Source organism: Channa argus, chromosome 1, assembly GCF_033026475.1.
Source record: "Channa argus isolate prfri chromosome 1, Channa argus male v1.0, whole genome shotgun sequence".
NCBI lineage: Eukaryota > Metazoa > Chordata > Actinopteri > Anabantiformes > Channidae > Channa > Channa argus.
The window spans coordinates 17,743,627-17,847,276 of record NC_090197.1 but is presented as its reverse complement, the minus strand read 5'-3'; the positions used below and the strand labels follow the sequence as shown (position 1 = coordinate 17,847,276).

Below are 103,650 nucleotides of genomic sequence, written 5' to 3'. Positions count from 1 at the left end.
CTCTGTAGTCTAAATGCCAGCTTGGTGACCACACAGCAGTGCTTCAGGGCCCCAGTATGATGGTAATTCAAATGCTGCACCTTTGTTAGTGGTCATTTTTACTGAGTTGTGCTCTCTCATTTTGTCAAGGATCGCAGACATACATGTTATTGTCTGATGAGTCTGCTTACACAGATGAATGATGCATGTTAAAGGTAAAACCTGATAGGTAAAATCTTATCAGCACACAGATTTGATAACACTAGTCTCCACCAGATAATATACTCTGTAAGTATGCTGTATCTACTAAATATTTTAGGACGGTAGCACATTTGCACTGGGCTTGATTGTGAGGGTGCTAAAGTTAATGAATAAGTTCCTGGTCAATTATCTGAAGGATGTGGCGCAGAAACGTTTCTTCTTCAGTGGACCTGACAACCAGACAGAGCCTGCTCTTATACAAAACCTTGTAGTCTCACACAAACTAAAGCTAATAGTTAATTTGGGTGCCGCTCATAAGTCTAAAATGTTCCGTTCCATGAATGTTGTCCAGAAAAGTTAAAAATGTCAACCAGATGGGAAAGTAAGGAAACTTTGGACTGATTTGTTTTCTACAAAACTAATGCTTTTCTAGTCATGGCAATAAGTTCATTGGGTCCAGTTGCACATGTACACTGCTGATCAACCATGTCAGCACAGTCTCTAGTGTCTAGACTGTAGTCTATCACTAAAGCAACAGTATAGGATACATTGATCTAAACTATAGCTCTTTCTACCTGTTAATTACAACATTTAAACATATCTTTCTCAGATAGAATCATACTAACATTTCACCTCAAACGCCTCTGGCAACAATGTGAGAAACGTGAAGTGTTTGAACTCCTCCCACCACTCTTTCTGGGGGCCGCCTCAACCATCTGCAGACAAAGAAAAAAAAAAAAGACAGAGAGAGAGAGAGAGAGAGAGAGAGAGAGGAAAAGTAAACAACTTCTCACCGAATTAACGCAGAGAAAAAAAAATAAAAAAACGTCAAACCAGGAAGCAACTAGTTGTTAATCACTTTAAGAGTGTTGCAGACAAATTTGTCATATTTTCTAACGACATTTCACCTGAAAGAAAGAAAAACCTCTGTTAAACCATTGTGTTCACTGTATAAACTTCACTCTCTGCTCTTCATTGTGAGGTAAAAAGTTTCCAGCCGCAGACAATGTGCGCTCCTCTGTTAACCCCTGCAATGGACTGGTTGTTTTCTCTCCCCTTATGAGTGAGAGAGCAGCATCCTCTTCTGGTTAAAAGGCTCAACAAATAGGAAACTCCTTAATGTGGATTCCTACTTTTCTTTTTCTGTTACGCCTACTCAGAACAAGAGAAGTGGTCAGAGAAATAAAACGTCTGATACCTCCTTTGAAAAGGTTTTGGCCACAGACTTTTTAACTCCAACACAATACACAATAGATTGTAAACAGATATATTTTTGCTGATAAATAAATGATCCTGGTAGCTGCTTAAAGGTTTAGCTGTAGAAAACACTTCCCCACTGTCCCCTGGGGGGTGCCATTGCATCACACACTCAGTTTGTATGTTCTTTAAAATGCAAAAAGCATCAGCATCTGTTTGCTTGAGTGGGATGTAAATACAGGTTCCTAAAATCTGTTTAATAAATAATGCTGCGATTGTCTTTTAATTGGGCAGTGTAAATATTTGCACTGCTGCAGACTCTTGCACACCTAAACACTTGAATGTCTTTCTTTTCTGGAACAGCCATCAAATGCCTCGACAGTCTTCGGATTTGATCTGCCAGTACAGAGAAATTACTAAATTTCTTTCACAACAAACCTTTTGTAATCAGATAAAAACCAGCAATTTATGCACTCATTTAATTTCCAGGTTCTTCTGATGTGAAATCTCTATTGGGAAGTTAAGTGTAGTTATTTGCTTCAAAGTAAGAACAAAAATGACAACAGTAACATTTCTGCCAGAGTGCTCATGTCATATTGTTGCTGTAATTTCAGCATAAACAACAGGATCCTTGAAAGCACTATGCATGTTAAAACAATTTCCCAGGAGAATCCAATAAAGCAGATTGATAAGGTTGTAATCTCTGCAAACTGTAATGCATTTACCCATTTATGCATTTTTATCTCTTATTAAATGCTGTTATTTAAACCACTTTGTGGAACAAACAGCTTTACAAAGACCAACTAAAATCCTAAAATGTTTGGTGTGGTGTACAAGATACATTATGTCCTTTCTGTTTCTGCTGCCTTTAATGGACGCAGTCCACTTGCAGTCTCCACTAAAAGTCACATCACCATATTTCATTCAAGCTTTGTGGACTCTTTGTGGCCACCACAGAAAATAAATAAAACTTTGGAGCGTAGTGTGACCTGGCTGTCAGTCATCAGAGTACATTTTGTTTAGATTTTTTGCTGCAGCCGTGTAGGACTCTGATAATGGAGGGTGGCAGACAAGTCAACAATGAATGAGTGACCTGTCAGTCTGCATTTGTGAGACATGTATGGCTACACTAAGTAATTTTCAGTTTTGGACTGAACCAAAAAAACAAACTATAAAGCAGCTTGGGGTGAGTCACTTCTATGCCAAGGAACAAGTACATCAAGAATGACAATAGTACCTGAGAAGAGGTACCTGATTGGGTTCTACCATTTAAACACAAACACCATGCAATCATTATCATAGTAATCTATTAAATTCAACACACCACCATAGGTACTGTTTGTGGAGAAGAACTGCAATTTATTGAAGCTCTGATTTCCTTACAGCACACTCTGAATGCTGCAGTATCTGCCTTTCTTTCTCTTACCTTTCTGGCTTTCATTATAAAGCATGTCATTGATTGACACTGGTTCAGTGACATCTTCACTGAAGCAATGTCTCAGTGGGTTCCCCAGAATCAGTCTTCAGTTTCAATAAGCTTTTCTTGGGGAGGGGGGACATTCTCACCCAATATCATCCAACAACGTCATAGATTTGCTCTGATTAAGGTGACCGACTCTGAAGATTCTCAGTCATCCAGGTCATGGTAATACCAGTAGTTATTGACAGCGTTTCACCTCTCATCTGAAAGACTATTGGCAGGCCTATAAAGTGAAGGTGTGGAGTCATTTGTACAATGGAGAAACTAAACAACCTTTTCACATGGTACAACACAGGCCACCACCTCAGAAGAAGACTCTCAGTCCATCTGCATGCGACCATTATTTTGATCATAGTGTTTAGGAATCGAATAATGTCAGACTGAAATGACTTTCTTTTAACAGAGGAGGTGTACTACAACACTGACAATGCAGACCCTTCACACATAAAAGTGTGGCCAGACAAAACCCCCCAGGTGACATCAAAGTGACCAGGACTCTATAGGCCTGCCTCTTTGAGCCAGTCGGTCAGAACTGACGAAGCCTTTCAGATGAGAGGTGAAATGTTTAAGAACGACAAACAGCTACTAAACAGCACTTCTTGTGTTTTCCAGCTGCTTTATTTGAATCCAAAATGACAGGAGAGGCATTCAGCGTTGGAGCTAATATACTGTCAGTTTAATAGGTACACCATGCTAAATTTAACAGTATAACACTATGCATTTTAACAGTAGCACAGATGATTATAATGTTGATTAAAGACCTCTCCACAACTGTTTTAAACAGAAGTTGAATATTATATATATATTATAATATATTATAATATGTTGTCTCTGGGGTTAAATGTCTTTGGAAACATCACTGAACTGTGTCTAACCAAATTCACTTCTCTGAAACAGCTCTAAGTTTAGCAGGATGTATGTTTCAGAGAGAAAGACCCTGTCCCTGTTTAACTGTATTTACCCTAGGTCCCGTTAAGTCATTCAAGAGTCACCAGGAGACTCAATAAGGAAACGAAAGCTCCATCTGCATACATTAGAATTTTAAATGTAGTCAGATGCCCACAACAGCAGCATACATAGAAATCAGTTTTTTAAAAAGTGTCAGAACTTCACAGAGCAGCTCAAGGGGGGAGAGAGGCACAAATCAGAGGACAAGAGACAGATGGGCCACCAGCACACATAGATAATCATGCATATGATAATTGGCTCAGTTAACTGAAATTTGCCCTTGAGGAGAAATAAAGTGTTTAAGGGCTCTAAAGATTCAATTTCAATTGCTGCATAATGTTTTGTTGGTCATTGGGCTAACTTACAATAGAATGAACACTGTAAAGTGATTTTTAAAAGTCATCCATTATCTTAACCTTGTATTCTGTTCAGGGTCGCAGGAGGCTGGCATCTATAGCTGGAGGGGTACACCCTGGATAGGTCGCCAGTCTATTTCATGGTCAGCACAGAGAGACATACACAGACAGACAACCATTCACACTCACATTCCCAGCTATGGCAGCTTAGGGTCACTAATTAACCTTATATGCAAACACAGGGGGGAACATGCATACTTCACACAGAAAGGCTGGACAGACAGCTGTGAGGCAGGAGTCCTGCGCTGCCAGTTTTAAAATACTTAAATATTTTCCACAGTGTCTTCCTGGCAACAAAACACATCACTAGAATTTGTCATTTATGCCTATTGATCTTATTATTAAGATGGTATATAATAATTTCTTCGTTAAAATCTTTTGTCTTTAATGATGGGTTAATGTGTCATCAAAAACTGAATTGGCAGATTGGGAGAGTGTGGCTTTAAAATTACAGTGTTTTTCAAAAGGAAAATTACTGCATGTTTTATTGCAAACTAATAGCCATTCATTACTGTATTATGGAGTCTAAAGTGATGCCAAGGGGGATTGATGAGGCCGTGCTAGGCTGGAATGACAAAAAATAAAATGTATATGAAGAAAATAACCTGAAAGGATGTTAAATATCTTTCAGCTGATGCCAACAAATCAAACCTGAGTCACACAAATTCCGCTCCACGATCCAGACCTAGAAAGAAGACAAGAGTAAGAACCAGACAATTAAACAATAATAATTGAAAGAATAATCAAAAAAGAGGTATAGAGGGTTGTGCTACTCATCAGAGGGTTCTAGGGTTCTACTAGGTTTAGTAGAATTAATTGACCTGCTGGTGAGACAATGATAAGTACAAGAACTGAAGCACTCAAAAGAAAAGCCACACATTGAAAGTTAAGAAAGTTAAGATGAGGTTTAAGTTTGTCTTTGTTCACCTCTAGGGAGTCAGAGTGTGATATCACTAGAGAGCTTTTTTAGCTGGAAGGGAGCATGAAAAGAATAAGCTCTGAGTTAGCTGAGTCATTTTAAAGCCTGGGTTTTAAGTCCATGGTACTGCCTGTAGACAACTGTGATAAAATGCAAAGAGTATAAAACTATTACCATAGGGTTTTAGAGTTGGCGTCTAACATCCTGATTGAAACATCTTCTGCCCTTTGCAGAAGATGAACTTAATCAATCAGTTATGAGTCCAGAACATCAGGAGGTCACCTTCCCTCTTGTTTCCCTGAATGGAAATTTGACAATGCTTGATTAGTTTATAGTGAGTCCATGGCACAACCAGAGTCAGAGCGGTGATTTCACTACGGGGTGGGAAAAATGTCTATGCATTTGTAGGTTTTGTACATGCTTTGTTTGAAATCCGGGGCTAACCTGAATACAACCTGTTAAGAGAAGATAAGGACCTGGTGAATTATCTTCCAAGAACTGAACAGCACAAACATCCGCATACAGTAAAACCCACCGAAGAAATGGGAGCATTATAACCATTTTTCTTTTTTCTCGACGTGTAACTTATTGCAAACTATTATTTCTGTGTTGATTTCATGTCTTCTAGCTGGCCCAATTACCTTCAAAGATAGAAGTTTATACATATTTAAATGACAATTATATGACTAAATACAAGAGAAAAGGAGATACAGTAAGATTAGGTACATTAAATGTGGTGTCAGAAGAGGCCTTAGATTGAACTTTATAATTATATATAAATATAATTATAATCTCATCAGCATCTGTCAGCACCTTGTTTTCTAATATTACTATGAAGCTCAGTATGACTCATCTGACCTGTGTCTTTAACTAACATCTGTTCTTCCATCCTGTGATCATGTCACCAAGCCTGCTTATTATAAAGTTGTTGTTTGTGACAAGACAACATCTAGATTACACTAAAGTAGAAGCACATTTTCTCTACAGTAAAGTAGAAGATGGTGTCACTGAAATAAAGAGAAAGAAGAAAAGAAGATTGAACGGAAAGCGTGTTGCTTTGCAGTTCAAAGACAGAGGGAACAAAAAGAAACATCCGCGAGCAAAACCCATTGCTGTTTGCTCGTTATTATTCCTGGAGATTACTTCCTACATCCACTTTTCATGGAGCACAGCATCACATTTTTACCCAAAACTGTTCATCTATACCACCAGCCTGTTTTGTGGAGGAGCTTTAAATGGCGTGTTCTTCCTTTTTGCTTGTGTTTAGTGATTAAGTCATAAGAGACACAACTCACTAATCTGTTAATCAATACAAGTTTAGTTCTTCTAAAGCTATCCGGCATTTAATTCACTCTCACTTATGCAAAAGCAAATTGCTATGGATTTGCTTGGAGGACATCAGGATACACATTAAGTCTGTTAAGTTTGCATGACAGTCACTAAGAGCTGAAAATGGGGTCAGGAGATATCAACTATGCAGGCTGAGTGCTGAAAGAGATTTGAGGATGAGCTTTCAGTAGTGCTGATTGGTTAGATCATAACGTCGTGGCACTTTTCTTTATTACAGCAGATGCATGATAAAGGTATGTTGTATTTGTGCAGAGATAAAAGCTGAGCTTAACATTACTTCCCTGGTTAACCACATGTAATTAGATATGTATTAATTTTTAGTTAATTTAATTTTGTAAAGTGATAGTGGTGGTTTGTCAGTGAATGCAACATAAGAAATCTGCACCAAATGTTTTCCTCTTTTGTATCCTCTTTGTGTAAGTAACTGGAAAGAAATTAATTGCCTGGAGTTCAAACAATGTGCTTTTAAATCTGTACAAATGTTCTATTTTCAATACAGAATATGCTGAAAGAAAATCCCAAGAAGTCATTAAAGAGCAAGCTACCCTCTAATGATTGTCAGAGATGATGGTTTTTGGCTGAAATAACACCCAGAAAAACAATTATTTGAAAACGTTCCCGTTTCCCCTGATTGTATAAAAACCTTCCAATAAACAAACATTTTTCTGGGACTTGTTTGGTAGTGTGGACTTTAAACTGGAGTAGAAATAAAAAAAAAAAACTGACAACTTAGTACCTTTATTTAAATAACCAATGTATGACTCTATTTAGCCTTCTTTCTTAAAATGACTCGTCCCCTAGCCAACTTCCCTACATCTTAGGACTTGTTGGGCTTGACTTGGAGCTTGACTTGAGACTTAACTTAGGAACTGTGGGCCCCGGATTGGAGCTCGACTTTGGACCTATTGGGGATTGACTTGGAACCTTTTAGTCTTGCCTTGACAGTTGATTTGATTTTAGTCTTGACTTAAGGCTTGACTCTGATGCAGTTTGCCTTGACTTGGGACTGGACTTAAACCTGTGGGTCTTAATTTCGGACTTGTCTTGGACCTATTGGTCTTGGCTTGAAAACAATGACACATCTCTAAAGAGTGCAACATCAAAACTGTGTGGCGTAATCTTTTTAATCCCGTTTGTCTTAACAGGACAACTCAACATGCCAGAACTAATTACGGCACTAAAATGCATCAGGATTTTGAGCACTGTCTAAATCATTATTAGGACATCTTAAGCATTTGCCATTTGGCCCAAAACCAGTAAAATCTTCTCTTAATCAAGTTGGCATTTTATGCCTTGAATCTTAAACACAGACAAAGGAAAGATATATATATATATTTTTTGCCACAGTTTCAGTTTGTTTGTATTCTCCCCTGATAGTGCCATGATGACTCATTGTTTGAGTTATGCAGGGGATGTGGGGAGAACACAATTTGCATGGTGTCATCCGAGGAATTAACAACACTATGATAAGCTGACCTAAGAATAATTAGGATATAAAGCCTTTTTCATGTGTATGTGTAACTCATTCCACAATTATTTGTCAGCAGAGACATATACAGGAAGGTCATGCTTTATGTATTCCTGACAGCAGTATGTTGATGCGCTCTTCTCTGCACTAACACAACAGGAGCATAAAGACTCTGCCACTTACTCATAATGTCAATCAAGCAAAAATATACAGACTATCTAATTATATGCTTTTCCATCAAGGGTAAACATTTTCTCTGTACTGGAGGAGGATCACTCTCATACTGATACAGAAGTGTTCACGTTGCGCTTTAAACTAGGTGGCACTGTTGCTCTTCTTCCAGTCTGACTGCCGTTTGAGAGAGAAGTGTCTTCACACAGTGAATGATGCAATCAGTAACTTTGAGGCTCAAGATCAGTGATGTATCAGAATGTAGAGGACACCGATAAAAAAATAATTTTAATAGTGATCATCACAACAGAATGAATGAGTTAAAAAAAACTGGTATCCTACGCAGTGCTAATAACGGTTGAGTTGTGACTTTGATACACTTGCTGCATTAAGATAAATAACATTCTGCCACATGGCCTCTAGCTTCTGATTTCCATTAACGGGGGTATGACAAATTTTAGAGATTCACATTTTCTTTTTTGGAAAATAGCTTTTATAATCAGATTACAGTTCATTTAGTCAAATTGTACTTTCCAAGGCAAAAAGTGGGTCAGGATGTTATAGATAGATAAAAGCAGCTAGGGATCTGAGTGCTTTTCCACACTTATTTTCTCTATTTTGAAGATACCAGGCATCTTCAGAAGGTAATTTTGTGAACTCCTAGTCACTGTGCAATCTTTGTGAAACTTTGTAAAACACATGATTTTACTCTCAGTTTTATGAAAGCTTGTATTTAATAAAAGGCTATGCTCTGATTAAGCTATAAATGGATTGAAGTTTAAATACAGGCGTATGTGGTGAATCAGTATCTTGGCCAAAAGCACAACACTTTAAGCAACTTAGAGAGAGTAAGTAGTCACAGGATAAACACAACATAAATACAAATACATTTTTAAGTCATTGAACATCCCTTGGGCAACAGTTAAATCCATCATTAAGAAAATTAAGTAATGGGGGACAGGTAGAAACTTGTCTAGAGCCGTCCTCAAAATCTGAATGACGACTGGCAAGGGAGGTCACCAAGAATGTTTGAAGTGATACTGTGGTAAGATTAAACCAAAATAGTAAAATGTGTGGGCCATAAGACTTAAAAAAAAATTCCTGAAAGATGTGAAAATGCTGCATAATGGAGGGGAACTGTGAGAAAGAGAGAAGTTTCATAATTTAGTTTTGTAACATACCATCTTACTTAACTGTTTCCAAATTTTAATAACGTGCAGGAAAATATTCAAGGTGATTTATTTTTCTCAAACTTACATAAACTACACTACAGCTCTATAAAGTGTGTAATGTGTTAAAAGCCAGTTAGGCGGCTGTAGCTCAGTTGGTAAGGCAGTTGACCATGGACCACAGGGTCAGTGGTTTGATCCCCGCTCCTGGCTACATGTCGAAGGGTCCTTGGGCAAGACACTGAACCCCAAGTTGCTCCCGGTGGGTCAGGTGAGCACCTTGCATGGCAGCCACTGCCATCGGTGTGTGAGTGTGTGTGTGTGTGTGAATGGGTGAATGGGAAGCAACATCGTAAAGCGCTTTGGATAAAAGCGCTATATAAGCGACTATTTACCATAAGCGACTATTTAAAAGCCAGAACTTTTAGTAGACTATTGAATACTGGGAGAATGTTAGCACTAGTGTTGCAAAAATAAAGTGTTACAATAGTTTAGTCCATGCAATAGTAAATAATGTCAGATTTTCTTTGTGTGAACTTTGTGAACAAGCCTCATTCCATCCACCGTATGGTTCCTTCAAAGTCATCTACTACCGCAGCAATTCAAAGGGAATTTGCTCTCCAAATACTGCCTGAACCCACGCCTGCGTAGACATAAATACATAAACTGTAACTGAACCAGGTCATGTTCTGTCACAATAAGTATTCTAAGCGCAATAGAGCAGAAGGTTAGACATTATGCCACGTCCCTAGGGAGAGATTATCGTAAAGCAATTCATAGCACTGCTCAGCAAACTATGAATTACTTGTCAAAGCTTGTCATGCACAGCACTGGGAGTTTAAGAGGGTGCTGGTGATACTCAATTATAGCAGGACAATTGCATGCGGTGCAGTGACATATTGTGAGGAGGAGAAGTGCAGCAGACCAAAGCTTTGGTGACATGAGGGACACAGCAGTGCATAAAATTGTTATTCTGTTTTTGGTGTGTTGGTAAGCCTCTCAAATGGAATTCACATCACGGTAGGTTTCGTCTGGCTTTGTCTTTTGCCGAGAGTGAAAAAAAATCCTATTCGTGACACTTAATAGAATGCTGTCAGGCCTGTGGTGGCAGCAAATGATTCAGTGGTGTATCAGCATGTTGGTGCGGTCAGTTCCCAGGCTTATACCACCAATAAAAATGAAAGCGTAACACTCACATATGAAAATAAGGCCAAAGCAAAATCAACATGCACATAAATGTTCTTGTCCAAGTGAATTGGAACGAAGAGTCGAACTTGGCTGCGGGAAGAGAAGACAGAAATGTTTTCTCAATATGATCAAAGACCGAAAGCTCAATCTGCTCCTGGGTGGTTCATGACTCACTCTGCTAAATTGTGTCTCCTCAGCTTGCAAACTTTTCTCCTTTATACAGAAAAAGCTAATTAGTGCACAGTTGTATTATGTCTGCTTCTTCATGATCACAATTATCGGTATGTGCTAAAATAGGCTCCATCACCCCCACGACCTGAGAAACCCAGACACCTGCATTGTCCAACGCTTTTTTTCTTGGATTAATCTCTTTATTGCATTTGCTGAAATATTTTCCTTACCTCTTCTTAGGCTATGCAACTAAAGTAAAACTAAGATATAAATGTCAAAGACAGTCAATTGTTTGTGAGAGACCTTCAACACCACGAGTTACCCATCGCTTTTATTGGTGTGGGACACACTGTAGCTGTGCAGCACACAGTACAAGATATACTGTACACTGTGCTTTCTGACACAGCTAGAACTAAATTAAGTGGCAACTGTAGAAGAATCTAATATAACATAGGGTACAACAAACACAAACGCTTAAGCAGAGCATAAAAGGCGCCAAATCTAGTTAATAAGCTCAAACTGTCTGTGTGCTAAAGAATAAATGAAAGCTGCAGGGCCAAGAACTGCAAAAATAACATGCTTGAAGGTCCCTGAACCAGCTGATGCACTGAAAAGATGCTGATGTGTTTAAAGGCTTGAACAAGACAAACGAACGGAACAGCACCGAATAATTGGAAAGACTGAGCACATTTCTTTTTCACCAAGTTTCCTTTTTATGTTTTATTCCTGCGAGACAACCTGCGTATTGATTTCGTTTAAAGCAACCACCTCTTGATATAGCTACTAATCGAGCAAGCCAGCCCATCTGTCTGTACATATCTATTATTTGTTGGATGTTTTGGGACTACACTAACTCCCTCTTTCTGTTTGAGGCACTTTACTAAAATAAATCCCACACCTGAAATTCGGTATTTTTTCTGCAACCTGGAAGTGTTTCTCAAAATGGGCTGAGCTATGAAGTCATGCCAAGATAATGCTGAGAATCAAGGAAATACCAGGCTATGTTGTTGAAAAATGATGGTCTGCTTTTACGTCAGATGACTGAACTGGCTTCTCAACTACTGTTTCTATTTTAAAGGGTAACATCATCAATTTTTCACCTGGCTTTCTCTGGCTTTGGTTTACATTTACATTTACATTTAGTCATTTAGCAGACACTTTTATCCAAAGCCACTTAGAAGTGAAGTAACAGGCAAGCAAAGATCTAAGTCAAGGAGAAAACATCAAAGCAAAGTCCTATAAGTCCTATCAGGTTTAGGCTGTAAGTGTACATTAATGCTTTTAAACTTCACTTCGACTTCCCTGTATTAAAATATTTCTCTGCTTTCAACTGAAAAGCTCTTCCAAAAGACATCAACCAGAGGAGTTTTTCATCATTTTTCAGCTTGAAGTAGAGTTATATTTTAATATAGCGAAGTCAAAGGTGAGTTTAATGGCATTTGTGTACATGTACTACAACAACTACAACAACTGAAACCTGAGGAAGCAAGTTCATAATCAGTAAAGGCGTCTTTTAAGCAACATTAAAGTTTTAATCAATAACATACCGCTCAGGTCTTACTGTACATATATTGTAAGTTTAACACCGCTACATTTTTAGCCAGTTAGTATTGTGGCAGTGGGGGGTGGGAATATTGATGGCTCGGTTGGTTGGTCCACCACTTTGGTCCAGACTGAAATATATCACAATGACTTTGGTGATCATCTGGCTTTTCCTTTTAGCAGTGTGTGGATTGTAGATTTACAATCTCGAGAAGTCACAGGGACTATATAGCACCCTCATCTGGTAAATAAGTCACTATTTTAAAGGTGCTGGTTTCCAGCAAAATATCTGCAGAAATAATAGCATTCACATTAAGCTGATTACATTACCAGCACTGATCAACAAGTATTAGAATGTTTAGCATACAAAAGTAAAAGGCCACTAGCATCCTTGCAGTCTCTAGCTATTGCTTATTAGTAGCTTATACTGTAAGTTACTGTACTTTCAACCTCTGCACTGGAGCAAAAGGATCCAGACTGAATGATGCAAAGTTGGATGGTATTTCAGTATGATTGCCTTATTGCAGGATAATTTTTACCAGGTGTAGATTATGACATTCTATTACATCATGTCTTGAGGTAAACAGCCCACAATGGCACTTGAAGGAATCTCACTGCATTTGAGTGGCTAATGGTGAGGAGAATGTGTTCAGTGGGGGATTTGTGGTCACACAAGTGCAGTCAGTGACCACACTCACTTTGCCAGATGATTCAGAAGAAATGATGTGCAGTAAGAAAGGATAGATGCTACTGAAGTGGAAGGGCACTCTGGACATGTCTTGCAAGTAAATACTGGCCCCCTTCTCAGTGTACTATGATGATTTTCTCACTCGTTATACTTGCATTGAATCAATGAATGAATCAATGAATCGAGTAAAAATGTATTGCATAAGTAGTAATACAGTTTTCATGGAAAATATCAGCTCATTTTGAATTTGATAGCAGCAAACACATCCCAAAAAAATTGGAAGAAGGTGATGTTTACCATTGTGTAGCATCCCCTCTTCTTTTAACCACTGTCTATAATTGTCTTGGAAATGAGGAAACCAGTTGCTGGAAATTTAGAAGAGGAAAATTGTCTTATTCTTGTCTTATGCAGGATTCTAGCTGCTCAACAGTCCTGGGCCTTTTTTTTTTGTAATGCAGCAAATGTTTGGACTGCTGGCAGGCCAGTTTATTATACCTCAATGCTTCTCCTGTTATGCTGATGTGATAGATGCAGCATGTGATTTTGTCTTGCTGAAATATCCAAGGCCTTCTCTGAAAGGCAGATACTTTTCAGCATTGATGGTACCTTTTCAGATGTATATGTTGTTTATGTTCTATGATGAATAAAATATGGGTTGATGAGGTTTGCATATTATTGCATTCTGTTTTTATTTACGTTTTACACATGGTCCTAACTTTTTTTGAATTGGGGCCCTAGATTTTGCAGTTGCTTGGACTTAACAAGTTGTTATCATGAAATCATGAAATCTCTGTATCCTCTGTCAAATAGTGCAAAAATCCACCATATTCAGTTTACTGCCATAAAAGGCAAATGGAGTTTGACAGTCTGGTACAGATGATTGTGGTCTAGTTTGTTTTTACGTTTCAGAAACAGCCTTTTTAAAGATATGAATTAATTACTAATTTCTGCTGCAATAAGATATTTACTAGCTATATGACAGCTAATATCAGTGTAAGTACACAGTTCATCAATCTCCAATTGTGTGTGTGTCTGAATAAAAGTGACAGCTGGGAAAGATACGTCTGGAAGTCAGGTTACATTCCATCCAGGGCTCAGGTAAGAAGACAGAAATATAAATTGCAATAAGTAGCACTTTGAATCACATCTATTGAATAAAATATGCAACAAAAAATCTTCGAGAAAGGAATAAGAAGTGTATATCAAAATCTGACTAAAAACCCACATATTCCAGCTTCAAGCATTACTGTATAGGGAATTAATACCTTAGTATTCAAATTCTGAATTAATTTGCAACTGGTGATGCAGCTGCTTTGCCACGGAAAATGGCCACAAACCGAGAATTAAAGCTTCGAACACAAGATAAAGAAGATCTTAACTTTTTGGTCTGGATTTTTTGGGGGAATTGTTTTGTACTACTCACAGGGGGTTGCAGACACAGATCCTGTGTATAGCATGGAATCAATGGTATCACAGGTTTTAATTTGAGTAATTCTTGTTCATTAGTAGTAAGTGATTCCCCTGAAGGACTTCATGAACACGGAACACAAAATCTGAGTTTTTAAACAGATGAATTTGAGAAGGGATACGTCTCTACTGTGGTTATCCCCAACCCATCACCCTATCAATGTTAGTTTTCAGTTTCAGTTACATTTGATTTGCACAAAGCGCTGATAGGTGCTGTGAGCATACCGTGAGATGATATTACATAAACTAAACACAGTTTTAAAAGAAAAAGCCTTAAAAGTATATCCGTATAAGCATATACACATGGACAGCCTACACATATCTGTGTTTAGTCATGATCTAATGTACTGTATACAGGGAGTCAACAGAGGGCTGTTGACTCTGATGTGATGTGCAGCTGTCATTCTGTGCTGTGAGACAGCATCTTCTCAATGTTGCCTTTAATTTAAAAAGTTAGGCAATCTGTCTTATCTGATGCTGCAGCACATTGCACCTAATGTGCTTATTACACAGATTCCTCCATAATTACTGGGGTCCCAGTGGTCACAAGCCTTCCAGATCCTAGGAAAGTTCGGAAATCCTGCTGTCGTCAACATACTAATAAAGAAGCTGCTTCTTTCAGCTTAAAGCCATGTGGCGTCATCTGTGCCCGAATGCACCAAACAAATGTTTCCCTCCTTTCAGAGCCTTAATTTTTGTGATGGATGTTGTAGGCCATGGCAGGTCTATATGTGCCAATCTGTGCTCTCATACTGTCTTAGCAGGTTCAACAACTGTTATCATATTTTAGCCAGCAAGTTTTCTGGCTGGAGTCACACTTCCAAAATAATTAAACCAGCTAACAGTGCACAGATACAGTATTTAACAACAACCAACCTCTCGGTTTTTGCTAAACATGGATCACTTTTGCTACAATATATAACTGAGGAGTCATTGTTAACATACATATTATTTTAGAAAGAAAATCCAAATTTTGCACACAGCATAAATATGCAGATTGTTTTTCTACTGTTGATATTGTTTGTTGTTGACATGTTAGGAAATAATTGGACAGTGATGTGCAGCCACAGCTCCACAAAAAATGAGACTTTTAAGTGACTCTGGTAATAAAAACAAAAAGGGGTTTAATAATTCATTAAATATGTAAATGTATTCCAAATATGTATTAATATATTTATTTACATATAATTATTTATTTTTAGCATTGACTAATTTGCAGCTCCAAAGCTTCTCTCTCTTTTGTTTTCTTCAAGTTTAGCCTCCCTTTGGTCTCTCTCATCCACTCTCACCTTGTCCATCTGCCTTCAACCTCACCCAGATACTATCTCATTAAAACCCATTTAGTGATGAATGAAGGGATTTGGGTTCATTCTGAACAACACAACCATCTATTCAGGCGCTAAATCCTCATGCAATAACAATTTACAAGCCAATAAATGTGGAAGCATGGCTAAAGGGCCAAGCAAAGCTCTTTTAACTGCAGTTCAAAGCGGTGCTGAGTGTGGGAATCACAATCCTATCTCCTGAGACTAATAGTAGGAAGTACAATCGTGTCTTTTTGATCTTTCCTCCAGCATGTTTTCCTCTACACTCCTCCTCCTCCATCATCTGACTCATTCATCGCCCCATTCTCTGGAGAAATTATGCTAAGCAGGGCGAGTCAGCCATTGTTAGGTATCATCAGTTTCTAGTGAGAGGTGCAGTGCAGAGAGAGGTGAGCAATTCTCATTTCAGCTAATTATGGTCCTGTCTCACTGAACAGCATGCTTACTAGACTGGCTGGGCAGTATCTCTTTTATTCTGAGCCATTATAGTGAGTTGAGTTGTTGAGTGATTATTTTAGTAACTTTATTTTTTTTAATCTTCCATTTCTAAATTATTAATAAACAAGATAAATATTTTATGTTATTACTAACTAAAGTAACCATTTTAAATAAACAGGGGTAAACAGCTAATCTTTCACTGTCTATCCATTAACTATACCTTTGCATGGATCCCGAACTGTTCACCAATTAACAACATGGGCTGACCACCCATGGGCTAACAACCACTCATGCTGACATTCAGACAATTAAAGTCAAAAATACACCCTGCTCATCGTTGGACTGAAAATCAGGGACAACATGAAAACTGCACACAGAAGGACTCCAAGAGGCATACAGTTCCTAACCCAAATCTTCTTGATTTGAGGCAATAGTGACCAACCACTACACCACCATGCCACCCAAACTCTGCCCAGAGATAGTAAAACCTGACTACAAGCTCCTGCAAAGCTTGGGGTATAAAATTGAAAGTTGCAGATTACTCACATATAGGATTACATGGGTAGTGAAGACAGTTTCGGGCACACTGCAAAATATCAATTATAGGTTTTTACTTTCATTTTTGTATGGGTCAAAGAAAAAAGACACAGTGTTATGATTAGTGAGCTGTACAGATGCTGTAGAGCAGTTATTTTCAAATAGAGAATGTATAGACATTTCCTTTAAAATGTAAAAATATAATCTCTTAAAAAAGGTAAACAGGAGAGTTTGGAAAAGAGGTGAAGAGGCGAGTGCAAGCAGGTTGGAATGGGTGGAGAAAAGTGTCAGGTTTGTTGTGTGATAAAAGAGTATCAGTGAGAATAAAAGGAAAGGTGTTTAAGACGGTGGTGAGACCAGCGATGTTGTTCGGCTTAGAGCTGGAGGTAGCAGAGCTTAAGATGTTGAGGTTCTCTTTGGGAGTGACGAGCATGGACAGTATCAGGAATGAGGACATCGGAGGGACAGCTCATGTTAGATGTGTTGAAGATAAAGTCAGAGAGGCCAGTTTGGACATGTTCAGAGGAGAAACTGTGAATATATCGGTAGTAGGATGCTGAGGTTGGAGCTGCCAGGCAGGAGGTCTAGAGAAAGACCAAAGAGGAGATTTATGGATGTAGTGAGAGAGGACATAAAGTTAGTTGGTGTGAGAGAAGAGGATGCAGAGGACAGGGTTAGATGGAAGCACATGATTCACTGTGGCGACCCCTGAAAGTGAACAGCCGAAAGGAAAAGAAGAAGAAAGGTAAACAGGATTTAACACACATCATGCTGTGTATACAGGACAACACAGACATACTGTATATGCATCTGTGTACATTAAAGCCAGTGTGTCTGTGTGTTGACAATTGCATCAGTGATTTGTAGGATTCAGCGAGTTTCAGTGAGTTTAAGACCAGTCTCCAAACATCCATACTCCTCTTTCCATTCCAAAGACCCATCGGGTAAAATCTTTTCTACCAAAATCCTCAGATATGCACACACCGTTCCGTCAATATCTTCTTCCTTTCTTTCTTTCTTTGACACTCATGTCAAGGTCAGGGATAGAGCAAAGCCTTTGGGTGGGACATAAAAAGGATAAGTGCTGGGGCACTTAAGTGCATTATGGCAGATAGGAGCTTAAACTTGTATTTATTTATAAGATATTCAATTGGAACAAATGAAGGTCATGAAAGTCATTTAAATCTCATATATCATATTAGCTGTCTCCTGCAATATTGTCACAAGGTTAGGTAATGGGTGATATATGTGGGGATGTGGAAAGCTAATCACTGCTAAACAGCACCTCTAGGATTTAGGAAATATTGAGAAACTGTCTTCTGCGCTATACAGCACAGATGGATGTGTCAGCTATCTCTGTTATTAAACCCACAAAAGATACAGTATTTATCTCGTGGTCACATTTCACTAAATGGAAAATCATAGCATTTTCCTACTTATAATGATCTTTTTTTCGGAACAAAGAGAACTCAACTTACTGATGTTATTTGCTTTGGGTCTGGATCTGGTTGAAAGATGTGTGTGAAGCAAGGAAAAACAGCCTCCTGTGTTTTTTCTTAATTACGTTGTTTTTTGATTTTCTCTCTCTCTTTCATACACACACACACACAATAAATTATTTATGGAGTCTCTTAACTAAAAAATGTTTAATAACTTTATGGAATGAGACATTATTTCAAAGTAAAAAGAGTGGTACAAAACATAATGAAGCCTATTTGAATGTAGTTAATTGATATTGTCATCAACATATGAAAAAACAATGGGAATTGGGATTTTATTAAAAAAATAAAGTAAACATGATATGATACCCTGCAACCCACATAGGTTAGGTGGTGACAGATAATGGGTGGATTGATGATTTGATACTTTTGACTTTGCAGGTTAGAAATTAAAGATTGAATAAGCTTTGACCTATTGACAAATTTCTATATTGCACCTATTCAGCCTGCTGAGGCTGAGCATTTTTTGTGTAGAAATAAATTATATATCTAAAATTCTATCTATAATTATATATTAAGTAACAGGATGCTGATGGGGTAGTTAGTCTTATCCATTTGCTTTATTACCCATTTCATGGTTTACATTGTATTGGATAAATTCACTGTTTTTAGGTTATTATTTTTTTTCAAGTTTGGCGTTAAAAATTTATTATGGAATTAAAAGAGAGTGCCCAGACAGGTTTTATTTATATTTTGTGAAAGTCGTTTTGCCATTCGAGATTTTGTTGGGAAGGTTTGTCCTTGTCGGCCACCGTATGGTGTCGTGGCGTTTGCTGACGTGCTCGTACTGTTAGCTAGCGTTAATCGTTTACCGATAACTGTCATTTCTGTCTCATATGGACTAAGTTTGTTTTCTTTCACACTACAGACGCCTTTAGACAGTATTATCCTACGTGGGTTAAAATGAGGCGCGCCGGTTTGGGTAAAAAAAAATCTAATTCATTCAAATTCAGTTTTACAATTTTAATTAGCTTTGTTGTCAGTTAGCTTAGGTTAGTCCACGTTGTTGCTAAGATATGTGAATTCATGTTATTCATCTCAGTAATTATGGATTATTCACTTATTCCAAGGTTATATTACAGAATCAATTACTAAATAATTAGGTAAGCAAGGGTGTAACATTAGCTAGTAACTGTGGTTATTCATTTAAGGTGAAGGAGGCTCTGGGAATTATGTAGCAAGTGGATACAGTGTCTATGAGGAAGAAAATGAACATCTTCAGGAAGGGCTGAGAGCTAAAGTCAGCGCATTAAAAAGCGTAAGTAATTTATGGAAATATGCCATCCTGCTGTTTTTTTTGGCGATTGCCACCAAAAAAAAAAAAAAGGGAAACACCACAGACACAGTGAATAATGTTGTGTTTCTATTTGTTCACGTTGAGAACGTTGTCGTTTTCCATGTCCAGCAAATGCGAACGCTTTTGTTGTAAAGGTACAGATTATTGATATTTATTTGTTAATACATTATATTTACAGCTGTCTATCGACATTGGAACGGAAGTCAGATCCCAGAATACAATGCTATCCGATATGGTAAGTTTCATTTCCTATAGTGAAACATTGTCTTGTATGCATTCATCATCAACAAAACATGTTAAGTGGGACTTTGCTAAATATATAGTTGCTAAAGCTAATTTCTGAGTAAAAAAACATGGTATTCATCTCTGAAATGTAGTGGAGTGAAAAGAAAGTACTATAAATACAGGCGGCTCACAACTGTACTTTGAATACAGTATCATAACACAATAACATCTCTGAGTATGTTTGATTGTTGGCCTGTGTGAACTTTAAACTTTTTAAAATCTTCCTTTGTAAACTAGGACTCAGACTTTGACTCATCAGGTGGTCTCCTCGGTGCCACCATTGGCAGAGTAAAGAAACTGTCCAGAGGCAGTCAAACCAAACTGTTGTGCTACATGCTCCTCTTCTGTCTTTTCGTCTTCTTTGTGCTGTACTGGTTTATTAAGCTGAGGTGATGAAAACTCTGATGGACTTGGCCTTTTAATCCATATTCCCCCCCCCCCCCCCCCCGTCTTTGCCATGTGGATGAATCTCTACACTAGACTAATACAACGATGAGCAAAGACAGGAATTTATTCAGTGTGTCAGAATAAAGGCCTAATCATACTTTATGCATTTGCGTGTCTGTACCCATGACATAAATTCCATCACCAATCAAGTGCTAGGGTTTGGATAGATACTCTGTGTATGGCTGTGTCCAGCCCAAAAGGCCCAGTCATACTTTACACATACCTATGTCCAGACATGACCAGGGACAGGGGACACACAACCTTTTATGCATAAGACAACGGGGGATACAGACACAAACTTGTTCCACACATGCTCACTACGAAATGTGAGCATATGAGGAGAAGAACTCCTTTATTTTTCTGGTTTGAACAACATGAAAAAGTGAAAGAACATAAACATTACGTTCCTTCGATGTCTGAAACTAGCAGCTGGTTTACTTTTCTGTTGAGAGTCTATGTGGTGTCCGTCTCTGGACACATTAAGTATAATTAAGCCTTTACAGGTGCCCTGGAGTCTTGGCATTTCTTACAGCAATCTCAGATCGATTTAATGGCTAACGCCTTCACCGATTTTGAGTTTGCTTCATTTGGTTCTAGTTTGGGTGGTTCATGTAAGTAAATGCCTTTAAAGTTCCGTTTGCCTTCCCTGTATTAATACATCTCTCTTCTTCTAGCTGAAAAATGCCTCCAGATGACATAACTTGGAGAAACCTTAAGATTATGTCATCTCGTTGCTCATACTATGGAGTTTGTAGTTATGGTTGTCCTGTTTTCCCAGAGCTCCCCCAGATGACAATCAAACCCCTCTGGTTGATGTCATCTAGAGGAGCTTTTCAGTTAGAAGCAGAGAAATATTTTGATATAGGTAATTTAGAGGGAAGTTTAAAAGCATTAATGTACATTTACACCCTAAACTAAAGCCATAGAAAAAAAAGTTTAAAAAGTCCTGAAATCCCTCTTTTAATGGTGGTATCTGATGGGAGTCCCAAAAGATAAACTTGGTTTAAAGAAGTGCAGAAAGTCTCAGATGAATAAATATTAGGCAAAGTGAATTCAGAACATGAAACTTTAACCACTGTAGAAAATACTACTGTATCAGTAGTGAGCTATATAAAATCAGTTATTAAAAAGGCAAATCTGTGGATACAGCCTCAATTGTATTAAAAAGTAATTGGGCTACAGAATGCTAGCTGAAACAAATCTATTGTTTTCTTTTCATGAATTAATATATTACTGCATTTTTCATCCATACAAATAGCAATGTACATCATAATTGCTTTAACATTGTTGTAAAAATGTTTCTTAATGTAAATAAAGTCAATAAATTTTATGCTCTGAATTGACCAGTATGAGTCCATGTTATTAACAAAATTATAGAGTGCACTAAAAGGTGAGTATAATTGATATGACAACCCACATCTTTCTGGATATTTATTGTAGATAAGTCATTTTATGCACATTATTTAGCTTTTTCTATTCTAAAAAAGGTATTAATATTTAAATCAGAATATTACAAATAGCACAATAAGGTATGTAAATTACATCTGTCATGAAAGCAATCCAATTCCCTTGAATAGGTTTTAAACTTATCAGAACTGCACTTAGGTTATCTTTTTTAATTTACTGTGATTTATTAGCTCATGATAAACAAAGCTGTCAATCGAAAGGTCAGGCATTGATCACTTATTGGGTAGTGTGTCCATGTACTTGCAGATGATTGCCAGCATAACCTCATCAGCTCCTGCACCAATCGACAATAACCGGGAATCCCTGTGGAAAGAACAGAGTTAGGGCAAACTAAGGTTCCTGACATATGTAGTGTATTCAAAAGATTTCTTTGACTAGCTGCTTTTTGAGTCCTAAAATTACAGTGTCCCTGAAAGCTCACAGCACTGCAAATTGAGAAAAGAACCCCATCAATTTGACAACACAAGTGAAAAAAGCCACAACGCAAACAAATTGATAAACGAGCTGCAAAATGCTACAACACAACAGAAACGATTGCACTTTTGCGGCCCATTTCGTCATCTGGTTGTATTATTGCTTTTGCAACATTTCTCATTTTGGTTGCATTGTGGCTTTTTGCGGCACCTTTCTTAATGCTGTGCCTGTTTTGTCATATTGATTAAGTGTTTTTTTTTATTATTTTTTGTTTGTGTTTTTTTTCTATTTGCAGGCAATGAGCTCATAGGGCCACCGTACAAAAGCCTTTTTCAGCTGCATTATTTGCCCCATCACTAGATGTCAGCACAATGTAAAAAATTGCTGAGAGATCTTCAAGAATTATTTCATCACATGCTCTGTGATTATAAAAGCCAACAATTAGTCTGTTTCTAACTTTAATACACGTTTTATACTACAATGACCCTAAGGTTTTTCAAGCTCCTGGCAACTGGTAAGGTTGCTGTTACTATAGAAATCACCAAAGTGCACATAATTTGCAACCAAATACAAATAGGGTTGGCAAGCAACAAGTAATAGCAGCTGCTGCTCCTATGAGATGAACCAAGTGCACAGATGTGCCAGTAATTGAAAATACAAATTTTAATCACATCAGTATGGTTCATACACTAACTGGGAAGCAGAGAAAAAAACCTTTTAAAACCAGATCATTATTAGATGCTTTCAGTTGTGGTGCTATTCAGGCTCACCTGTAAAATCTGCTGACAGGCACATCACTGGTAAAACCCATTCCTCCCCAGTACTGGAGACAGCCATCACCCAATTCTCTTGCCAGGCGGCCACCCTTCAATTTGGCCATTGATGCAAGTTTGGTGACATCATTGCCTTTAATGTACAATGCTGCAAGAAAAACAGGAATGGCAGAAGTATAAACACAATCAAAGAAAAGTGAGGAAATGTCCACGTGATAGAAATGATAAAAAGTTGGAGATGTAAACAAAGACTAAACAAATGTTGTTCAGAGTGGCTGTGGCTGGCTCTGATTCAGTGTTTTTTTCATTCCAACCATTTCCCAGTGCAATGTCTCAGTGCCTCTATTGTAGGTACCCTCCAGAGGAGCATGCGAGCTGCATGATTATCAGTTTTAATGTGCAAGAATATTTGTGTGTCTGTGTGAGAAGGCTGTGTAGTCATCTGCCAATGCCAAACAGATGCAAAAAGCTTTGATCGGTTTGTGGGTATGGAAATCTGAGTTGAACTGATATTAGCTGGGCTTAGATAAAATCATTTAAAACTGTTACCCACAGATGCTGTTAGAAAGAGGGTGAGAAAACCACAACACCTTGGACACCTGCCCAACAGCTGCTCCCCTACATTCATACAATGAACAATACAGTGTAAGGCACTAGGTTGTATTAAATCTGGGAAATTTCCAGTTTATCAGCCAGGCAAGACCACTGTTTGGTCGATGGTTTGATTCCCGTGATCACTGAAGTAGGCAGTGAACTAAACAGATGTTATCTTGTAAATTCTGATTGTTAGTGAAAATAAAATGAATCAGGTTCATTGTTTGATTTACTTAAATACAATCGGCTGATTCACTGATTCATGATTCACATGAATTCCATTGAACTAATACTGTATAATTAGATTGTGAGACAGAAATGACTGTAAAATAATGTTTAAAAATCAAACATTCTTTAATAAGCCACTCAGTTACCCAAGACTACATTGGCCTTTACATCATTCTTGTTGCGCTGAGTCAACTCTGGCCTTTGTTATATAGGCATCACTGTTATCTATGGAATGAAGTCCCATGAGAGCAGCTGCTTGTTTTCACTGGGTGAGATTTTCTTAAAAATACTCCACTTGCAAATCTAAACATCTAGAAGAGTGCATGTTTTTAGAATAAAAACACTTTAGCAAACTAAATAAGGTTTCCGACTGGTGATGCGTAAAGAAATATTACTAGATGCAGACCAGAGAACCAAGTCAATCAGTTGTTTGTTATGTAATTTCCGTTTGTAGTGTGACCTTACCAGTAGCATGGTAAAGGAGGGAGCGAAGCAGTTCCACCTCTGTCTGCAACTCTGCCAACCTGAAGTGAACCGACTGGTGGTAGAGGACAGGCTGCTTGAAAATCTTCCTTTGCCGTGTGTACTGGATGGTGTCCTGGATGATGTTGTCCATAGTGGTCACAACTAGGATTGTTGCGAAAAAGAGAAGATTCTTGTTTGTGTGTCCGATTTATAATTTGATGAAGTTTACTAAGCCAGAGAGATTCAAGTAGAATCACTACTAAATCCTTTTTGATTATCTTTCTGTGAAATAAAATATTGACTCAAGATTGTTACTCAATGTCAAATTTGGGGAAATGTGGGGAAATGTGGGGAATGCTAAAGGTGAGCATGACAGTGACGGATAAAGTGAAAAAGTTAATAAAACTAGAAAAGATGACGTCTGAGGACTGGATGTGACTGAGGGAGAGGAAGAAATGAAGCTGGTTAAGCAAGGGCTTACTCACTATTGGCCACTGCCCATAGTCTTTCTTCCTGGAACTGAAGCATCTGGTAGGTGAAGCCCATGCCTTCCAGCCCAATGACATTCTTACAGGGTACATGGACATCATCAAAAAACACTTCAGCTGTGTCTGATGACCACATACCCAGTTTATCAATCTTGCGGGCAATGTGTACTCCTACAGTGGAAAGAACAGGAAATTCACGCTGTCACGCTATTTTTGGCACAATCACACCAATAACACACTATTTAAAGTGACGCACAAAATCAATACTGCAGTAGATCATCTGTCTTTTTGTCAGAAAGACGAAGTTTCTTAATGTAGCAGAATCTTATGTAGGCTAGTTACACCATATTCAGAAAAACACCTTCCACTTTTGTAGGAAAATGGTCTCATAAATAACTACCTGACCCCCACCTGGCAGGTTCATGGGCAAACATATGAGAGATTTGTTCCTGTGTGGGGGCCCATCACTGGTGTTGGCAAGGAGACACATCCAGTCAGCCTGGGTACCATTGGTGGTCCACATCTTTCCCCCATTGATCACATATTCATCCCCTTTCCTAACCGCTTTGGTTATAATACCTGAATGATTTGGAGAGAAAGTAAATAAAGTTAATTCAAAGAAGGATTTCACCAAATCTAACATGCGTAATGTTTTAGGTTTCAAATATAATGAATAAGAAATAAGTGTATAAGAAATGGTCCTACAACACCTAAAAACAGTAAATTGTATAATAATAAACGAGAAACTCACTAGAGACATCCGAACCAGCTCCAACTTCACTAACTCCGATGCAGGCCACTTTGTCCCCCATAATGGTGGGAACGAGGAACTCTTTCTTCAGTTCAGCTGAACCAAACCTGGACACACACAAAGACGTGTTTGTGGGTGTTTATATAGCGTTCTATTAGGAACCGGGTCAGGTTGACCCATAGTGGCGGCTCGCTATGGGACTGTGTCAAGACAAAATGATCCGTTTTGTGCTTTTACAAGACACTGCAGTGTTTCAAGAAATAAAATAACAGTGGGTGGCTTTTTTATTTTTTGCAGCTCTCTTAGTATTGAAACCACTTTTCAGTGAGCGTAGATCCCCTAATTAAGCCCCTGAGATTCTAGCTGTTTCACAGCAGGAGGGTATAAGGCAACAAGTCAAGGCCCTATATGGGTGAGACAAACAATTATCATATACATTAACATGTTTACCCTCTAAGGTGGAGTAACTTTGTAAAAGGCTTCAAAACCACTGAATCAAAAGCCTGAAAGTTTTGATATATTATTTTTTTTGTGTGTGTGTGTGTGTGTGATCTCAGCTTATCCTGTGAGTTCAGGGTCACCACAGCGGATCATTGTCTGCATGTTGATTTGGCACAGTTTTTACACCGGATGCCCTTCCTGACGCAACCCTCCCCAATTTCTACACGGCACTGCACAGCTGGGCTGTTAGGGGTTCAGTGCCTTGCCCAGAGACACTTAGCCGGGACCGGGGATCGAATCACTGACCTTGTGGTTCAATAAAAAGATGTATTACCCATAATGCAGTTAAAGCGGTGTGCTCAGTGTCAGTTGGTTTTGTTTCTTTGCAGCCACTGAGCTGGAAGTGAAACGCAAGCATTAGTGCCACCCACTGTAGGGCAGCCTGATCACTGCCACTATGTAAACACCCACAAACTAACCAAAGAAAGCAGACCAAATAAGGAATAAAATGCTAGAAAAGGTTCCATAATTTTAACAGGTTGGTTCTGACGTCAAACACAACATACTTTTTAACAGGATAAACAGGGTAGCAACACAAGAAAAACATGAAAACGTACTCCAGCTCTGATACGAGTGGCTCTAGTGTTGGTGTAAAAAGGGGAAAAAATACAAAACACAAAAAAAACAACAGAAAACACATTGATGCATGAATCACTGATTAAATATGACCCAGAAAAAGAAAAGACAGAAGTGGAGGAAGGTCAGTGACACATGCCAAATGTGCATTTATGGAAAGCAATGGCAGAAACTGTTGGGAGACAATAGTGAACCCACCTAAATTGGGTATTAATGCAATAATTTCTCAAACAGTCTAATATCGCCCTGTCATGTACTAGAGGAATCTTACCTGGCCAGTGCAGGTGTAGCCATGTCACTCTGTACACCGATGGCCATGGGGATGCCTCCACAGCGGATGTTTCCCAGCTCCTCTGCCACTGCCACACTGTAGCTGAAGTCAAGCCCCAAGCCTCCATACTCTGACAGAAACAAACACACACTTATTTAACTTCTACCACTGTTCAAAGCTGACAGTTTACTGGGGATCTTTGTGTACAGATTAGTGTTGTCCATATTTATGTACATTTGAAAATTGATGGTGGAGTTTTATGATTTAGTTGGAAAAGGAAGGAACTAGTGTCCTGCTGATATCCATTTGTATAAACATACCCCTCCGCTGCATTAGCCACCCTAAACAAGCCTTAAACCCGCTTTCCTTGTCTCACATCCTGTCCTCTGTTACAATAACATTAACGCCCAGCATGCTTCTGCACATATACACAATACACATTTATATATATATATACACATCACATTCTGAACAAGTTCACAGGCACCAGTGCATGCACTAAAATTAATTACAGGATGTCATCATTAATTGCGCTAATCTGTAATTACGTTTAAAAAGCCCTGCTGGGAAATCAGTCGCACACTGCAGATAAAGGTCACTGTCATCTCAGTGTCATCTCATCTCTCTTCCATAGTGTATCAAGCTTGATTCCGATCTCTTAAACAACCCATTTACTGAAAAAGTCAAAAATGTTTGTCTACGTCCTTCTGGATGGCAGTGGAGACATTTGCAGAGACCCTAGGTCCTTAATGGAGTTGAACAGTGCATTATAAAGCATGTTTAAATCCTACTTTCTGTCAGTCCTCATAAAGAGCCATCTCTTTACCTTCCTTTTGGCTTTCATCATGAGTTGCGACATCCATTGTGAAAGAAAAAGCTTATTTTTGTGCTACTTAATGTACTTAATGCTAAAAGCCAAATTTCTGCTCCCTAAAGGAATTAGCTAGTTTACGTATCTGCTTTCATACTGTAATTTGTTATAAACATACACAGATCCAAATCCATAATGAAACAAAATGAAAACAAATATTCTTGCTGTAAGTATAACCTGACAGTTTATGACAAATCTCTTGATGATAATTTGCAGTACGCATTTGTGAAATGTTCAGCACTGTAATTTCTCATGACTACAGTATGCCAACCTCTGGATGATGAACACTCGCGTTGACTGACAATAAATATGAATGTTTCATATCACCTGTCAAACTACTTATAGAATAATGGAAAGTACAGTCTGTCAGACTGTCGGAAGAGAGCCAGAATAAAAGAAAGAGCTAAATAAATGCAGTACAAGCAAACTGGAGAGCGAGGGAGCCAAAAATAAGAGGAAACTGGTGCAGCTGTGTAGCGATAAGTCTCAACCCTCTCAGCATTGGAAACCCTGCCGTGGATAATGTGGAGGTAGGAAAGCATTGAGGTTTTACCCAGTTTAAACAAAACAGCATGGCGTCTTATTGAAAAAGCAGGCAGAAGAAAAACAAACAGAAGCCTGTCACATATGCACATATGGTCGTCCTGAACAGCTGATAATCCTCAGCGTAGGTTCTCATCGGGTGGAGATGTGAAGCAAATATTGAAGAATTAAGAATGAGAGAATTGCCAGGTGCAGCACATGCAGACATTAGCAATGCTGAAGAAAGTAACATACTATAGTTTTCTATAGCAGTATTTTTTGTCTTTCCTGTACTTGAAAGGATGACAACATAAAAAAAGTGCAAGGAGTCCCTGTGATAAATGGATTCATGTAAAAGAAATCTACTACTCATTTAGAACTACTAAAATGATGATGTGTAATTATGGTGAAATAGTTTGAACTGACAGGTGCATCACTACTGCAGTGTCACTTGGCATAAAAATGTAAAAAGTTACTGAGTCGTGTTTCTGAATGGAAAAACTAGCCACTGTGATACATTCATCGAGGTATCACCGCAGAACAAAAGGTAAGAAAGGTGACAGGCAAATACATTCTCGCCTCAAGGTTATTCATCCAAACTTTAATATCAAAAATAGTCGGTTAAAAGGAAAACTCTTCACGCTGCCAGGTTCTGTCTGTCAGGCAGGACACAAGGCCATGGTGTGAACTGCAGATATCTCTTTGTCAGAACAGAGGAAAACAGGATGGGAGCCGGGGGTCATCCCTGTCTTCTCTCTCAACATAGCTGCTTTAGGAAAACTTCCTGTTCCCATGTTTTGAAAAGTAATTATGCTTTTCCTTGTACATGGAAAAGGTAAAAATGAGGGCTGTGTTTTCTTGTCTATGGGCTGAATGGGGTTCTAAAAGGTGTATGCAGGCAAAAAATGTTTCCAGTTTTAAACACAATACAATTTAAAGTTCAAACTGTGTTAAAAGTGTTTATTCTGCTGGCAGTTCTCCGTTTTTCTTCTTTCCCAGATTTAAATTTATCATTGCTCACAGAGGAGCCCAAAAGCAGTTACAATACGTTGATGAGGCAGAGAAAGAGAGACAAATTAAAACACAATTCCTGCTAAAATAATTGTATTTCATGTAGTAGACTGTACTTGTTCGTGGGCGAGGGCAGCTCTCATCCCACCCAATGAATCATTTCTGCATTGAGTCTTAAATCCCTTTTCCCATTCGTGTAATCTAAGCCTCTAAATCAATTAACCCAAGGCAGATTCTAGGGATGTCTGCTTCATTAGTCAGGACTGCAGCAAAAGCATGTTTGATTGCAGCAACTGCAACTACACACTTATCTAGACTTACAGTGCAATGCAACGTTGGTCCCTCCATGTGCCTATTCAATTCTTAAAATTGTTTTAAAATTGTTTTTGCATGAATTAAAAAGCTTGTATCCTGTACTGTACATACTAATCTACCACCTGATAACACAGTATGTATCTGCATAGTTGCCTGCTGGGCCACTCCTCAATTCAACTAACACCAACGTCTTGCATACTCAGCTCTTTTTAAATCCCTCACCCTCCCTCTTCTTTGACCTACAGACCTGTGATGGAAACATCTTGCCAACACTCACTGTCCATTATTGCTTTTCACAGATTTGTCAAACTTCAGAAAGAGTTTTTGTAATCTCAGTGATGTTACCAACAAAAGAAAAATGCAAAGACAAGAGGAAGCTATTTAATTATGGCAACTGATTACTGTGGGAATAATGAATTTTGGGAAATTTTAGACCTCTGCTATTGAACGCTAACCACAATCACTAACTCTATCTCTGATCTCAAACATATTTTAAATAAACTACACATGTCACAAATAAAAATATTGTGCGTCCTGTAGTGTATGTATCCTGTTTTCTCCTCCACCCCAGCAGTGACCCATCTCCAGCTGGGTACACATCTGTATATGGGCTATACTGTAGACGACAGCTGTTGTGGGCTTCTGCTGTGACACCAGCACCCATCATCACAGTGGGAGAATTACTGAACCTGACCAACTGTAGTGGGAGGCTGTCAACACTCCCCTGAAAGAAATGAACAAATGGACATGAATTCTGCTATTAAAGACATGATGAACACTCAATGAGGCTGAGGTGAAGAAACTCTGCATACAGTGAATGAGTCATCTAAGTTACTTGCATCTGTTGATACACATATTGACCCATTTATCCCCTGATTCAGGCGGAATTCTTACCACAGCTTAAACTATGATTCTGTGTGGTTTCTATCCATATTATCTTAAAAGCAAAGTATTTTTCTAAATTCTCATTTATTACAGATTTATTGTGGGAGTTTTTGCAATGGCAATAGAAGAAGCACATTCAAGGGACATATATCATGCAGACTGCAGTACAAGCCTACATTTGTATGAAAAATAAATTGGAATTTCCAGGGTAACTAAAAAGGTAGACAAAAAGGTTCAAGAGGGTCGACTTTCAGTATTAGCTCACAGACATGTCTAGACTTATTCTCAACTATTTTACTGTGTTAAACTGCTAAAATGTAAATGTGTCTACGAGTCACAATCAGGGTTTATTTCCAACATCAAATATGCACTGAGCTTGGCACCTTGAAGTAACGGTTATTATTAATTCCCAGCGGGTCTATTGTCTCCTTAGAGCCTTTCAAAGAAAAGGATAAAAAAATTAAATAAATCAATCATCCTCCAAAATAAAAACCGTTGGGGTCTTTAAATCAAACAGAGCTTTTCCTATTTCTCCGCTCCAGATAATACACAAACACCTACTAATTTGATTCAATGCAGCACTTGTCAGTGGGATTTGACTCCTATTTATAATGCAAAAATACTCACATTTGGACAGTGTTAAATTACTGTTCCGAGTCACAGGGGCTGGTAGCATCCCAGCATGCACTGCCATACAGGTGACCATACAAATGACTTTAATTCCTATGGGCAATTTCATGCCAAACTTCCAAACCAGAGGGGGCAACTCTACCTTGCAAAATTCTGTTATGTGGAGCTAATAGCCAGCCTACCCCCCAAAAATGTGTTTGTGAAAATATCTGTTGTACTTTTGTTGCTTTTTGAATACCAACAGATAATCAAACACTCTTACCAACTGGTTTGTTGACACCTAGAAAGCCAGCAGTTCCTAGGATTTTGAAGATTTTATGGGCTGGAAACTTCCCTTCTGCTTCCCACTGATCTACATAGGGGTTGATCTCCTGGTCAATTATCTATAACAGAAACACATCATATGTTCATTTGTCTTTAACTTATCATTCTAACAACAGACTACAGCTCTTCTATTCCATCTCTGTCATACTTAACACCAAAAGAATACAAATGTATTGTAAAGTCAATGACTGTTGTGTGTAAAAACATTTCATGTGGTACTCTGCATATCTCAACGTAGGTCTATTTAATCTATCTGTAGTAAGACTGTAGCTAAACTGCATATCAATAATACAAAGCATGCTGAAAAAGGCATTACTGTACATAGGGAATCTATAATGATGACAATTATGAATACAGTAATAGTATGCTATGCACACTATTTCCTGTATGTAGAGTCAGGTTATCAATTCCATTCTGATAATGAAGTCTTGGCTGGTGCCAGACTCATAGAATGACCACAGGGGATTGGCCTCGGTCCTAATGCCAGCTAAAAAACACAAACAAATCAGATTTTAGCAAAAACTGTCTATAACATTTGAGGTCTGACACTGATACTCCCAATACTGGCGCTGTAAGTAGCCAATATTCTGCATCTTTGCGTTCAAGCATTTGAATGTCAGTATTTTAATCACTTCCTCCAAAAGTTTAATCATGGCAGGGTTAAAAAAAACCTTTAGACCACCATGCAAAATAAAGCTTGATACTGAATACTCTGAATTAGCAGAAAAATCCTTCTATTGAGCCACAACTGCCTGGAATACACAAATACCTGCAAAGAAAGGCTGACTCTGTTATATGCTTTAGGAATTGACACACAAATGTCTACAGCTGAGGTTGCTTCTATTCTGTGAGGTAGAGGACATAAACTAGCTGATTTTTGGCTTTAATAATAAGTCATCACCAGTTTGCACAGTAACTGCAAATGTACCTAATGTCTGCAAATTGGCATAAAACTTAATAAAATAACACATTTATATGTAGTAAGTGGTCATCCTGTCACTGAATTTTATATAATCTTTTCAACACTGACAGCAGCTTTTGTTATGTCTCTGAAATCTGAATTCAAGCAGCATTGTGCATTTTGATTATACGTCACGAGTGTCTGGTTTTGTGAGTCATGAAGAAATATCTGTAGGGAGTGAAGAGCGGGATACAACTGGGTTTTTGAATGAGTGACCCTTGGTGCTATTATTCCTCTGGAGCACCTGGAAGTGGTCCACAGCTGGAGAAGCACTTAGACATGGCCATCTATTGAGATGCTCATATGGTGCTAGTTTTGTGGGAACTAAGGATACTAAACAGAGAATGTTCCTGCAATGTAAATAGTTAAATTAAGGTTTAAGTATATACAACACAACTTTTCTTTTTTCTTTCTTGCTGAATGTACATACATCCTTTCCTAAAAGATTTGTAACATTATGGTATAACTTATTTACTATTGGTGACATTCAGTTTAATGATAATTTTAAAGCATAAACATTTTTAATGGGTCATGATTTCAACAGACCCCGACAATCAGCTCCATAAATGTGCTTCTCTGTTCGGTACAATATGCTCTAAATGGTGTGGAAAGCTAATGAAAAGTAATGATTTTAATAAAAGGAGGTATTTAGTGAAAACAAGAATCATTAAATTCTAACCTCAGCCTATGAAAGCAGTTAAATGAGCCACATGCAGTAATGTGGATTGTGAACAACAATCTTTCACACAGCTTTGGAAAGTCTCCACTTGAGAGTGAAAGTACAATGTGCATTTAGCTTGACAACGCCTGTGTTTTTAGAGTCAAAAAAAAAAAACCTATTTTCAGGACACACTGATATTCAACTTCCAAAAGACAGCCAAACTAGGCACTTTTTAACCAGCCAAAAAAAAAAATGGACTGGCAGAGGCACATTTGGGCAAATAAGAGGTAAAGAGAAAACATGGACATCATCTTTTCCCTGCCAGAACAAAAAACAGACACTACCTTCAACAGTTGTATGAGTTGTAGGTGATACTCCTACAATACAAATTCATTTCTTCAAAAATTTTATTGTAGACTATTCCTATGCCTCATTCCACAGAAAATTCACATCTCCAAAGTATGATATAGTAATACAGGGTCACTGAGCTGTCAGGTCTTACGAAATGTCCACTCAGTCTGAGCGTTCCCTCTGGCATTCAGGCTCAGTCCATGAATAAGACTGAACTAACTGGAAGCAAGAAATGGTTGATTGTTATAGGTTAGTGCTGGGAATCACAGGGTGACTCAAGATTTGATACAATGAGGTTTCTAATGAAGTTATGGTGTTTATGTAGAGATAACATGACAGAGAAATTGACAATGAGACAACACATTTTTCAGCTGTAAGAGATTTTACTACCATTTCTACCAAGATATCTATCTGTGTAATTAATATCTCTGCTTGTATTAGTCTCATATTTCTCCAATCAGGGAAAGTAATACTAGTACTATATTTAACAAGACTGTTAAATAATTTATTTAAATGAGATGAAGCACTATGATTTGTTAGGTTTTTCATTTTACAAAAGCTAAAAGTAGCTATAACTAATAATATTCTGAAATAAATGAAAGAAAATCAACTATATCCTCACAGTGGCAATGATAATGCTAAGTGGTGGATCGACAGCCAGAAGTTAAAAGTACAAATTAAGCTGGACATAAACTTAAATTGTTGGTTTAATAACAATTGAAATAGTGTATATCAAAACACACACAATGTGGACAATGCACAAGTGGTAAAGGGGGTGCCTACAAAGCATTTTATCATGGACCATTGTTATTTTTATCATTTGTCCAACTCCTACTTTACATTCTGTGACAACAACGCATCTTAAGTGGTCAGTCAAGAGCCCACAAAGTCTCAGGATCCAGAGGGGCTTGCTGATGCTGATGCTACAATCTACACCAAAAATGTGTTTTAATGTAATGTTTATATTAAAATCTGTTAATTTTGTCTCATACGTTTTAATTAAAATACCACACAAGCTGGAAATATAAAATTTCCCAGGAAACATCCAACACGTTTGAGCAACAACAACTACAGCACCGAGAGCTTCAGTGTTGTTCTGTTACATAGCAGACATGCCTGCCTATGATGGCTTAGTTAAGTGGAAGGAAATCTCTGTCTGAAACCAAGAAAGGCTGCACATGACTTGCCTCTTCCTAGAAAGGATGGGGAAGTTTCCATATCTTCATTAATGACATCACTAATGATAGTAGCTTATCATCTATGCACTACACTTGGCAGGGTTACATGTGGGAGACTCTTAAAGCCTGACTTGCTTCTTGGTATGGAAGTACCTTTATAAAATTCTTATATAAGCACATGAATACCGTACTCAACATATAACACACACACACACACACAGAGTGACAACAGTCCATCATGGTCCTATGCCTTCTCCACCTACTAATAGAAATGTTGTAGTGGAAACACTGACACTGTGAATGTCTGAACGGATTTCCTAAACAATTTCTATAATGAACCCTACATTCTTTTAATAAACCAAGCTGCCTTAATTCCCCTTCCTGCACTGCTAACATATTGTCCTGCATTTCCTTTTTACATTTTCATCCTTCCCAATATTCCCAGTGCTACTTTATTTTAAACCTCCTGGCATACTTTGAACGTCTGGTCACACAACAGGCTTCCCAATATTTACCACATCTTTGTTACCTCCCCTTAAATTAAGCATGTGCTTTTGTTATTGCAGACTCTGTCACTAATGTATATCAAAATGAGTCACACAGATTACTAATACTTTCTTTGACTTTCTTAGTACAATAATTTCCCACCAGTGATTATAATGTCCTCAAAATCTCAGAAACCCCTAAGTGTTTTCTTCCTGGATGCTTCTGAATGTGCTAAACTCAATACCTGGAAAAAATATAACAGTTCTCCACAGTGCAAACAAAAATATTTGGCTTCTAGAAAAGTGAGTTATGACATTCATTCTGATTCAGTGACAAATTCATTCTGTATCTCTTGATACATACAACAAATGTATCTACTTCAGCTAAACAACATTGTTTGGCTTAAAATACTTTATAGGGAGTTTGTGATGGAGACTACATCCCACACAGTGGCCCAGGGACCACCATTGTTGTTCTAGTTCCATTAGTTTAAGCCTGACCATCATCAAATACTAAACTAAAACAGTTAAATAGGCTTAATAGATAATGAATGGAATATTTCCTTTAAATACTTGCCAACAGCTTGCATTGGTTTGGATAATGGTTTTGACAATAAACAACACAGAAGTAAACAGTGGCATTTTCTTTTTTGTAGGGAGAAGCATTGGCAAACAAACTCCTCTGAAGGAGTTGGCTACTGGTGTTGTGATAACATGTACCATGATATCCTCTTCATATTGGTTGTGTTTGTGCTTAAATTGGTGCAACAATTAAAATTATCACGCTTTGTTCGTACAGGTTTTTTGCATCTGTTTGATTCACATTTCATATGCTCCCCAACTACTTCCAAATGACAGGGAACTTGTGTTTGTCCCTTAATCAACTTTTTCTCAGATGCTTCTATTGTACAACTTTGGCTTTTCACCATATCTGTTGTGTTTGCAGGTACTTAAATGTTCTTTAAGTGTATTTGTAATAATGTGTAAAGTTCTGGGGTGTATCCAAACAGGATTGGGAGGGGAGGATTTATTGCAATAGATAGTGGACGATATAATATGAAAAAGCTCTATTTACTAAACATGAACCACATTCTTTTGCCCTGTTTCACTAAGAAAAAAGATACTGAATGTTCATTTTCAGACAACTTATTTACAACATCTACAGGTTCCCTCACAAAAAAAACCCTGCTTATAAAAGAGCAAGAATAAATTATACCAAAAAACTTGAAAATAGGCCTGATTATAACTGGCCACATGTTCTTTAGTTGGACGAAACCAAAGTAAATTTCTCTGGATCTGATCCAGCATGTTTGGAATGGATCTCGCCAGGACTAAAGCCATGCTCACAGTATCCACATTTACCTTGCACTGCCCCTGAGCACCACTGATTTTTCTTTTTTTTTTTTTTCATTTTGACTGTAAACAAATAAAATAGTATTAAATGGACACGATTTGTAATCACATACCATTTTAGTACAACAGACACGTGGTGTACTACCCTTTCTTGTACCCTGTAGCATCAGATCTAAAAAATGTGGGCTGACAAATTAAATCAGTTTTACGTAATCGCAGTGCAAGAGGAGTAATGCTGTGTACAGCACTGGCAAGAGTAGGGCGGACATTAACCCAATGGGACGTGGGAGTGAAGGATAGTTCATGAAAACACATAAGCTAGAGGTGTTAGAAACCAGTATGGCCTCTGCGTTCTTCCAAAACTAGGGAGCAGAGGAGGAAGTGGGCTTGTGCGTAGTAATTTGAGGTGCAGATGGATTAACACCCTCTTCCAACTCCAGCACTGACACATCTATCAAGGTGAACCCTATATGGCTGAAGACATCAACACAATTCAACTGAGAACTGTCTATAAAAAGCAGGCACAGCGACCTCTCACCCACATTACGTTACAAAGCCTCCTTTAGTTACATTAAGCACAACAACATTGCTGCTTTCAAGCTGTGTCAAATGGGTGTTACGTCAAAATAAATGTCACTATCCAGACAAAGTAAATATGCGAGTCGAGCTTTGCTACATTGTTAGCACCTCTGGAAAAGTTACCTTTCTGAGGGATTCCTTCAGTGCAAAGTGCTGTTGTGTGTAGATTACATGGTCATCTGTGATCTCTGCAACACTGGCCGTAGCGGGATTAGATGGTTCATTATAAGATAATGACCGGACACTGACACATGAAGGGAATTTGAGAAAATTGCGTCTGTTATAGTAAAAGTGCAAACGCAGAGCTCCTTCGCGTAGCGCCATGTCTGTTGACAACAAAGCGTGTGCGCATGCGCGTTGTGTAGCGCTTCCTGTGAGTCACTTTGGTACCCAGACAAAGGTTTGCTCCCGGGATAAAACATTAACCCGGGTGGAAAAAGATACAGTCTCGGTAATGTTTGACTTCCACTAGGGTTCCAGTATTTTTGGAAATATCACAATTGAACAAGAATACAATAGGTTACCTAGTAGTTAAGATATTTATAGTATGACATCCTTTACAGTAAGGTAGTGTCTCTAAGTCTAGAGGTTTCTACAAGTCAGAACAATTTAAGGGTCGCAGGATAGGAAACTAGATTGTCGTGATAAAAGAAAAAACTAAATGGTTATCTTATTAAATCCTGGATAGTTTTTAACATTTTAAGGAAAATTATTCTTTTGAGGGAGTCCTGGTGAAAAAGTTGAAAACAACTTTCCTGAAGGATCATAGGCTACAAGTGGATCTGCATGTCGTACAGTACTTTAGGGAGCATTTGATTCCATTCCATCCATCTATTGGAATATAATTGTGTGTTAATGGTGTTGTTTTTTTTACTGTGTAATCATCACCACATTTTCTCTAAATTTCCATCCCTGGTTTGAGTGAAACGGTTGTGGCAAAAAACAGAAAAGAACAGACGACTTGCCAACATTGTGTGTGTGCATGTTCCTATACATATAATAAATACCATGATATATGTGACAAAATGAAGATTTATGAGAAAATGGTATTCAAACTACTGTATAAATGTATGCAAACTTAGTAATAAAAATGTATCAATGAAATCCTTGTCACAGTAAATGATGGAGACAGGCTGAGTTATAAACAAGCAAATTTAATGACAGTTGCTTCTGTGTATGAAACAACACATGGGCCCGTTTGCTCAGACTATATACACCACATTCGGGAAAAGCATTATACAGTGTAGCCTTTGCAAAAGACAACTCTTTTAAATTGCATCTTTTCAAAGAATAAAATGGCTACAAATCTGGTCAGAGGATGCGGATATCATTTGCATGGGAAACTCGTGAAGCTTTATATATATATACTTTAATATGTCCTTCTACTCTTCTCAGTCTGCAAATCCATTTCATGAGGGCAGGAAGAATGTCCTTGGGCTCTAATCTGACATATGAAAAGCTCCTCAGGTCCGATCTAGCAGATGACACAACCACCTTTCTCCTTGAAGGGGTTCTTTTCCTCTGCAATGCCTTTGACAAGGGTGTCCTCCTCCACTCTAGCCTGAATGTAGTCCTTGATTTCCTCACAGCACTTAGACGTCTGATGTGATAAGAAAAAGGTGTTAAAACAGCCTTATTTCAGTTCTGAATTTGTCCTGGTAGAATTTTTTGCACATTGTATAATTACATTCAAACAGTTTGACAAATGAATTTGTTGCATGTCAGAGAAAACAATCTCTATGCCACTTTTATTCGCTTTAAAAACATCCACATATTCATCACCTCAGCCTAAAGAACTTACCAACCATCTCTCGAGTTTCACTTCAAGTTTTAGTTGGTTTACTTCCATTAAAGCTTTGTCCTTGTCCGTCAGGTCTTCTACATTTATGACTGGCATTCTCTGTCAATAAATATATAAACAAAATGAAGCATTCGGCTTTATTTACATTCAGCTAATTTTTTTTTTACAAAAGTATTTACTATGCCATGACACATGACAGATACAGTAAGACCTATTTAATCTCACAATAAATGTAATTCAAATAATAGAAATGTACTTACGAATGCTTACAGGGAGCAGTCCTTTACCTTTGAAATCCTGATGAAGAATCCCTTTCCTCTCCCTCAATCTGGGTTATAAAGTAATCTGCATAAACAGTCTTAATCCCATAATCTGATTAAAACAAGGCCCCAGTGTACAATCCTGCCAGTATCTTAAACTCTCAATGAGGTGGGTGGATCACACAGACATGTTTGGATCCTTTGAATTATAGGTTAAAACATGGAACTATAATTAGAATTACACAAATAAAACATTAAACATTTTTGGCTATTTTGACTCTGTTTTCTTGGATTTGGGTTAAGGGCTTGTGTCTCGTGTACCAGGTCAATTTGATAAGATGGCTAATCTGTATTTAGCCTCCACCTGTCAAGCTGGAGACACATCATTATCCAAAACATGGCTGCATGGCACTTTCCAACAACACAAAGACAACCTTTACTTGATAACTGGATTGGATCAATTAAACAAGAGGGTAGATCTATGCAGATATGTGATATTAAATGCTTTATTTCACCTAGCTAACTTTTATAATGCTGCTGTCTTGTTGAAAGAATGAGGTCCTTGACTGTTTAGTGGAGCAACACATTACTGCTTTAATGAAAGAATGTTGGAGGAGGCTGCAATCATTACACAAAACAGAAGCTAACAACCACAAGACTGAAAGTGTGAAAGGCTTTCAGTTTTTGAGTGAGTGGATGTGTGTGAGGACTCACATCCAGTCAAACAAATATGTGGTGGGAACTTCGTGGGATCAGACAAGAAACTGATTTAACGTTCACTAGAATGTTTGTCCTCTGCTAGGGGCAACACAATATCCTACAGGGGGGATTTTAAGGGAGGATATGTGAGATTGCTGGATCTCATCATCTTTATTGATGTCCACTTGAAATATTTTTGTAACTCTTCTACAGTAAAAAGTAAAAACAGCTTTATCTCCGTATCAGTTTAATCACCAAAGGGAGCCCCTTGCGCAAATATTAAAACGTAAAACTGTCCCTCTCTGATGTCATTAATAAATTTGTCACCACTCCGATATAGTTTGACTGTAGTAATAAAATGAGTCATTGCTTCTCCGCCCCGAAATCCCCCGGGAAACTCCTCAGGCAGCTATAAAAGTGAAACAGGTTGGGGTGGTCGGCATAGCAGAAAAGACTTGTAGAGCAGTTCAGGCAAAAGTTGCGCTATGGAGTTTTGCATATTAACGCTTTTCACTGTTTTCTCTTTTTACAGCGTTTGGGCGCTGCCACCTAAAGGTACCAGATAACTAGAGCTCGAAATATTTTGTTGCTTGTTCACACTGTTTAAATGATCCTATTAATTGTGATTAATCTGCAATTAAAAATGTTTAATTAATTTCGCCCGGTGCCTGGCGCACAGCACCAGCTTAATTGCTTCATTTTTCTATTGCGCTTCGATGCTTTTTCAACGGTGTCTTTGCTGTTCTCAGGCGTGTGTCTCCTTGAAGTGGACGAGGGACCTTGCAGAGCAGAAATTGAACGCTATTACTACAACACATTAACCCAGAAGTGCGAGATTTTCTACTATGGAGGGTGTCAAGGCAATGCCAACAACTTTAACAGTTATCCAGAGTGCCAGAAAACATGTTTCCGAATCCCAAGTAAGTTCTCAGATGAGCTTTCACATTGTTTGAATGATCGTTACCATCGTCTAAAAAGTCAATGTGGGTGTGGTGCTGGTCTCTGTATTTCAAAGTGGAATAGAAAATCAAATCATATTATGCATATTTAATTCACATTAGTTCCCACTGTGCAACATATCATTTTAGAAGGGCAAGTTGCTGCGGAGCTACTGGATCTGTTCAGTCAAACTTATTCTTAAGACTTTCAAAGTCAAGACAATACAGCTTTCTAACTTGGTACAACAATACTTTACATTGTCGATGGATCCAATCTCAACTTTAACCCTTCTCTGCAGAGGTTCCCCAAATCTGCAGGTTTCCTAAAGAAGAAGGACCCTGCCGTGCCCTCCTGTCCCGCTATTTCTTCAACATGACCACCATGCAATGTGAGCCCTTCAGCTATGGTGGCTGCATGGGGAATTACAATCGCTTCCAGGACTATACTACTTGCATGGAATACTGCAGCCCCCAAAAAAGTTAGTAAAAAAGAAACAGTTTTACATCCTGTCACTGAGTAATTCTGGCAGACAGCATGTATTGGCTGTAGGGCAGCAGTAGTATTGTTAAGCAATGTCAGATGGGATTTTGTTTTAAAAGTTTGAATTATATTGTTATGGAGAAAGGAACAAACACTTCCTTTGAAAAGAATGGTTCATTATACCTTTGAGAAAGCACAATAAAGAAAAACATTTAAGTCGTAAGGAAATGATTCAGCAATGTCCAGAGAAAATTTTGACATAAAAAAAGGGAATTCAAATTCTTTTAGGCATTGACATTTAAAGAGTTTGATTGGCTCTCATTTGTGTGCTTTGTGCTCTGTTTTACAGCTGTTCCTGTGCTCTGCCTCGACCCCCTGGATAAAGGGAAGTGTTCTGCCTCTATAACTCGGTATTACTACAACACCGCCACCAAGATGTGTGAGGAGTTCATCTTCTCAGGATGCGGAGGGAGCAACAACAACTTTGTCTCACGGCAGAGCTGCATGGACGTGTGTGCTAAAGGTGTGTGAGCGTGAGTGGGAAATACAGTATCTACAATGAGCCCTGTAACTGCAAACGATAATTTGGGGAGAATGTGCGGGGTCCTTAATTTAGTACCGACAGCTTTTGGACTGCCACTTGCTAGACTGAATTTGGAGAGAATGCAGAAAGTCAGTGGGGAATTGGAAGGTGTCCAAATAAGATTCAGCTGATCTCGTTAACAATCTTAAAGAAATGCCTGGCATCTGAAGGAGCCATTAGCACACATTTGACAATGATGTCCTCCACAACATTTATGCACTCCAGCCAAATGTTAATTATGAGAGAAAACCAAATAGATTCTATTTGCTTACTTATAAGTCTAAAAAAGGAGCAAGCGTATAATTTGCAAGCTATCCTAATGAGTTGTTATACGCTTCTTTTGTTCCAGGAGGGAGAAAACACACAGAAAAGCTACGAAAAGTTATTCGCAGGAGATGGGGTCGAAATAATGGCGTCACTTTCTTACAGGCATAGAACTCCGACACATATTCTCAAGGATTCAAGCTATTTGTGAAAACGAACGTGTTTCAACCTGACAATGTTTTGATCAGGTCTGTTTTGATTGCTGTTACTGGTGAACACATACACACATGGCTGTGTATTGTATTTGTAGAGCCATATTTCAAATGAGATTTTTTACTGTATTTTGACAAAGTTTGTTACTGCTGCACTAATGTTCATGAATTGTATTTTGATATTGTGTGTATGTATTTGATATTGTGGTATAAAAAATACATTATGCCAGTGAGTTATTCTAAAATATCAGTTTCATAAGTACATTACATATATAAAGATATCCCTGTATTGTGCCATTTTAAAAATCTGTCATGCACTTTGAAGCTGCTGTTTTTAGCAAATTACTGTATTGGGTTTTATTTTAATAATTAATAAAGTCAAAACATGTTGACTGCAACATTTTCAGACACTACAGAGTTTGCATATAGTAAATTTTAACTGTCTTCATGACTTTTACCTTGATTTAGAAAGAAAAACACTGCAGGCAACAAAAAACAGGATTGGCCGGTTTATGTACTTTCCCACAGTCACTTCCATTTTATCTCCTGGATTCTTGCATTCCTTACTAATGCTGCTGTCTTCCCTTCTGAATACTTTGCAGAGCACTCGAGCCTATCTTGGTTGCTTCAGCGTAGCCTTTAACTGGGAGGAAAGCAATTATGGAGCAGCAAATGCTACTCTGGCAGGTTCATTAGAAGGTAGATACATGTTTGGATGAGAGGAAGCTGCAGGTTTACAAAAGAAGAATCATGAGTTTATAAGCAATGTTTTCAGCAATTATAATGCAATTAGAATGAAACACACACATTACTAATTGCAACTGCATCATAATGTATGAACATACACATTTTCCCCAAGCTGAATAGGATTTAACAATATTGATTACTATCTTCTGTGTTTCCTCTAAATCTGTAGTTTGATCCATCCCTTATATTAGATTCATAAAGGCACTGTGTAATTTTTTTAGATAATAAATATTTATAGAGGATATCAAAGAAAACGACTTAACCATCTGACATGGCTATAAATAGTAATAAGGTTAATATATCTGGCTAGGTCTTTTGCTATTAAAGGAAACCTTCGCTGATTTTGACCTTTTGGTTATAGTTTGGGTAGTACATGTACATAAAAGCCATTAAATGTCCCACTGACATCAAAATATCTCTCTACTTCTAGAAGGAAAATGCCTCCAGGTAACATCATTTGGAGGTTTAAGTTTAGATTATGTCACAATTGGTACTCACAAAATGGAGTTTGTAAGTTTTTCAGCTAGAAGCAGAGAAATATTTTAATATAGGGAAGTTAGAGGGAAGTTTGAAAGCATTAGTATACATTTACAGCCTAAACTAAAGCCATAGAGAGCAAGTTGAAAACTGGTGAAGTCGCCCTTGCTTGGTGAAGTCTAACCAATGCTAAATCATCAATTAGATAACAGTATAAGAAAAGCATGTCCTCTGAACCACGGGTACTCAGGTTCTCAAAAGCCATAACTGTGAAACCATCACTACTGTTTACAATGGAGTGATTGTGGGGAGGAAGGTTGGGCTTATTTCAACTTCTTGTTTTTGGAAGTAAGTTTTATCCCTTTCTTGACTTTTCAGTAAAAATCACATAATAGTGAATGTAAGAGACATTAAATGCAATAATCAAAAGATATGTGTTGAATCTTATCTGGTATATGTCATTGGCAGCTTGTGAATCTCTTTTTCATATACGGTTTCATGATAATGATGATTGACATATATGAACCAATTTTAATAACAGCAAGAATATTGCAGTAGCCTGAAACAGCATACTTTATTGAGCGGTGCACTCTTTTCATGTTGTTGAAAACTGTTGACTCCAATTACACCTTGTTGCAACATATCCTCACTGTCTGTCTTAATCACCAGGCAGCATGTTGATCATTAGAGATGGTACAGACTCAGTGGTTGACTTTTAATTATAAAAAAGCTCTGTCTTTCCCCACTAATGGGTGGGAATGATGCTGATAACAAAAGATTTGGTGTAGTTCAGAGGGTCTGAGATGGATTGCTCCTGCTCTGGTTATTTCATTAGCTGCAGTACATTAGGCAGAGTAATTTTGTCTCATTCCCAATGGTTATTAATGACCATTTACACAGAAACACATCTCTCATTAAAAAACAGATTAATTCTGTGTAGGTAACTGCTTTTGACCATTTGTCAAAGACTATTGTTGTGTATTGTATTTCAGTTCAGATAAATGCTAAATTCTGAAACCCAGTGTGTTGATTTAACATTTTATACTACACATTTTATATTATTTGTATTATATTACACAGTATGATATTCATATCAAACTGGCCTGATTGTAGGTGCTGATGTAGGTGAGAGGGGAGAATCTTAGATGCCCCCTGGTGGTAGATTCATAAATCTTATACCCCTGCCCCCCCAAATGTTGAAATCTAATGACATTTCTGTTTTAGGAAACAAGTGAATCTTAATATTAATTTATAATAATAATGATAAAAGAAACAATGGCTATTAACAAACCTGCACGTAATGTCCCCAGTTTTCTGACTGATTCAATAAAAGTGAAGAGAAAACACATTTGTAGCCAACAGCAGAAGTTCAAATATTCGAGCATCCCACGCCATGCAGTTCAGGCGATGAATCAGCAGCTTTACTCTACTACCGTCTGTTTTTGTAGGTGGACCTTTTTGTCGAAATGCCTTCAGAATACTCTCACAGCTTTGGCAGCATAGCCACTGGGTGGAGATCCAGCTACACGATTTACGTTTCATTTTGAGTTCTGCTGCAGAAACCATTGGGGTGAAGCAGTAACTGAATATTCAAAAGCCAAATACCCCATAAAGCAAACAGTTTCTTATCTGGTAGTACAGTATAGCTTTTGCATTAGATAAATTAATCTTGTGAGTGGGGACGTGTCAGTGTCCCCAAAGCCAGGGACAAGAAATCCAATAAAACTCTGTTGGATATTATCAACTAACAAAACAGTCTTGTCTATAGAGTGATGGGATAATTTGTTATTTCTCATGTAAACTCCCTAGATAATATAACCGGATGTGAAAACTATGGGTTATAAATGTTGAATAACAAACAAACCTAAATCGGTGTTTCCCATTGATATAAACCACTCTAAGTAGACAATGTTCACATGGGACGCATGGTACAGTATTTATACCAGTTTGAATAGGTTAACAATGTTTCATTATAAAAGATAAAGTATTAGAGCAAATTATGAAATATATAAAAAAATGTTCCTGGAAGAGGGAACTTTTCCACACTATTAAATAACTTTTGACCCATTTCATTTGTTTTGCACTTTGGTGGATTGGAAAGTCTGAATAACAGTAGTATAAGTGTGGTGTCTTCTGGTTCCAAAACAGATCAAACCTGCTAAAAGAAACTGCACATTGTGCACGTCAATCAAACTGAATTTATATTTAAAGACCCATCATTCCTGGACTCCCAGCATTTGGTCAGTTTCAACTAGACCAGGCATGCTAGATGGCTTCCATGCCACAACATGGCATCAGACTTCCCACAAGATTCATCACCGGCTGCTATGTAAAGCATCTGGTGATGGAAACTTGGTCTGTGCCTCCATGTCCCTGTGCCTGCCAAACATATGTAGCTGTTGTATAATTAAACAATTCAAATCACTGCATACTTTTGCTTCTGAGATATATTAGCCACCTTCACGTGTACAGATTGCCAATTTATTTCCCAGAGAAAAACTATCAAGAGGAGATTAATGCTGTATGTGGATCAGCATGTAGAAGCACAAAAATAATCATTACATTTCCCCACTCACACATCCTGCTACTAAAGCCCTCATGTAATTTCACTCCTGATTGGCTGTGGTGGTAATACAGCTATTGATATTTGAGGTGAATACTACTTTAATGTGTGCAGACTCAATGGCAGACCTTTGTTTTGTGGAGAGATAACTGAATTTTTTAACAAAATATTGACAAACGTCTACCCTGTCCACAGACCATGGCATTTACTTTAACAATCATACTGTTCTTTTGTTGTTTTAGAAAAGCATCTCTTTTGCGGCAGATGACTCATAGCTGTAAATAAATTGGATGCTTTGGCCCCCCCTGCCAATGTTCCTGAATCCCTTTTTTTATCAAGGTTGGTAAGTTTAAAAAATGATTTGAGCAGAACCAACAAATATAGATGCCTATCTTTCCCTAAGCCAGATGATGAATATTTCCATCTGGCACAGTTGAAAAGTGCCTAAATAAAATAAATAAAAATAAAGATTTCAATCTGAGCTAGAGCTTATTTCTCATCTTCTTCACCTGTATGGTTCAATTACCAGTTTCTCAGAGGTTAAAGACTTTACATTGGGCTCCTGTTCAGCAGTTCTCTGCAGACTCGGGAGCTAAACGCATCGGCACAATTGAATTTGCGGCTTATTATTTTTAATATTACATTCAGGAAAGCTGACCCACCACATGCGCTCTGCGAGAAGACTGAATAGAAGGGCTGAAAAACCACTGAGTAAGCAAGTTGTATGCAAACTGGTGGTGAGGAACAATGTGTCTTTTGTGATACCTGCAGCAAAACTAAACTGGTCATGTTTTTGCTGAATGATAGAGGATATGAGTAGACACTGACTGTACTTATTCCAGTAAAGATTTATAACAATCACATACAGTTTCTCTAGAACCTGCTCTTCCATCTGCCTTTACTAAATGCATTGCTGCCTCTTAAAACTAATGTCACCAACAATTTTGACTTGTTACAGCAGAAAATCTCACTACACTACAACAAGTTCCTAATGTTTAAACTAAACATCTCATCCATTTTACAAGTTATGGCAAGGTGGTATCGAAGGACAGGCTCACATACTATATAATAAAACAGTCCAATGGTAGTATATAAAGAATGTTCGAAGACAGCTTTAATCTTTCCTTTTAGATGAGGGTTTTAAAAAACATAAACTACTCTGTTGATTGGGTAGGTTGGTTGAGGTTAAGGAGACATAATAATTTAATACAGAAAAGGTGAGCAGTCACTTCAGGCACCACACCTTTATTTATATTTAAAGCTTCACCTACATTTTTATGCTTCACAACTTAACCTAATGTAGAAAGGTGCTGTCTGTTATTAAACAAGGCAGCCAAGGGTTTGACCTACTGTTGCTCCAGGATTTGCAGGTCAAACCCGGATTCCCTGCTTTACCTGTTGCATGCTGTAAAGTAAAAGGGTACATTGTATCAACATGATGCCACAGGCTTTAACACATCATCAGTATTTGATGCAGTCTGTGGATTAATTATGCTACGGCCAGGGTCATCCACAAAGGTTGCATAATATAGCTTTAACTATGACGTTCCAGTTTTTTGTTTTTTTTTATGAAATCTAACGACAAACTTCAAATGCAAATTCTGGTGTGTGATGACATTCATGTATAAAACTCTTCAGACCCACCATTGCTAATGAATAAAGCTAAAAATCATAGCTTAATATGTAAATGAATGTAACTATTAAATGTAGATATAGCACTTCAAACAAAACAAGCAATTGCATTTTCTATAAAAGCTAATTGCCTTATTTTTTATACCAGCATTAAATGATTTGATATTTTGGACCACTTTGGGAAATGAAATGAGCTGCTAACACAAAACAGACTTTTTAAATGTTTATTTACGCATGCAACAGAATAAGGGCAACAGAAGTGTTGATTTGAAATTTTGTTTCTGGTCACCTGGCAGATAACTACAAATAACAATTAACTCCCACAAATTCCCTGAGGGAGATATCTGGCTCTCCGTCTGTTTAAAATGCCAATATGTTTGTCTACTAGCTAGTTGCTAGCTTGTTTTTCTGCTGTTTGTTTCCGGGCATGAAGTTGTTTTTTGGGGGAGTGAAGAAAACAATAAAGTTAAGGGCCAGAAAATCCAAACATTGGGCTAAAATGTTTAATATAAATAAGAAAAAGCTGAAGAGAATTACAGACCTAGGTAATAATTATGAATAGACACTAACACCACTTTACTGTAAAAATAGAAAGTTTTTGCAACAGGCTAATAACACAAATTTTGTTCTGACAATAAACACTAATAATGATCTCAATCTTTGCTCAAGAGAGAGACTAAATCCTGGTGTTGCTCTATAGAAACTGAAGCAGTCTTTGGTAACAACCATGAGTTTTTGGGGCTATGGGGCCTGATTCACAGCTGGTGACCTAAAGTACATTATGACATTAATGAATGATATCAACGCTCAGTGGAACCCACAAAGTCACACATAACATACACTCATAAATGTATTACTAATACCATTAAGCATAACTCAGTCACATCTTTATCTTGTTTTACTTCCTGCTGAGATACAAGAGTTTTCTGTACCTGTATGTGATTACAAAAGGTTTAAAAAAGAGCAATAACAGACTAAAAAACAAAGTATTTAATCTCTTTTCCTGACCAGAAAATGGTGTTCTTTGTTATATAGTATAAGATATAGATGTGGAGTTTTTCTTACTATCTTATATGAGCAGATGAGTTTGTAAAATGTAAAATGTAGCTGACAAGGGCAAAGTTGTTTTCAGAGTTGGAACATGAACAACATTCCCAAGTAGATTGTGTTTGTCCACTCCTCTCCTGTGCGCTTATGTGTGTGTGTGTGTGCGCGTGCATGTGTGTGTCAGATGAAGAGAGATGAGTGTTCAGCTTCTCATGACAGGAGCTGCAAACAAGCAGCTGTTTGCATTGTAATTAAGTTTAAAAAGAAAGCTGTGGACCAAAAAGACAACAACAAGAAAACACGTGCATGTTTTAAGTTTTCCCAAAGGTGTAAGTCAAACAGATGTTGTTTTGTTCTACACACTACCAACTATCTAAATGTCAAGATGAACTACCAGACATCAAATTTCCATCACTCTAAGATGGAACCATACTAGGTTAGTACTTTGTGCTTTCATTGTTTTTCAGTGCCTTTCCCTTATCGTAAAATACATATTCTTTAATGGAGAGATCTATAATAGTATGTTCACTTTAAAACCGAAAAGGCTAGACAGTCCTAAATCCTTAATTTATTGATTATTTGGTGGAAAATCATCTTGTGGCACAATGGCAATTATGGCACAAGGATGATGTTGATATGGACTAACACTGCAGTGCTGCAGTAATGTCCTGGCCTGTTTTCAGTTACCATCATAACATTCAAAATGTTTCTCTGTTCCACTTTCTTGTGTCCCTATGCTTGAATGTCAACCAGATTGTCAACACACTGACGTTATGTGCCTATTGTGTCTTAACTAGTATTTAGAATGTAAAAAGCAATTACGAGCAAATAAGATTAAATAGATTCAAAGACACACATTATTATTCTAAGCAGAGTATTAAAGCATGTCTTAATAGGATGTTTGAGGTTATCTACAGAGAGACAACAAATAGCACAGCTGACAACTTCCATCACCATAAATAGTGAAGACATAAAGATTTTTCCTAATAAAAGAAAAAAAAAATTTGACTATTGTACAAAACGGTCACTTTAGAGTATTTAAATGAATATGGTTTAAAGGAGATTATTAACTGGAGATAATAAAAATAGCCAACAAATTCAACGAGACCCAGATAAACAGTGTTGCATCAAATTACATCAAAATCACTTGATTGTGTTTGTGTAATCACCGGCATCCAGAGGAGTGACCAAACCGAGCGCTCACATGCTGTGGAGAAGCTGCGTTTCTCTTGTCGTGTGTGTCTTTAAACACACAGAACCGATACGGCGAGGAGGAGCTCCACCACCACACGCTCGTCCGCGTAAACTGGAGGCTGTTAGACGCACTTGGATTACCGGGCAGTCGGCTGTCACCGCTCGTAACGGCGACACACCGGCGCGCTGCCCCGAGCTCCTCCACGGCGCGCACCACCGGCACCGGTCATTAATTCATCTCGTAAAAAAGGTACCACCTGGACAAAGCCGCGACAGAAGTGTCATGTGATTGGTTTTATTGTGTTTTAAATTGGTGGAGAAAAAAAGTTTATTATTATTATTATTATTATTTTATTTATTTATTTTTGCTGAGACTACGTAAATAGGAGCGGAGAAGCCGGGAGTCAGTTCTTTGGTGGAGGACAACACTGAGCGTCCTCAGCATCTGTTTTTTTCTCTGGGGCTGCAGTTTCTAAAATCCACAGAAGTAAGGTAAGTCACCGAGTGAGGTTCGAACTCATTTAAATAACAGATGGACAAAGGTGCAGAGATGAGTCTACTCAGAGAACTGAAGGAGAACTGAGATTGGTGTGGATTGACGCAATTAGGATTAACATTTTCTTCTTTTAAATGTACGTAGGAAGGTTGTTTAAATGTAAAGACAAATTTATCTTAATAATTAGAGTAAGAGTAAATATAGGTAATGCAGACCAACATACACGTTGTGCTGCACATTCATTCGTGATGTTGTATTTATATATTTAAAACACAAAAGAAAATCCTCATTAGATGATATTGTGATGATATTATACCATATTATTTAATGCCTTTTGGGTGGGCTTCTTTTAAAGGAAAAGCAGAGTCTAGTTGTTCTTGTTGAATCAATGCAAATATTTAGAAGAGATTATCAATGGTTGCAAATGATTCCTCATATGCACTTGGACTTGGGCACATTCACACACAAAACCAAAAACAGACAGACATCTGTCATGTTCCCAGGGATAAAAATTATGTTATAGTACAAACTTCTGAACACAAACTTACATGGATATATTCATAAGCATTCATGCAGCACACAATGCACAAACCGAGTCACGTATACCCCGATTAAAGGTCAATTCATGCAGCCTTTCTGCACTTAATGTATTAATCATTACACCACCTCCAAAGAGCACAGCATCTGAATAAAAGGCAAAAGTAAAACTGCTTTTTTGCTTTGTTCTGAGAAAGAACTGTTGACTTAGCACGACTTCTATTTTCATGAGCCAAATGGACCCAGGGGTTTCTCTCTGCTCTGTGAGAATTTTAAACCACCCTCATGCATTCACTCTCATATTGATTATATTAGCAAATTCATGGAAGGGAGAAAATAAGCATTCCTGCATGGACTGACCGGCCCACAAGCTGGAAACAAAATAAGCCAAAATCTTCGCAGAACCCTGCTTGCCACTTGCTTTGCATTTGTTCAGTCTAGTGGGAGGAACAGAGCAGTAACTGACGTCCCTGTCTTGAAGATGTCTGCTGCTAAATTGGGATTCTTCTTTCGGGGATTCCTTTATGTCTACGTAACCCTGCTTAGAGTAATGGCTTGTGTCATCTGTGCTTTTATTACTGGAGGCAATGGTTTTGAAGTGGCTTTAGTGAGTTGATATGACTATGAGGAACGAGAGCTTCTCAACACATACCATGCAATACAGAGAATGACAAGAATAGCAACACAGTCAGGCTGACATAGAAAGAGAGACAGAAATGGCACACGATGACAAAGACAGCAGTGAAGAGATACACGCAGACAGGCAGGCAGAGATACGCACAGCGCCCTGCAGTGAATCGGGCTCGGTTGGTAATATGTCTGGCTGCTTTCCGAGACTCAGAGATAAGTTTGTCGTCCATCATCACGCGAGCTGTCTGTCTGTCTGTCAGTTGGTTTGCCTGAGTCTGACTAGAAGGATGGGCAAGAATGAGCAAGCTGCAAATTTTGCTTGCCGTTCGAAAGGGATTTGAGGTCCGACAGAACGTGCATGAAAAGATGAAAGATCTAAGACAGGTCTTTGCATAGACATTGTGCCTCAGATTCAACAAACGTGTCCACAGTGTGCAGAGTAGTGCTCAAGTAGAGCAGCTTTATAAAGCTTTGTGTCAAATGAAACAGTTGGATGCATGGGCAAGTCACATGTTATGATGTTTTTTATGCTTTGGATTTGATTTTCTATGTTTTGAATTAGCATTGAGGCCAAATGCCATGGGAAAGTGCCATAAATACACTGAATAAATGCAAACACATGGCCATACACACTTGGACGCACTATTTTGTCTCCTTCTTCATCTTACACACTCACAGAAAATTATGTAAGTGAGACCCATCACTTTGGGACAGACAGCAGACTTTCCACTGTGTTGTTATTCCTCAATATTAATCAAGGCAATGCTCCATGTTTTGATCCTAAGTTAAGGCAATGGCCAAAAGTGTCGTCATTGATATATTCACGAATAAGACGGCATTCTGTTTACTCGTCAGGGCTAACAGTGGGACCCATTCTGCTGTCTAGCAGTTTCTTGGCAAACAAAATAGTAGGAATAAAATTTATGAATCCACGTGATTCTTATCCAGAAGTGTTCACGTGGAAAACCTACCTTGACCTCACAATGACTTAAGCCAACTGGACGATGTGGACAATTTTGCTGTCACACAATTAACTACTTACATTGGCGGTTTTGCAAACCTTGAAAGAGGAGCAAAAGTAAATGCTCGGAGAAACTGTATAATTTGGATTAATGCTGAAATGTCACACATTAGGGTTTACAGTTCTCAAGTGAGCAAACCATACATCAAGAAATGACAGATCCAAGGGTGTGGTTTAACCTTTTCCATTACATAATGAATAGGAATGTGCTTTTCAGAGCCAACGGTCAGGCTTTACTTATTCTTTCATGCTACCAGAGACGTATTATTCAGTAATGTACAGCTGGGGTTGTGTAAAATGATAAAAACATTTATAGACACTATAAACAGACACTGAAGCTGAAACAAGTGAGCAAGCTGGACTCGCCATAGGATGTCATTAAAGTTAAGTATTTCAATATGTGCAGTGCAGCTGCAGTCATGCTGTACAACTCTGTCCATCTCTTATGGTTTGGTTCTGCCTGTGAATCTTCTCTTGCGGTTGCATATGCTTTGTTTACCAAGTGCAGGTGGCTGGATAACCAGTTTTTGGAGTAATAGAACCTCTAAAGTTTTGCATGGGTTTTGTGAATTGGGTCAGGGAAGAGTCCAGGAAAGAGACACGATGCTACTGAAACAAAAGGTCTTTTATCTGGATTTTTATTAGAAATGGAGTAAGCAGTGATGCATTTCCTGCATATGTACCTCCTTTTAAAGCATTTCATACAGTGAAGAGCTACGGATGTATCAATAGGTGGTGCTAGAATAATTTGAATGGCTGATGGCTTAGGAAACGGAGGTCTATACAGCAAAGGCGGTAAGAGTAATGTGTGTGTGTGTTTGTTGTTCTCCTGTTTTATACATTAAAATATCTTTGCATCTCCTGTGATCTGTGATATTTTTCCCTTGTCTAATACTCGAATTCAATTTGCAGCATCACTGCTCAAGATGCGACAGCTGTACAGCTAATGGCAAAACATGCTCCCTTACTTCTTTATGGATCTGATGTCCTCTGTATAAGATCACGAAGATATGTCAGCGTAGCCAAGAAATGTGTGGTTCTACATCACCTTTCAGCTTTTTCTAAGATCTTAAAAATCTAATCATTGTGTTTAAAGCATACAAAGCAATTTGTTGAAATGATCACTTAAAGACAGCTATTTTAAAAGGTAAAGTAGTTCACATTGACTAACTGTTTGACTGTGTGCCTATGATTAAAACCTTCTTATGGCTGTTACGTTAAGCTTTTTAAGCAAATTCAATTCTCCAGAAATGTTCCTGGATTTCCACAGGCATAAAAGCAAGCTATTTATGTAATCTTTGTCAAGAAACTCCTTGCAAACAACAATTAACAATTACTGTGCTAATCATTTAAAACCAATAGCATTTTCGTAAGGCTTTACTATTAATTATCCAACACAAATCTTTCACTGAGTGGGAAACCAGGAGTACGTCATCGCTGCAGCCACATGCTACTGCACGTGCCTTCTAGCAAGATGGAAGTTCATCAAGTGTGATCAATATACTGGATATTGTAACAAAAATAAAATACCACTGATTGAGTCTTTTTAGTGGTACTTATTGCTGTGGAGCCATTTGTATCTTTTTGGATGACGGTGACAGTAAATGGAACCAGCACATCTGTATAAAGGATCCAATTAGCATTCTAGTGTTCATATGCTTCTCTTCTGCAGCAAGAAGAAGTGACAAACACTTGTCTCCATTTTATCTCTTTATCTTGCTGGTATTTGCTGTTGGTTTGCTCACATTCTGCTGTCAGCGCGTTGCTTCCATTCTCGTTTACAAAATGTGTTCTACTCAGAATTCTTATGTGGAAGCATTTTTGTTCACCAATACTTCTGAAGTATTTCGTTTCAGTCCACATCTAACTCTTCTCTTGCTGCCTCTTCCTCTTGACTTTATCAGAGGCCAGACTGATACAACAGCCCACCTACCTGTCATTTGATTCTGTTTTGTTTGTCTCTGTCTGTCCCTCTTCATCTATGTCCTATGTTGCTCCTGTGTCCTTTCACTCGTTGTCCTTCACTGTTAATTGCATTTTCAGTGCTTCTGTGCTTTGCCCATTGCTCTTTTGCGTGTGTCCTTCCCTTTTTCCTTTCAATCTTTTCACCTTCTTTCTCCTGTGTTTGGTGAAAACACCTCCTGGGGATCTTGTGTGGTGAACTGTGGTGCCCTCTGATAGCTTACTACACAGTAACAGAGTGCAAATTATTTGGGGTCACTGATGCAGAAGGGGTAAATGATGGCTTTTCTTGAAAAAAAGGAACAAATAATTTTAGATAGTTAAATAGCTTGTTTTGCAGCCCTTTAAGTTGTTCTAGTTGCAGAAAAAAAGACTTTACCCCAAAGACTCCCTTAAGGTTAGCCTCACCACTACCCTTTTTTTCTTTCTTTACCTCAGATTATCTTTGATTTTTTATCAGCTACGTGTCCAGATTATCCCTCTGATATGCTTGTCCCGTTTTTTTTATTATAAACACTGACATTTAGAATGACACACTTGAATATTTTTGGCTATAGCTCTGCAGGTCTGGCACTGTCACACAGCACTGATGCATCTGTCTGCATATGTGCCTGCAATTTATTAGAACAATGACATGTATAGTAGTCTTTTTTATTAATTAGAACTTGTGTTTTGCACTACGCATAATACTTTTTAAGCCAAGGAAAACATGAATAAGTCATTAATGGATAGCTTGACATTTGGAAAAACATTCTTATTTGCTTTCTTGCCAACAGTTAGATGGGGAGATTGATACCGGTCTTACATCTGTGTAATGTGTAGCTGCAGTCAGGAAATTCTTAGCTTATAGCTGGAAACAGCTAGACTGACCGCGTCCTACTGGAACTTCTAAAGCTAAGTAAAATTTCTAAAAACACAAAGAGTAAAAACAGCATGTCACCACATAAGTGCAGTCAGTTCCTACAACCCAGTAAAGTCACTACATGTATGTGTCATTTTTATACTTTGGTGCTTGCACAGATTAAATGACCCATCAATTAGTGACCTTTAGAGGTGCTGGCAGGCGGATTTTACATCCTTTCAACAGAGCTGGGCGAATTGTTCCCTCCTGTTTCCAGTCTTTGTTCTATGCTACACAACCTTGCAGCAGGTGGCAGCTTCACATTGAGCAAATCGACATGAGTCGATCCTTTCAACAATATCCATTTATTGATACAAGGAAAAGCTCAAAACATTCATTATTTTGTGTAAAGGAAAAAAAATCATATGCTAGTGGATGATGCGATGTTTTAGCCCAACTAGTGAAGAATGTAGAACACAAACATTAGTCAAAAGAAAGTTGGGATGTAGATTTTGTTTTAAAAAAAGAAAAAGTTTTGACAATGAAATTACATCCAGTCATTCTGAACATGAGACGATAATTGTATATCATTATCCAGTGACACATTGGACCCCTCTGAAAGAACCTTGCTGTTTTAACTTTAAAGCTTCACTCAGGGGGCATTAAAGCAAAGCCCAGTGTAGTTGGCAGTAATTAATGTAGAGACTGAGGTAACTCTGACTTATTACAATATCCTACCAAACCACTCAATGATTTCCATGGCTGTTTGGGTCTTTTCATCCTTATTATGGCTCATACTTCAAGTCTCTTTGTAACTCTGAGGCAGTTCTGTAATACCAGGTGTAATCACCCCTTATTAAGGTGTCTCAATAGTGATTGAATGGTGGCTACCAGGAAGAGCTATTATACTGACATCGCGTATTAATTTTCTCCTTTTACAAGCATTTCACTTTCTTTTTTATCAGCTGATCTCTACATTAGACACGTTCGTTTACATACATTTGGAGGTGCTTTTTTAAATTGGATGTGCACTTGAATTTATTTTAATGCTGCTTTCCATCAAACAGCTGGCATGTGCTCTCTCTGCATCATGTCTGTGAAACTGCTTCATTCTGTAATGCTGCTCATACATCCACACTGATGACCCCTCCTGCCCCTCACTCTACTATACTATACTATATGAATTTTCTCTAAATGTTGCAAGGATGTTACAGATCTCATGTCCACAAACTATAGAGCAATAACTGAAATAAAACTCTAAAAGCATGGTATCAATAAATGGATATTGTTGAAAGGATCGAGTCATGTCGATTTGCTCAATTTGTCGCATGGTAAATATGCCCACCACTGTATCTCTAACAGTGAGTCAGAGCAATAGAAAGGTCTGGGCCGCCCCTTTCTGAGGGTTTGACAGGGCTTCAGGGGCTTCAGAATGAGGCTTGAGGGGCTTGTTGTGGAAAGCGAGAGTGATTTGCAGCATAGCCACTCCATTCTTCAAAAGCCCTCTACTCTCACTTACTGCTTTACTTGTTTTTCTCCTTTTATCATTGCTTTCCTTTTCCATTGGTTCTGTTCTCACGTTCTCTCTTATTGCTCCTAATGCTGATTGAATTTTTATTGTAATGTGTGCTCATTTTCCCCCTCACTTTTTCAAATTGCTCTTTTTCTTTGCTGCTTTTAATTTCTCCTCTCAGGTCACAAAACTACAGGACTGTTAGAAAGCCCCTGAGCTCCTCTTGGCTACCGTGTGTCCTCATGATAACAGTACTCACCCGGCCTTCCTCTCTCTGTCTGTTTAAAGCTTGTAGCACCCAGACACAGCTCACTCCCTGACCCAGCCGAGCGTGCTAGGAACACTGTGCCCAGAAGGGACTTGTAGTTAATGCCTTTCGGCTGAAGTCCAGCAACAAAATACTTCTTTAATTGGTTTCCCATAGCCCTCAGCTGCAGTGTGCTTCGTCTCCGACTGCACATTGATGGAAGTGGCACTCACTGTAGCGATGTAGGACAAAAGGTGTGTGGGGGAGGTGGGTTACACCCAGAGTTTGCAAAGTCTTTGTGAATTTGAGTTTGTACTTCAGCGTTTTATCAGTCTTGGCCTATTCTGTTTAGTTCGGTTAATTTTACTGCCTACACTGATTTTACCTCATTTATATTGAAACATTATGTAAATTCTTCCAAGTTCTGAGCAGGCAACAAATTTCCCTAAAGCAAAAAAATCTGCAGGCTTCAGTTTGATGCGGGCTGCGTTTATTTCTCTCTCTCTTTTCTGCCAGATTACTGACTAATAGATTAAAACTATCTGGAAAAACATGTTTAATGTGGAGTGAAAACCAAAGGTTGAGAAGGACAAGAGCAAAAGGATCCTCCCTCACTGAGATAATTGAGAGCACACTATAAAAGAATGTGTGCATGACATTTTTTCGGGGGGGGGACTGAAAAAGTAAAGTTATCTTAAAGATGTGATTTATGGGCTGCAGATGGAGAGGGGGATGAGACAGTACTATATAGTAAGTCATGTAGATGACAGCACAGGCCTGGGCTCAGCCCATCTGTCACCATGTTTTTTAACTATTGAGTGGCTCTGATGCTTTTTTTCCCTGTTTCTACAAATTCAATCTCTGTGTTTTGTTATTTTGAAGAAATATTTTCATTTTAAAGTAAAACACATTGTAAAAGTGAATAAAATCTGAACAAAATCAGACTACTCATGAAAGTTGTTTTTGCTATTTAAGAACAATATTTAGAACATCAAAATAAATTTATAATGTATAATTAACACAATGTTACATTTGATGTGCTACACTTGTTTCTAATAACTTGTAATTAATTTTTATTATACAATATGGTTAGTTTAAATCCTTGACTTTTAGTGTGATTTCAAAATATACACAGTACAACATACACAATTTCCCATGTAGGTAAATTACATTACAAAAATGTTTATTTGTTTGAATATCACAAATGAGCAAATATATAATTAATATAATTACAATGATATTCGTATTATCATTATATTAAGGGATTTCAAGTTAGTAGTGTGTAAATTAAATTTTATTTAAAAATGGCTTAATGGCTTAACATGAATTTTTTATTTTAATTGAGCCATTTTAATTGAAGGTGAGATGCTAGAACTTCTGCAATGCTTCACAATACTTCAATGTTTCCATCAGAATATGTTTTGCAGAGCTTTTCAAATATAATACTTGTATGGTTCGAACCTAGGACTTGGACCGGCACAGCACAGCTGTGGAGGGGAATGGGCTGTTAGGGGTTCAGTGTCTTGCCCAGAGACACTTCGACAGATAGCCGGACCAGGGATCGAACCACTGGCCCTGTGGTCTGTGGAACATGAATCATTGCAGTGATTAATATACTCACTAAGTTATTAGTCATATGTTTAATTTGGACAAAGCTTGAGGCTAAAGGCTGACCATAAACACTACAAGCAAAAGTGGTGATGAAATTTAGTTTTTATCTGTAAAATCAAATGTTTTTCTAAATTTATATTGTAGCCATGATCATGGAAGTCAGAGATAATAATTGAAATAATTCATGAGATTTGTTTTCAACCAATTACTAAATTAATAAATTGGTACTTGGTCAGTCACATTTTATCTACAGTGGAACAGCAGTGTGGTGGAAGCACTTTGAAAGTAGTTTAGCATGTCTTCATGCTGAAACTTAATTTTGATATTGTTAATGGGTCATTATGAGGCTGACTGTGATGGTAATAGTGCAGAACATCAGGCACATCAGTACATCTATCCATTGATGAGTTAATAGTGGGGCAATTTGCAGTGTACTTTGCTGGCCAGACTCTTCCTGGGCTCTAAATGGTTGCCACGAACATGGCACAGATAATGGTAATGGTATCAAAGAGAGAGGAAATGGGAGACAGGGAGACTCTCTTCACCTTGGTTTGTGTGTCTATGTACTGTATGTGTGTGTGTGTTAATACAAGAGTGTGTGGAGTGATGTAAGGCCAGCAGCATCCATTTCCTCTCTAGCCAAACCACATGTGCAAAAGAATACCTTCAGTTGCAGCTGATAAGTACTTGCTTTGTGATAAATCACTTTGAACTCATTGACCAAATGAATTCACAGGCAGATCAAACATCCAACAAAAGAGCTACTAAATGTTCTGGTTCAGTTAAATGGTCTTGAAAAGAAAATTCAGAGACAGAATATTGAAATCGAGTCTGGACTGAAAAAGGTTTATCTCATTTGGAGTTTTTGACGTCAAGTCAGTCTGAGCAGATGTTTTACTTAATTACCTTCGCACAAAGTTATATGCTCCCTTTGACTTGACATGTGAGTGAGTTTTGATGAAATATTCTTGTGTTTTTTAAAAACAGTTCTGCCTCCATCAATTTAAAGAAATTATTTTTCATTCACCTAAACAAACTCTTTTTTAATTTAATTTAATTTTTTTCTCTTGAAATAAGAAGTTCTGGTTTTACCTCCATCCATCCTGTTAAGGGTTGCAGGTGGGCAGCTGGAGCCAATCCCAGATGTCATTGGGTGAGAGGTGGGGTAGGGCATTAAATAAGTGCCATTCTGTCACAGGGCAAGTCAGAGCCACCAAGTTAATCTAACCTGCTTTGGATTGTGGAAGGAAACCCATGCAGACTCCACGCAGAAAAGCCACAGCCAGCCAATGGCTTTAAAGCCAGAAGTTGCAGGAGTGGCGACCACTTAGAAGGTGCTGGCGGTGCTTTACAGCAACAATTGAGCCTCTTGTTCTTTATGCTGAACCAAGTTAACAAGTTGTAGCTAGAATTGAACATACAGACTATAGAGTGTAATCGATTTTCTCATCGAGGCTTTAAAAGGCATGTTTCCCAAAACGTCTTAATTTTCTTTTATACATCACCACATTTCCAAAACATTTTGGGGTTTGAATAGCTCACAACAGAGTAATGTCAGTTTATTGGCACCACTTAGATTCATTTCTGCCACTGAAAGTAGTAGAGGTAGATGAGTGTGGGAAAGTTATGGGCTTGGTTAGCTGCACATGAAATAAATGAGTTTTGTTATCGTCACTACTCTCAAGTACAGACAATAATCCCTGCTCTGCAAAAGCCAGGTTAATGTGGTTTTAGGTGGAGGCGCCAGGGCATGACCAATCAAAGTGTGTAAAGGAATTACTCCTTTAGTTTACATTTAGCAGCAGCCACTTTTAAATTCGGATTGCAAATGCAGTGGAAAAATACTGGTATTACAGGGCATAACTCAGAAATTATGAACCTTTTCTTAGACAACATTACAGTTGTACATTGTTTAGGCATTAAATGGAACATATTTTTTTCCAATGAGGAAATGTGCGTGCTTGTAGGCAAGCTGTATCCTATCCATCTTAATTAGATCTGTTATTCGGGGACAATCAAATGGTCTTAGCCATGTCTCTTAAGATTCAGGAACCTTGTCAATGGATGTAGACTTGTTTTTATTATAGGCATTCCTGCTCTGGCCTGTCATCATCCACTGTGTCTAATCAAATCTCTCTGAAAGCGCCATAGTTTTTAGACTATTTGCTAAGTTCTTTAGAAGTGATAGTGTTGTGTGTGGTTTGAGATGGTGCACAAAAAGAATAGCTCTGTTCCGGCCTTCAACTGATTATTTGTCTTTTTGTTTTTACTTAAAATAACTCATGGCCAGAAAAATAATCTGTGTGTGCAAAATTGAGAGGAATGAGCCTTATTTACCTCCAGGGTTCTTAATGTTCCCAAGCAGGACATCAAAGCCTCACTGCTGGTGTTACACCACTAGTTTGCATCTATGAAGGTTTTATTCCAGACCATTATGTGCTGTTATGGACCTAAAACATTTATAAACCAGCAATATGTGCGCCAAAATGCAATGATAATGATAAATGAAAAATGTTTTTCTATCACAATGACAGTTCTCTAGCTGATATGTTTCCAAGTGGTTATTTTCCCCTCTTTGTGTTTAATAATATGATCTGATATTATATAATGACACTTTAACAATGTTGTTTTGATCATGAACACTGGCTGCTCCTCAAAGCTGAACTCCAAACACTGTTTCACCTCTTCCTCCGCAGCGATGACATCATGATCACAACATGAAAAAATGGTGTGTTTGCAGTGAGTTTGAATTTGTTGTTCAGTAGCATATGGTGCTTCTAGAGCTTGAAATGTGTTAATTACTTTGTTTTACAACTAATCCACTTAATAAATATGGCAAGACAAGTCCATTTACTAATTGAGCACATTTAAATGCTTTACAGGGATTTTTGAAAATATACTTTATTCAGACGATCTCATGGGTCCAGTTGTATAAAGCAGAATTGATTCTATATTGTGGCTCTGTTGTTACCAGTGAAAAGTCTCACTGCTGCATTTTGCAGAGACGACTGACAAGACAGGGATGACTGGCTGAGTCCCCCAACAAAAGGGGACTTGTGACAAGATAAAAGCTTGCAAGATGGACTCCAGAGGTCCAAAAGCAGGAACGGTTTTTGTGTTGTATTTTAACTATCAATTGCAGGGGAAAAATCCATACACTCAGATGTTTGGTATATGTCTGAACATTTGAAGACTGAGGCAAGAAAATTTGCCTAACTGCACTGCCTCACTCTCATTAAGCTGGAGAACATTTTGGCCACTTGACATATTGAGCTCATTTAAAATAAGTTTGAGATTGTATCACCTGGTCTTAGGGTGAAATACAGCAGCATGTCGTACAAAATTTAGGGTTTAGTTTGCCACTGAATTCCTCTGATGGTTTGTGAGCTAATGTAGTATACAGCATAGGTACAGTTGTAACTGTATACTTATAAGATTCATATTGTATACTTACTTCTGACTTGCTAATTGTTGTTATGAAGGCTCTTACTAGTATTTCTCCATTTTCTTGGTATATAAATCATCCATAATCAGATGTAGGAACAGTGATATATTGTATGTGCTTCCTGAGATATGATGGGATCTTAGAGTAGTATCATCTCTCCTGGAGTAATTCTACTATCGCTCCCTGTCTTTTCTTTTTTTTACACACACACACACACACACACACACACACACACACACACACACGCACACACACACACACACACTTGTACAAACAATATGTTTATGTATAATTGTTAAGTAGGCTGTAACAATCACAATCACAGAGAAATGCTGCCAGAAATAAATTTAGCAGAACATAATGATTGATACACTTATATTGCACACATGCACAGAGAGAGACAGAGAGCGAGAGCGAAGAAGAGGAGGAGAGAGATACTTTAATTCCTCTCATTCACACTGACAAACACACACAGCCTGAAGCAGAAATGCTTGATAGCACTCTATTTTCCTCTCGTATTCCTTTTTTTTGCAGTTTCTGAGTCATCTAAATTTGCATATAGTTTACTTTTTACTATGGCTGAGCAAAATAGGCTACTGTACATTAGTCAGCTGGAGACACGAAGATTACAATCCCTCATGTGTGTGGCTTGTGTTTGGTTTGATTGACTTGCATGCACATACCTTTCTGTGCAATCGCTCTGTCTTCAACCTTTTTTCAATACATGTAACTGAAGATTGATTCTCTGCAGGCACAGAATGTCAGTTATTGTAATATTAACACTGCAGTACTGTTTTGTGTGGAAGCGACTTGTGTATTGGTTTAGGGGAATGCTTCCCAGCTTTCTTGGAAATGAGTTTCCATATCTGCTAAAGATTGTTCTATGATGGAAACCCATTTGGAGTGGAGGTTAGTGTGAGTTCATGTGTTCAGAACTGATAGAGGCTCTGAGCCTGTGCTGAAATGACTGTTCCTGTGATATGTTTTTGCTGTGCCAGCTCTAACAGAGCTATTTCTGTCAACCTCTTTTTCTTTTAATTCCTCCCACCTATTCTGATTTATCATTAATGGTTGTTTCATTCACCCAGCATTCATCCCAGAGCTGTTGGTTGTTCCAGTAGGTGCTGATCGTTTTCCATCCAAATAAAGTCTTTCTTTTTGATGGTTTTTGAACTGTCTTGTTTGTGTTTGAGATTGAGTAGCAGGATTAAGTTGGATCTCTGTCCTCCAGATCTCTGATCTCATCCTCTGGGATCCATTTTCTGTCTGGTTGCAATGCTTGATCCAGAGGGGCTTATCTTTTAGCTTTGAGTTTTGGCACTGCTTCTCTGCTAATGCTTCCCCAAGATGACAAGTGCAGCCATATTCTTGTCCACCTATGGTCCATACAGCTATTTGTAATTTTATTTTGATACTTCTTATCATTTTGGTATAACATTTGAGCTTGTTCGGTTGAAGAACTTCTAAAGGGTTCACCTTGAGAAATCAAGTGTGGGCTTGTAATGCTTGATAAAGGAGGGGAAAACTGTGAAAGGACATCTCTTGAAGTCAAGAAGACTTTTATATTTCAGTCTATGTTCACATTTAGTAAATATGCATGTTAGAAAATATCTTTCAGTTTATGAAATTTATAGGAAACATTTTACATTTTAAGCAATATACTTTAACTTTCTTCCTGAGAAATGATGATCAATGCCATGGCCATGCCTGCATATTAAACTTATAAAGAAACAGCTATTTAGCTCTAATCAAAGGGAACAAAATCTGCCAACCAGTTCTTCTGGTTAATTGATATTTGTTGTGGAAAGAAAGGTGCAGAGCTATTTCTTGGCCTATTCCTTGAATGAATGCATTTCCATATTAATAACACTGAACTCAAACCTGACAGAGATCATACTGCATTTGCCATCTGTCCTCTGCTCTCTGCTTTTGGGAAATGAAACAAACAAATGTCATTGGTTGGTTGAAGATGAGATACACACTCAGTGGAAAGTCTGCAGGAAATGAAGAGGCTGGGAAAAGCTGGGGTTGTGAGATGAAAGGACTTTGATCCCCTGAAAATACCCTCCATTGCAGATGTCTTTGCTCACCTGAAGCCGCCCATGCTGCCTCCACGAAGCTGATACTATAAAGTGACATTTACTTGGTTCAGCAAATAAACAAAAAGTTAGTGTGAAGGTGTCGGTGTCTGGCAGGGAGCTGCTCATTTGACAACACAAAGCCTGTGTTCACAAACAGCCTCAATTGTTTACCCGTATCTGGAGGAAAAAATGTTATTAAGGAGATTGTATAATGGGGTGGACATATTCAATAAACCTGATGACACAGCTTGTGGTATCTGTACTTATTGAAAATTTTGTCACATTTAGTGTTGCTTGGAAATACTAGTGATTTTTAGTAATTTCTGCAATTTAAAACATTCCTCCAGTGCACATCAGCATAACACCGCTATTTAACATGTAGAAATATAGCACTGGCATGGAAAAGGGTCTTTAACCAAGCACAATCCCGACAACCCTTGGGATCTTGTGACATTAGGGTGAATTAATCACCTGAATGAAAATCAGCTAAGGCTTTGAAAGCAGCAATCACATCGGTGTTCTTCCTTTGTTAGCCAGGGAGGCTGAATGGCTGACACTGTTAAATAATGATACGATTATGATATTCTCTGATGATGTTGTTCTGTTGATTGGCAGATTACCTGCTTCCAGAAAATCAAAGCTTGTGATTTGAGTTGCAGTTTGGCTGTAGCCAAAAATAGCTTTAAAGCAGACGGTTTTTCAAGGTTTTCCAATTAGTGGGAAGACAACCTAAATTTCCAAGCACGATCGTAATGTTACAATAATTACTGAATCAGACAGATTTCAACAGAATGCAATAATTTTCAAATCTCACTAACCCATATTTTATTCACAACAGAACATAAAAACATACAATCAGATGTTGAAACTGAGAAATTTGCCCACTTAATTGAAAATATTAGCTCAATTTGATCAACACATCTCAAAAAAGTTGGAACAGGGGCAACAAAAAGCTGGAAAGTAATTGCCATAAATCAAAAACAAATGGAGGAACATTTTACAACTAACTAGGTTAATTGGCAACAGGTCAGTAACATGACTGGGTATAAAAGGAGCATTTCAGAGAGGCAGAGCCTCTGGAATGTAAAGATGGGCGGAGATTCATCTGTGACAAATTGAGGAACAAACAAAAATGTTCATCAAAGTAAATTTTTGAAGACTACAGTAAATAATATCAGCAAAAGATTCAGAGAATCAGGATGAATCTCTGTGCAAGGGACAAGGCTGAAGGTCAAAACTGGATGAACGTGATCTTTGGGCCCTCAGGCAACACTGCATTAAAATCAGACATGATTCTCTACTGGACATCACTGCATGGGCTCAGGAACACTTCCAGAAATCACTGTCTGTGAACACAGTTCACTGTGCAATCCACAAATGTAAGTTGTATCATGCAAAGAACAAGCCACATGTGAACAAGATCCACAAACACAACAATGTTCTCTGGACCAAAGCTCATTTAAATTGCTCTGAGGCAAAATGGAAAACTATTCTGTGGTCAAATTAATCAAACGTTTACAGACAGTTGTTAAAAGAAGAGGGGATGCTACACTATGGTAAACATCACCGTGTTCCAACTTTTTTTCAGATGTGTTGCTTCCATCAAATTAAATATGAGCAAAAATTTTAAACATTCGATATGTTGTTTATGTTCTACTGTGAATAAAATATGGGTTGATGAGATTTGCAAATCATTGCATTCTGCTTTTATTTATGTTTTACACATCTTCCCAACTTTTTGGGAATTGTAAAGAAATGTAAATAAATTCTGCAATTATTGTTACGTCTGTTTTATATTGTGGAGCTTTGTTAGTTTTAACTACAAGATTTAAAGGGACATTTCAGAAGTTATTCCATCCAAATAGTGCACTTTCATAAAGACTCACAAGCGCCAGTAACAAAAAAGGTAAGAATTAGAACAACACAGACTGGGGCATCCTGAGTTTAGTCTTTCCATGGTTCAAGCTCCAGCAGCACCAGCTCCTACAATTTCCATGCTTGGTAGCATATTTCATCTTGCCTGCCTCTTTCTGTTAATGCCAACTTCTTTTCTCACACCACCTCTTTGTACCTCAGACTTTCTGGAAATACTAATCTAAAGCCCAAGACCAGATAACCTTAGTGGCGTCATCAGGTCATTTGTAATGCACCTCCCCTGTTCCCATTTCAGTGTTATTAGGAACTGGGTAGGTGTAACACTAAATGTCTTTTATAATATGCATCTCCAATTATTAGGCTGTTAGACTGTACAGCAGAATAGCTTTTTTGTAATATGCACTTATAATCATGCATCTTTGTGAAGCCTTTCCTATAAATTTTAGGTCAGGTTTTAGAGAACAGAAAATGTTCCAGTTACAGGTCAGACAGTGAGGCACTGGGCAGTCAGCTGGTTCAGCTGTAATTGGTCTGAGGCAGATGGGGAATAGACTGGATCTTTTGGCTTTGGAGACCTGGTGGTCCCTGCACAGATTAATGCAAGGACCACCATGATTGTAACCTTGAGAGACAGACAGAAAGTGAAGAAAAGATAGAGAAGAAGAAGTGGTTGTAGAGGAGTGAAGAAAGATTGCAATAACCAGAGTAATAATAGCAGTTCCTGCCAGGATACACACTGGTCAGCCACAACATTAAATCCACCCAGTTGTGTAAAGGGGTCAGCATGGGGACTCTGCCTGGTCTGCGTTTATGCTAGTTGCATTACACTGTATGTTGGACACCTGTTTTTCCTGGGCACTTTTTCCCATGCCGGCATCTGTCCACCACAACATTAAAACCACCAGGTGGAAGCAGTGATGTGGCTGATCAGTGTATATGCAGTATGTACCGCAACTGAATAATGGGGAGAGTTTTGCAGATGACATATGGTCTTTTCTCCTGACTTTAATTATTGTTATAATCCAGTTGAAAACAGCTTTGATCACTATTTTGTATTAGTTATTTAGAATATGACTATTTCGGATGTGAAAGGGGTCCATAGTGATCAATCAAATAATTTATGATAATAATGATTTATTTACTTTTTTCTTCTTGGTTAGAAACGTTTCGCTTCTTATCCAAGTGGCTTCTGCAGTCTGAATAAAGTGGCTAGGCAACCAAGGTATATCCTCCTGCACTGAAAGACTATTGACATTTATTTAAACCAGAAACAGTACAAAAATTGTGCATTTCTTTTTGGATTCTCTAGTACTGCGCTGCATGTTTTAGTCCTGCCTTGTCTCTTGGCTTTGCACATAAACAGCACAACCAGGTTAGGACTGTGGAGTGTTTTCTGTGGGACACTGACAGATTAATAGTAAATATAACGTGTCACCACAGTGGGAACCTGTTTAATGTTTAAAGGATGTGCTAGCTTATGAATCTATTGAAAGGTCTTGAAAATATACCAAGAAAAGACGAGAATGAAGCCACCTGAAAAGGAAAGCCACTGCTTTTAAAGTAGGAGATTTTAGAAGTAGGGAAGGAAAGCAAGAAAAAAATGTAGACAGGAGGGGTTGGATGAAAAAAAGAGAGAGAAACCAAGTGAGGAGGGAAATAGATTAAAGTAGTACAAGATATATAGGAGTGAAAAGCGGCAAAGAAAAGGCCAGAGAGGAAATGAGAGAGAAAAGGGGGATTTGGGGGTTGTAAATGCATCGAGAGGAAACCATGCACGCTTTTTACCTTAATTGGAGAGACTGGCATATTTTTAGATAGGTATGAAGTCAAACGACATGAACACGTCAAGCTGCAGGCCTTTCACTGCTTTCACCATTTACCTGTTCACCTCAACATGTTCACTTTGAGATGTGCTGAGATGAGGTGCAGAGCAGCATGTTAAAATGTTTTCTTCAGTCCACAGGAGCCTGCCACTGTTGACAATCTTACGTTATATGACTTGCTATTAATAAATCCAAGGGCCAATTTACTGTATACAATTACATTTTTATTACATTAGCTCCAACATATTTTCATATATCTTTTTTGTCAAATTCAGATCATGTGCTAATGCAATTTAGTGCAGGAAAATTCATGTAACTGTCCTTGTTAGTCCTTCAGGCTGTTCGGACCAAGTTACAAGTGGCTAAAAGTGTTCAGTGATTTAGAGCTTTGCATCATATTCACATGCTTTTTAGCCAGAAATTGGACCTTGGAGAACAAGCATGTCTGCATCTTTTAATGACTTTAAAAGGATGCTTTCAGTTTTCAAACCAGACTTTGCGGGCATGCTATGACAATGTCATCATTTTATAGTAAGAAAAAACAAACTCAAAAAAACAAAAACCAAATAAAGGTGGCAAATATTTCCTGATTGTGTCATTATTATTTATTTATTTATTTTGTATGCCATGGTTGCTTTCCTTTTAATAAATCAGCCTCTGTTGGACAATTGCTCGTAATGTTTACTAAAAGAGTCATTGTCATTATTCCTGTATAATCTGACCTTTTACATTACATTGTGATTTTTAACATGTTGGTTTTTATTATTGCTCGAGTTCAGATATTCACAAGAGGATAAATAGCTTCATTTCAGAATAGCAATCAAACAATAAAAAATGTGTGGGCCATGCATTACCACGTCTCTGTATATGTACTCATTTTCCTTGTGTATTCATGGAGGCCAGAGGCCACATGGATATCCAGTGCATCAGGTGCTTTCAGAGATGCCTACAGGATATTCAGAGCACCATGAAATGTTTTGCATAAAATATTACTTAATAAGCAGTGTAAATAGGTTGTGTTATGTAGCTTTTGGACATGAGTTGTAGTAACAAGAATCCTTTTGTTGCACCCTTGAAATAGTGCGATTAAATGGACTTTAGTAACCAGGTTACAGTTGACTTTCTCTTGAAAACTGATTTCTTAACTGTCATTTAAATGGCAAAACCGGTTTTGAAAATCGGGGTAGGGTATTAGGGAAACCTGACTTCCCCATGTAGAATTCGTTGCCATGTATACACGTAATCAGGTTTCACCACCTGCATATGTGTGAAATAAAAGACTGCAGACAGGAGCGCACAGCTGAGTGAAACAATGAATGAAGGGAGTAATCATCAACAGAGCGATGCCGGCTCATTTTTATAAAAACCTCTGCCAATAGTGTGACAGAAAAAAAGTGCCTCATAAATAAGTCACTTGCCCAGAAGATTCTTTTCTTTCTACACTGTTATTGTACTGCGACACTAACACACACAAAAAAGAAAAGTCAGAAACCAGCGTTTCCTATCACTACAGAGTTAAAATCTGTGTGCCAGGTTTCCAAAATAAGTCTGAAATTGAACAGAAATCAGATTACTCATCTACAGTTTACGTGGATTTCCAGTAAACAGGGTTCTTACAGTAAGCACATGTAAACGCAGTTCCCCAGTTACCCAAGAAAGCTGATTTCGCCAACTACCCAGGTTACCTAAGTGCATGTAAACACAGTCAGTGATGGGCTCTGAAATTGTGAGAAATCAGTAAAGGCAGATCGAGCTGCTGCATTCTTTATCACTGATGTGATGTCAGCACAAATCTGAGTTGTCATTTATCCAGTGACTACAAACTCCAAAAGAAAAGAAGACAGATAGTTGGCTCCATCTGCTCCTGTCTTATGTGCGATGTCAAAAAGGTAAGGATAAGAGAGTGAACTAAGGAGGGGAGGGAAAAAGAAAAAGACATAAGGAGAAAATGGATAAAGACAAAAGAAAACCATATGACTGTCACCATCACATACAGCAAATCAAAACAAAACAAAAAAGAAACAAGATCGCCTCCTCCAAACTTTTGTATGAACAAATGTACATATTTATTCCATGTCAATCTTGAGTTTTGAAAATATTTGGTATTAAATTTAAATCGAAGAGAATAATGAAGCCATTCTGGAATACAAAAAGAGACTTCTGAAAGTACACAACTTGGGAGGAAAAAACACTTTAAAACTTAACCAATGTCTTTTCAATGGCACAAATTCAGGAGTAAAACCTTGAAACCAGTTCATTTTTCAAACCTTCCTTTCACCGTCACATGTATTTACTCATTTTACCTACTGTCACCACATAGGAATGAATAAGGTTTGTTTCCAAAAGGGTTTAGAATCTAAACAGGTATTAATGTTGTTAAAGAGGCATCCAAATCACTTATGGCCATTCAATTGATCTGCCGCTAAAAAGCATTAAGGATCGAGTGGCACAGAAGTGTTACTGTACACTGTGTGCTGTGCACTCACCCACCCTGTTTGAGTGTTTTTCTTTGTCTTCTCTATGGGTGGTCTCATCTCTTTAATAAACTACATATGCTTCACACTTTGGCCGTAATAGCTTGCAAAATGCTCTGGGGCCTATGTTTATAGACCTGCGTAAACCTAATGGACGAGGCACAAAGGTGCAGTTGAAGAGCCCCCATCTTCCCCCACTGAAAGTCAAATATAGGGGAGGTTTGAGCTTGAGTGAAATGTCATATGCAGCAAAGATATTAGGATATGAAAAGTGCTGCAAATCTATTATTGATGGACTAAGAGTGTCAGTGATTGGTGTTTTAGATCATCTCTGTTGCTACCTTTGGCTTTGTAAAAGTACTTGTTGTACAAATACCCTCATTATTAAATGATAAAATAGTTTGTCAGGGCCTTCAAAGACTATATGTGCTTTCTAATCTACCTTGTTAACACCGAAGGAAATTTTGGATAAAAAGCTTTTGAACATTCTAATTGTAATAAGGGAACCGTCCTGCTTATCAAAACAGTTGCACCAAACATTCAAATTAAACTTTGGCCTCAGCTGCACTGACTACTGCGTGTACTGGTAATTACTGTTGACAGAAAAGAGAGACAGCATATTTAATAAGCAAAATGCCAACATGCAGATGAGACTATTACAAAAAGAAAAACTGTGACAATCTAAAATATAGAAATCTGTTTTTGGGAAGGTCATTTTGTTTAGTGAAGTTCCCTCAGGGTTTTTTTTTAACACAGAGCACAAGCCTCTTGTTTTATTGTTGTAAGTGAATATGGCTCAAGTCTAAAAAAAGTCAAACATTTCCTTTAAGCATATGCTAATATAATTTTGGGGCATTTTTGGGAAATGGCATCAATCTTTTTATTTAATTCTAAGCAATGAGGACAGCAAGCTTCTTTCCATAGAGGTGGGGACAGTCAGTATAGACCAGTCGGGGGTTTGTATCTTTGTACTCATCCTCAACAACATGGGTGAGAATATTAGACACAAGTCATCCTATTATCTCACTTTCAGACAAATTCACACGCTCATGCACACCCTGAGGTGATTAGCTGATAATTGACTGGTGTGAATCCTCTGCCCTGGCATGGTGATAGTTTTTATAGATCTTTTTTTCTAGAGGCCATTTTGAGATCCATATTTACCCACCCCTGTCTACTGCTATCCGTTTTTCTTTGATTGTTGTTGTTGGGGTTTTTTTTGTAGTTTTTCTTTCCTTTTCAGAGCAGGGGTATAGTGTCCTTGACTGAGCTTCTCAGCATGCTGAAACCTATTCACATGGGTGTACTGCACAGTCTGATATTGTACTGGGAAGATCGAACAGAGTTCAAAATTGGACTGAATACTGAATATAGAAATTGCTTAGAATTGTGGTTGAGATTTAAAAATTTGAGGAAATCACGTTGCCTTTGGCTTTTAAGAAACTTCAAAGCTACATTTTGCAACTTTTGAAAATAAAGTGAGCTGTAGCATAGACCCTAAAAAGATACTTTACCATTAAACTAGCAATGTGTTTACATTAAAAAACAACAAATAACCTTCAAAGTAATCTGATCGGTAGATAAGATCAATGTCGACAGCTATGGCAACTCAGCTGTTTGTTAAAAAAACCTTTTTTAAAATATATATACTTTAATAAACCCTGGAGTGTGTGAGTGCAGTGTGTGCAGTGAGTGTGAACAGTGAATGCATACGGTCTGTGCATGCACTGCAGTGTGTGAGTGCAGTGGGGGCAAATAACGTGTGCAGTGAGTGTGTGCATATCACATGAAATTCAGACAAAAACTAAGATGTTTTTTTTTTTTGTCAAAAGTATAACTAAATCAAAGTGAGATGTCAAAATTAAACTCGCTTTCATAGGAGCCAGAATGCAAAGAGTTTATTTCACTTTTATTTTTGAAATAACAATATCAGCAGATCTCCACAACTGATGAGCTGTAAAGAGCATCAAAGAGAAATGAGGAATTTGAAGGATATTCAAGGGCTCCCAGGGTAGATATCAGAACTCCTTGCCTTAAATTACTGACAAAGACAGTTCCAGGTTTATGTGTCGTCTGCATGCTAAGTAGCGAACCATAAGTGTGCTGCAGAAAGCCAAAACAAATACTATCAGTCCCGCTAACCTTTCCCAGTGACTTATAAGATTCGTCCATGCATGTCTTTCTGCTGAACAGCCTGCCCCCTGGGTTGCTGTGGGGTGTGGAGAACTACCAACAGGTTATCCTAAGTGTTCGAACTGCGGTGTGATGGGCTTCCAGCAGAGCCTCTGCAAGCCAAAGCAAAGAAACCTGAAGTGGCCTCTAATCTCACATGTACTTAAATTACTAAACCAGTATATCAGATGGTGCCATTTTGCAGGATTGGAGATTCAGCACTAGATGATTAATGACCATCCATTTTTGTCTGACTGTCTCTGTCTAATGTTTTATGTTTTACCTCTTTCCTTAAATATTTCTCTTTTATGCTCTTGTTCCACACATTAGTGGGCATCCAGACACACACATACAGAGGAAATGTATGAAATGTCACAAACCTCAAAGCTTTCGCTGCAGTGTTTTGCATTTCAGATTAATGATTACTGTCTCTTCCTGAGAGGCTATAATCCTGATTTGAAACAGCCACACTGCATGTTTGCTAAGGCAGTCACTTTCACGGTAGACAACTTGTTTTCTGATCGTTTTAACTTGTTTTCTTCTCCCACTCCAGAGATTTGCTGTGAGAGAAAGATATGAAGTTAGTGGGCTCCCTGTGGATCCTTTTGGTTCTCCTTGTGGTAAGGTCTTATTTTTTTTATTCAAAAGAATGTTGTCAGGTAAACTTGGAGGGCCCTGTTTCTCATTTTTACCACTCTGCCTGGACGTACTGTGTGTGTTTAAACATAGGATTAAAATTTCATCAAATCCCACAGACAGGTAATATGTTGTGGTCGAGTGTTTTTTTTTTTTTTGTTTTTTTGTCAGCAGCAAAAACAATCGCATGATTAATATTCACCAAACCTTTCTAATTAATATTTTACGTTTATAATGGGCTTAGCTTTTTTTCATTACAGGCTTGAATGAGCCTGTAATGAAACACACTGCATGTGATCCATGATCCAAGATCTACTGTGTGTGTTAGGCTCCCGCTTACTATATGTGATCCTTCCTCCTTTATACAGATGATGTACAATCTATGAGGCTTACAGGTGTGGATACAGACACAAAATTGAAATGTGATACATCACTGTGTATTTATGGTGGGTCTAACTCTGCATTAAATTCTGGATAAGGATCACACTTCCAGGATTTATTACTAGGCACCAGACATGGCAATATAACTTTCCTGCTACTTTTCAACTGTAAGACAACAAAATATCTACTTGCATACTGCAGTGCTTTCTGGGATTCTGTAAAGGGCCACAAAATAGTAATGAAGTCTGTCAGTAAATGAACAGTAAACGTAAGTATCTTAAGCTACTATATACAACCATCCTGGTTCACACATGCTAAAACACATTGAGATCATATTTTGAACTTTTATCCCAATATAATAAAAAAACATGATTTTGTTAAATACCTTATATAAATGGGTGTGTTTCTGTACTTTCTTCACTACAGTGATCTGGTTATGTTCCTTTAGGATTATAAAAATAGTCCTTGACATGAGGGAAGATTTTCTTTTCCTTTTTCTTTTTCTTTTTTTTGTTCAGCTCACCTGCTGATAATGGTGGTGGCCTGGTGGTCGTATGTATGACGTCATTTACTTCAATGTTTGGAGTGACATCATATGTACGGCTGCTAAACTGCTACATGGGACATCAGTATATTTACAGTTTTTATTTTTACGAGCTCGCCTTATATTGAAATGGCAAAAAAGAAAAACTAAGATTTTTTTTTCATCTGCACAATATGTAATGCACATTCAGCCACTACAATTGTGGCTTCATCACTAGAAGACAAAATAGGTCAATACTCATACACTACATTTGACACTATGTCCTCCCTTTGCCTTTATAACCTCCTCTGAGGTCTTTGGCTACCCTCGGAGCAGAGTTTCTTTTCTTTTAGGTGTAATTTTAGACTATTCTTAAAGGGGTAATTGCTCCAAGTCTGTCTGGTTGTCTGCGATGTACAGCCTTCTTCAAATCTATCCAAAGATTTTACTGATATTTAAGTCTGAAGACTGAGAAGACCATGGTAAAACATTCACATTATTCTTTTTAAACCACTGATCAGTTGCTTTGTGCTTTGAATTACTGCCTTGTTGAAGGATCCACTGCCTCTTCATTTTAGTTTTTGACTGACAGTAGGAGGCTTTGCTTTTAAGTCTTCTCTTTCAGTTATTATTTCAGTTATTAACGTCTTGGAAGTGTGTCCATATTTCTTCTGATTCTGGATCATGGTTATAGTTCAATAGTATCAATAAATAGTATCAATAAATGTTTAGAAGAAATCTTTACCTTTCCTGCTTTGTGGGGGTACAATTGAATTTTGATATCTTCTAAAACTGTTTTTCTGATCCCATTGCTTTTTGTTGCTCTCAGCAAACTCTTTGAGACTGCTCCTGGTAGGGCTGGGCGTAAAAGTTTCATACAGAATTGCTTCAATCCTATTGCTTATTGAAATGATTCCTTGTCATTCATTTCTAAAATTTGTTACCTAAACAGGGCCCAACAGTGTGAGCATTTCATGTATGTGACTGAAAGTTGGAGCGTGTGAATGTCAAAAACTTTTTGGGTGTGCAAGTGCAACTCAGAGTAGGAATTCCAAATACACTAAATCAGGTTTTTAGCAGCACTTTAAGAAAGCAGTGAGTGAGATTAGCAGATTCGAAAATACAGTTATTGTGATAATGTTGTCTGTCGTCTATGTCTGTGTGGCTGAGGGTGGAGCTGAGCTTTAAACAGACCAGAGAGTTTCATCACAAGAGAGGGTGCACAGGTGAGGGGAGCTGCAGGAGGAGAGACGGAGTCCAGCTCAGCTTTAATTCTCACACAATATCAGTGAAATAAGAGGCCAATAAAGTAGCTTATTGAAACACTTGTTGATAAGCATAAACATGCAGCAAAGCAAAAACATCTTTCCACCGTTCGTATGTGCCAACATAGAAAGTTTGTTAGTTAATAACTCATCGCTATGACACAGAGCTCAGCTCAGAGCTGTATGTACAATGATGTTCATACTTACGTAGTATCTTAAAACTGACCAAGTTCTAATGGTCTCTCACTCTCTGAGAGACAGCAGCTCCCTCACTCCTAAACGGCTCCTCCCTGTACCAGCTGTACCTGCTCAGCATTGAATCACATCAGAGAGACGACAGAGGATCCGTGAGTAGTAGTGATTCGTCTTAGACTTGACTGTAAAAAAGTAAAAAAGTATTTTTTTAGAAACCCGTATTGAAGTCAAAGTATTGGTATTGGCACCACTATTTTTCAAAAATACCCAGCCCTACTCCCTTGTGATTTACCCACTGAAATATAAAGTACACGCTCAACTTAACACATCTGGTGCCACTCATCAAGCATTAAATGTCATTTTTTAAAATCAGAGTTTATTATGGGGGATGCAAACTTTTGTAATGATAAAATTGTATTAACACAACTTCATAACAGTTGTACTAGTGGAATGAGCGTTCAACATTATGTTGATGAAAAAAAATGTTTTACTCTTTTTGCCATTTCAGTTTAAGGAGATGCGATCTTTTTTACTCTACTGCATATAACAGGTAAGAATAATATTTTGGTCTAATGAGAATCCCTTGGGCCCCCACAAAGAGCTACAGGAAAGCTAACGGAAGAACGTTTGCATCTCAACTGTGATGTGGCAAAGAATTAATCCACAAACTGGAAGTGCATGAGCCTGACACTCCAAGAGGCTTAATTTTCAGCCAAACATTTTGTCACAGCTAAAATGGGCTTTTTATCCTTCAGTGAGCAGTATTATCAAAATCAGCATTTGACACAGCAGACCTCTTCATTCTTAATGCTACCTCCAAATTCAAACAATGGAGCCAAGATAAGATTCATTTGGAGGACATCAGCTGCTTAACTTTTTTTATGAGCTCCCAAATAATAATTTAATAAGTTGCATGAATTCAGAATGACTAGAATTTCAATGTTGAGTGAAATCCTCATCATATCAGCTTTGAAGATGCTTCACAAAGTTTGTATGTTCATTTTTATCTTACAAGAATATGTATCTTTCAAACAAGAGGTGAATATATTACATCTACCTAACATCATCTTCCAAGATAATATTTCTGCATATCTTATTTTTGACAAGGCACTGTAGATCATAGCAGCAACCACAACACACACTCTAACTAGTTATTCACAAACCACATATTGTTTTCCAGTCAGTATAAGGCATGTTTTCTTTTATTCTCCTCTTACATTTAGTGTTGTGTTGTCTCTACAGTGCAGGGCAGAGGCAGGTGCTGAGCCAATCTCAGATCCATCGCTCAGGCTTGGACAGAGCATGACAGAGGGAGAGAGCCAGATGGTGAGCCAGCGTCAATACAAATGTCTGGAGCTGTCCAACAAAGACTACCAAGAAAACAGAAATGGTGAGAGGCCCACATCACTGAAAAAGCTTTGTAAGGCCTAATCAGTTGCCTCTGGGAACACATCGTGGGTGTAGCCATGTTTTAAGTTGGTGGACTGGGTTCAGAATACTATAGTTGTTCTTGTGAGAGATTCATTGCTGTTGCTGTTTTCCGACATCGGTGTAAGAGCAAGAGACTGAAATGAACTTTGGAGATATGATCTTTTCAAGGGTGCAGAAAAATGATGTTTCTTTGACTACTATACTATATACAGCTAAAGGCAGAAAAATGTGCTGGAAATCAACCAGAAGAGTCATTAAACTTTTTTTCCCCTTTTCCTTCCCTCGAGGCACATACTGTGAACATATGTGGGATGGCTTGTTGTGCTGGGGTGAGACACCAGCTGGGACATCTGTAACACAAACCTGTCCAGATCACCCTGACCTGGTACCAACTGGTAAGAGTGTTTTGCACTTCTTGCATCATTCGCCAACAACAAGCGCATTGGTTTGACAGTGATGGGAAATTGGAAGAGTTTCCTGCATAACCTTTTAATTCCAAGTCAACAAGCACAACAGAGAATTGATCCAAACCTCTCTGTGATGGACATCAAAGGTTGTGGATATAAAGGCAGTAGCTAGGAGAAATGTATGTGTTTTTACCATATATTTTCTTGATACAACATGGTAGAACTATTTTGTTGTTATACTGTGATCTCACTGTGGTAACAACTAATAATGTAGCAACAGTAATATAATATTTAATTATAGTATCTTTAAAAAGTCAAACATTTCAGTCTCAACAGGATTATAACAAGAGCATTTGTTATGCCAAAGCACTGAGATGCTCCTATTTAGAGGTACACAGGTGTGCAGCGTGCCATTTATAAATTAATACTGTTAAATTGTTGACACACTTATGCTAATACTATACACATAGCCCCTTCTGTCACCTTAAACTACCTTTTATACTCTTTCCATTATTTAAGCAAGATTTCATGTCCATTTGTTATTCAGAGATTAGTTCTTCAACCTGAATCCATGACACTGTTCAGATCTGTTCTGTTCCCTCACGGAACAGAGCCTTTCTGCCAGATTTCACTCTTTGGCCATTTGTGGGCCTTGATGTAAGTGTCTCTGACTGATGTGCATAATGTAATTGGATTTTATGCATCATGTCATAAGCTATTATAATTTATGTTGAGCAGTAAGTAGATGTCATTACAATATTCCAAATACTTGGCTGTAGTGTGTTTGCCCTTTTCAGAAAATAAGCAGGCATCTTGCTTTGGATCTTTTGGATCTTTGGTTTAAAATTCTCTTTTTTTACTTGTTGGCCTTGTTGTTAAATCTTCCATTTCTGTTGTTCTTGTTAATTCATTGTTGTAATTAATTGAAAACCATCTAAAATGTGTCTTTAGTGCCTATTAAGAAATGTTAGCATGCTACATTCTACTTTGGAGGAAGGTGAGCTCAGATGATGGCTAGTATAAAAGATCAAGGTAATTACGTAGCCCTTTTTATCAATCAGATTGTCTCAACAAAGACATTTATTTATATTGAAATTGACTATGCAAATTGAATTTGTAAGCACGCTGTGGATTAATTTAATCCTTGCATGGCAGTATCAGTAGTTATGAGAATATGTGGAGCTTTTACATTGTGAGGAATGCAAGGCTCAGTGTCAAGTTGAAGAAACCCAGAGTCAAGTCATCCCCTGATTTAAACGATGCAATGTGATGGAAAGGGGAGAGTTGAGGGAGAGGCCAGATAGAAGAATGAAAGGTAGAGAAAGCAGAAAGAGGCAAAGAAAGGGAGGGATTCCACAGACAGACAGGAAAGTTGTAGTCAGAGAGATGGATGGGGAGAGAGAATATGAATGAGTGTGTTTTTTGCAAGGAAAAGCTTATGAAAGATCTTCCCAAAATGCCTGTGATGTTAAGAGTCCCCTTATGGCTTCTTATTTGAAAGCTGATGCTGATGATATGAGGCTTTATGGGAGACGTACAGTTGGAAGTAGCTGTTGAACAGTTGATGAGCTGTCAGAGATGACTAGGCATTCAGACCATGGTTGTAGTCGTCGTCAAGAACAATGTGATCTCATTTACAGTTGAGTCTTGGATTTACAGTACATGTGGTTTTAAGCTTGATATTTGAGAATTAGCCAGAAAATTACTCCAAGGAGGGAATTTTCCATTTGACATAACTTTTGATGGTGTGTGCCAAGTTAAATTAATCAAAGTTGTTCTGTAATGCCAAAGTTTAGGCTCAGATTTATGTGTTTGGATGGTGCCAGGACACGACAGAGCCAAAGATCAAGGAGTTTCGCTGTCGAACAGAAGCAATAAACTGTATCTTTAGGTACATCGATGAAATATATCAAGCATTCAGAATAAATATTGAGGAGTTAAACTGTTGCTTTTCTCCTATACAGAAAAAGTGACCAAATATTGTGACAAACTGGGTAACTGGGTCCCGACTGGGTCCTCCTGTCAAGCAGCTTTAAAAGACAAATTAGAGGTATTTAGAGACTGACTTTGGTATATGGACATTGGTTTTCGAATACGTCATTGGAAAATGAAACCACAGTTGCTCTGTACTCTAATTTTTATTTTTTTTTAAAGGAAGTCCACCATTTTTTAAGGGATGCTGTTGGAGCGCCAACAACAGCGGTCACAGCGGCCAACGCAGTAAATGGCAGCGTTGTCGAAAAAATGATCCTTGAAAACAAAAAGAAATGTCTGGAGAAAATGAAGAAGGATCCACCTTATGATAGCTCAGGTACTGCTACTGCTGCTCTGTTCTGCAGATATGTAAAAATATCTGCAGAAGAGATATTTTTAGTTTATGTGATTTCTTTCTGATTTCCCATGTTACAGAGATGATTAAGATGACGTTACATAAGATGTAAACGTGTCGTTGGTTTTTGTGTTTTTGTTGGTGCTGCAGGTCTGTACTGCAGTCGCACCTGGGATGGATGGCTGTGCTGGGACGATACTCCAGCCGGAACCTACGCATCTCAAAACTGCCCTAATTATTTTGTTGATTTTGACCTCACAGGTGACCAGTGAGACTTCAGAGATTTTTTATCTTTACATGATAATTGACATTTACCCAGTGTTGAAAAAATTGAATATATTACTCACAATTCTTTACTCTGTTCAAAATTAATAGCATTTCTTTACTTATTACTCTGTCAAAACTAGCTTGAAAGTCAATAGTGGATATCGGCAGCATTTTATCGATCACACCTGCAACCACAAGCTTTGTTAGTTCGTGTCTGTCAATTGTAGCTGCTATCGATGATTGAAATACAGTTCTAGTTGTTTGGCCATTTAAGGGCTACAGCCATCCTGCACAGCCACAGCAGGCTCATCATTGTTAGGGTGTCTATTCATGAGCTCTACATTGTTGTGCTGTCTTTATTTCGGGTGGAAACAATATTACCATTACCTGCACACAATTTACATTGGTCTTAATTCCTTCCGTCTGGACAACAATCTAAGTAATAGGAAGCCACAAAATACAGCCATCTTCATCTTTCACATCAGCTTACTGCTTAACGTGCTGCTAATAGTGAATGCGAATATTAAATGTCCAATTTCAAATCGATCTTTGCCGTGGTGAAAAGAAACATTTTAACAGGTTGTTTTTGGAAAGAGTAACAGTAATTGTATGACAAAAATGTTATTTGGAACTTTTTACACTGCTGGTTACTGGGTAAAGTAATATTGTGACAGTTACAGCTGTTGATTTTATTAAAAGAGGTTTGACGTTATTATCCTTTTCAGGAAAGGTAACTAAGTACTGTGAGGAGAACGGGCAGTGGTTTCACCATCCAGAGTCCAACCGGGTTTGGACCAATTATACACTCTGTTCAAGCACCCATGAGAAGAGACTAAGGGTAAATGTGCTGCTGTTATTCGTTACTTAAAGAGATTTAGATAAGTGACTGAGGTGTCTGGCAATGCAGTGAAAAAAACATTAATTCTCCAACGCTGACGTTTAATAGAACAAGGGATGTGAACTCTGACCACAAAACATTGCTGATTAATTGCGTAAATGTTCGGCAGTGGAGCCACACTTTATGTCAGTGCTCAGTTTTCCTGTCCGGTAATATTTAAGATGGAACTGTCTGCTTCATTTTCCTCAGAAACTGAAAATGCTTGAGAATGAATACAAATGCCTCTTGAAAATAAATCATGGCCAACCTTTTAATAAATCAGGTACTAATACTGTCTTTTTCTATATCCATATAATTTCCACATGATGATAATGTTATATAAACTTGCGATCAACATTTGTGATCATATTTTTGTGGCTCTGTTAAAGCTGCAGGTCTGTACTGCAGTAGGAACTGGGATGGCTGGCTGTGCTGGGATGATACTTTGGCGGGAACCTACACCTCCCAGAACTGTCCGGATTATTTTTCTGACTTTGACCCGACAGGTGAGCAGCGACATTAGTATAATTTCTTACTGTACTGTACAGAACTATTAGATCTAAAATTGAAAATGCATGTTATCTTTATCACATAATTGTGCTTTTTATAGAAAAAGCAACTAGATACTGTGGAGAGGATGGACAATGGTTTCGCCATCCAGAAAGCAACAAGACTTGGAGCAATTACACACTCTGTGTTGTCAAGACTAAAGAAACGTTGAGAGTAAGATAACATTTAAGTACTCTTGGTATCAAGCTTTCCCACTATTGGAAGTTCAAGCCCCTGCCATAATTAAATACCATGTATGCGAATTACTGTAGATAACATTTTGACTCGTTTGAATACATTTATTGTGCAAATCTTAAAGGACAATTCACCATAATGATAATTTTTCTTTGTTTCTTTGCTTATTTGTGACTCCATAGTAAAAGGTCTACACATATTTGTACCATGATTGTAAACCATGCTTTTTCCCAAAGATCCACTGGTCAGTGTGTCAGTGTGTTTTATTGATTAATTATAGCTGTGTGTATGTGGGTGTGTGTCACCAAACTGAAGGCAGCTGCTCAGCTCTCAGGGGAAACTGAGGTAGAGCCCCTCGATGAAGCCACGGTCAGCCCCATCATTAATCCAGAAGAGCAGGAAATTGTGCGGAAAAAAATCCTTGACAGTCAATACAAATGTTTCGAGAAAATGAATCGAGATCCACCTTATAACAAATCAGGTAGTGGAAATGTTGACTTCATTGAAACTCCTTTTGTCTTTTTGTCATTGTGTTTCTCTGTGAATGGTAACTCTGTCCCTGTTGGTGTTACAGGGCTGCACTGCAGTCGCAACTGGGATGGATGGCTGTGCTGGGACGATACTCCGGCAGGCACCTACACCTCTCAAAACTGCCCCAATTATTTTGTTGACTTCGACCCCACAGGTGAGCAGTGAGACTTGAGTTCCCTTAACCTTTCTGGATAAACCCACCTCTTGCTTTGGACAGAATTAAACCATATAAACAACTGCCCTGATAAATTATTCACCAAGGCTAATGGTACAACACTTTGGAAACTCTTAGAGGATTCACAAAAATTATTTATTACTTAATTGTTACTTGCAGAAAAGGCCACAAAGTACTGTGGAGAGGATGGTCAGTGGTTTCGCCACCCAGATACCAACAGGACTTGGTCCAACTACACACGCTGCAATGAAAACACTAAGGCAAAGCTGAAGGTAATTTATTTGAGACAATATCATAGAGCTATTGCATTGTGGCCACTGTATGATGACTCTGCATAAACTTTTATTTTGTTGTCAATGTGGGGACAATGTGGAAAATGTAAAGACTCATTTCTGATGTAGTTGTCCATAAATATTGTATCAGACACTTTTATGATCATATATTATTATTGCTGAGACACAAACTTCATGCATACTGAGTTCCACTGAAATAGTTATACACAAATCACAGGTAAATGTTCACAATCATAGGAACCACTGATAGCTAATGCATGTTTACTTGCACCAACAAAATGTAAATATACCGTTTTATCGTAAGTTCCTGAGAACTGGCTCAACTCACCTCAGCTCAGTCTCAGGTAGCTGCAGTATGCTGCAGGGTTTGTTTGTCAGATACGACAGGCTTTGTATGTGTTGGAACAAAACCACAGAGCACTCTGGTCCTCAGGCTTTACAGTAAAATCCAGACCTGGACAACATCCAGACGTAGGACTGTCCCTGCTAACAAGCCTTTTGTTGATATTGTCACCTACAGTATTAACAACCTTCTTATTATGAGCAGCACCAGGGTGCTGTAAGAGGACAGTGTTTTACCTGAAGGGACATAAGAAATACATGGATTTTGAAATATTCGTATTTACTCATTTTGCACTTGTTGAATAGCTTTTATTACAGTCCATACTACAATTCTCAGTATAACCATAGTGCTGGCTTGTGGTGGTGGTTTGGTCAGTAATGGTGATGGTGGTTTAGTCCTAATATACAGTTTCTTTTTAATGTTTGTTTCATGTCTTATACCACTCTCATTTATACTTTAATCAAAGCAATAAATCAATTAAGAGTGTGCAACAGTCAAACAATGACCAAAAACATAATAGAAAGACCAAATGTTGGACACTTTTGCTGCAATTTTTTTTCTTTCCAGGTTTCATGCTAATGAATTGGCACTTGTTTTGTTTTTGAGAGGCAAAATTCTTTCAGCCAGCAACTAGAAAACTGGAAAACAAGCCCACTCTGTTGTCCCATTAGGGACAAGGCGAAATGCAAATGAGTACAACCTGTAAACACAACTTCTCCAAAAAACACATTTCACTGCCGAAGCAGTTGCAGGGGTGGATCAGAACCAATCCAGAGCTTACAACCAGAATCCTTTTCTTCCTGCAGAAACCGATGAGAACAGAAAAACTTAGTTGTTCAATTCCCAAAAGACTATATGACTAAACTCCTGAGTTTCTTTTAAACCCAGGAGGTTGCCAACTAATTCCCAAAAATATAATAAAATAAATAAACACAATACATAAGAACACTCTGGTTATACAATAGCAAAAAATAAATAATAATAAATATAACATTAAAAAAAACCCACTAAAAATAATACAACAAAATAATGAACACAATGAATTAAGTGAAACAAATAAAGAATTTCTGCAAAATATGCTCTCCATAAAAGCCAAGGCTAAAAGAGTATGTTTTAAGCTTGAATTTAAAAACATCCCTGCTCTTTAGTTGTTCTTAGACCCTCAGGCATACTGTTCCAGTGGCTCAGAGATTACTAAGTAAAAACTGCCTCTCCAAACATTTGTGTCCTACATTTTGGAACAGCTTCAAGATTCGTACCAGAGGATCTGAGAGGTCATCCAGGTTGATACACTGGAGGCATCGCAGGCTGTTGCAAGTCCATCAAGTGATTTAAAATAAGAATTTTTGTAAGGACTTTAAAATAGGTGTAATGTGTTCTCTCCTTATTGTCTTGGTTTTGGGCAGACTAGAAATGAGAGCATTACAATAGTCCAGTCTGGATATAAAAGTGTGCATTTGTCTCTTGCATAACAGTCGTGCATTAGCAGTAGTTTTAGGATGACCAAAAGCAGATTTGGGGATAAACTGTCACATGAGCCTTAAAATTCAGATCTGAGTCCAGAATTACATGTTTCTGTCTTGTAGGTGTGAGGCAAGTCTTAAAAATCTAACTTGGAGGCCAATTTCTCATTCTGAGCTTTAAAACAAAGACTTTCTATGACGTCCAGCTACTGATGTTTTAAAATAGTGTCATCAGCGTAGCTATGGAAGGCTGTGTTGTGTTTCCTGATAAAGCTACCCAGAGGTAACATCAGTATACAGAATAAAGGGTGATGGTACTGGTAGGCATGTAGTTTTAGGTTTACCGGGTGTTAAACGAAAATAAGTAAAATTCACATTTGAGATTAATCTAGTTTGCAAAACACAGGCAAGAATTCTTATTCTCTGCGTGTTCCCTTAAAGAGAAAAATGTAACGTTTTATTTGGTGCCAATTGTCACCTGCTGACTTTTATGTTCAGAATGCATTTGTGCCATAAAATTGCTTTATGCACTTTTGTGACAATGTGAAGCTGTTTGTACTTGATAGGACTGTGACTCAGGTGCAAGAACATAAAGAACCTCAAATAAATCAAAGTGGTCTTATTATTATTTTAAATATTTCCTAGTAGCTATGTAACACGAAATCCCTATCTTGTGCTTTTTTACAGTCAGCGTACATCCTGTTTTACATGGCAATTGTGGGTCATGCTTTATCCATAGCCTCCCTGCTCATCTCTTTGGCCATCTTCTTCTACTTCAGGTAAAAACATCGGGTGAATTCAATATAATGTCTCTGTCCTTCATGTCAAACATGCTCATTTTGAAAATGAGCATGTAGCTGCTGTGGCAGTTTAATGATGCACTTAGCAGTCTTAAAAAATACCCGCGCTTGTTGGACTGTGGTGAAAATGGCTGATACAGTTTGTCATAACTGATGGTCGTATTGGCCTTAAGGGTTCAGTTATGTTGTCACACTCATCAGTAGACCTGACAGCTACACAAATAGTGTGAGGCTCAGGACCCATTATGGGCATAACCTTGGTCAAAACAAATATTTTAAACACTTGCTCTGGAGCCACACACAGGATTTCAGGATATGTGAATGCTGATATTTCAGCCTCATTTTACAGTGATCATCAGGTGATGACTGCTGACTTATTGAGTTGCCCTGGCTAAAGTTTTAAAGGATTCTGCAAGCGTAAACCCTGCCTGAGTTAAAACGGTAACGCTGTAATCATAAAATCCTTCCTATCTTAACTATCTCAAATTAATACAAACTTTGGTGGTGACAACAGCTCTGCTGCTTCACAAACTGTGATTTATACACAACTTCGCTGTTGATAATTTCATGCCAACTTGGTTTCCATGTGCAGCACATTCATTTCATGGATATTTAGGAGTCAAGACTGGAGAGCTGTGGCGTCCATAGAGTGCATTGGTGCTTTGATCTCATTAGAATTGTGTGCAATTGGGTGCTTTGCTCATTAAGGTTGTTCATCCAAATGTACTGCTTAGCCCTACAGGGAGACGTGCACAAGTAATTGAGACACTGCTGTTGAAAATCAATTTGATAAGGATTAGAAAATATGTAACAATGTGAACAAAGAAAAGAGATGTAAAATATTTGGCTGATGGTTATGAAAACTTGGGAATGATGAAACCTGACAAAAGCTAGCAGAAAAGCAAGCCTCATCTCACTAGAATCAAACAAAGAGGTTGAAAATTGACGTGGGTGGAAGAGGTTTATAACAATATTTGGAAAAGTAGCTTTGCTGGCCCAGTAGTTGTTGAATACTGCATTTGTAAAATTTGATGTGTTGAAGGGTGGTGACCTCTTAAATGCAGCTGTTATCCAGAACAGATCTCGTAGTGCGGCAGTGTTTTATACACTCTTATAAATCTCACGACCGTGTTTAGAGCAGGCACATTATCACAAAGCTTTGTGACCTGAAGAGAATCAAACACTTAACTTAGCTGCACAGCTTTTCAGTGGGACATAAGCAACTCATCAAGATCAAAGTCACAACAAATTAAGAGCTCAATAAAATCACAAAAGTTATTGGCTTTAAAAACATTTTTATTTTTCAAACTTTCTTTCTTACTTTCTAACATATCTTAACAAAATGACAGCAAAAACCCTATAAAATTGGAAGCGTAATGTTTATTATAACATCCAGATGTGAAGCTTACAGGGGTATGTGCTAGTGTACAGCTGCACCACTCTATTATTTACAACTCTACATCAACACTATCAGACTCCCAGATATAAAATGCTCCAGCTTGCTGTGGAAAAACAGGAATTGCACAAACGGAGACGTTAGGCCGTCTGACAGTCCAAATAATGTTGCCATAGGGATTCAGTCTGTGTTTTGAAATCCCCTTTTTAGATAAAACTCCTTGTATATAATTATTCAGGAGCTTGTTTCACGTCTGAGACTTTTTTTGTTGAGGTTGAGTAACATGAGTGCAAGATTGATGAAAATGTATTTTTATTCCTGTTTTTCATAGGGGTTTATGATTCAACATTAAGCCATGAGCAGTAAAAGAATATAACCATAAAGGATATATTAAAAGGAAGCTTTATTCTGCTAAATATATGTGGTACAATGTTTTTTTTTTCAGCTTTTTGTCTGAAATTAAACGATTATTTAACCATTAGCATCAATACTGGATATGACAATATCAATTCTAATAGTTGTTTTCACTTTTCCTGTCAAGCATTTCATTATGCCATTAATTCTGAACGGCCGACAATGGTAATAAGAAAGCACCCTCGGGATCCATTATGCATTATTTAATAGCACTTCTAGCATTTACAGTACAGCATTTAAAGGCAATTCCACTCATTGATCCCAGGGATTTCATACCAACCACACAAATCCGTGTCTAATGAAAGATCAGTTATTCGATATTTTACATCAGACAACCCTAATAAACAATTGGCTTGCCAGTAATGCTGTTCAGTTTTTAATATTATGGAGAAAAACTTGCTTCAAGGGATGAAGCAAATGGGGAAAATGACTGGAAAATCTAACCAGCTATCAATTTAATGAGGTTGTCAGATGTCACTTCTGTTACGTTTTCATGTGTCAAAAAAGATTGTATTCCTAGTTTTTAATGTTATTTTTTATGTTATCATGTCATGTTCTTGTATGTCACCATGTTACAACATAAACCATGGCATGTCTCATCATACAGGAGTCTAAGCTGCCAAAGGATCACCCTCCACAAGAACCTCTTCTGCTCCTATGTGCTCAACTCTGCCCTTACCATCATCTACCTTATAGCCGTGGTCAATAACCCTGAAGTGGTGAGCCGAAACCCAGTGAGTACTGCATCTTTTGAAGATTTACCACAATGAGTGAATTACCACAAATGCTATTATCACTGCCATATCCACATAGATTGAAACTGAACATGAAGTTTTCATGAGGATGTAGGCCATGGATGTAATGAGATCTGCATGGTGGGCTTTCACAGAGTAGGAGGTTCGCACCCCGCTCTCCCCAACCACATGTCGAAGTGTCCCTGCTGAAACCCAAACCGCCCATCCCCATTCCCAGCCATTCAAACCTGGTAAAATTGTGGAGGGTTGCTTCAGGAAGGGCATACGGCATAAAAATATCCCAAATCAACATGCGCACTAATGATCCGCTGTGGCAACTCTGAACCTACATGTTTGGCCAAAAGACGAAAAAATTGACAAAAGAAAAAATTGGACAAAAGCCTGGAATTGCAGTGCTGTATTCATGCCTATTAATTCACATCTACAGCCAGCTAAATGGTAATGTTAGCATGCTACAGATCATTTGAATCTTTGCTTGATAAATGTCATTATTTTTATGATTCCTTATAAAAAATTACATGTAATTACTTTTCACCAGGAAATTCATGTGTGTGTTATTCTACATTGATACACACTCATCGCCTGAGTATCCAGCAGCCTAACTATCAACTAACAAAACAGACAAAACCTTATTTGTACCAATTTTTTATTATAAAAATGACTCACTGAAATAGGTGACACTTGTAAACATAGTGCTTTTTATCCAGATAACCAGAGCGCCCATGTTTACTGGCCAACATGACAATGATGTTGACATACATTCATGAGGCGATGAAGTGTCTACATATATTTCCCCTAAACAACAGCTAAAATGATGATTATGTTTAAGATATTCCCTATGTTAATTTAGCATTAGTGGTAGTAATCTGAAGAAGTAAAATTAAGACCTGATAATGTGAAAAAAAGAAAATGTATCATTCAAGGCATTACAATAAATTACCAAAATTGTAACATAATATTTTTCAAGGTTTCCTGTCTGGACAAATGCAGTGTGAGCTACGCTATTTGTTAGCAGGGCAAACAAACACAACACACAAACAACAAAATAGGAATGTATGAAAGAGGATTCTACTGTCTTGAAATTTGATATACTATATAATAAAGTAATCCATAATTAAATAAAATAAAAATGTAAGGAAGAAAACAACAGTTAAGAAACTAAGTAAAATAAAGTTTATCTGCATTTTAATTATTTACAAATTTGTAGAACGGAATTTAGGATTGTGTCTCACTGCGTCATATTTTGGCAGCTTTACACAGTAAGACAGTTCTTTGCTCTCATCCACATTTTCTTTAAAACCCTAAGGTCTGCTTAGGTACAAATGATCAATCTGTCTCATAGGAATGCCTTGCTATCAGGACTGAACATAAATTCATATGTTACCTTTTGGAAATCAAAACAGTGAAAGCATTAACTAAGTGCTTTGCTGCTTCTTTTAAGTTGTCATTGGACTGTTCTCTCAGCTCCATAAAAAGAACATATTTTTCTGCTTTTATGTAGACTTGATTGCCATTAAACACATCTTTCCTTAGAATGGATTGCAAAATAATTTAAAAGGGTGCAGGAAATAAATAATAAAAATCTATCAATAATAAAATAATTTACAGTAGATCGTTGAAGTCTCAAATGAAAACAACAAAAACAAAAAATACAGTCGTAGAAGTTGGCTCACGATTCCTTTCACCTCTGCTTGCTTTCAACCAGAGAATCTCTGGCCTGGCAAAGTACTAGAACCATCAGAAGGTAGCAAAGGCAGCTCCTGCTGCCGCTGCATCTCTTTTTTTATGCTTTCACCACATCTGTCTAGCTCATCCTGACTGTTGTCTTAATTCACATCCCACTACTAAATGTATACATCAAAAGTTACTTTCTGAAATACAGTTGTTAAGTTGTGTAAACTTTTTACTACAGTACCTATTAAAAGAAAAAATCTGTCATGCTGGCCTTGAAATCACTACAGCCACTGATTTGGATTTACATGTCTACTGGGAAACATTTTGAAATTTAGCACTGCCAAAGTGAGATTTTTTTATTGTTTTTTCTGTGCAGCTGATATAGAGATAGTGGCTTGTGTTGGAGATTTGCTCTCAGAGAGAAAACAAGCCCTTTTTTCCTCTGTGGTCTGGTGATACAGAGTCTGGTTTGGCCTGCTAGGAGTGTGGGGGAGTGAATCCCTAAAGCTTATGTCAAACCAGGAAGGAGGCTGAAACATAAGGAAATTCTACGTGATCTACAGCATCTTGATATGTAAACCAGAACACTATAACTTTAGACAAACCTGAGTTAGCTGCAATGTGAAAAGTGTCTGTCTGTTACAATGGAAATTCCTCAAGTGGAAAGTGAAACATAGGAAAGTGCAGCAGAACCATATGGCTAAAAGTTTAAAAGTGAATGACTGGTTTGTGTGTGTAATGCCAGCATCTTAGAAATATACTGTCGCCACATGTAGGGTTTTTAACATTTACAGTAGGACCTACATTCTCCATGCTTGAACTCCATGGCTTTAAATATGCTATAGACATAGATTGCATTTTCCTATACTTTAAATGCAGTGCTGACAGTTTAGCAAGTGCCATGATGAATAAATCAAATGTCACTTAATTGAGATAGAAGAGTCAGATGTGTGATGGTTTTCCTGTTATAGGGAGGGGATTGGGAGGTTATCAACACCAGGCAGTACCCTTGAAGAATGTCTTGCTTGCCAACAGGCAGGGGCATTAAAGATAGAATACAAATTGATATGGCAACGCTCAGTTGGAAAATCAATGCTATTTACAGAAAGAGTAAATTGCAGGGGCCTAATATTGATCCTTGTGGAACGCCTTTAAAAGTGATTGGAAACTTGCTTGAAACCATCAGCAACAGCAGACTTAACTCTACTAGAAAGATATAATTTGAAGCAGCTGTGTACAAATTTATAAAACCAAGTGGAGAACACTCAAAGCCCGGGAGGGAACACAGTGAGCTTATAAAAGTAAAAAAATATAATATCTTGCAGTAATTGTCACAATTTCATACCCATACATTTCATCCCATACTGTCTTATCAAAGCCACATATTCCAATTTTGGACGCAGGGTAAGAAGTTGTTTGAGTTGGGACAAGCAAGCAAAAGCAACTGAAACCAATGAGTCAAAAATACTAAAATCATGATAGAAATGTGACATCAAGTCCCTTATTTATTACTAGCAAGGTGCATATATAAAATATGGAACTGTCTTCTAGATTCTGTGGAAAATATTTTGATAAAAGTTTTTGAGACGTCGTTGCAATCACATCGGAGTCAGTGCCTGGTTGTCATTAGAAAAATTATAGCTTATAGAGCTTTCATAAGCATCTTAATAATTACAGCATTAGTAGACCGTGGTGAATTAAGATTGACATAATGATATATTGTCACAGTAATCTCTTTCAAGAAATTATAATAAATCAAGCAAAGGAACCAAAAATATAATGAGATATGCTGTCGTATTGTCGCACTGTTCTGATTGCACAAAAAGAAAATTGTATAGCACTGTAAAACACGTGCAATTGCAAAATATGGCTTTTTCTGACAACTTTAAGGGAAGTGAGATAAACACAATCAATGAGAGTTCCAGATACGACGACAGATCATCATATCTGTCCAAGCGCCAGAGGGTGTTGACGAATAAACACCTTCTCAGTCTGGAGAGAATACCGTCCAACGATTTTGTGCCACGAGTGCAGAAACACCCACCTAGATCTCGTTTATCTCCTGCTGAGATGAAATCAAATGTGTTCAAACGGAATCCTTTTAATAGCTATTTTTTCATATGTGACAGTAGTCATATAGGAGTAGTTCTCCTTTGGGGCCAGATTATATGATACCAATTGAGGATTGCTGATACAGGAACTAAAAAACAGACAAAATAACAGATCTGGATTGTTTCTACCTCTTACATACAGTACTTCTTGTTTTCACTTTTTCTCTCTCTCTATCTGCAGGTTGGCTGTAAAGTATTGCACTTCTTCCACATGTACATGCTGGGCTGCAATTATTTCTGGATGCTTTGTGAAGGCATTTACCTTCACACACTCATCGTGGTTGCTGTGTTTGCAGAGGAGCAGCATCTGCACTGGTACTATCTACTGGGCTGGGGTGAGTCATTTACATTTAATCAAAACACCATTTAAATACTTTTTGAATTTGTACACTGTATTGTATTTTAAAGTATTAGCCACAATTTACTCATAATAATTCAGTACTTGTACAGTATGTCAACATGGACATACTGACAGCTTTATTGACCTTGCAGGCGCTTAGTGCCACTCCTATCCTGTTTTCCCTTTTCAATAATGAGTGAAGTCTGTCACACAGGGAGGGAATAACCTTGAGGAGTGCTTGATGTGTGTGTGTGTGTGTGTTTGCATGTGTCAGATCCATGTGTACCCAATATGCTGCCTACAGTATGTGTATCAAGCTAAAAAGAGCCAGTGTCCAGTGTGATGTTGTGTGGAGGGTTGGAACAATAAAATCACGATAGGAAACTTTGTAGAAATTACGATGTCAATGTTAATCCACTGTTTCATGATTTCCAAGAATATAGACAATGATATTTAAAAGGTTATAAATTATTTGACGAGTAAGACTAAAGCGAACAAAGCAACTAACCAGGCTAACCACACGTTTACTGTTACATAAATGAAAAATGAATTTCTCTAAAGTCACTCAAGACCTCATATGGCTCCTGTCTTTTTCCAATCCAAGGTTTTCCTCTAGTGCCTGCATCTATCCACGCCGTGGCAAGGAAAAAGTATTTCGATGACAAGTGAGTAATGTTCCAGAACTTATGCAAATAAACAGGAGATGTTTACACATGTGCTCTATTGCGTGTGGCAGACTGTGAGGGTGTGTGGAGCCATACACATGCATCTTTTTGAACGTGTGTGCATGTGTATTTTGGGTAGCAGACAGTACTGACTGATATGTTTTTCCTTTTGTAGCTGTTGGATGAGTGTGGAAACCCATCTGCTCTACGCAGTCCATGGCCCTATAGTGGCAGCACTTCTTGTAAGTCTGCTAATATAAAATAAAAGCATAGATTTAAAATTAAAAACTATAATCATGGATTTCTACTTGGTTGAAAATTAATTTTTAAACTAATAAAGAGCAGATATGGTTTTCTTCTTCGTATAACTTTTCAATTTTCTGCAGGTGAACCTTTTCTTCTTACTTAATATTATAAGAGTGTTGGTGACCAAGTTGAGAGACACACACCGGGCAGAGTCCAACATGTACATGAAGGCAGTAAGAGCCACTCTGATTCTGGTGCCATTGCTGGGAATACAGTTTGTAATTTTTCCCTGGAGGCCAGAGAACCGGCTGGCTGGGGAGGTCTATGAATACATCATGCACATACTCATGCACTACCAGGTAGGTACTGGGCTGAAAGTGAGGGGCTCAGTTATTCAGCATTTCCATTAAAGTGACAGGTATGGGGCTCAATTCAAGGGTAATTCTACAACGTTGATCACGGAACAGAAGTGTAGTTTCACTGCTGACTCCCAGTTACTTTGAAGTAGTCTGCATTTCTGGAAACAGCCAGCCAATTGATAATAATAATAATAATAATAATAATGTTTGGTTTGCTTGGAAGATGTTACAACCTTGCTTTCAGCCATGTGTTGATTGATTAATGTTAATTAACTGCTGAATTACTTTTAAAAGAACCAATTAGTCACTTCATCAACTTTATTTAACTACTTGTTAGGAACTTAATTAAACAATAGACACATCGTCTGTGAAAGAGATCATGTAGCTCCAACAGATACCCTCGTTTTATTTTGAAAAAAGCCTTTCATATCATTGTGACGTTGCCTCACTTTTAAACTCTAAATTAAGTGTCTGTTTTACTTTTTAAGGGTTTACTGGTGGCAACAATATTCTGCTTCTTCAACGGAGAGGTAAGCACTGCATGTGTTTACTCATATTAGTGGTTTGACTTCCCCACAGTGTAGCCACACTGTGTCACGTAAAGTTAATGAGGAAACTCTGCAGCCTAACAATGAAAAAAGATATCAAAAACATGGTGCATAACAGTTATGTCATTCCATATCTCTGTGTGGTTAGGGTCACCTAAACAGAGAAGCAAATAACCAATCCTTCAATCCTAGCTAATACTACACCGATTTTCTTCCCACAGTCTAAAAACATACATGTTAGGTTAATTTAAATGGTTGTCAGTCTATGTATGTCTCCCTGTGTTGGCCCAGAGATAGACTGGCGTCCTGTCCAGGGTATATCTCGCCTCATGTCCAATGACAGCTGGGATAGGTTCTAGCCCCCTCATGACCCTACACAGGATAAGTGGTTATGGATAATGAATGGATGGATGGATGGATGTAATCTGGCAGGTGTTATACAGTAGAGGACCTTTAGGAAGTAAAAATGCCTTCGAGCAGTTATTCATATTAAAGGACATTCATTGTGTCAACTATACCGGCTTTTTGTAAATGTATTTATGTATTTTTGTCCACCAAGTTAAACAATATAGCATTATTCTCCTTTCTAATCCTTTTTTTTAATTTTTTATTTTAACCCAGGAGAGAGTTAACTTATCATAATGCTAGAATCAGGATGGAACAGCTCACCTGGTTTGATTCAAAGGGTAGAAACTTCTCTATATCAGCATCGCTAAAGCTTGTAAAGTTCTATCCTGTTTAATTACTTACAGTAGTATTAAAAGTGCTCATCTTTGGCTTTGATACACTTGGCAGGCACTGCACGCTACTTCCACTTTCTCCTTCTATTTCCAGCCCTGCTAATCTAACTTATCTGTCTCTTTTCATATTTTGTTTTCAGTTCAGCTCTCTGACATTTTACATCTGTCCCTAAAAGCTTATTAAGTAGTGACCCATGAATGTCAAACACAGATGTTTTTTGGCATTTAACTCTCAAGTAAAGTACTGGTAACTCCAGAGAGAGGCTCCATACTGTATGTCTCAGTCTTCTGAGACCAATCCAGTGCAGCGGCAGTAAAAGCTAAATGGTCGCCTCAGGTGAAATGTAAGACACAGCTGGAAATAGTTTTTCCTCTTAAAAGTTTGAGTTTGTTGTTTCCACTCAGAAATTTACTATAGGAGAGGTGTGCTGTCGTACTTCACCAGTCAACAAGGTGGTGAAGTGCTAAAACACGTTGGTATAATAAAGAGGATTCTTCGTTAACAGAAAGTTCTTTTTAACCCTGAAATTTAATTAAAAGAAATTTTTTTGCCAAACACACAACAAAACTTTTGTTGTTTGATTGAGTTATTTAAAAATTATTTTTACATTTACAGGTGCAGAAATGTATTATTGTCTACCTCTGAAATTTGAGGTATGAAGTATATGCATGAAATACTATACAGCAAGGTCCTTACAGCATATGTGTTTAGTTGTTACTTTCCTTCCACTGCAGCTAGACAGGGAAACATGTTTGAGAGAGTTTTAAACTGACAGTAAAAAGTAATTTTGGACATAGCAAGGACTGTGGATTTCACTCTCCATAACCTTCACTGAATGGGCTTTAAGAAAAGATCTCTCGATGAAGGAAGGATTACAACAAGAAAGACCTAATTCAGTGTTCCCCTTTGCACTTGACTCTCTGTCAACATACATGAAAAAATGTGAATCTATCGTTAACCTGTCAACATACCATCCAAATAGCCATATCTGCCAGAGAAACGCCTTCATTGGGCTGAAAAATAAACGTCCATCAGAGAAAGAGAAAATCATCAGGTGTGGTCAAATCAACTATTAGGTATTTAATTAAAAAGAATTAAAGTGTTGTGAGCACAGGAAATGAAAAGACCTACGTGACTACAAAAAATATCTGTGGTGGATGACAGATGGAAAAGGTCCAGAATAAAAATGCCCTCCAGGAGGGCAGCCTCTCTGTGTCCAAGTCAACAAGGAAGACTTCACCAGAGTAAATTCAGATGGTTTACCACAAGATCTTCTATAAATCCCAACAGCAGGAAGCGAGATCACAGTTTGCCAATATGACATGGAAAGAGCCTGCACAGACAAAGGAAAACAACATCCTATGGACAGATAAGACAAAGATCAACTAGCTTTCGAATGATGGGTAATAAAGAGTTTGGACAGGGGAGGGAACTACTCATGATTTAAAGCATAACACCTCATCTGTGAAGAATTGTGAAGGCAGTGGTCTTGTATGGGTATGTATGGCTGGAACCAAAGGAACTGCTTCTTTCTAATCATTGATCATGTGACTTCTGACAAAAGCAGCAAGATGAATCTGAAGTGTGCCATATTATTGCTCAGATTCAACCAAATGCTCAAAGCATACTGTAAAGAAGTGGAATGTTCTGGAATGGCCAGATCAATCACATCACTAATCAAATTGAGCATTTTACTTGTTGAAAGAAAAGAAATTTTAGTGTCTTTGTCCAAACATATATGTACTGTATCTGCTTGTAGATGGTGATCACATTTTAGCATGGATCTATATATCCATTATCTGTAACCACTTAGGGTCACGGGGGGACTGGAGTCTTCCACAGCTGTCAAAAACAGAGAGGTGGGGTACACCGTGGACAGGACGCCAATCTATTTCAGGGCCAACACAGAAAGAAATACACAGACACACATGCATGTCTTTGCACTGTGGGAGGAAACCAGAGTACCTGTAGGAAACCCACACAAGTACTGGAAGAACATGCAAACTCCACACATTTTTAACCAGGGACCTTCTGGCTGTAAGGCAGCTGAGCTGACAACTCTACACCTGTGCTGCCCACTAGCATAGAAGTATAATGGATTTTTGTTATGTTGCTTATATGCATGATTATCATGGTTATAATGTCAAACTGTTCCAGATTCCCACAATAATAATTATTTTGGACATCATTTCTCGTTGGCATAAGTCCTTAGTGGTAGTGGTTCTAACAGGTTACAAAGCATTGTGCTGCCTGGCTGCCTAAGAGCAAGCCAGTGCTGCTGCAGAAAAAGCTCAGGGGTCACGTCAGGTGAAGAGTTTATAAATGACGGTGTGGTTTCCAAGTGCAGCTGGAAATCGAGTCTCCTTTTAGTCCTCCTGTCAGCCTTTCTCACTCTGTCTGCAGCTGTCTGAGTGAGCGACTTGAACTTGGTCGACACACTTCTCCATACGTATGAGCTAGATTTGCATTAAAGCCCAGATGTAGGGTTAATGGTCTAGTGGAGACCTTTTGGCTCGGATGTGACAGATGCTTTCTAGCTCAAGGTCTCTGCAGAGCAAACCATCAACAAATATGGACTGTTAGGTTGTATTAGGTATTTTTTAAAAACCCTTTAGCAGTATGAATAGAAGAGTGACACCAGCAAAAACCAGATAAATATGTATGTGTGCTTTAACCTGCTTTTTGCGCTGTGGAATTCTGTATCCCATAGAGACAGTGATGTTGTTGTGAGGTAGTTCTTTGCGTGAGAAGAAAACAGGGCAGACTCGCATAAAGTGAGAGCGCTGCAGATTTAAATACTCAGCGTGAGGTGTCTGGCACAGAAGACGTAGCAACCTATTGTGAAGTAGCAATTTACACATTCAGCCTCAAAAATAGGTCATGCATTAACTAATACCGCACAACAGAAACCTCCTAAACACTGTAAACAACCTGCAGAATGTGCAGAGCATATTTTCAATCAAGTCCACTTTTTGGGGTAATACAAAGTCAACCAACAAAACTGTCACGAGGGAATGAGAGGGTTTGTTTGCTTCGACCGCATAATAACCAATTGAGCTCTCCTAATCAGGACACGGGTTTCTGGAGCTGGGTTCAATTCTGTTTTTTGATTTCAAGGCCAAACTGCACAGACCTGCCTTGTTTCTTCAATGGTCCCATTGTGAAGTTAGGTCAGTGAGACAATCAGCTTTCATGCTGTTTTTGTGACATCAAGCAAAATGTTCTACATGGAAGCTGTAAGCCCCACTGCTCCTTTGTCTCATTATAACAATTAGTGTCATAATTTATATCATTAGATCACTGTGTGTTAATATATTCACAGTAATTACAGTAGTATTAGAGTGTTACATAATAAAATAATTAACATTGCACTGCGGGAAGAGTGTAGCCCTGGTTTCTGTTTTTAGAAACTGGGTTCACACTCTAGCTCTTGTTCCGTCAGTCAGGACAAAGTGCTGAACTGATTAGTTGTTCAACAGAAAATGAGTCTACACCATTTTTGATAATTAATGACTCATTTCTTAATTTAATGTGGCTTTGAAATTTATTTATTTGGGTTTTGGCTGTTGGACAAAAAGCAATGAATAATTTAAATTAAAATGTCTGTGTGTTGGGATTTTTTGTTAATATTTGGATTTAAAAAGTGCATCCAGGATTCACCTGCTGTGAGCACAGGTTTACAGGTACTGAAAAATTTGGAGCATTGAATTCTCCCGGGCATACAAACTTATGTGAAAAGTTTGATTTGTTATCATTCTTGAGTTTAATAAACTCGCGAAAGGAGAAAATTTTTCAGGGAGTTTATGAACAGACAACAAAAACTAAGGTTCTTCAAAGCATTAGAAGTTTGTTCCATTTTTACAGTTCATATGGTGTGGTGCAACACTAGGGTCATCTTAAGGAAGGGTTACACGCAGAATGTCATTAGCATGTTATAGCAAAATAGGGAATTGATCTACCTGATTATTGTGGTTACTGTGTTAAATGGTGGATGGATGATTTTTAGGTTTATCTCTGACATAAACGTGACATCTGTTGCAAAGCATAACAGCAACATAACAGCATATGCTTTGATTTCGTTTAATGTTGTGTGTGATTTATCCAGAGGTATGTGCTGTATTTAAGCCAATTTGCACCAAAGGGCAATTTTTTTAAAAAGTGACATTAATGTACATTTTTTGCATAAGCACAGTGCGTGAAATCCACAAGAAAAAGCTTGTTATAATTAATCACCACGTTCCTCAAATTGTAGGCTACAGTCAAAATGTAAATATTTGAATTGATATGTTTGGGGGGCTGTGAATGTTGGAAAATGGATCCTGAAGGAGCAGTAGTGAATGAAGGATGTAAAGGAGAGTTAATTTATATTTACATGATTAATTCTACACTTTCATTCACTTTATAGTGATGATCTGACCACATGCTCAAAAAGAAATGTGACTTTGGTGTTTAAATTTCCTAACTGCCATCTGTTAACGTAATTGAAATTTGAGTGATTCACATATGCTGAATCAATTATGCTTGCACCAGTTAAGATCACTATCGATCAGTTGGATTAATTTTGCAGGTCGCACTGTAACTGCATTGATTGGTATGTAAATCTGGACATGTGGTGGAAAAATTCAGTGATCAAAGTAGAACAGAAAACCAAAACAAGCATAAAGGGTTTGGAGATGATTTGTTGTGCACTATAATAGCTATGGTCAAACACTAGCTGCATGGAACAATATGAAGGATTATGAACACAAAAAAATTAACTGTCTCTTTCATATGTGCCATCCAGGTGCAGGCAGCTCTAAAGAGACAGTGGATGCAGTATAAGACCCAGTGGGGTCAGAGGCGAAAGGACCACTGCTCAATGCGCTCCACTTCCTACACAGCCACCTCCATCACCGAGGTACCTGCCTTTATGTACCATCATGACTGCAACAGCGAACACTTAAATGGGCGCCACACAGAGGACTCTGAACTGGTGGCACTGAAATTAGGAGAGACATACGCATGAGTCACACTGAGGATAAAGACTGTAGCCAAGGAAGAGCAACAGCGGCTGAGATGTACTGCTCAATAAGAATGGAAAATTGGAAAATGAATCCGGTTTGCCCACCATATCTCAGTGATTAAATCCCAGAGGCTAATGCTGGGTTGTCGTGCCCAGGAGGATAATGCAGGTCTGGAAGCAAAGAGCTCATTGGGACGGAGATGTATTAGTTACAAAAATGACATTTCATTTTACTTTATGTTGCTGTTGCGGCTGCTTTTTGAGAACTTTGATGTCGAGAACTTGTCGAGCTGCTTTTGACATGTTTCACTTCCCAAAGCTGCTAAACTGTGTGGGAGCACTCACAGAGACAGTGTGGAGACAGAAATACCTGAGACTTTACAGCGAAGGTGGAAACGTTTTCCATTCGAGGTTATGGCGTTGAATGTTATAACATAATGTAGAGGCCAATTAGGATTATGACAGTGTGAGGAGGAGGATGATAATGATGATGATCAAGGTGTAGACTCCTTCCTATCCTCACCCTACCTATACCAAAGGGTACTGTAGGTTGGTCACAGCTATGAAGGTGTGTAGTGTGTCCAGCTAAGCACAGTGTGGTACCCTGAAGCAAAGGATAAACACACACACACACACACCCACACACACTCTGATTGTATGTGCCATAGAGACCCTGTGCTCAAAGCTCTGGAATTGTGTACATAATGTACTTTCACACTGTTTAAATGTTTTATAAAGGATGCTACTTTTGTTTTTTATCTATATTTTATTCATGCCAGTTCTTAAGTATGTGCTACGTGTGTGTCCTGTGATGCTGCACACCCAGCTGCTTAGTTGTGTTACAGTTGGTGTATTTATGCCGGTGCCGAATATCACAGGGCTGAGAGGGTAAAAAATAAATTCTCAAATTCAAAGGAAGACATAAATAAAGTAATGAGGTTTGAATGGCCACAAAAGTTATTTGACTGTGTAATAAGTCTAATATCATAGCTGTGCCAGTGAGTCTTGTTCTATTCTCAGCCTGCTTTTTTCATGCTCATAATGTCTTTAATCTGTCTTTTTTTTATATATCTAAATATCACATTTAAAAATGTGATATTCTGTACTCTGGATGAAAACCCACTGCAAAGGAAACTCTTGCTAATGATAAAATGAAGGTCAACATCCATAGTGCAGAAACAGATTTAAACACTTTATCTTAAAGGCATGTTAGCAAAACACGAAGGCTCTGACCCTGTCTTAAAATGGTTGCTCTGTCATAATTGTCATAAGATGAAAGTTAAACATGAAGGTTGAGAGTTGTGTGTTTAAGTCTTAACACAAACAAAAACCACAATGAATTTGCTTTGCAAATTTCAGTAACTAACATTTAAAAAATTGCCAGCTTTGTTAAAATTGCATCTATCTGTAACTTAGAAGCCCAGTTAAACCTTTGAACAACATATCCAATAAGAGAAATTCCCAGTATATTCAATCAGACGGTTAAAATCCAATCTACTCTATAAAACCTCTAGCTGGCTTAGACTATGTTGTGAAAGAATAGTTTTTTTGCTTTGTTGTAACCAGCGTGTTTCATCCACAAGTCAGTGAAGCTAAATCATTTCAACAACTGGTCCTGTGGGGGTTACGGTTGTGACATATGTTGAACCAGGATTAGGGTTAGACTTTCAGGCCAAGTGGTTCCTACAGAAGATCTAAATCTTTAAACGTAGCTGACTTCTGTCTGAATGGCTCAGCTTTTTATAGGGCTAAAACACAGCTTGAAACTATAGCTTTCTGGAATACTTACTCCAACAGGAATGAATAGTTTTCAAAAGAGAAGAGACTGGAGCACATTAATAAACGTACGGATTTTAATGGTGCAAATTTCATTAGAGTCAAAAAGGATTTGGTCCTCTAGTATTTAGAGTAGTTGACTGGTGCACATGATTGGCTAAAACCGAACTTTGGTCCAGGTTCATCATCATTAGGAAATGTTTTTTGGACATCATAGGATAATAAATCTGGATTTGGTATCACAAACAGTGTATGATCATTTTGGGCTTTGGATTTTTCATTTTATTCTATTTTTAAAAAGCTAACCAAAAAATATCACCACACCTCGAATTTGTAAAACCTAATTTGGATATCGGAAGTGCCATTTTCATAATTACTTTCAGGCTAAATCCTCACTTCACGTCTACGTGGGTGCTACTGTAGTTTTTCTTTCTGTTGAATGTGTATAACAGTTTTTGTGATGGTTTTAGTTTCCCAGGCATAGTCAGCTGCAGTAACAATTTGACAGGGGATTTTTATGAAATGTCAGAGGTTAGAGGATCAAAATGAATTAAAGTTGAACACGTACATATATTCCATAGACAAAGACAGGAATGTACATGAAGTCATTTGTATAATATGTTAACATATGCATTTTCCAATAAAACAAATTGGTTCATTAATTAATATTCACAGTATATATGATAAAGTATAACATTTTGATATAATTGGTATAATTTGATAGAACTAAAGAGTGTTTGGTAACATATTTCCTTGTACCATTAACATAAAGTGTTACCCATTATTTTCTGTAACAGCACTTTTACCAAATAAATAGAATCATACAAAAAAAAATCACATTTAAATATATTATTTATACTTACATAAATGCTAATATCATTAAATGTATTTAATGAGGTCATTCTATTACCTACCTGGTTGACATCATCCTATGATGGCCTCTTATGACTATGTTTTACTGCTACACATGTGCTCATGTGGAAAATAAAAAATATATATTATTTATTTTATTACGAAATTAATCTTCCTGTTAATCTTTAAAATTATTTATTTTGGGCATGGCACACACTGTAAGAAATACTATAAATTTTTGGCTTGTGTATATTTTGTAAGTTCATGGCCATATAAATACAATCAGACACTGTGTATATAATAGATATTTGCACTGTGAAATATTCTGACAGCTATTTTTGATATGTTCCTGTTGTTAATTTTGGCTTGTGATCACTTTCTTCCCCTCAGCTCAAACTGGCATCATCTCAAAGCTGATAAAAAAAGCAGTTTGTAAAAGCCAAAATGATTTGTGTTTTGTTCTTTTAACCATTTTAACACAAGAATACAGACCAAAAAATATTTAGTGTTGTTTGTTTCCTGAGGAAATAACAATCCGAAAGCACAACATGTTTGCAAAGGGGAAAGAAGATGAAAGACTTCATTTGGAAATGGATCGTTTGCAGGTACTTTTGTTTTTGAAGTATTAAAATTATTCAACGAGATTATAAAACCAAAAGTAAGGGCAATATGTTTCAAAAGTTTGTTTTCAAGCTTTTCTGCAAACTTTTCCAGTGATTCATCTACAATTTTCTGTTTTTGTCCATATTTACGAGTTAGAGAAAAAACAAAGGCGGTCTTTGCATTGCATGATCCTTTTGGTTTGGCAGTGCTTTTAAAGCCCCTTTTCATTCAAAAACTTTAGCGTGAATCACATACTAGTGCACGATGTGCAACAGGACAGCATCAGCTGACACAATTTGTCTCAAGTATGGATGGATCACACCCTACAACAAATTAACAGTGTTTAGTTCTCTTACTTTTCAGCCGTTGTATTGGCAGCTACTGTATAATGTGTAATTTCAGGCTCTGTTGAATTCTAATGATACAATACAGCCAAGAGAAAAAGACACACTGTCCTCCTGCTTATTTTCAGGCCTGCTGAGTCAATAATAAGTCATATGAGGCATAATAATATGATGATGAAGTTTGATATGTGTGGAGTCTTTTTTTTTTTTTTTTACTCATCTGATAAATATCGTCAGCTGTCAAAAGCACCAAAACTGTCAAAATAAATGTGAAAACATCAAATTAGATAAAATGTATGCAGCATGAAAATAATTATTGTAAAACCTGAAATTGGACTTGCAAACTATATTGCAAGAGATGGAGAAGATGCAATAATGAAAACACAATGTAGGTGAAAATGGGGGTCTTCTCTTCTGATTTTTCAGGGCAAAAATAAAGGAGAAGGTTGGAGGAAGCTGTAAATTGCTTTAAACTGCCTCCATCCTGGGAGCATGTTGGTCTGGGGAAATTTCAAGGAAATGTCAGCGGCTGGCTACTTCAGGCATTTAAGAATATTGTTCCCTGTCGGCAACCATCTGACGATACACAGGTCCACTTCCAAACACCCATCTGTGTGCTGTGAAATTAGAAGTGAGAATGGACTTGTGTGTGTGGTTTTACTCGATGGTGTTGAAACAAGAGATGACAGTGTTTCATGTCTG

At 37.9% G+C, this 103,650-nt stretch overlaps 5 protein-coding genes across 7 annotated transcripts; 3 read left to right on the top strand and 2 right to left on the bottom strand.

Moving 5' to 3' along the window:
* The first annotated feature begins 18,912 nt into the window (after positions 1–18,912).
* bet1 (Bet1 golgi vesicular membrane trafficking protein) lies at positions 18,913–21,521 on the top strand. The gene is made up of 4 exons (XM_067503588.1): positions 18,913–19,075; positions 19,305–19,411; positions 19,629–19,685; positions 19,973–21,521. Exons 1-4 carry the CDS (start codon positions 19,057–19,059, stop codon positions 20,126–20,128), a joined length of 339 nt encoding a protein of 112 aa, XP_067359689.1. The 5' UTR covers positions 18,913–19,056; the 3' UTR covers positions 20,129–21,521.
* Positions 21,522–21,600: 79 nt separating this feature from the next.
* On the bottom strand, positions 21,601–37,198 carry zgc:85777. The gene is made up of 9 exons (XM_067503576.1): positions 36,960–37,198; positions 31,207–31,327; positions 26,711–26,840; positions 25,363–25,469; positions 25,023–25,190; positions 24,609–24,782; positions 24,124–24,285; positions 22,834–22,984; positions 21,601–21,952 (listed from the first exon to the last, which is right to left on the bottom strand). Exons 1-9 carry the CDS (start codon positions 37,158–37,160, stop codon positions 21,862–21,864), a joined length of 1,305 nt encoding a protein of 434 aa, XP_067359677.1. The 5' UTR covers positions 37,161–37,198; the 3' UTR covers positions 21,601–21,861.
* An 834-nt stretch (positions 37,199–38,032) lies between these two features.
* Positions 38,033–40,912, bottom strand: gngt1 (guanine nucleotide binding protein (G protein), gamma transducing activity polypeptide 1). The gene is made up of 4 exons (XM_067503563.1): positions 40,792–40,912; positions 38,898–38,965; positions 38,638–38,736; positions 38,033–38,436 (listed from the first exon to the last, which is right to left on the bottom strand). The coding sequence occupies exons 3-4, from the start codon at positions 38,731–38,733 to the stop codon at positions 38,311–38,313; spliced, it is 222 nt and encodes a 73-aa protein (XP_067359664.1). The 5' UTR covers positions 38,734–38,736; positions 38,898–38,965; positions 40,792–40,912; the 3' UTR covers positions 38,033–38,310.
* On the top strand, positions 39,998–43,054 carry tfpi2 (tissue factor pathway inhibitor 2). The gene is made up of 5 exons (XM_067503550.1): positions 39,998–40,151; positions 40,346–40,516; positions 40,834–41,013; positions 41,365–41,538; positions 41,948–43,054. Exons 1-5 carry the CDS (start codon positions 40,082–40,084, stop codon positions 42,031–42,033), a joined length of 681 nt encoding a protein of 226 aa, XP_067359651.1. The 5' UTR covers positions 39,998–40,081; the 3' UTR covers positions 42,034–43,054.
* Positions 43,055–49,795: 6,741 nt separating this feature from the next.
* On the top strand, positions 49,796–103,007 carry calcr (calcitonin receptor). Of its 3 annotated transcripts, none has more exons than XR_010914376.1 (23): positions 49,796–50,226; positions 73,016–73,082; positions 76,705–76,852; positions 77,181–77,288; positions 79,265–79,350; positions 79,455–79,611; positions 79,780–79,890; positions 80,622–80,734; positions 80,984–81,056; positions 81,163–81,279; positions 81,384–81,496; positions 81,833–81,998; positions 82,092–82,202; positions 82,383–82,495; positions 85,010–85,101; positions 87,540–87,666; positions 91,654–91,807; positions 92,417–92,477; positions 92,653–92,719; positions 92,864–93,082; positions 93,571–93,612; positions 99,155–99,792; positions 99,828–103,007. XR_010914376.1 is itself a non-coding variant. In XM_067503524.1 (23 exons), the coding sequence occupies exons 3-23, from the start codon at positions 73,038–73,040 to the stop codon at positions 99,374–99,376; spliced, it is 2,445 nt and encodes an 814-aa protein (XP_067359625.1). In that variant the 5' UTR covers positions 49,796–49,984; positions 50,108–50,226; positions 73,016–73,037; the 3' UTR covers positions 99,377–103,006. The 3 variants fall into 3 exon arrangements, 2 of the variants coding, with proteins under 2 accessions (XP_067359625.1, XP_067359637.1); XM_067503524.1 differs by having other exon boundaries at positions 49,796–49,984; positions 50,108–50,226; positions 99,155–103,006; XM_067503536.1 differs by lacking the exons at positions 49,796–50,226; positions 73,016–73,082; positions 76,705–76,852; ... (5 more) ...; positions 80,984–81,056; positions 81,163–81,279 and having other exon boundaries at positions 81,382–81,496; positions 81,798–81,998; positions 99,155–103,004.
* The last annotated feature ends 643 nt before the right edge of the window (positions 103,008–103,650 follow it).

What these genes read in the sequence shown, in the direction of transcription:
- bet1 (XM_067503588.1), top strand. An exon ending in AAGTCAGCGCATTAAAAAGC is followed by an intron (nt 19,412 to 19,628) that starts GTAAGTAATTTA and finishes TTATATTTACAG; the next exon opens with CTGTCTATCGACATTGGAAC. An exon ending in ATACAATGCTATCCGATATG is followed by an intron (nt 19,686 to 19,972) that starts GTAAGTTTCATT and finishes TTTGTAAACTAG; the next exon opens with GACTCAGACTTTGACTCATC.
- zgc:85777 (XM_067503576.1), bottom strand. Translation starts at nt 37,160, where the DNA reads ATGGCGCTACGCGAAGGAGCTCTGCGTTTGCACTTTTACTATAACAGA. An exon ending in TTTGCCCATGAACCTGCCAG is followed by an intron (nt 24,783 to 25,022) that starts GTGGGGGTCAGG and finishes TTTCCACTGTAG; the next exon opens with GAGTACACATTGCCCGCAAG. An exon ending in CCTCCTTTACCATGCTACTG is followed by an intron (nt 22,985 to 24,123) that starts GTAAGGTCACAC and finishes TTTTTCTTGCAG; the next exon opens with CATTGTACATTAAAGGCAAT.
- gngt1 (XM_067503563.1), bottom strand. Translation starts at nt 38,733, where the DNA reads ATGCCAGTCATAAATGTAGAAGACCTGACGGACAAGGACAAAGCTTTA. An exon ending in TGAAACTCGAGAGATGGTTG is followed by an intron (nt 38,437 to 38,637) that starts GTAAGTTCTTTA and finishes TTATCACATCAG; the next exon opens with ACGTCTAAGTGCTGTGAGGA.
- tfpi2 (XM_067503550.1), top strand. Translation starts at nt 40,082, where the DNA reads ATGGAGTTTTGCATATTAACGCTTTTCACTGTTTTCTCTTTTTACAGC. An exon ending in AACATGTTTCCGAATCCCAA is followed by an intron (nt 40,517 to 40,833) that starts GTAAGTTCTCAG and finishes CCTTCTCTGCAG; the next exon opens with AGGTTCCCCAAATCTGCAGG. An exon ending in CATGGACGTGTGTGCTAAAG is followed by an intron (nt 41,539 to 41,947) that starts GTGTGTGAGCGT and finishes CTTTTGTTCCAG; the next exon opens with GAGGGAGAAAACACACAGAA.
- calcr (XM_067503524.1), top strand. Translation starts at nt 73,038, where the DNA reads ATGAAGTTAGTGGGCTCCCTGTGGATCCTTTTGGTTCTCCTTGTG. An exon ending in CTTTAAAAGACAAATTAGAG is followed by an intron (nt 79,351 to 79,454) that starts GTATTTAGAGAC and finishes TTTTTTTTAAAG; the next exon opens with GAAGTCCACCATTTTTTAAG. An exon ending in TCTGCTTCTTCAACGGAGAG is followed by an intron (nt 93,613 to 99,154) that starts GTAAGCACTGCA and finishes TGTGCCATCCAG; the next exon opens with GTGCAGGCAGCTCTAAAGAG.